Source organism: Paramormyrops kingsleyae, chromosome 19 (genome assembly GCF_048594095.1).
Source record: "Paramormyrops kingsleyae isolate MSU_618 chromosome 19, PKINGS_0.4, whole genome shotgun sequence".
Taxonomy (NCBI): domain Eukaryota; kingdom Metazoa; phylum Chordata; class Actinopteri; order Osteoglossiformes; family Mormyridae; genus Paramormyrops; species Paramormyrops kingsleyae.
This window is the reverse complement of record NC_132815.1, coordinates 17,649,872-17,790,523: the sequence shown is the minus strand read 5'-3', so window position 1 is coordinate 17,790,523 and position 140,652 is coordinate 17,649,872. Positions and strand designations below refer to the sequence as shown.

Below are 140,652 nucleotides of genomic sequence, written 5' to 3'. Positions count from 1 at the left end.
CCAAGAGCCTGAGCTCCGACTGCTTGGTACGTCTATCTTCAAAGAGCTCCCGCCTCTCGCTCTCCGCCTTCTTCCGCTCTTGTTCGGCCTGCACCTCCAGCTTCTTCTCTATCTCCAAGCGCTTCTTCTCCTGCGATGACCAGATGGAAGGGGTTCAGATCAAGGCAGAAGCTGGCACGCAATGAAGATCAAGCAAGAAGGATGAGGATAGCGATTAAGGAACAAATTTTAGGGCCCAGGGTGTCACTCACCCGCTCTGTGGCCACTGTGGACTCTTGCTTGAATTTCTGAAGTGTTCCCATCAACAGACCAAACATACGCCGATTTCTGTAATAAGAGAATATGGCTTTTATTAGCCCAAAACATGTGCCCAGGGTACAAAGACAGCCTACGGCGATCAGTCCCCAGAACTACTGGAAGTGGCATCCGTTACATTAAGATTCGGTATTGATGGTGTCAAATGAGGGTCAACACCAAAAAAACGGCAATGAATAGAGTACTAGATAAAGAGAAAAATTTGAAGAGCTTCATTTAAAAGGTCCTAAATATCTTTTTGTTCTCACTCTGCTCTAAAACGGCACACAACATATCCACTGACCTCAGACCTGTGGGCTTCGCATCACACCTGTTACACTAGGAAAGGTAGTTTGTTCTGCTCAGTATTATGAGCCAGGAAACCAATCACTGGAATATCCAGTTCTACTAAAAATCTCACAAAACCATCTCTTGTTCATCAGACAAGCCATGTCTTCTCATGCATCCGGACAAGGAACAGATTCTTTCATAAAGCATTATAAAGCATACTTAATTCTTATACCGGCCATTATAATGCATTATGAAGGTGTCTATATTGCCGTAAACATGAAACCTTCATTGGAGCTTATGACATATTATAATCAACACTATAATGCCTTATGACTGTCAATTGAAGATGCTGTAATGTTTTATTAATTCTTATACCGACCAATGTAATGCATGCTATGTAATGCAGTAGGACGTTATCATAATGCATTATTGATGGCAGCTTCATGTAGAGTATTACCAAAATTTCTTATTTTCACTATTTTGAATTTATTTTTAATTAGATTATGAAGGATTAGTAAATTCCCCTTATTCAAATAAGTAAGTGGAACTGGAACAAGAGCGTAACAAGCTCAATCTTAAAAAAACCACAACTCCAGTAGGAAACTCAGCAACAGAACCACATTTAAAATTCTTTACCAAACTAAATTGGGAGTCTTACAGCATGTAAACCATCTTTTGGAGACACTTTCAGAAACTGAACACGTTACGAAGACACCACTCTCCATAGGAAACAATCCTCATTAAGCACACACAAATCACATAATCACATAGCCAGAGGTGGGAAGTTCAAGTCCAGAACAAGATTTTGTTTCAACCAAGCAGGCGAGTACTGGAGATTTACTCCCTGGACCTGAATTACCCACCTCTGCTCAGGCCTGTTCTGTGCAGTTTCAAAAACTTAGGTGTACAGAAATCACCGCAAATCAGGGCTTATTTTACCTCTGCTTCCCCTTCTCATCCATGGTCTGATCCTGAATGAGGTCTCGGCGTGTCCGCTCTTTTGTGGTGGCGACAACAGAGGACTGTAGTGTTGGCTGGTAGGGAAAAAGGTGAAGAGGTCAGGAGGCTCAACGTCTGGCCATCTGCCAATCATGAGCTCCTACAGCTTAACCAGCCCACAGGTGATGCTGGGGGCCCCCTACCTTCTGCTCGTCATCGTCGTCGTCTGCGTCACTGTCATGGCGCACATCTCGCGCTCTCTGGTCACCAGCCAACCTTAGAGGAAAGGTGAGAGAGGGACACAAGGTTAACCAAATTTCTGGGGGCAATTACCAGGATTTACAGAGGACTTTTTGCAATTAACACACTTTTTGCAATCCCACTTGTGAACCACACACTCCAGGCCCTTTAAAGTAATGTCTATTGCCAAATGTCAGAAAACAACAGGATACGTTGAGGACCTCAAAGACTTCAGCTGCAGCTAATTAAACAGACAATGTGAAAAATTTAATTGTGATTGCATCAGTTCCCTTGAGAAAGTACATTTACATTTTTACATTTCATTTATCAATCCATTTTATCCAAAGCAATGTACTTTTTACTTGAGAAAGCAAGGTCAGAGTACCTGGAGCAACTGAGGTGAAATCACTCAGGCAAACCTTGGATTCAAGCCAGCAACCATCTGATTACAGACAGGATCTCTAACCCGCCAAATATTGTACTTCAGCAAAAAGTAAATTAAAGCAATGCCACATTCAATTTTCTTGTATTAAAACAAATTCACGCAAAGCTCTCACCTCAGCAAAGCCCCTTCGATGTCCCTCTGTTTCGTAGGGGGTCCTCCAGTGGGGTCTGAAAAGCCACGCCTCCGATACAAAAGATTCGCAATACATTACGACCAAGCATGAAAAGAGCAAAGCCATATTAAACTGCAGACAGTATTCAAGCCCTTAATGCTTACCTCAATGCATTAATTCCTCGTCCCCTGCCTCCCCCAGGTCCTGGAATGGGTAGCCGTCGTGCCTGGCCAGGTCTGTCAGTGACAACAGAATTACCAACCTCGTTTCTGCTTAGCTTATAAAAAAAATCATTTTTAACAACAAATAAATTAGTCAGCATTCACCACATTTAAATGGGCCGTGGGGCAGCAGATAATGTAAAGGACTGATTGAAAACAAACGTATTTTCGAAAAGTGAAATTTAATCTGAGCTGCAAATTTGACCGCGTCCGCCCTCCCCCGAAACTTGTTAAACTACACCGTATTCCTGATCCGTAATCTGGAGTTTGGACTACGGTAATAAGGCGCACGTATTCTATAAACGAAGTGTCGATGCTTCCGTAGAAAACACACGAAGCACTAGGATACGTATGATTGTGGACGATTATCATACATAAAGTGGAACGGCTGGAGCGCAAACGGATACCTATATACTATGGGTTTGTTGCGACCACACGGCAGGGAGCCGACAGCCGCCTAGCCAGCCCCATACCCCAACTCACTCACTTGAATCGGAAAGCGAATAAACTTTTCCATTCTTTTTCCGGTATCTAAGCGGGTTAAATCTTTGAAATGGTGCTTCTTGTCGCCAATTGCAGAACACATGCACAATTATACCAACGCGAATTCAGGAGGTACATAAATCTGCCCGCAAAACTTCATCCGATTAGCAGGTTAGCCAAACGCAGTCGAGCGGCCGCATCCGTAACAAAGCCCGCGCCGCTCCGGGCCTCTGCTCACCTGAGCTCGTTGGGGTCCCTCCCCGTCAGCTTTCTAATGTTTTCATCCACATTTTTCAAGCTCTCTTTCGCCTTTTCGAGCTGATCCTGTAAAGTCCTCACAGCCACCGCCATTTTCGATCCCTCCTCGCCGCCGCCGCAAAGCACCTCTGGGTAAAATATGTCATGCGCACATCCCCGCCTCTCACGAGGAAGGCTGCTCCTCTCCCAAGACCCGCTAGATAGAAGACAACGTGAATCGGCGGGAGTTTCGTGCTTTTCGTACGCACTCCACTGTGTCTTAAAACATGGAATACAGAACATGGAAATCATGCCAATGACAAATCTAGTAAACTCAATAGCTTATAAACTGAATGCCATTTCATCATGCTTTGTTTCAACTCTGGACACAATTAGCTGAGCAGTCGCTGCTGATGTAAGAGACCTGCCAGGCTCATATTCTTCAAATATATCGGCAATATAATTTGGGACTAAATTATTCGGCGATCTGTAGACCAAAAGTAGTACTTTGTGGTAGACAGAGATCCAGGATCTGAGAGCTGGAGGAATGTGCTCTCTCTTCTTGGTGTACAGGGAGCCAGTGTAAGGATCTGAGAACTGGAGTAATGTGCTCTCTCTTCTTGGTGTACAGGGAGCCAGTGTAAGGATCTGAGAACTGGAGTAATGTGCTCTCTCGTCTTGGTGTACAGGGAGCCAGTGTAAGGATCTGAGAACTGGAGTAATGTGCTCTCTCGTCTTGGTGTACAGGGAGCCAGTGTAAGGATCTGAGAACTGGAGTAATGTGCTCTCTCGTCTTGGTGTACAGGGAGCCAGTGTAAGGATCTGAGAACTGGAGTAATGTGCTCATTCTTCTTGGTGTTAGGATTCTAGCAGCAGCATTTTGAATGAGTTGAAGTTGTTTGATGGTCTTTTGGGGAAGACCAGTGAGGAGACATTTACAATAGTCAAATCCCACATGTCAAAGAAATTCTTTAGCAAAGATGTTATTGGGATTATCTATGTGGATATTCAAATCACCAGCTATAAGAAAACTGTCAAAATCTGTAGAGTTGACAGAAGATCAGAAAATGTATCAAACTTAGTATTTTGGAGGTCTGTAGACAATTACTAATAAAATTTGTGGCGTGTCCTTCGTTATGGCACTGGGTTATTTAAAGGAGGCAAATTCACCTAATGATGTTTGCCTGAATTGGCATGAGTCCTTAAACAAGACAGCAACACCTCCACCTTTCCTCTCACCTCAAGAAACAGTAAAAAAAAAAAAAGTTCAAAGGGGTTGATTCAATTAGGACTCTTGAACTCGAGCTGCTATCAAGCTATGTTTCAGTTAATATCAAAAGTCTAGCTGATGATTAGAAATTAGGTTGTTGGCTAAGAATGACCAATAAGAGATCGGATATTAAAAAGAGCTAATTTTAAGGCATTAATGGAGGGCTTCGGGGCGGAATGATTCTGGCATGAGATACATTTCAGATTTGACTTCTTTGCCCGACGAGAGGAGATCATCCTGTTTTTTTCTATTGCCAATCTGTATTGAACTAGGACTACAGAATGCCCCCTTTGTCCAACTCAATCTGAGAACAAATGTACAATAATTAACACAGCAGAGACCCCAAGGAAGTCCTGGTTGTGCTGGACACGGCAGATAGAGGCTGGGTTTGAGTTCTGGCTTGTGCTGACTGTCTTTCACGGGAATCAGTGGACAGATTGGTGCTGCTGTCATGAGGAAGTGGGAGTAAGGTCCTGTCAGATTCAGGACAAGGGGGTTGGACTGGTGCGGTCTTGGAGTAGAGGGAGGAAGACGCTTCTTTAGTGAAATTTGAGGACTGCAGTTGAGCCTTGTCCCAGCACATACAATTTTGTCCAACTTACCTGAAAATAGTAGGTGCAGTGGTGATGCAGTGAAATCTGGGAGGGTGGGGGGAAAGAGATGGGGTAACTGGGATGTCTGAGGTGGCAGAAGTAAGATGTCACAGATCTCTGCAGGCTTCAGCAGTGGGTGCTGAGGAGTGCTGCTATGCTCCTGCCCCATATCATTACAACTGTCATCATTAGATAAGAATTCAGCTGAAATTGTGTCCTTGGCGGCTGAATGCTGATTAGCTGTGCCACTGTGTTCCTCTGGTACTGTCTGCAGTGTTACCCTACTGTGCCACAGCTAAAAGAACACAAAGTAATTGTTTACTTCTGATGCCCAGGAGTCTAGCTAACACGTATGTTCCACGTCTACTTTTTATTTTGAATTCCTGCAAAATGTTTATCCCATATATTAGTCAAAGCCACTCGATAACATGTAACGCCAGTTCATTTCTTACAGTACGCAAGAAGATGAAGACATTCTGGCGGTGGCCGACAGGGTGCGCTGTATGATTTGCCTCCCGCAGTTTCGCATAGCCAGACCTCATCTCGCGTGTCCAGTTACGGCGCTACAATGAAGCGTCACTTCAGTTAAACAGTTCCAGTCAAGTCTTTACTACTTTTCATTTCTAACATTCACAATAAAACTACGCTGCAAATATGGAAATTGGGACCGAAATAAGCAAGAAAATACGGGTATTATGTCATTTAATAGCTTATTTGTAAGTTACTTTTTTATAAGTTTTAGAAAGGCTCGGTAAACAAGGCCAGAATGGCGGAACGGGGCAGCTGCCTTGTCAGGGTGACATGATGTAGCGTTGGTGTAACGATACTCTAGCTTTAATGGTCCGGGCGATTAACGTGTTACTGGTTTGGTAGCGGACTCTCTATGTCAGTTCTTGAAGCAGTTTTGCTCGTATGTTAAACGCTTATGTCCTCGGCCTAGCTAAGATGGCTCTGTGTAGCGTCAATGTTTGCATCGTTTACTGCGATAGGATTTAAAAATGCAGAAATATCGAAAATTGGCTATGATGTTGGCTTTGAATGAATCTGTGCAAGGATGCGTTTAAAACACTGATGTCTGATTTACGAGTATCTGAGCTGTTCGTTAGTTTTTGTGAATGGAATGAATGAATCCATGTTTTTGCAGACAGCGATTAAGGGCAAATTGCAAGAACTTGGCGCCTATGTCGGTAAGTTTTATTTTTTAGCGGTTGCAACCCGCCGATCCCGTATTTGGATTTAATCGTTGCTATGGTCTTGCGGCTAGTTGCTCCTTTCCTGATTTCCGTCTGTCCACCAGACGAGGAGTTGCCCGATTACATCATGGTGATGGTGGCGAACAAGAAAAATGCACAGCAGATGGCAGAGGACTTGTCCCTTTTCCTCGGCAACAACACCCTAAAGTTTACTGTGTGGTTAGTGTTCTGGTTTAATCAGCCATTTTCATATTCTCTGCCGTTGCACTGTTATTGTTTATTGATCGATTTTTTAACTGTCTAAATGTATGTCGTGCTATTGTTAACCTGCAATTTTCTTCGGGATTAATGTCACATTTTTTGAAGGCCTCTTACTCAACTTTTTAGGTCCTGAAATTCATATTTGACATTTATTGCAGGTTACATGGTGTCCTGGAGAAATTAAGATCAGTGGCAGTCGGTAAGGCTCACTGACTGTGATGAAATAAAATGGATATGTTTTATATAAATAAATGGGAAGTACAGAAGGTGTCACTCTGTAGCTCCATGATTATTAGCTCCTGTGCAGTGATCGCTTATGTGGTGGCTATCGAGTAACCCTCAGCTTATTTTGTCTGCAGAACCAACTTCACTCAGGACGCAGCACCCCAGCGCTGATCCCAGTGGTGCAGGGAGAGGCCGGGTTGCATCCCTAGAGGACAGGAGGGGAGAGGATCTACGTGGCTTGGCAGTGTCTAGCTCGCATCCGGATCGGACGGAGGCCCGCGTCACTACTAGCTCTGTGCATGAGCATCACATTACCACTGGACGGTGTGTGTGATGCCTATAAAGATAATTGTGTTCATGGACAGATGTGAGTGTCCCCCGTTAATCCAGCATCCTGTCTCTGCAGGCTAACCTCTGCAGTGAAGCCCCTGGTGGAGCTCCTGTCCTCCGAGGCTGTCATTGACATCAAGCCTGAGCTGGATGACGACCTCATTGCGGAGGATCTGGCAGAGGGGAGCGCGGGAGGCAGCAGAACCACGGTGCCAGCTGGCCACAGCTCTGCCCGCCCCTCTGTTGAGCTGTACAGGCCCCCGCCAGCGGTACGGGCTCCTGGGGCTCCAGCCCGCACACCGGGCCGGGCCCAGGAGAGCCTGCATGGTTACAGGCCCGCAGAGCAGCCTTACAGCAGGCCACACCACACCTCTATCCAGGACAGCAGGGGTTCCCGGCCTGCCAGAGAGGTGAGCTCTCCGCCGCAGTTAGTTATATCAAGGGCTATTGGAGCGGCAGATTCAGGGGGCCCTTGAATACTTAAAATTGTGGGGGTCGGGGGTCGGAATTTATAGGTGGCTTCTGCATTATTCCATGTCTGTGTTCTTTCTGACCTGCTGCTGCTCTGTTTTCCTCCTCTGCGTGCCCGTAGGACGAGGTCTCCCGCAAGCGCAAGGCCCCAGTGGCCAGCTCCATCGTCCGGGTCAGCAGGGGCGATGGGCGGGAGAGCGAGCAACTGGAAGAGGACGACGAGGAGGAGGAGGACGAGGATGAGGAAGGCTACGGGGGACGGAGTGGTGGTCTGTCCAGCAGAGTGTCCTTACCATCCAAACCGGAGCGCAGGTGCCCCCAACACACCAGGACTCATTTGAGATTTCTTATGGCGTACTCACACTTGGCCCGGTTGCCTAGTAATGTGCCCGTGCATGATTGCCCCCCCTACTCCCTCGCTGGTCTGTGCTCATAATGCATGCTACGGATTGGCTAATCAGAGTACAGTGGTACCTTGGAACATGAACTTAATTTGTTCCAGAAGGCTAGTCGAGATGTGATTTGGTTGAGGTCCAAGGTCGAATTTTCCCATAAGAAATAATGTATATGAGTTTAACGGTCAAGTTCCAGGATTGCGGTCGAGGTACTAGTCGGAAAAAAATGGACAGACCTGTTCGACGTCTGTTGGTCAACTTGAGAAATGTCGAGTTCCAAGATTCTGCTGTGCAGCCATATACAGCCCTGTGAAGAGAAATGTCTTCACCTGTTAATTACCAATGAGCAGTACAGATCAGCAGTACTCGACCAATGAAATCTGTCACATGTGGGGCAGTGGTGTGTGGCCTAGCAGGTTAGGTTTTTGCACCTGTGATTGGAAAGTAGCCAGCTTGAATCCCAGAGTGATGTCACCATTAGGCCCCTGAGTGAGGCCCTTAACCCCTAATTGCTCCGGGGGGGGGGCAGGGGGCTGCCTGACCCTGCTTTCTCAAATGTTTCTCAAATTGTACATGGATATTTAGCTTCCTGTTCTGCTGTTCGCTTCCTGTTGCAGACCCACTCTGCCTCCCGCAAAGCAAGCCAACAAGAACCTGATACTGAAGGCCATCTCTGAGGCCCAGGCATCCATCTCAAAGACAACGAATTACACAACAGGTGAGATTCAAACCGCGCACTTCCCACCAGCAGCACATCAGAACAAGAAAGAACTGGTGAAAACGGCGTTGTCTGCCGTCGCCATGACGACTCCCCTCGTCTCTCAGCACCTCAGCGGCAGATGGTACCTGTGGCTCCCCGCACGCGTTCTGCCGGGGATGAGTTGGGCACGCCCCATCTGCAGGCCCCAGAGGACCTCCTCAGCCCCGCCCCCAGGGAGCAGACTTACGTCCCGACTGAGCGTGCATCAGACAGGCAGGAAGGTCAGTGCGCTGTGTCACGTGCCAAATCCCATTTCCTTTAAGTGCTCAGCGATGTTTAAATGACCTTCCTGTTGGCGTTAAACCACAATATTATTTTTCTCAGTGTGTCAAAAGTCATTTCAAAATCTCTTCTAAAGTCAGGCCAGTATATGCAGCAACATTCCAATACACCTGTGTACTATTTTACTTGTCCACTAGCCCACCTCCTATGGCTAATCAATACCTCATTGAGTTATTTGACTAATTAATGATGTGAGCTGGCGGCAAAATTTCATGCATACATGGAATTGCCGGGTGACCTTGAGGAGAAGTTTGGGAACCAAAGCGGTGTTCATCTAGCCATCTAACTTTTTTTGGAGAACCAAAGTAATTCTTGTTTTTGTTTGTTGCTGTTACTTTGCATATGTTCTAATATTAAATTAATATTTTTTTCCCTGAGCAATGATACCCTTACTACCCATACAAATAGCTTCAACACATTCTTTGACTGCCTGAAACTTCTGCACAGTACTGTGCATCGTCTTGGTGCAATGTTTGCGATGACGTGACTAAGGAACTTTGACGTGAGCCCCAAGTTAAATAAATTGCACATCATTTGGGACGGTAGACGGTATGTTGTACAGTGTACCATGGTGAAGATGGTGTGAAAGTATTCAGAAGTTGCTGTCTTCATTCTTCATGCTCGCTGTTGTCCCCCCCCCCCAGTTCAGATGAGGTCCCTGTCCTCCCGGCTGCAGATGGACGTCTCAGAACACGGAGCAAGGGGACAGCAAGGTGACTATGCAGGCTGCCAAGCCGTGGTGCTCGTCTTCTGTGCTTCTCGCTCCGCTCGCTGGTGTCAATTACTACTCTCTTATTTACTCATCTCTCTCCTCACGGTAACGATGCACCCCTTCCCCCACAGCCTTCGTCGTGTCCGAGTTGGGCGGGATGAAGTCCAGTGATACGCGCTCCTTCATCGTGCGGCGGCCGGAGGTGGAGGACCTGGGGTCCGTGCAGAACCGGCTCGGGGGCCTGATGGAGGACACGGTGCCCCCCACGCCCCGCACAGTGCAAACCAGGTACGTGAGAAGACGGCATCCTAAGCAAGAGCAGCTAATCCTAACAGTCAGCTTGTCTTCTCTCTGTGCATGCACCTGTGTTTTGCACATACCTAGTTTTAGTTTGTGTGCCGTCGTGAACGAGCCTAATAGTGTCTGTCATGGTGGGATGTTTCAGTCGGGACAGGATGGAGACCCCGGTTTGCGCCAGTCCCAAGTTCATCGTGACCCTGGATGGGGTGCCCAGCCCCCTGGCGGACGTCATGGAAAGTGACACGGACAGCGGGGAGAGGCCCAAAGCGAGTGTGCACCAGCGGCTGCAGCGGGAGCAGCCTTACTCGGAGGGTGAGTCCCACATCTGGCTCTGCGGGCTTCCTACCGTTCTCCAAGCAGTCGGAGGCTGATTTGCTCCGTGATTGTGGTTGTCTTCCCGTCCCAACCTGATAGAAGAGGATGAGCCAGAGATGGACGCTGATGTCCCCGTGAAGCGACAGAAGGTTCTGGAGCGATGCAAGTTCTGGCCTGTGTGCAAGACCGGAGACGAATGCCTCTACCATCACCCCACGACCAAGTGCAAGTAAGCTGTGCCCAGCTGATCTGCCTGAGCCCTCATTGGGGTTTTCTGCTGACAACTCAGCCTCTGGCCCTGTGGTTATTGCTGGAGAAACACTGCCTCTTCCTTGATTGAGCACTTAGGGTGTTGCCAGAAAGTCCAGTGGTCAGATTCTGAATTATCCACCCACTTCCTATTTTGTTTCCTGCAGGACTTTCCCCAGCTGCAAGTTTGGAGACAAGTGCCTGTTTGTCCACCCAAACTGCAAGTACGATGCCAAATGCACCAAGGCCGATTGCCCCTTCACCCACGTCAGTCGGAGAGGGCCTACCGCTCCGCCCCGCCCAGGTGCCTGTCCAATCCTTTTCACCTCTTCTGCCTTTTTAAAATGTCTTAGTTCACTTGCATATCACAATGTATCTGACTGAGCTTAAAATTAAACAGCTTATGTTTTAACCAGCCGTTAAATGCTGGCAGTTACTTAATACCAGTCTAAGCATTGTGCTAGACAGTTTATGGATTATTTCTTTCTCACATGATCCACTTGAATTCCGAGCCAAGTGACATCACAAACCATGTGATTCCCGGCCCCACCTTTCTTCAGCATGTTTCTGTCCTGCTTTTCACGCCATGATTTTTCTCCCAAAGCTGCCCAGCCGTCCAGCGCCACCTGCCGTTTTTTCCCTGACTGCAAGAAGATGGACTGTCCATTTTATCACCCCAAGGTGAGTGTCTCCCATCGTTACTCTCACACTGCACCTCATTTGAAGCTGTGAACTGGGCCTTGACGCCTTTTGTTCTCCCCTGCTTCAGGCCTGTCGGTTTGCAGCGCAGTGCAAGAGGACCGGCTGCCCCTTCTACCACCCAGCTCAGTCTGTGCCACCTAGACATGCCCTCAAGTGGACGAAAGCCCCAAACAGGTATCCAAACTTGCACATGCAGCCAATCAGCTACTGCTCCTTTTGATGATGTGTGTCCAGTGTTCTCTCCCGGCTCGTTATCTACTGTGCATGCTGGCTAGAACAAGCTTGTTATGTCTTCAGTTCTATCTGACTTAACGAATCTGGCTGCCTGTTTTCCAGCCACTTCTGTCATCACTGAGTGAGATATTCACCTATTATGCATGACTTACACTAAAAATGTAAGCAATGCATTTTTTTGCGCATGTCTAGAGCTGAATGCTCTGAAGCGATTGAGATTTAACATATACATATAACATCACAATGTGATCTGTTCCTTCACCTCCAAATGCAATCCTGAGATTAAGTAGGAAATCTTATGGTTCATTTGTGGTTGATTTCTTTATCCCCCCTAAGACACTTTATATCTGAGTGAATAATGCTCACATTTCTAAATGTCTTTTTTTTTTTTTCTTCCAACAGTTAAATATGTGGAGTTGTCGCAACACTGGCAGAGCCAAGAAAAAAAAGTGGTTGTATTGTTAACTTTTTAATTAGTTTGCTTATTAATTGTCAGAGTGGTCTTTTAATTTAGTTTCTTTTCAAATTGTGAACTTTTGTTTTTTTAACCAGTTTTTTTTGTAAACACCTGTACATTGAGTCCACTGTTATGGTTATATTAAAATAACGTACCACAGTGTTCTTAACCTACATTGTCATTATTAAATGCCCTGGATAACGGGTTCAGTGTGATGTGGGAAATGTGTCAAATCGAAATGAAGCTTTACTTTGGTCTGAGTATTTAGTTCTGGGATTTTCTCAGTGCCCATCCATACAATAAATTTTACAGTGTATAATGTGAGTGGCATTTAGAACAGATGTACAGCGTTTAGTTGGTAGTTTCTGAACTTCAGCAAATATACCTTTTTTGACACTGCTCCAAGGGCATAGATGCAGGTATGGACACAGATACGCGTATATGTCCTTGCAAATACTGTGTTAGTACCATGTCTTTAGGGAGGCGTGGGCTTCAGGACTGATGTGTTCCCTACCAGTGCTGAAACCAGCTGTGCGTCCTTCTACGGCTCCTTGTTTGTCTGAGTCAAACAGGCTCTCTTACGCATTCCCCAGCACTGCCACTAGAGGACACCCTCTCTGTGCCTTCACCTGATGTCACGGCCCGGTGCACAACATAGGTTGGGTTCAGATCAGGCAGGCTGTTCCTCCCAATCACACCCTTCCAGGTTTCATCGCTACCTACACGAGCGTTAAAGTCCCCCAGCAGAACTATGGAGTCCCCAGGGGGGGGGGGGAGCTTCCAGCACCCCTTCCAAGGTCTCCAAGAAGGCCAGATACTCTGAACTGTTGTTTGGTGCATACATAAAGACCACAGTCAAAGACTGTCCACTGGCATGAAGTCAAAGAAAGGTGACCCTCTCGTTCACTGGGATAAACGCGGTTATATGGGGCATGTGCAATCATCACCTGGGCTTTAGATGACGGGTAAAACGCTTGTCCGGATGCCGGCTTTTCAGTGCTATAAGGACGTTTACTTACGCCAACAGTTTGGTCAGCAGCTTAGTAGTATGCCTAAATATAAATGAGATAAGGATTGCGACGTCCAACTGCGTTGTTGAATAACTTTCATGGATCTTAGATCTTGCATGTAAGCATGGGCGTAAATTAATAAATCAAAACCACCCAATAATCATGTTTCCCCCGTAATGGGTGGAGACCTCACCCCCCCCCCCCAATATTCCAGCCAAAGTTACACCCTAGCATGTAATGTGGTTGTCAATAGTATGTGAGGGTGCGTTATGATGTTCTGGCGCCCTCTCCTGGGTCATTCCCTGCCTTGCGCCTGTTGCTTCTGGAATAGACTCCGGAGTCCGGACAAGCAAGAATAAAAAATGGATAGATGTCATCTAACATGTACAACGACCCTAAAATCACACTGCTTATGTACAAATAAAACTTAGTATCGGAAAAGATGCCATAGCTAGTAAAAATTGGAACTGAATTACAAATTAATACAAAGCCCTCAACGGAACTTTCTGCCAGTTTTATAGGCAAAAAAGCAGGTAGTTTCTGAACTCAATGAAATATCGGTTTTTACATGGCCGATACGGCTCTTTTTGTGTCCGAATCAAGCAGGCACCTCTAAGCGCTCCCCAGCGCTACCACGAAAGGGCACGCACGCCTCGCTTCAGCCTGACGTCACCGCCAGGTGACGCTTATCAGCTCGAAAAGACGCTTTTGCTTTCGCCGGGTGCAGTGGCGCGCGCCTGTAATCCAAGCTACCGGGAGGCTGAGGCTAGCGGACCGCTTGAGCTCAGGAGCTCTGTGCCGTAGCGAACTATGCCGATCGGGTGTCCGCACTAAGCTCAGTACCGATATGGTGCTCCCGGGGGAGCTCGGGACTACCAGGTCGCCTAAAGAGGGGTGAACCGGCCCAGGTCGGAAACGGAGCAGGTCAAAGCCCCCGTGCCGCTCAGTAGTGGGATCGCGCCCGTGAATAGACGCTACGGTGCAGCCTGAGCAACACAACGGAACCTCGTCTTTTATTCACTTCACTCCAGCTCTCTTCAAACCACCTCACCCCTAGCCAATTCCAATGTTGCCCAAAACGTATCCCTGCTTAGGCTATATAAACTTACCGGCATATCAAATCTCCCTATCACAATCAGGATATATATCATCTCATATATATTCTTTGCTGTACATTATCAAACACATTTCCCTTAAAATTGTATTTTAACTGCAATTATTTAAGAATATAAAATTATATTTACTGCCTTTTCCCCTCATGTAACCGGCTATGTTATCGCCACCTATCGATAGAAAATAAGCATATCTACATTTTAATCACGCCGTTCCAATAACTTCAGCTGGTGACGTCCTTCTGGGATTTGATTGATAAAGTCCCCCGTTTTAAGTTATTTGGAAAAAACTTATAAAATCCGTTACATACTTTTATAAATGTCACAATAATTCCCTCAGATATAAAACTTTCTAGCTGGATACAGTAATTAAGCACAAATGGACTAAGATTTCCTACTGTATCTAAAGACTACATTTGGGGTTGAAGGAGCAGATCACGGCACGCTGTGCTAAGAAATCAATTCACACCCCTGATGTTACACCCATATGCTAAATCTAGATTGCTTTAAAGTATACAGCTCTAGAAATGTGTAAAAATATACTAATTTTGTAAGCAATGGAAGTCCCCGAATGGAAGTAATAAATAATATATGAATACCTCACTCAGTGACGACATGTTTGAAGTGGCTGGAAAACAACCTACCAGGTTCAATAAGTCAAAGGGAATTTCACATGTAACATGCTGCTTCTTCATAAAATAACCAGACTGGGGAGTCAAAGTAAAAGACTTGGACTGTTAGTAAGAAACTATTAGTGTTAGTTCTAACTAGAGCTCCATTCTCTTAGAGCTCCGCAGCTGTGGAATAGTCTTCCAGCAGATGTGCGAGATTCAGGCTCACTCTCAGTATTCAAGTCAGGGCTAAAAACACACTTGTTTAGTTTATCTTTATCTTATAGGGACTCTAGTTCTAGCTCTGTATGCCCTGCTGCTGTAACACTACTCATCCTGCCATCAGATGCAGCATCAGCACCTGTAAGCTATCATCTGCTGAAGGATGGGCTCCCCTTTGAGTCAAAGATCCTTCCTTCTACAGCTCACTGGGGGCTTTGGGTGGGGTTAATGTAAAGCACTTTCAGACAATGTTATGTTGTGAAAATGTGCTATATAAATAACATTGAATTGAAATAGTGTTAAATGGCCAGTTAAAGTATAAGTTGTTTCAGTTTAAGTGAGCTCTGTCAGATACATTGTGATATGGAAGTAAACAAGTGAATTATGACAAAAATGGAAAACGTGAAAGGCAGGACTTGGTGTGGCGGGGCGGTAGGCCCTCTCCTACTGACATGGGTGGAGGGGCAATCGGTCTTGGTGCACTTGGTGTCATACTTGCAGTTTGGATGAACAATGAGGCACTAATTGTCTCCAAACTTGTAGCTGAGTAAGTCCTACAGGAAACAAAATAATAGTGAATCATAGAGAGATCATTTCAGCCTTTAAACATACAGATAAAGTAAGCCATGTAAATGTATCTGAACAGGATGTATGAGTTTTCCAGCATAACTCAAAACTTGAGTGTGTGTGTGTGTGTGTGTGTGTGTGTGTGTGTGTGTGTGTGTGTGTGTGTGTGTGTGTGTGTGTGGGTGGGTGGGGTTATCTTATCAAATCGCAGAATGGTGTCCACCAGCTGACGTTATTGAAACCGCGGGATTAAAATGATGATATGCCTGTTTTCAATCCATAGGTGGCGATAACATACCCGGTAACATGAGGGGGAAACAGGACTAAATACAATTTTTACAGTTAAAATACAATTTTAAGGGAAATTTGTCTGATAATGTACAGCAAAGAATATATATGAGGTGAAATATATCCTGATTGTGATAGGGAGATTTGATATGTCGGTAAGTTTATATAAGCAGGGAAACGTTTTAGGCAGCATTGGAATGGGCTAGGTGGTGATTTGAAGAGAGAGCTGGAGTGAAGTGAATAAAAGACGAGGTTCCGTTGTGTTGTTCAGGCTGCACCGTAGCGTCTATTCACGGGCGCGATCCCACTACTGAGCGGCACGGGGGCTTTGACCTGCTCCGTTTCCGACCTGGGCCGGTTCACCCCTCCTTAGGCGACTTGGTGTTCCCGAGCTCCCCCGGGAGCACCATATTGATACCGAGCTTAGTGCGGACACCCGATCGGCATAGCCCGCTACGGCACAGAGCTCCTGAGCTCAAGCGGTCCGCCAGCCTCAGCCTCCCGGCAGCTTGGATTACAGGCGCGCGCCACCGCGCCCGGCGAGAGCAAAGCGGAGCAAAGTTCTCCGTCTACATAGAATTTCGTATTGTGTTTCCTACGGTTCCAGCTGAAATATCGCTTTAAAAATATGTCGTGGAAGATAATATAAAGGCTTAGTTCTTAACATCATCATTTACAGAAAATGCTGCCCCAGGGAGAATCACAGCAGAAAGGTACGAGTCACTGAAGAATTAACACCGATAAATTTGGTGAGTCTCTTTCATCTCAGCCCTCTGTGCCTTACTGACATTGCTGCCCTTCATCACATTTTAAGTATATAAAATATAATGTCTTTCAAAATATTATTATATTATAATTATATATTGTACAACAGTTCGTTCCGACCAAGAAACCTGATTGGACAAGAGACTTTCTATGAGTGCGGTTATCAGAGTATATCCGCACTCAGACATTTCACAACAGTGTATCACTCCGCGTTAGAGGTGTTTCAAACGCTGAATGTTTGTTGCATATCAGTTGTTAGTTGCATATTAGTTGTATATTGTGGTGTTTACAATTACAGCTGTCTGTATTTCCCTTAATCCGATGTCATTGTTCCTCAGAACTATTTAAACAATCTCTGCCTCTTCAGTAACTAGCGCTGGTGCCTGACTCGGGCAAAACTGGTGCCAGACCACTAGGGAACAGTTTTGTGCAACGGCTTCAAGTTGCCATCTTGGTGCATTGTCATGTTTTTTAATTAACTGAACATTCTGTAGGACGTCATAATACATACAGAGGGTAACATTAACAATGACAACAAGAGGGTTATAAAAAAGAAATAACATTTCAAAGTAACATGAAGGTAGTACACAATCAGGTATGGAAAATGTTTCTGACACAACGACAGGTCTCCTTATTATCTAGTCAGGTCTCTCTGACTTATCGAATCTGGCTGCCTGTTTTCCAGCCACATCACTGAGTGAAATATTCACCTCTTATGCATGACTTGAGTTGCTTACAATATTAGTATATTTTACACATTTCTAGAATTGTATACTTTAAAGCAATCTAGATTTAGCATATGGGTGTAACATCAGGGGTGTGAATTGATTTCTGAGCACAGTGTGATCTGCTCCTTCACCCCCAAATGCAGTCCTGAGATTCAGCAGGAAATCTTATGCATCATTTGTGGTTCATTTCTTCATTCACCCTGAAGACTTTATATCTGAGTGAACAATGGTCACATTTCAAAATGTTTTTTTTTCTCCCAACAAATAAACATGTGGATGTGACTCACACTGGCAGACCCAAGATAATATGAAGTGGTTGTATTGTTAACTTTTTAATTGGTTTTGTTATTAATTGTCAGAGTGGTCTTTTAATTTAGTTTTTTTTTTCCCAAATTGTGAATTTTGTTTTTTAACCAGTTTTTTTTTTTTTTGTGAACACCTGTACATTGAGTCCACTGTTATGGTTATATTAAAATAACGTACCACAGTGTTCTTAACCTACATTGTCGTTATTAAATGCCCTGGATAATGGCCTCAGTGTGATGCAGCAAATGGAGCTTCACTTTGGTCTCACAGTATTTAGTTCTGGTATTTTCTCAGTGGTCATTCCACAATATATATTATGGGGTTTAATGGGTGTTGGTGAGATGCATTTAATTCAGATTTACAGTGTAAAGTCAGGACCTTCACATTACATGGCAGAGATGTAGGCCTATGTGCTGAGTCAGTCAGAACCAGGGAGAACATCATGCCTCAGGAACAACTGCGTCGTTGAATAACTTTTATGGCTCATAGGTCTAGAATGTGTGTGTGACTGGTATGTGCGCGCGCTATGATGCTCTGGCGCCCTCTCCTGGGATATTCCTTGCTTTGCGCCAATAGCTTCTGGGATAGGCTCCGGACCACCGTGAACCTACATCGCACAAGCAAGTATAGAAAATAGATAGATGTCATCTAACATGTACAACGACCCTAAAATCACACTGCTTATGTACAAATAAAACTTAGTATCGGAAAAGATGCCATAGCTACTTTCTGCCAGTTTTATTGGGAAAAAAGCAGGTAGTTTCTGAACTCAATGAAATATCGGTTTTTACATGGCTGATACGGCTCTATTTGTGTCCGAATCAAACAGGCACCTCTACGCGCTCCCCAGCGCTACCACGAAAGGGCACGCACGCCTCGCTTCAGCCTGACGTCACCGCCCGGTGACGCTAATCAGCTCGAAAAGACGCTTTTGCTTTCGCCGGGTGCAGTGGCGCGCGCCTGTAATCCAAGCTACCGTGAGGCTGAGGCTAGCGGACCGCTTGAGCTCAGGAGTTCTGTGCCGTAGTGAACTATGCCGATCGGGTGTCCGCACTAAGCTCGGTACCGATATGGTGCTCCCGGGGAAGCTCGGGACCACCAGGTCGCCTAAAGAGGGGTGAACCGGCCCAGGTCGGAAACGGAGCAGGTCAAAGCCCCCGTGCCGCTCAGTAGTGGGATCGCGCCCGTGAATAGACGCTACGGTGCAGCCTGAGCAACACAACGGAACCTCGTCTTTTATTCACTTCACTCCAGCTCTCTCTTCAAACCACCAGCTAGCCCATTCCAATGCTGCCCAAAACGTTTCCCTGCTTATATAAACTTACCGGCATATCAAATCTCCCTATCACAATCAGCATACATATCACCTCATAAATATTCTTTGCTGTATATTATCAAACAAATTTCCCTTAAAATTGTATTTTAACTGCAATTATTTAAGAACATAAAATTATATTTACTGCCGTTTCCCCCTCAGGTAACTGGCTATGTTATCGCCACCTATCGATAGAAAATCTATATCTACATTTTAATCACGCCGTTCCAATAACTTCAGCTGGTGACGTCCTTCTGGGATTTGATTGATAAAGTCCCCCCGTTGAAAGTTATTTGGAAAAAACTTATAAAATCCGTTACATACTTTTATAAATGTCATAATCATTCCCTCAGATATAAAACTTTCTAGCTGGATACAGCAATTAAGCACAAATGGACTAAGATTTCCTACTGTATCTAAAGACTACATTTGGGGGTGAAGGAGCAGATCACGCTGTGCTAAGAAATCAATTCACAGCCCTGATGTTACACCCATATGCTAAATATAGATTGCTTTAAAGTATACAATTCTCAGGGAGCAGGATGTCTATTAGTACCTAGAGTAGAAAGAGCTAAGGCAGGCTGCAGAGCATTCTCTTATAGAGCTCCGCAGCTGTGGAATAGTCTTCCAGCGGATGTGCGAGATTCAGGCTCACTCTCAGTATTCAAGTCAGGGCTAAAAACACAATTGATAGTTTATCTTTATCTTATAGGGACTCTAGTTCTAGCTCTGTATGCCCTGCTGCTGTAACACTACTCATCCTGCCATCAGATGCAGCATCAGCACCTGTAAGCAATCATCTGCTGGAGGATGGGCTCCCCTTTGAGTCAAAGATCCATTCTTCTACAGGGAGTTTTTCCTTGCCTCTGTCTCCTCTGGCTTGCTCACTGGGGGCTTTGGGTGGGGTTAATGTAAAGCGCTTTCAGGCAATGTTATATTGTGAAAATGTGCTATATAAATAACATTGAATTGAAATAGTGTTAAATGGCCAGTTAAAGTATAAGTTGTTTCAATTTAAGTGAGCTCTGTCAGATACATTGTGATATGGAAGTAAACAAGTGAATTATGACAAAAATGGAAAACGTGAAAGGCAGGACTTGGTGTGGCGGGGCGGTAGGCCCTCTCCTACTGACATGGGTGGAGGGGCAATCGGTCTTGGTGCACTTGGTGTCATACTTGCAGTTTGGATGAACAATGAGGCACTAATTGTCTCCAAACTTGTAGCTGAGTAAGTCCTACAGGAAACAAAATTATAGTGAATCATAGAGAGATCATTTCAGCCTTTAAACATACAGATAAAGTAATCCATGTAAATGTATCTGAACAGGATGTATGAGTTTTCCCGCATAACTGGAACTGTGTGTGTGTGTGTGTGTGTGTGTGTGTGTGGGTGGGTGGGGTTATCTTATCAAATCGCAGAATGGTGTCCACCAGCTGAAGTTATTGAAACCGCGGGATTAAAATGATGATATGCCTGTTTTCAATCCATAGGTGGCGATAATATACCCGGTAACATGGGGGGGAAACAGGACTAAATACAATTTTTACAGTTAAAATACAATTTTAAGGGAAATTTGTCTGATAATGTACAGCAAAGAATAGGCTATATATGAGGTGATATATATCCTGATTGTGACAGGGAGATTTGATATGTCGGTAAGTTTATATAAGCAGGGAAACGTTTTAGGCAGCATTGGAATGGGCTAGGTGGTGATTTGAAGAGAGAGCTGGAGTGAAGTGAATAAAAGACGAGGTTCCGTTGTGTTGTTCAGGCTGCACCGTAGCGTCTATTCACGGGCGCGATCCCACTACTGAGCGGCACGGGGGCTTTGACCTGCTCCGTTTCCGACCTGGGCCGGTTCACCCCTCCTTAGGCGACTTGGTGTTCCCGAGCTCCCCCGGGAGCACCATATTGATACCGAGCTTAGTGCGGACACCCGATCGGCATAGCCCGCTACGGCACAGAGCTCCTGAGCTCAAGCGGTCCGCCAGCCTCAGCCTCCCGGCAGCTTGGATTACAGGCGCGCGCCACCGCGCCCGGCGAGAGCAAAGCGGAGCAAAGTTCTCCGTCTACATAGAATTTCGTATTGTGTTTCCTACGGTTCCAGCTGAAATATCGCTTTAAAAATATGTCGTGGAAGATAATATAAAGGCTTAGTTCTTAACATCATCATTTACAGAAAATGCTGCCCCAGGGAGAATCACAGCAGAAAGGTACGAGTCACTGAAGAATTAACACCGATAAATTTGGTGAGTCTCTTTCATCTCAGCCCTCTGTGCCTTACTGACATTGCTGCCCTTCATCACATTTTAAGTATATAAAATATAATGTCTTTCAAAATATTATTATATTATAATTATATATTGTACAACAGTTCGTTCCGACCAAGAAACCTGATTGGACAAGAGACTTTCTATGAGTGCGGTTATCAGAGTATATCCGCACTCAGACATTTCACAACAGTGTATCACTCCGCGTTAGAGGTGTTTCAAACGCTGAATGTTTGTTGCATATCAGTTGTTAGTTGCATATTAGTTGTATATTGTGGTGTTTACAATTACAGCTGTCTGTATTTCCCTTAATCCGATGTCATTGTTCCTCAGAACTATTTAAACAATCTCTGCCTCTTCAGTAACTAGCGCTGGTGCCTGACTCGGGCAAAACTGGTGCCAGACCACTAGGGAACAGTTTTGTGCAACGGCTTCAAGTTGCCATCTTGGTGCATTGTCATGTTTTTTAATTAACTGAACATTCTGTAGGACGTCATAATACATACAGAGGGTAACATTAACAATGACAACAAGAGGGTTATAAAAAAGAAATAACATTTCAAAGTAACATGAAGGTAGTACACAATCAGGTATGGAAAATGTTTCTGACACAACGACAGGTCTCCTTATTATCTAGTCAGGTCTCTCTGACTTATCGAATCTGGCTGCCTGTTTTCCAGCCACATCACTGAGTGAAATATTCACCTCTTATGCATGACTTGAGTTGCTTACAATATTAGTATATTTTACACATTTCTAGAATTGTATACTTTAAAGCAATCTAGATTTAGCATATGGGTGTAACATCAGGGGTGTGAATTGATTTCTGAGCACAGTGTGATCTGCTCCTTCACCCCCAAATGCAGTCCTGAGATTCAGCAGGAAATCTTATGCATCATTTGTGGTTCATTTCTTCATTCACCCTGAAGACTTTATATCTGAGTGAACAATGGTCACATTTCAAAATGTTTTTTTTTCTCCCAACAAATAAACATGTGGATGTGACTCACACTGGCAGACCCAAGATAATATGAAGTGGTTGTATTGTTAACTTTTTAATTGGTTTTGTTATTAATTGTCAGAGTGGTCTTTTAATTTAGTTTTTTTTTTCCCAAATTGTGAATTTTGTTTTTTAACCAGTTTTTTTTTTTTTTGTGAACACCTGTACATTGAGTCCACTGTTATGGTTATATTAAAATAACGTACCACAGTGTTCTTAACCTACATTGTCGTTATTAAATGCCCTGGATAATGGCCTCAGTGTGATGCAGCAAATGGAGCTTCACTTTGGTCTCACAGTATTTAGTTCTGGTATTTTCTCAGTGGTCATTCCACAATATATATTATGGGGTTTAATGGGTGTTGGTGAGATGCATTTAATTCAGATTTACAGTGTAAAGTCAGGACCTTCACATTACATGGCAGAGATGTAGGCCTATGTGCTGAGTCAGTCAGAACCAGGGAGAACATCATGCCTCAGGAACAACTGCGTCGTTGAATAACTTTTATGGCTCATAGGTCTAGAATGTGTGTGTGACTGGTATGTGCGCGCGCTATGATGCTCTGGCGCCCTCTCCTGGGATATTCCTTGCTTTGCGCCAATAGCTTCTGGGATAGGCTCCGGACCACCGTGAACCTACATCGCACAAGCAAGTATAGAAAATAGATAGATGTCATCTAACATGTACAACGACCCTAAAATCACACTGCTTATGTACAAATAAAACTTAGTATCGGAAAAGATGCCATAGCTACTTTCTGCCAGTTTTATTGGGAAAAAAGCAGGTAGTTTCTGAACTCAATGAAATATCGGTTTTTACATGGCTGATACGGCTCTATTTGTGTCCGAATCAAACAGGCACCTCTACGCGCTCCCCAGCGCTACCACGAAAGGGCACGCACGCCTCGCTTCAGCCTGACGTCACCGCCCGGTGACGCTAATCAGCTCGAAAAGACGCTTTTGCTTTCGCCGGGTGCAGTGGCGCGCGCCTGTAATCCAAGCTACCGTGAGGCTGAGGCTAGCGGACCGCTTGAGCTCAGGAGTTCTGTGCCGTAGTGAACTATGCCGATCGGGTGTCCGCACTAAGCTCGGTACCGATATGGTGCTCCCGGGGAAGCTCGGGACCACCAGGTCGCCTAAAGAGGGGTGAACCGGCCCAGGTCGGAAACGGAGCAGGTCAAAGCCCCCGTGCCGCTCAGTAGTGGGATCGCGCCCGTGAATAGACGCTACGGTGCAGCCTGAGCAACACAACGGAACCTCGTCTTTTATTCACTTCACTCCAGCTCTCTCTTCAAACCACCAGCTAGCCCATTCCAATGCTGCCCAAAACGTTTCCCTGCTTATATAAACTTACCGGCATATCAAATCTCCCTATCACAATCAGCATACATATCACCTCATAAATATTCTTTGCTGTATTTCAATTTCAATTTCAATTTCAAAAAACTTTATTTGTCCCCGAGGGGCAATTTAAAAGGCATAGAGGAGCAACGCACACAAATAACAGTAGTAACATTAAACGCAACCGATGACACACAGACACACAATAAACTATGAACATAATAAATGACTAAAAGTACAGAGGCAATAGTATGCATGATGGAGAAAGTGGGGGGGGGAAAAAAAAAAAAAAAAAAAAGTGAGAGACTCAGATCTGAGGAGGTCTGGATTGTAGGGGGGAGGGGCAGATGGGAGTGTGAGGTGATAATGGTGGGTTTGGGAGGGTGTCAGGAGTTCAAAAGAAGGACAGCTTTAGGAACAAAGGTGGCCCTCCTCCTCTGTGTCCTGCAACCAGGACAACGGAGCCGGCGTTTGGAGGGGAGCCACTCAAAGGCAGTGTTCAGCGGGTGTGATGGGTCTTTAATGATTTTGAGTGCTAGCCTGTGTGTCTGCTGGTCACAGATGTGTGATAAGGATCTCAAGGGCAGACCAATAATCTTAGAACACACGTTGACAGTGCTCTGTAGCCGATTTCTGTGCTGCGTGCTGGTGGAATGGAACCAGCAGATGATGGAGAATGAGATGACATTCTCTATGAAGGAGTAGTAAAAGGACCGTAAAATGTCTTTCCTGACTCCAAAGGAATTCAGTTTCCTAAGGAGGTATTGCCGCTGATGACACTTCCTGAGAATCTCCTCTGTGTTGGAGGAGAATTTCAGCAGATGGTCAAAGATGGTGCCCAGATATTTATACTCCTGGACTAGCTCCACTGGTTTACCATGGATGAAGGTGGTAACTGCCGCAGCCAGGTCCCTCTGTTTGTTGGTGTAAGTCACCACCATCTCCTTGGTTTTACTGACGTTTAGTTCCAGACATGAGGTGTCACACCAGTCCACAAACTTCTGCAGAGCCTGACCATGGTTGTGTGAGGGGCCTGACAGCAGAGTCAGGAGGACTGTGTCGTCAGCGTACTTCACCAGATGGCAGTTGGGCTGTGTGGTTCTGCAGTCATCCGTGTATAAGATGAAGAGCAGAGGAGACAGCACGCATCCTTGGGGTGACCCGGTAGAGGTATAACGAAGGTCAGAGAGAGTATTGTTTACCAGAACTCTCTGTGATCTGTTGGTCAGAAAGTCCAATATCCACAGGATTAACTGATTGTCCAGATGAAAGTTGAATGAGAGTTTAGCAGCCAGGATGTGGGGTTGTAGAGTGTTGAAAGCTGAGGAAAAGTCAGCAAACAAGAGTCTAACTGATGAGTTAGGCTGCTCCAGATGTTTATGCATGGTGTCTATAATGAATGATTTTGCATCTTCAACACCTCTGTCTGTGCGATATGCAAATTGAAGAGGGTCCATATGCGGGTTAGTTGTTCTGAAGATGTGCTGTTTTACGACCCTCTCCATGGCTTTCATCACTAGAGAGGTGAGAGCCACGGGCCGAAGATCATTCAGAGCTTTGGTTATACTTTTTTTGGGAATGGGGATAACTGTGGAATGTTTCCAGAGGCGGGGTACTATGCCGCTGTCCATAGAGCTCTGGAACAAGGTCTGGAATACGCCACCTAGTTGCTGAGCACAGTGCCGCAGGACTCGGCTGCAGATGTGGTCAGGGCCGGGTGCGCTTCTCTCTGTAGTCCTCTTAAGGGCATTAACTACATCCAGAGTGTTGAAGGTGAATGCAGAGTTGTCTGATTTAAGTGAGGATCTTAAACTCTGGAGCTGAGTGGAGTTGTCTGACTCAAACCTGGTGTAAAAGGAGTTGAGGTCATCAGGGAGTGATGTGTCGCTGCTGCCTTCCACATGGATGGTTCTGGGACTGGAGACAGCTGTGTTCACAGAGGCCATGGTTTTCAGTCCCTGCCAAGCAGAGCGCAGGTTTCCCTCTAAAAAATTCTGCTCCACTTTGTTTTTATACTTCAGTTTTGCTGTTTTAATTGCTTGCTTGACTTCTCTGTTGATTTCCTTCTTGTCTGATTCAGAGCCAGTAAAGAAAATCCTTTTCTTTTTGTTTAGTATTTCCTTGAGCTCTTTGGTGATCCAAGGTTTATTGTTGGGAAAGATGGTGACTGCTTTTGATGGGATGATGTTGTCAACACAGAAGGAGATGTATGATGAGACTGTGTCTGCCTGCTCATGAATATTGTTGGAAGAAGAAAGGAGATTGTCCCAGTCTGTTGATTCAAAGCATCCTTGTAGGGTTTGGATGCTTTCTGCTGTCCACTGTTTGATGTTTTTAACAACCTTCTTTGCCCTTTTGATGATCGGTGTGTATGCTGGGGCGAGCAGGATTGTATGATGATCAGCCGAGCCGAGAGGGGGAAGGGGTATAGATCTGTATGCATTCTGGACTGAACCATAGCATTTGTCCAGAATCTTCCCCATGCGGGTGGTACATGTGATGTACTGATAGAATCCTTTGAGGGACTTGTCAAGCGAACAGTGATTGAAGTCTCCCAAAATGAGTTTGGGGGAGTCCGGTGATAACTGCTCAAATTGATTTAGAGTGTTGACGATGTGCTCTGTAGCAGTGGCGGCGTTGGCTTTGGGGTGGATATAGACCAAATTGAGTATATTATCAAACAAATTTCCCTTAAAATTGTATTTTAACTGCAATTATTTAAGAACATAAAATTATATTTACTGCCGTTTCCCCCTCAGGTAACTGGCTATGTTATCGCCACCTATCGATAGAAAATCTATATCTACATTTTAATCACGCCGTTCCAATAACTTCAGCTGGTGACGTCCTTCTGGGATTTGATTGATAAAGTCCCCCCGTTGAAAGTTATTTGGAAAAAACTTATAAAATCCGTTACATACTTTTATAAATGTCATAATCATTCCCTCAGATATAAAACTTTCTAGCTGGATACAGCAATTAAGCACAAATGGACTAAGATTTCCTACTGTATCTAAAGACTACATTTGGGGGTGAAGGAGCAGATCACGCTGTGCTAAGAAATCAATTCACAGCCCTGATGTTACACCCATATGCTAAATATAGATTGCTTTAAAGTATACAATTCTCAGGGAGCAGGATGTCTATTAGTACCTAGAGTAGAAAGAGCTAAGGCAGGCTGCAGAGCATTCTCTTATAGAGCTCCGCAGCTGTGGAATAGTCTTCCAGCGGATGTGCGAGATTCAGGCTCACTCTCAGTATTCAAGTCAGGGCTAAAAACACAATTGATAGTTTATCTTTATCTTATAGGGACTCTAGTTCTAGCTCTGTATGCCCTGCTGCTGTAACACTACTCATCCTGCCATCAGATGCAGCATCAGCACCTGTAAGCAATCATCTGCTGGAGGATGGGCTCCCCTTTGAGTCAAAGATCCATTCTTCTACAGGGAGTTTTTCCTTGCCTCTGTCTCCTCTGGCTTGCTCACTGGGGGCTTTGGGTGGGGTTAATGTAAAGCGCTTTCAGGCAATGTTATGTTGTGAAAATGTGCTATATAAATAACATTGAATTGAAATAGTGTTAAATGGCCAGTTAAAGTATAAGTTGTTTCAATTTAAGTGAGCTCTGTCAGATACATTGTGATATGGAAGTAAACAAGTGAATTATGACAAAAATGGAAAACGTGAAAGGCAGGACTTGGTGGGGCGGGGCGGTAGGCCCTCTCCTACTGACATGGGTGGAGGGGCAATCGGTCTTGGTGCACTTGGTGTCATACTTGCAGTTTGGATGAACAATGAGGCACTAATTGTCTCCAAACTTGTAGCTGAGTAAGTCCTACAGGAAACAAAATTATAGTGAATCAAAGAGAGATCATTTCAGCCTTTAAACATACAGATAAAGTAATCCATGTAAATGTATCTGAACAGGATGTATGAGTTTTCCCGCATAACTCAAAACCTGTGTGTGTGTGTGTGTGTGTGTGTGTGTGTGTGTGTGTGTGTGTGTGTGTGGGTGGGTGGGGTTATCTTATCAAATCGCAGAATGGTGTCCACCAGCTGAAGTTATTGAAACCGCGGGATTAAAATGATGATATGCCTGTTTTCAATCCATAGGTGGCGATAACATACCCGGTAACATGAGGGGGAAACAGGACTAAATACAATTTTTACAGTTAAAATACAATTTTAAGGGAAATTTGTCTGATAATGTACAGCAAAGAATAGGCTATATATGAGGTGAAATATATCCTGATTGTGACAGGGAGATTTGATATGTCGGTAAGTTTATATAAGCAGGGAAACGTTTTGGGCAGCATTGGAATGGGCTAGGTGGTGATTTGAAGAGAGAGCTGGAGTGAAGTGAATAAAAGACGAGGTTCCGTTGTGTTGTTCAGGCTGCACCGTAGCGTCTATTCACGGGCGCGATCCCACTACTGAGCGGCACGGGGGCTTTGACCTGCTCCGTTTCCGACCTGGGCCGGTTCACCCCTCCTTAGGCGACCTGGTGTTCCCGAGCTCCCCCGGGAGCACCATATTGATACCGAGCTTAGTGCGGACACCCGATCGGCATAGCCCGCTACGGCACAGAGCTCCTGAGCTCAAGCGGTCCGCCAGCCTCAGCCTCCCGGCAGCTTGGATTACAGGCGCGCGCCACCGCGCCCGGCGAGAGCAAAGCGGAGCAAAGTTCTCCGTCTACATAGAATTTCGTATTGTGTTTCCAACGGTTCCAGCTGAAATATCGCTTTAAAAATATGTCGTGGAAGATAATATAAAGGCTTAGTTCTTAACATCATCATTTACAGAAAATGCTGCCCCAGGGAGAATCACAGCAGAAAGGTACGAGTCACTGAAGAATTAACACCGATAAATTTGGTGAGTCTCTTTCATCTCAGCCCTCTGTGCCTTACTGACATTGCTGCCCTTCATCACATTTTAAGTATATAAAATATAATGTCTTTCAAAATATTATTATATTATAATTATATATTGTACAACAGTTCGTTCCGACCAAGAAACCTGATTGGACAAGAGACTTTCTATGAGTGCGGTTATCAGAGTATATCCGCACTCAGACATTTCACAACAGTGTATCACTCCGCGTTAGAGGTGTTTCAAACGCTGAATGTTTGTTGCATATCAGTTGTTAGTTGCATATTAGTTGTATATTGTGGTGTTTACAATTACAGCTGTCTGTATTTCCCTTAATCCGATGTCATTGTTCCTCAGAACTATTTAAACAATCTCTGCCTCTTCAGTAACTAGCGCTGGTGCCTGACTCGGGCAAAACTGGTGCCAGACCACTAGGGAACAGTTTTGTGCAACTGCTTCAAGTTGCCATCTTGGTGCATTGTCATGTTTTTTAATTAACTGAACATTCTGTAGGACGTCATAATACATACAGAGGGTAACATTAACAATGACAACAACAGGGTTATAAAAAAGAAATAACATTTCAAAGTAACATGAAGGTAGTACACAATCAGGTATGGAAAATGTTTCTGACACAACGACAGGTCTCCTTATTATCTAGTCAGGTCTCTCTGACTTATCGAATCTGGCTGCCTGTTTTCCAGCCACATCACTGAGTGAAATATTCACCTCTTATGCATGACTTGAGTTGCTTACAATATTAGTATATTTTACACATTTCTAGAATTGTATACTTTAAAGCAATCTAGATTTAGCATATGGGTGTAACATCAGGGGTGTGAATTGATTTCTGAGCACAGTGTGATCTGCTCCTTCACCCCCAAATGCAGTTCTGAGATTCAGCAGGAAATCTTATGCATCATTTGTGGTTCATTTCTTCATTCACCCTGAAGACTTTATATCTGAGTGAACAATGGTCACATTTCAAAATGTTTTTTTTTCTCCCAACAAATAAACATGTGGATGTGACTCACACTGGCAGACCCAAGATAATATGAAGTGGTTGTATTGTTAACTTTTTAATTGGTTTTGTTATTAATTGTCAGAGTGGTCTTTTAATTTAGTTTTTTTTTTCCCAAATTGCGAATTTTGTTTTTTAACCAGTTTTTTTTTTTTTGTGAACACCTGTACATTGAGTCCACTGTTATGGTTATATTAAAATAACGTATCACAGTGTTCTTAACCTACATTGTCTTTATTAAATGCCCTGGATAATGGCCTCAGTGTGATGCAGCAAATGGAGCTTCACTTTGGTCTCACAGTATTTAGTTCTGGTATTTTCTCAGTGGTCATTCCACAATATATATTATGGGGTTTAATGGGTGTTGGTGAGATGCATTTAATTCAGATTTACAGTGTAAAGTCAGGACCTTCACATTACATGGCAGAGATGTAGGCCTATGTGCTGAGTCAGTCAGAACCAGGGAGAACATCATGCCTCAGGAACAACTGCGTCGTTGAATAACTTTTATGGCTCATAGGTCTAGAATGTGTGTGTGACTGGTATGTGCGCGCGCTATGATGCTCTGGCGCCCTCTCCTGGGATATTCCTTGCATTGCGCCAATAGCTTCTGGGATAGGCTCCGGACCACCGTGAACCTACATCGCACAAGCAAGTATAGAAAATAGATAGATGTCATCTAACATGTACAACGACCCTAAAATCACACTGCTTATGTACAAATAAAACTTAGTATCGGAAAAGATGCCATAGCTACTTTCTGCCAGTTTTATAAGGAAAAAAGCAGGTAGTTTCTGAACTCAATGAAATATCGGTTTTTACATGGCCGATACGGCTCTTTTTGTGTCCGAATCAAGCAGGCACCTCTACGCGCTCCCCAGCACTACCACGAATGGGCACGCACGCCTCGCTTCAGCCTGACGTGCCGCCCGGTGACGCTAATCAGCTCGAAAAGACGCTTTTACTTTCGCCGGGTGCAGTGGCGCGCGCCTGTAATCCAAGCTACCGGGAGGCTGAGGCTAGCGGACCGCTTGAGCTCAGGAGCTCTGTGCCGTAGTGAACTATGCCGATCGGGTGTCCGCACTAAGCTCGGTACCGATATGGTGCTCCCGGGGAAGCTCGGGACCACCAGGTCGCCTAAAGAGGGGTGAACCGGCCCAGGTCGGAAACGGAGCAGGTCAAAGCCCCCGTGCCGCTCAGTAGTGGGATCGCGCCCGTGAATAGACGCTACGGTGCAGCCTGAGCAACACAACGGAACCTCGCCTTTTATTCACTTCACTCCAGCTTTCTCTTCAAAACACCACCTAGCCCATTGCAATACTGCCCAAAACGTTTCACTGCTTATATAAACTTACCGGCATATCAAATCTCCCTATCACAATCAGCATACATATCACCTCATAAATATTCTTTGCTGTACATTATCAAACAAATTTCCCTTAAAATTGTATTTTAACTGCAATTATTTAAGAACATAAAATTATATTTACTGCCGTTTCCCCCTCAGGTAACTGGCTATGTTATTGCCACCTATCGATAGAAAATCTATATCTACATTTTAATCACGCCGTTCCAATAACTTCAGCTGGTGATGTCCTTCTGGGATTTGATTGATAAAGTCCCCCGTTTTAAGTTATTTGGAAAAAACTTATAAAATCCGTTACATACTTTTATAAATGTCACAATAATTCCCTCAGATATAAAACTTTCTAGCTGGATACAAGAATTAGGCAAAAATGGACCGTAAGATTTCCTACTGAATCTCTGGATTGCATTTGGGGGTGAAGGAACAGATCACATTGTGCTCAGAAATCAATGCACACCCCTGACGTTATACCTGTATACTAAATCTAGATTGCTTTAAAGTATACAGCTCTAGAAATGTGTAAAAATATACTAATTTTGTAAGCAATGGAAGTCCCTGAATGGAAGTAATAAATAATATATGAATACCCCACTCAGTGACGACATGTTTGAAGTGGCTGGGAATCAACCTGCCAGGTTCAATAAGTCAAACGGAATTTCACATGTAACATGCTGCTTCTTCATAAAATAACCAGGCTGGGGAGTCAAAGTAAAATACTTGGACTGTTAGTAAGAAACTATTAGTGTTATTTCTATGCTCCCTTCACTGCATGGCTTCCAGGTAAATCTCAGATTGATTATAAGGCACTGCTATCAACCTATAAAGCAGTCAATGGCCTTGCACCAGAGTATCTTGGAGATCTAGAAGTCTTTTACAGCCGTCCTCGTCTGCTTCAATCTCAGGGAGCAGGATGTCTATTAGTTCCTAGAGTAGAAAGAGCTAAGGCAGGCTGCAGAGCATTCTCTTATAGAGCTCTGCAGCTGTGGAATAGTCTTCCAGCGGATGTGCGAGATTCAGGCTCACTCTAAGTATTCAAGTCAGGGCTAAAAACACATTTGTTTAGTTTATCTTTATCTTATAGGGACTCTAGTTCTAGCTCTGTATGCCCTGCTGCTGTAACACTACTCATCCTGCCATCAGATGCAGCATCAGCACCTGTAAGCTATCATTTGCTGGAGGATGGGCTCCCCTTTGAGTCAAAGACCCATTCTTCTACAGGGAGTTTTTCCTTGCCTCTGTCTCCTCTGGCTTGCTCACTGGGGGCTTTGGGTGGGGTTAATGTAAAGCGCTTTCAGGCAATGTTATGTTGTGAAAATGTGCTATATAAATAACATTGAATTGAAACAGTGTTAAATGGCCAGTTAAAGTATAAGTTGATTCAGTTTAAGTGAGCTCTGTTAGATACATTGTGATATGGAAGTAAAGAAATGAATTATGACAAAAATTGAAATTGTGAAAGGCAGGAGAACTCAGTGGGGCAGGGCAGGGCGGTACGCCCTCTCCAACTGACATGGGTGGAGGGGCAATTGGTCTTGGTGCACTTGGTGTCATACTTGCAGGGAATGAGGGGGAAACGAGACTAAATAAAATTTGTACAGTTAAAATACAATTTTAAGGGAAATTTGTCTGATAATGTACAACAAAGAATATATATGAGGTGATATATATCCTGATTGTGATAGGGAGATTTGATATGCCGGAAAGTTTATATAAGCAGGGAAACGTTTTGGGCAGCATTGGAATGGGCTAGGTGGTGGTTTGAAGAGAAAGCTGGAGTGAAGTGAATAAAAGACGAGGTTCCGTTGTGTTGCTCAGGCTGCACCGTAGCGTCTATTCACGGGCGCGATCCCACTACTGAGCGGCACGGGGGCTTTGACCTGCTCCGTTTCCGACCTGGGCCGGTTCACCCCTCTTTAGGCGACCTGGTGGTCCAGAGCTTCCCCGGGAGCACCATATCGGTACCGAGCTTAGTGCGGACACCCGATCGGCATAGTTCACTACGGCACAGAGCTCCTGAGCTCAAGCGGTCCGCTAGCCTCAGCCTCCCGGTAGCTTGGATTACAGGCGCGCGCCACTGCACCCGGCGGAAACAAAAGCGTCTTTTCGAGCTGATTAGCGTCACCGGGCGGTGACGTCAGGCTGAAGCGAGGCGTGCGTGCCCTTTCGTGGTAGCGCTGGGGAGCGCGTAGAGGTGCCTGTTTGATTCGGACACAAATAGAGCCGTATCAGCCATGTAAAAACCGATATTTCATTGAGTTCAGAAACTACCTGCTTTTTTCCTTATAAAACTGGCAGAAAGTTCCTTTGAGGGCTTTGTATTAATTTGTAATTCAGTTCTAATTTTTACTAGCTATGGCATCTTTTCCGATACTGTTTTATGTGTACATAAGCAGTGTGATTTTAGGGTCGTTGCACATGTTAGATGACATCTATCCATTTTCTATACTTGCTTGTGCGATGTAGGTTCACGGTGGTCCGGAGTTTTTTTTACAAATAACTTTCAACGGGGGGACTTTATCAATCAAATCCCAGAAGGACGTCACCAGCTGAAGTTATTGGAACGGCGTGATTAAAATGTTGATATAGATTTTCTATCGATAGGTGGCAATAACATAGCCAGTTACCTGAGGGGGAAACGGCAGTAAATATAATTTTATGTTCTTAAATAATTGCAGTTAAAATACAATTTTAAGGGAAATTTGTTTGATAATGTACAGCAAAGAATATTTATGAGGTGATATGTATGCTGATTGTGATAGGGAGATTTGATATGCCGGTAAGTTTATATAAGCAGTGAAACGTTTTGGGCAGCATTGCAATGGGCTAGGTGGTGTTTTGAAGAGAAAGCTGGAGTGAAGTGAATAAAAGGCGAGGTTCCGTTGTGTTGCTCAGGCTGCACCGTAGCGTCTATTCACGGGCGCGATCCCACTACTGAGCGGCACGGGGGCTTTGACCTGCTCCGTTTCCGACCTGGGCCGGTTCACCCCTCTTTAGGCGACCTGGTGGTCCCGAGCTTCCCCGGGAGCACCATATCGGTACCGAGCTTAGTGCGGACACCCGATCGGCATAGTTCACTACGGCACAGAGCTCCTGAGCTCAAGCGGTCCGCTAGCCTCAGCCTCCCGGTAGCTTGGATTACAGGCGCGCGCCACTGCACCCGGCGAAAGTAAAAGCTTCTTTTCGAGCTGATTAGCGTCACCGGGCGGCACGTCAGGCTGAAGCGAGGCGTGCGTGCCCATTCGTGGTAGTGCTGGGGAGCGCGTAGAGGTGCCTGCTTGATTCGGACACAAAAAGAGCCGTATCGGCCATGTAAAAACCGATATTTCATTGAGTTCAGAAACTACCTGCTTTTTTCCTTATAAAACTGGCAGAAAGTAGCTATGGCATCTTTTCCGATACTAAGTTTTATTTGTACATAAGCAGTGTGATTTTAGGGTCGTTGTACATGTTAGATGACATCTATCTATTTTCTATACTTGCTTGTGCGATGTAGGTTCACGGTGGTCCGGAGCCTATCCCAGAAGCTATTGGCGCAAAGCAAGGAATATCCCAGGAGAGGGCGCCAGAGCATCATAGCGCGCGCACATACCAGTCACACACACATTCTAGACCTATGAGCCATAAAAGTTATTCAACGACGAAGTTGTTCCTGAGGCATGATGTTCTCCCTGGTTCTGACTGACTCAGCACATAGGCCTACATCTCTGCCATGTAATGTGAAGGTCCTGACTTTACACTGTAAATCTGAATTAAATGCATCTCACCAACACCCATTAAACCCCATAATATATATTGTGGAATGACCACTGAGAAAATACCAGAACTAAATACTGTGAGACCAAAGTGAAGCTCCATTTGCTGCATCACACTGAGGCCATTATCCAGGGCATTTAATAACGACAATGTAGGTTAAGAACACTGTGGTACGTTATTTTAATATAACCATAACAGTGGACTCAATGTACAGGTGTTCACAAAAAAAGAAAAAAAAAAAAAACTGGTTAAAAAACAAAATTCACAATTTGGGAAAAAAAAAACTAAATTAAAAGACCACTCTGACAATTAATAACAAAACCAATTAAAAAGTTAACAATACAACCACTTCATATTATCTTGGGTCTGCCAGTGTGAGTCACATCCACATGTTTATTTGTTGGGAGAAATAAAAACATTTTGAAATGTGACCATTGTTCACTCAGATATAAAGTCTTCAGGGTGAATGAAGAAATGAACCACAAATGATGCATAAGATTTCCTGCTGAATCTCAGGACTGCATTTGGGGGTGAAGGAGCAGATCACACTGTGCTCAGAAATCAATTCACACCCCTGATGTTACACCCATATGCTAAATCTAGATTGCTTTAAAGTATACAATTCTAGAAATGTGTAAAATATACTAATATTGTAAGCAACTCAAGTCATGCATAAGAGGTGAATATTTCACTCAGTGATGTGGCTGGAAAACAGGCAGCCAGATTCGATAAGTCAGAGAGACCTGACTAGATAATAAGGAGACCTGTCGTTGTGTCAGAAACATTTTCCATACCTGATTGTGTACTACCTTCATGTTACTTTGAAATGTTATTTCTTTTTTATAACCCTGTTGTTGTCATTGTTAATGTTACCCTCTGTATGTATTATGACGTCCTACAGAATGTTCAGTTAATTAAAAAACATGACAATGCACCAAGATGGCAACTTGAAGCCGTTGCACAAAACTGTTCCCTAGTGGTCTGGCACCAGTTTTGCCCGAGTCAGGCACCAGCGCTAGTTACTGAAGAGGCAGAGATTGTTTAAATAGTTCTGAGGAACAATGACATGGGATTAAGGGAAATACAGACAGCTGTAATTGTAAACACCACAATATACAACTAATATGCAACTAACAACTGATATGCAACAAACATTCAGCGTTTGAAACACCTCTAACGCGGAGTGATACACTGTTGTGAAATGTCTGAGTGCGGATATACTCTGATAACCGCACTCATAGAAAGTCTCTTGTCCAATCAGGTTTCTTGGTCGGAACGAACTGTTGTACAATATATAATTATAATATAATAATATTTTGAAAGACATTATATTTTATATACTTAAAATGTGATGAAGGGCAGCAATGTCAGTAAGGCACAGAGGGCTGAGATGAAAGAGACTCACCAAATTTATCGGTGTTAATTCTTCAGTGACTCGTACCTTTCTGCTGTGATTCTCCCTGGGGCAGCATTTTCTGTAAATGATGATGTTAGGAACTAAGCCTTTATATTATCTTCCACGACATATTTTTAAAGCGATATTTCAGCTGGAACCGTTGGAAACACAATACGAAATTCTATGTAGACGGAGAACTTTGCTCCGCTTTGCTCTCGCCGGGCGCGGTGGCGCGCGCCTGTAATCCAAGCTGCCGGGAGGCTGAGGCTGGCGGACCGCTTGAGCTCAGGAGCTCTGTGCCGTAGCGGGCTATGTCGATCGGGTGTCCGCACTAAGCTCGGTATCAATATGGTGCTCCCGGGGGAGCTCGGGAACACCAGGTCGCCTAAGGAGGGGTGAACCGGCCCAGGTCGGAAACGGAGCAGGTCAAAGCCCCCGTGCCGCTCAGTAGTGGGATCGCGCCCGTGAATTAACCGCTACGGTGCAGCCTGAACAACACAACGGAACCTCGTCTTTTATTCACTTCACTCCAGCTCTCTTCAAATCACCACCTAGCCCATTCCAATGCTGCCCAAAACGTTTCCCTGCTTATATAAACTTACCGACATATCAAATCTCCCTGTCATAATCGGGATATATTTCACCTCATATATAGCCTATTCTTTGCTGTACATTATCAGACAAATTTCCCTTAAAATTGCATTTTAACTGTAAAAATTGTATTTAGTCCTGTTTCCCCCTCATGTTACCGGGTATGTTATCGCCACCTATGGATTGAAAACAGGCATATCATCATTTTAATCCCGCGGTTTCAATAACTTCAGCTGGTGGACACCATTCTGCGATTTGATAAGATAACCCCACCCACCCACACACACACACACACACACACACACACACACACACACACACACACACACACACACAGGTTTTGAGTTATGCGGGAAAACTCATACATCCTGTTCAGATACATTTACATGGATTACTTTATCTGTATGTTTAAAGGCTGAAATGATCTCTCTTTGATTCACTATAATTTTGTTTCCTGTAGGACTTACTCAGCTACAAGTTTGGAGACAATTAGTGCCTCATTGTTCATCCAAACTGCAAGTATGACACCAAGTGCACCAAGACCGATTGCCCCTCCACCCATGTCAGTAGGAGAGGGCCTACCGCCCCGCCCCACCAAGTCCTGCCTTTCACGTTTTCCATTTTTGTCATAATTCACTTGTTTACTTCCATATCACAATGTATCTGACAGAGCTCACTTAAATTGAAACAACTTATACTTTAACTGGCCATTTAACACTATTTCAATTCAATGTTATTTATATAGCACATTTTCACAACATAACATTGCCTGAAAGCGCTTTACATTAACCCCACCCAAAGCCCCCAGTGAGCAAGCCAGAGGAGACAGAGGCAAGGAAAAACTCCCTGTAGAAGAATGGATCTTTGACTCAAAGGGGAGCCCATCCTCCAGCAGATGATTGCTTACAGGTGCTGATGCTGCATCTGATGGCAGGATGAGTAGTGTTACAGCAGCAGGGCATACAGAGCTAGAACTAGAGTCCCTATAAGATAAAGATAAACTATCAATTGTGTTTTTAGCCCTGACTTGAATACTGAGAGTGAGCCTGAATCTCGCACATCCGCTGGAAGACTATTCCACAGCTGCGGAGCTCTATAAGAGAATGCTCTGCAGCCTGCCTTAGCTCTTTCTACTCTAGGTACTAATAGACATCCTGCTCCCTGAGAATTGTATACTTTAAAGCAATCTATATTTAGCATATGGGTGTAACATCAGGGCTGTGAATTGATTTCTTAGCACAGCGTGATCTGCTCCTTCACCCCCAAATGTAGTCTTTAGATACAGTAGGAAATCTTAGTCCATTTGTGCTTAATTGCTGTATCCAGCTAGAAAGTTTTATATCTGAGGGAATGATTATGACATTTATAAAAGTATGTAACGGATTTTATAAGTTTTTTCCAAATAACTTTCAACGGGGGGACTTTATCAATCAAATCCCAGAAGGACGTCACCAGCTGAAGTTATTGGAACGGCGTGATTAAAATGTAGATATAGATTTTCTATCGATAGGTGGCGATAACATAGCCAGTTACCTGAGGGGGAAACGGCAGTAAATATAATTTTATGTTCTTAAATAATTGCAGTTAAAATACAATTTTAAGGGAAATTTGTTTGATAATGTACAGCAAAGAATATTTATGAGGTGATATGTATGCTGATTGTGATAGGGAGATTTGATATGCCGGTAAGTTTATATAAGCAGGGAAACGTTTTGGGCAGCATTGGAATGGGCTAGGTGGTGGTTTGAAGAGAAAGCTGGAGTGAAGTGAATAAAAGACGAGGTTCCGTTGTGTTGCTCAGGCTGCACCGTAGCGTCTATTCACGGGCGCGATCCCACTACTGAGCGGCACGGGGGCTTTGACCTGCTCCGTTTCCGACCTGGGCCGGTTCACCCCTCTTTAGGCGACCTGGTGGTCCCGAGCTTCCCCGGGAGCACCATATCGGTACCGAGCTTAGTGCGGACACCCGATCGGCATAGTTCACTACGGCACAGAGCTCCTGAGCTCAAGCGGTCCGCTAGCCTCAGCCTCCCGGTAGCTTGGATTACAGGCGCGCGCCACCGCACCCGGCGAAAGCAAAAGCGTCTTTTCGAGCTGATTAGCGTCACCGGGCGGTGACGTCAGGCTGAAGCGAGGCGTGCGTGCCCTTTCGTGGTAGCGCTGGGGAGCGCGTAGAGGTGCCTGTTTGATTCGGACACAAATAGAGCCGTATCAGCCATGTAAAAACCGATATTTCATTGAGTTCAGAAACTACCTGCTTTTTTCCCTATAAAACTGGCAGAAAGTAGCTATGGCATCTTTTCCGATACTAAGTTTTATTTGTACATAAGCAGTGTGATTTTAGGGTCGTTGTACATGTTAGATGACATCTATCTATTTTCTATACTTGCTTGTGCGATGTAGGTTCACGGTGGTCCGGAGCCTATCCCAGAAGCTATTGGCGCAAAGCAAGGAATATCCCAGGAGAGGGCGCCAGAGCATCATAGCGCGCGCACATACCAGTCACACACACATTCTAGACCTATGAGCCATAAAAGTTATTCAACGACGCAGTTGTTGTTGAGGCATGATGTTCTCCCTGTTTCTGACTGACTCAGCACATAGGCCTACATCTCTGCCATGTAATGTGAAGGTCCTGACTTTACACTGTAAATCTGAATTAAATGCATCTCACCAACACCCATTAAACCCCATAATATATATTGTGGAATGACCACTGAGAAAATACCAGAACTAAATACTGTGAGACCAAAGTGAAGCTCCATTTGCTGCATCACACTGAGGCCATTATCCAGGGCATTTAATAACGACAATGTAGGTTAAGAACACTGTGGTACGTTATTTTAATATAACCATAACAGTGGACTCAATGTACAGGTGTTCACAAAAAAAAAAAAAAAACTGGTTAAAAAACAAAATTCACAATTTGGAAAAATAAACTAAATTAAAAGACCACTCTGACAATTAATAACAAAACCAATTAAAAAGTTAACAATACAACCACTTCATATTATCTTGGGTGTGCCAGTGTGAGTCACATACACATGTTTATTTGTTGGGAGAAAAAAAAACATTTTGAAATGTGACCATTGTTCACTCAGATATAAAGTCTTCAAGGTGAATGAAGAAATGAACCACAAATGATGCATAAGATTTCCTGCTGAATCTCAGGACTGCATTTGGGGGTGAAGGAGCAGATCACACTGTGCTCAGAAATCAATTCACACCCCTGATGTTACACCCATATGCTAAATCTAGATTGCTTTAAAGTATACAACTCTAGAAATGTGTAAAATATACTAATATTGTAAGCAACTCAAGTCATGCATAAGAGGTGAATATTTCACTCAGTGATGTGGCTGGAAAACAGGCAGCCAGATTCGATAAGTCAGAGAGACCTGACTAGATAATAAGGAGACCTTATATCTCCTTATATTTCCTATACCTGATTGTGTGCTACCTTCATGTTGCTTTGAAATGTTTTTTTCTTTTTTATAACCCTCTTGTTGTCAATGTTAATGTTACCCTCTGTATGTATTATGACGTCCTACAGAATGTTCAGTTAATTAAAAAACATGACAATGCACCAAGATGGCAACTTGAAGCAGTTGCACAAAACTGTTCCCTAGTGGTCTGGCACCAGTTTTGCCCGAGTCAGGCACCAGCGCTAGTTACTGAAGAGGCAGAGATTGTTTAAATAGTTCTGAGGAACAATGACATCGGATTAAGGGAAATACAGACAGCTGTAATTGTAAACACCACAATATACAACTAATATGCAACTAGCATTCAGCGTTTGTTTTATAGTTTTAAATGAATAAATTATATATCCAAAAATATGTATTGTGCACTAAGTTAGACGTGTGTGTACTGAAAACTCAAAGTAAGTAGGCCGCAGCAGATGTGCACCCACATGTAATTGGAATAAAGGACCCGTGTGTAAGTATGTCACACACAGCATTACTATGGCATATTTCGCTTTGTTAGAGGACAGCACCTGTGGCCAAATATGAAGGGGTGGAGAATTTAGAGATCACAACGATTATTTTCCAAGTGATGATTTGTGGCTTATCAGCTGTTTTAGAGTTACCAAAAGCCATTCTGATGGAATTGTGTGACGAATTGGCTCTGGAACATACCAACAGGAATCGGCTGACAGATCAGGGATATCCCAGTCCATTCTGAGTTCCATTAATCCTCAGGTTGTGGCTGGTTTTAACCGACTGTCAAGACAGTATATAAAGTTTCCCTAGTGTGGATGTACGGGCCAACATTACAGTGCAATTTGCAACAATGGCTGGTTCTCCTAATGTCGATGTTATTGTCTGCATGCAGACACATTGCAATAAAATCTCATTAGAGAAGCTGCTTTTCTGCACAGATGGGCAGTATTTCAATTAAATATATTTAAAATAAATGTTTAATTACTTCTGAGTATTTTGTGAATTGTATTTTGGTAGACTGAAAAAAAATGTGAGAAAAGACTTTGAGAGATTTTATTTTATGCATTTAAAACATTTAATATAATAAATAAAAAATATAATGTTATTCATTCATTTATTTATTTTCTGTCATTTTAAGGACCTTCATCACCAGGATTACAGACCTGTAAATATAGCCCATAACTGTCTTTGGCTAGATGTCAGTAAATCACGTGACACACCCTGTTGGACCCAGCTTGCTCGTTGTGAACTTCATTTTCCCTTGAGCAGTAATCCAAGGAAAGAAGCTGCTTTGGTGCTCGGTGCCAAAAGGTAAATTATGTAGGAAAATATGCTATCAAATATTGCTCACTGAATGTCATTATAGGAGAGGAAAAAAGCAATTAGCAAACAGCAGTGCTGTGATCTGGAACTTGTGGATTCACTTGCTAGGCTGTTAGTGACATTCTAGTTAACTTCTCCAGCATGCCCAGACAGGGGCATATTGTGGTTTGTCATACATTGCCAATCTCTACATGTGCATGAGTTTAACTAATCATCATTTTATTAATTTAACTCATCAGATATTGTGTCAAAGTTCCCAAAGTTTTACATAAACACACAGATAAAATCTGAATGCAAAGTAATTTATATTTAACAGACGAAACAAGAATAAAAAGAGACAAGCCTGTCATCTCAACAATTCCCCTCTGGACAAATAAGATAGAATTTATTTTAAACTGTCTTATCTTATCCTATACAATCTTAATCTTACCTTTTTCTATGTTATACAATCTTATATTAAGCTTATCTTAACCTATCATATCTTAATCCTATCCTATTTAAGCAATAACATACGAGATGGAGTGCGGTTGTATTCATAGCTGTGATTTGGTCGTAGGCACGAGGCTGAATCCTGACTTCTGAAGCCACATCCAGTCACATCTCTACTCCCAGGTTGCCAGATTGTCCTCCTCTTACCAGACTCAAACCCACTCTCAGAAGTCTGCTGTTATATATATTTCAAACATATATATCAGAAAAAAGGAATTAGGTGCCTGTTAAATTTTAAAATGTGATTTCTAAGCAGGTTACTTATCGATTAAACAAAAGCCATGATAATATGCTGAAGACAATCACAGCCATGATATATTGGAGTACAGCTGCATGACTTGGGAGTACATTATTGCTTTGGAGGACATTGTAGAGCTGGATGTCAGTTAATGTCATGCCTAGGATAAATAAAAAGCAGGCCTTGCTCACAGCAGAATAACTCCTGGCATTTACGGGATTCAAACCAACAACCTTCTAATTGCCAGCACAGCTCCCTTACCTCAGAGGCACCATACAAATAAACCATCAGAAAAGTAACAATATATTGTGTAAATTGGGCAAATTTCTTTGAAAGCCACAATAGCTTTTTCCCCCATTACAATATTATTCTTCAGAAAACATACAGTAAGAATTACAATTCATTCTAGCTACACTTGTGCCTTAGTCGTTCGGGGATGGACATTCTGCTGGCTGAAGGCTACGGACCTTTCTCACCACTGCAAACTCGCTCTCATTGGTTCCCATTTCTTCAGAGTTCAGTGAAAATGGTATGACAGTCTTGTTGTCCCACAACAGTAGCTTTCATTGTAGCAGACCTCTTGTCTCGACCTTTGGTGCACAGCTGATGGCAGATGTTCCTCTTACCAGACTCAAACCCACTCTCAGAAGTCTGGTGTTATGTATTTTCAAAAGTATAAATCAGAAAAAAGAAATTAGGCGTCTACGTTCATTTTTGAATCAGGCGGCAGGTTCTAAAAGGAACCGAGCCAGAACCAGCCCAGCACCGGCTCCGTGTTGGAGAATTGAGGCGTGTGATACATCAGGGGTTTTAGATACACCTGTAACGCGTAGTGATACACTGTTGTGAAATGTCTGAGTGCGGATAACCAATCAGGTTTCTTGGTCGGAACGAACTGTTGTACAATATATAATTATAATATAATATTTTGAAAGACATTATTTTTTATATAGTTAAAATGTGATGAAGGGCAGCAATGTCAGTAAGGCACAGAGGGCTCAGATGAGAGAGACTCACCAAATTTATCGGTGTTAATTCTTCAGTGACTCGTATCTTACTGCTGTGATTCTCCCTGGGGCAGCATTTTCTGGAAATGATGATGTAATCAGGACCAGACTGATAAAGAAATGTTTGACAAATCAGGCACCGTTCTGATCAGGGAAGATTCAGGTCCAGACACTCACTTGAGAAGAATCTGCATTAAGATGCACGTCAGCATCATCCCAGCCGCCCCTGCAGCAGCGGCCATCCAAGTGGGTGGAGCCTTGACTGCTGTACAGCAAACAGATGGTGTGTCCATTATATTACAGGAAGCCCCCACATAGAACTTAATGATCAGAAAGGAAACTACAATCACTGCTATAATGACAGTGTTTATAAGCTGATGAGTCAAAATTAGAAATATATGTGACAGTTCCAGTTACTATGTGTCAATGATAATGCCAACCTCAGTCACTTTGTACTGGTAAACTTCTCTAATGGTTGACCAGGGACCTGTATCAAAAGCTGGAATTCTGGGCTAGCAAGATAACTTGCCAGAATTAAGGTCATTTGGGCTAAATGTAAGCAAACAAAGATAAAATCCATTTCAACTTGGGTACCTTAATCCAGCAAGTTATCTAGCTAAAGAACAAATCTCACTTCATGATACAGGCCCAGGTTTTGTAGCTTTTGGGTATAATTATAGATTTGACTTGTATGTTTCCACATGTCAAACAATTAGAAAAGTTACAATAAATTCAATAGAACATTAGTACAGTGGTACATCGGTTGTCGAACTCACTAGAACTGTAATTTCTTGAAAGTCGAACAAACCAGTTTGACCTAGAACTCGATCTGAATATCAGAAGTCGAACCGTGAACGCTGACCTAATATAAATTGTATGCACCAGGAAATGAGTCATACTACAATACAATTCTTACTTGAATGCCTTCTTGGCAGACTGGACGATTAACCAAATAAAGCAGCGCAATATTACAGTAACTAACAATAAATAAACCACTAACTTACGTGTACTATTAGAGCATTTATGTAATTTATTTAAACTTTATTTTACCAGGTAAATTAACTGAAAACCAGTTCTCACTGCTTTACGTGATATTCGGGAGAAATAGCAGAAATTGCAGATTACGCACCGGAACTGCCTGGGATACAAACGTCATGCGTGTAACTAAACTCTTCAGCCAATAAGGGCAAAGGTGTGTCGTCACGGAGGCGGTTCCTGTTTGTGCAGCATAGATGTTTGTGCAGCCGGGTGAGAGGTCGCAATGCATCTAATGCGTCAGGATCAGAATGCGTTTTTTTAAGCCAGCGCTGTAAGCAAGTCGAATGCACCCAATGACGTGACTGGGGAAACAAACTGAAATGCGGACTTAATACAGAGGACTAATGACAACAACCAGAAACAGCTGATCACACGGGGATCCCACACGAGATTAACGAGGGGGCGTGGCACACGGAAGGAGCGGACGATTGGGGCAGGACACATTGTTTGGATACATTTATTTTCTTACTTTACAAATTACTGTTTTTTGATAAATGTGCTTAGATGTGTTTAGTACAGTATATGGTCTTCTTAATTGGCCGGGAACCAATTAATTGGTTTTCCATTATTTCTTATGGGAAAAATTCGTTCAGAACTCGAACTTTTTAGAATTCGATCCAGAGTCCAGAACGGAATAAGTTCGAGAACCGAGGTACCACTGTATTTTGATAGCGATATCAAGTGATACTTACGATCACAGTGGAGCTGCACAGTGCTTGAATTCTGTAGGCCGTGTTCATTCTGAGCCTGACAGTAATACTGTCCACTGACCTCAGTGATATTAGAGGTGAGGCTCTGTGTGTATGAAACAACTTTGATTTCACCCCCACTCACTTTATACCAAGTGTAATTGTTCACTGCTGGGTTGGCATCACTGCTGCAGGTTAGACTCCCATCTTTTCCAATTAAGACCAAAGTGTTTTTGGGGGAGTCTGGGAATATAAAAGTAACATGTCACAGAAAACCTTGGGATGCTTAAATCAGATTGGCTTTAACTTCATTAGGGGATTTCATACAGTTTAAAGAAATACGACAAAAAATGCTCAAAATGGCCTTACACTGAACCTTTAGAGTTACATTTGTGTGGGATGTCCTCTCACTCTTGACTGTTTGGAGCCTGTAAACTGCTGTACATTTGACTTCCTGTTTATGGAGGAGATGTGAGGCAGTAAAGGTCATAACAGAAGATGCATGTTTAGTGTGATCATCATTCTCCTGAAATACAGTGACACTGTCACTCAGCCTGGGGGTCCATGACAGAGTCGGGGGGAGTGATGGACAGGGAGCTGGAGCCGAGCAGGTCAGAGTCACAGAGTCCCCCTCCCTCAGAGTCACAGAGTCCCCCTCCCTCAGAGTCGCAGAGTCCCCCTCCCTCACCATGTCCTTGTTTATGGTGACCTGGGGGCTGGGGGGAGAGTCTGGAAGACATAGAGACAAAGTGTCACGTGATTCATATAACATTATATCACACACATCTTGGGGGGGGGGGGCTGTCCTGGGATTAGGGACAAGCAGCACCCCACAACCACTGCTCAGGACAGCTACAGCAAAAAAATAAATAAATAAAAATAATAATTATATATATACACACACACACACACACACAACGATGTCGCTTGTCTGATATATACATCGATAAAGACATTCACGTCCAACGAAAATCTATTTACATTATAACAATGTAGAGAAAAATAATGTTCAACACTAAATTTAAGGTAGATGACATACCTTCTACATTAATTTTCACTTTCTCTTTAAAATTATTCTTGATGTGGTTATTGCCTTCAATCCTAAATGAATAATCACCAGTCCATGTCTTACTAATCCTGTTCAGGACTGTGGTGCAGTTCTTCTCAGATAATTTTCCAATTATATCTCTATTTTCCAATTGTTTTTTATCAGACGACCCTCTCTTTGTCCACCATATTCCAGCTGGGTTTATTAGATGTTGATTTTTTGCAGATGGGATCTGGAATGTGCAGGGAATCAGCACACAGGATCCATTCAGGGCTTGTATAGACTGAGGCATCTGGACTGACCAGGTACTGCACAGACCACCTACAATTCAGACATCATACTGTCACAGTCTGTCTATAGTCAATTATACAAAGATGTCCTGCTGTACATTTGCACTAGAAGACACATGTCAGTTCATGTATATTCATATGCACATTAACATTGTACTTACATTCATTCAGTTTCTCCACAGAGAAACCATGTATTCTGAATAGAACTAATAAGAAAGCCAATTCATAAGAAGTTGATGCTGTATATAAATTAGAGGTTTATAGTTTGGACCCCTAAGTTCTGGATGCTAATTAGTTTAATTATACAATCTGTGCCCCCCCCCCTCCCCCATCCCCCTTGTCTCACCTTGCAGCAGGCAGCCAATGAAAATAAATCTCTCAGCCGCAGTCATGACGCTCTCAGCTTGGGTGCAGCGGCAGGATTGTGCATTATTCAGATTGGACGAGAATCAGATTGAATTGAAGTTAAATCGTGCTTGAAGACAGGATGCAGAACTGAAATTAAAATTTGAAGTACAATTAAAATGGAACTGAGTTCAATTAAATTCACCTTTTAACTTTACAGCTTAATATTTCAGTATGAATTACACATAAACAAGTTAACACATACAGAATATACAGTACTACGTCATACTGCTCAGCACGCATCTTTTGTTTGTGCTGCTAACTTTGCAGAAACATGTAAACATGTTCAGGAATTAGTAAAATGAGCTAAGAAATACCATTTTCGTAAACTTATTTTTGTGCAGGAAATGTGTGTAATTATTTCTTTTCTATGTTTCTGTCCAGTATCTATATGATCTCAAGTCTGTATTCAGTTACTGCAACTTCCGTGTATGGATGTTGATTAAGGTTTTACTGGTAAATGGTAAACAGGCAATTCTGACTAAAATGTTGCGGGCATACTTTAGGAATACTCCAAAAACTGTAAACTGTAAAAACCCTGCTTACCTGCCCTCCTGTTTCTCCCTAGCATGGCTCTAGCAAGCCACGCCTGTCTGTGTTTGTCTCTCTTCTCCTTGCTGCTCCATTGTTAACTCACTCCAGCTTCCCCAGTTCTGTCATTGATGTTGCCCCCCTGCTGTGCCTTTGCCTAAACTGCTTTCCTTTCACTTTCCACCATTAGTTTTAACCCCCAGAGACCCTTTTGTTTTCTGGCCCTGGTTTCACTGGATTAATGAAGCCCCTTTGTTTGTTCTTACTCCTTTTCCTGCGTCTTCCATCCTGCTTCGTACGTGACAGAATGACCAAACCCCACAAGTTGCCCAGCAGCCTCCTACAAGAGCCCAGCCAAACTCTTTGGCTTGCTTGCTCTCCCCGGTTGCCTGCCTCCAGTCTCCGCCCAATCCTCTAATATACACACCCAGGTGGTTTGTGGGTAACCTTCTCATTTACCCCCTTAGCGACAGTGACCTGGAGGAGCCTGGAGAGGAGAATCCTAAGAAGGCCATCGGCCCACAGGGTGCCCCACCAGTGTTGATGCCTTATTGGTCCTCCTACGGCGGCAAGGAAGACCTGCCTGTGCCACTTCCGTCAAACCCTGCAGCTGCGCTCCACCTCCCACCCAGGACAGAGCCTCCAGTGGTGCTCCAGATAAAGTCTCCCACTCCTACCTGGTTGGCTCTCTGGAACTGGTGTCAGGACCAGCGCTGAAATCAGCGTGGCAGGAGGGATCCGAAGCTAGAGGGTGGCCTTGAGCAGCTTGAGGATGGGCGTCGGTGGAGAGCTACCTGCTCGACGCCAAGAAGCGGGTGGAAGCCCCGCTGCTCCTTCCAGACACCCCAGAACTGTATATTGTCAGAGGAAAGTGAGAAAATATTGCGAGCACTCTTTTGTCCCACTGTGTACAGTGTCTTCAAAATTTAATGGCAGTTTAAGTTTCTAAGAAAGCGGTATCATGAAATTCTGACTTGCCTACTTTCATAAGCAACGTTTTTCAATGCAGTTTTTTTCAATACGTTTGTCCATACAGTTCCGGTATTCATAAATCTTATAAAATTTGCAGAAAGCGTGGGGTTTACATTTCGCTAGAACAATTATATTGTGATAGGAAACAAAACTTAGCAAGCTCTGCATGCGCTCTTCAAGCCATTCCAAATCATTATCATCCTTGCTGCTTAAATCACTCCTCACTTGTGTTTGTGGAAAATTGATTTATCTTGAACAATTTTTTTCTTTATAAATACTGCAATACTTATTGCAGAAATTGATTTTTCCAGTATTGTGCAGCCTAATTACAAAATACTAAGTACTACTAGACATCTAACAACGTACATTACAACATTCAGCATGGGGGTAGTAAAGTGATATGTGGCAGAGCAAAGTACCAGTACGATGAGGAGCAGTAGTTAGAATACAGAGAATCCTGCAGCAGTATTACAGAATTAGCAATTTAATCGGTGTAGAGGCAATGAGTGTATAATTTCATGTCACAACCTCACACAAAACAATTGAGACCGGAAATGAAGGAGCCGGCCAACATGGTTTTCTCACACTGCCCCCTGGTGGACATGACCTTTAATGCTCCAGATAGATGTAAACTACATGTTCAAGTACAGTCATACATTGTGTATGCGTCACCTCGCCTGAAGTATATCACAGCCCTTAGAGTGGGACCCTCTGGGATTTGCCCTGAGTCCCACTCCAGGGGCTCCTACCCCTATCAAGGACTCGGCCACTCCTGTCTCAGGTTCCAGGGAGGTCCGCAGTGTCAGCGGGGGCCCAAGAAGGGGGCAGGCTGGGTCTTGGTCTCCTGAGGAGAGAAGGGGGCTCTTGTCCCCGACCCAGCTCCTCTCTCATCTCATCCTGCAGGCTTCTCTCCACCCTTGAGTCCCAGCCTGGTGGTTCCAGTGGTGCCTCCTGCTCTGGCCCTGGGCTCCCTGGGTCCTGCTCCTGTCCCTTTCCTGCAGGTCCCTCCGCTCCAGTGGGTCCCTAAGGCTCCTCCTCAGAGTGGTCCCCAGAACTTCCCTGGGTGCTAGTCCTGTCCTCGGTATGGTCTTTCTGTCAAAGCCGCCTGATGTCTCCGAGGCTCCCCCCCAAAATCCCTCCAAAGCCTAGGATGCCCTGTGGCCCTCGGTCAAAGTCCCACTTCTCGGAGCCCAAACAATCCCCCTACAGGGCCCAGTTCCCTTTTATGCCTTCCCTGTTTTTGCCCGGTTGTCCTCCTCCTATCCCGTTTTGGTTGAACCATGTGATGCCCCTTTCCTGGTTCCCTTGCCCTGCCCTGTGTTTTCCCTGCCATGTCTCCCCTGTGTCCCATGGTCACGTCTCTGTCCCTGTCTTGGTGGTCCATCTCCTGGTCTGTCCTGTCCTGTTTGTCCGTCCCGGTCAGCTTTTTATCCCTAGCCCCGCCTCTGCTCACTTCCCGGCCACAATTGTGTCATATCTAGTCAACTAGTCCCTCTCGAGTGTTTTTGGCCCCTGGTCTGTTCCCCTGTCCAGATCGTAGTCTGCTTTTGGTCTCTGCACCCGTATGTCATGGTGTGATGGTCCTTGCCCCTCCTGTTTCTCCCTAGCATGGCTCTATTGAGCCACGCCTGTTCTGTGCATCTCTCCTCTCATTACTGCCCCATTGTTAACTCACTCCAGCTGCCTCTTTTTTATCCTCTCGTGAACCCAGTGCATAAGTGCTTGCCAGGCTTGTCTTCCCCAGTTCTGTCATTGTTGCTCCCTGCATTGCCTTTGCCCAAACATGCACTGTTACATATACTTTCCATGTTATAAAGGAAACCTGTTTTATTTTGCTTATATTTTCATTTTTATAAAACTTATTTTTATGCAGGCAATGAGTGTAATTATTTATTTTCTATGTTTCTGTCCAGTATCTATATACTCTCAAATCTGTTTCAGTAAAGTTACTACAGCTTCCAAGTATGGATGTTGATTAAGGTTTTACTGCTAAACGGTGAACAGGCTATTCTGACTAAAACGTTGCATGCATACTTCAGGAATACTCCAAAAACTCTAAATTAGTCTTCTCCTTATTTAAAAAGTTATTTTTCTCAAGCTTCCTTAAATGACATATAACTAAAGGTACGTGTTGATCCGTCATACTTTTTATTATTATTTTATTATATTCAGAATGTTTCGTTTTTCAAATTAAATACAGTTATGTTTTGTATCTCTTAGAAACAGTCAATGACTAAATGGATTATATAACAGAAACAGAAAATACTTACTTCCTACTAAAACTTCACACGGTTTCAGAGAACGGCCGATAATCTGTCGAAATCAATTATGCTTTTTCCTCGGTCGCACTGGTGCCCCTAACATGTCGCAGGTCTATCTGAGTTCTCTTCAGGCACAGAGGCAATCAGAGGCAGAGAAGGGGCGGGTCTTCGCCACTTTAGACCAGTGTTTCTGAAACTCTACGTCTATGAAGGGTTTAATATGGTATGTTTTTATTAATTATAAAACCATTGTGATTTTCAATTCCAGACAAGTCTGCACACACAGTTTTAATACCATATAAATAGTCTCTAGGGTTTTCAAACTATCCAAACGCTTTTGATGTAGCTATTTTAAAGTTTAAAATGGAGTAATATAGATTTGCCGTTAGATTTCTCGCGTGACCGTGACAATCATAAAGCGCGAGTGTCGTGCCAGTCGCGTGAGAGTTGGCGAGCCTGAAGCAGACACTTTGGAGTCATTCGAGTTTTTGTAATTTTAAGTTTGTTAATAACCTCATTTAACAAACTTAAATTAAACATCATTTAAGTTTTGTTTTAAAATTATGAAAATTTAGCATTTTTTTGTTTGTGCCGTGATTCAAATGAAGACAACCATTAACCTACACCTTTATTTCTGTTTACAATCATTTAATAAATGGAAGTTAATTTTAGTAAATGCAAATACTTAGTCTGGAGCCCTGCTTTAGGAATACCCCCAAAACTCTAAATTTCTTATATCAATTACTCATATTATTATTACTTGCATGTTGGATGCAGTAGTCTGTTGCTGAAGGGGCTTCGTATGAATGACACCTCCAGCTTGAGAAATACGCAAATCATTCTGACCCAAGTTCGATGTGATGAAATAGTGCTGTTATGGTGCACTTGGTGTCATACTTGCAGTTTGGATGAACTGCAAGGCACTTGACTCCAAACTTGTAGTTGAGTAAGTCATACAAGAAGCAAATAGTGAATAGTGAAAGCTATAGTGAATCCGACAGAGATCATTACAGCCTTTAAACATACAGATAAAATAATCCATGTTAATGTATCTGAACAGGATGTATAAGTATTTTCCTCATAATATAAACTGGGGGTTGGGGGGTTATTACTGAAATCGCAAAAGGGCGTCGCCAGCTGAAATTTTTCGAAATTGCGGAACAAAAATGTTGTTTTTGCGGATGTCTGTCGATAGGTGGCGATAACATGGCCGGTAACATAAAGGGAAAAGAACACTAAATGGAGTTATTAGTGTTTAAATTATTGTAGGTAAAATACAATTTAAGGGAGATTTGTTTGAAAATGTACATCAAAGAAGATAAATGAGGTGAAATATATCCTGATTGTGATAGGGAGATATGCAGGTAAGTTTATATAAGCAGGGAGGTCATTTATGTCAACTTTCTTTTACCAGGGAAATTAACTGAAAACCAGTTCGGGGGTTTGGGGGCTAGGTGGTGGATTGAAGAGAGAGCTGGAGTGAAGTGAATAAAAGACGAGGTTCCGTTGTGTTGCTCAGGCTGCACCGTAGCGTCTATTCACGGGCGCGATCCCACTACTGAGCGGCACGGGGGCTTTGACCTGCTCCGTTTCCGACCTGGGCCGGTTCACCCCTCTTTAGGCGACCTGGAGGTCCCGAGCTCCCCCGGGAGCACCATATCGATACCGAGCTTAGTGTGGACACCCGATCGGCATAGTACGCAACGGCACAGAGCTCCTGAGCTCAAGCGGTCCACCAGCCTCAGCTTCCCGGTAGCTTGGATTACAGGCGCGCGCCACCGCGCCCAGCGAAAGCAAGAGCAGCTTTTCGAGCTGATCAGCGTCACCGGGCGGTGACGTCAGGCTGAAGCGAGGCGTGCGCGCCCTCTTGTGGTAGCGCTGGGGAGAGCGTAGAGGTGCCTGTTTGATTCGGATACGAAGGAGCCACTTCAAGTGGAATTTGTAAAACGTGGCAACTATATAAACTTAGCACAAAAGTAAGGAAATTTGTGTTAGTTATTTGGATTGTTGTGACTATGTTAATTGGCAATAAATCTTACACCGTTGGAAAGCCTGTTTATTTCCCTTTTAAATGGTGCCACATTTGTAAGGAAAATGCATTTGTGGGCCAATCAGCTGAGTTGAGTATGTGGGTTACATCCATGAAAAACCTGCGAAATCTTCTCTGCCAATGCCAAACAGCTGATTCTGTTATTGGGTGCGTTCGATTTAGGCTTAGGTCTGTCTACAGCTGACGTGACGTGGAGCGAGATCTGCCGGCGGCTGCAGGGGTGGAGTATAAACTGACTGCAGCCGAGTCGGACAACTTATACTCCTCGTAGTCTGCGAGATCTGACTGCAATGGCAGTACTGCGAGAAGATAATGATGAAACAAAGCGGTGCAACATTAGAGTAACTAACAATAAATAAACCACTAACTTACGTGTACTATTAGATCATTTATTTAAACTTTATTTCACCAGGTAAATTAACTGAAAACCAGTTCGGGGGGCTGGGGGCTACGTGGCCGTTTTAAGAGAGAGCTGCAGTGAAGTGAATAAAAGACGAGGTTCCGTTGTGTTGCTCAGGCTGCACCGCAGCGTCTATTCACGGGCGCGATCCCACTACTGAACGGCACGGGGGCTTTGACCTGCTCCGTCTCCGACCTGGGCCGGTTCACCCCTCTTTAGGCGACCTGGTGGTCCCGAGCTCCCCCGGGAGCACCATATCGATACCGAGCTTAGTGCGGACACCAGATCGGCATAGTCCACTACGGCACAGAGCTCCTGAGCTCAAGCGGTCCGCTAGCCTCAGCCTCCCGGTAGCTTGGATTACAGGCGCGCGCCACCGCGCCCGGCGAGAGCAAAGCGAAGGAAAGAGCTCCGAATACATAGAATTTCAGCTTCAGCTGAAATATCGATTTAAAAATATGTCGTGGAAGACAATATAAAGGCTTAGTCCTTCACGCTCAGAAACTACGTGCTTTTTACATAAATCAGAGATAAGGTTTACCTGCGGGCGTTGCGTTCATTTGTTATTCAGTTCAATCTCTTACAAGTCATCAGAGGTGGAAAGTTCAGGTTCAGAAAGTAAAAATTCAGACCAAAAAACTTTGTTTCAGCTAAGCAGTTGAGTATAAAGATTCACAATCAGAGAGTACTGAAGAACTGGTTGTTTAGATCAAAATCTTGGTCTGGATTTGTACTTTCTGTCCTTGAACTTTCCACTTGTGCTGGTCATGGCATCTTTTTTAATTGTAACTTTTGTTTGTACAGAAGCTATGCGATTTTATGGTCCCTGTACTTACTGAGGACCTTATACATGGACACGAGTCCATTCAACCAACCATGCATCTTCTATACCCAGCTGTGCTATGGAGTGTAACAGGGGTCTGGTGCCTATACCGGAAGCTAAGGGCATGAGGTAAACCTTACGTCTAATTTATGGCAAAAACACGTAGTTTCTGAGCGTGAAGGGCTAAGCCTTTATATAGCTTTCCGCGACATATTTTTAAATCGATGTTACAGCTGAAGCCGTATAGGAAACACAATACGAAATTCTATGTTGACGGAGAACTTTCCTTCGCTTTTCTCTCGCCGGACGCAGTGGCGTGCGCCTGTAATCCAAGCTACCGGGAGGCTGAGGCTAGCGGACCGCTTGAGCTCAGGAGCTCTGTGCCGTAGCGAACTATGCCGATCTGGTGTCCGCACTAAGCTCGGTATCGATATGGTGCTCCCGGGGGAGCTCGGGACCACCAGGTCGCCTAAAGAGAGGTGAACCGGCCCAGGTCGGAAACGGAGCAGGTCAAAGCCCCCGTGCCGCTCAGTAGTGGGATCGCGCCCGTGAATAGACGCTACGGTGCAGCCTGAGCAACACAACGGAACCTCGCCTTTTATTCACTTCACTGCAGCTCTCTCTTAAAACGGCCACGTAGCCCCCAGCCCCCCGAACTGGTTTTCAGTTAATTTACCTGGTGAAATAAAGTTTAAATAAATGATCTAATAGTACACGTAAGTTAGTGGTTTATTTATTGTTAGTTACTCTAATGTTGCACCGCTTTGTTTCATCATTATCTTCTCGCAGTACTGCCATTGCAGTCAGATCTCGCAGACTACTTGGAGTATAAATTGTCCGACTTGGCTGCAGTCAGTTTATACTCCACCCCTGCAGCCGCCGGCAGATCTCGCTCCACGTCACGTCAGCTGTAGACAGACATAAGCCTAAATCGAACGCACCCAATAACAGAATCAGCTGTTTGGCATTGGCAGAGAAGATTTCGCAGGTTTTTCATGGATGTAGCCTACATACTCAACTCAGCTGATTGGCCCACAAATGCATTTTCCTTACAAATGTGGCACCATTTAAAATGGAAATAAACAGGCTTTCCAACGGTGTAAGATTTATTGCCAATTAACATTGTCACAACAATCCAAATAACTAACACAAATTTCCTTACTTTTGTGCTAAGTTTATATAGTTGCCACGTTTTACAAATTCCACTTGAAGTGGCTCCTTCGTATCCGAATCAAACAGGCACCTCTACGCTCTCCCCAGCGCTACCACAAGAGGGCGCGCACGCCTCGCTTCAGCCTGACGTCACCGCCCGGTGACGCTGATCAGCTCGAAAAGCTGCTTTTGCTTTCGCTGGGTGCGGTGGCGCGCGCCTGTAATCCAAGCTACCGGGAAGCTGAGGCTGGCGGACCGTTTGAGCTCAGGAGCTCTGTGCCGTAGCGTACTATGCCGATCGGGTGTCCGCACTAAGCTCGGTATCGATATGGTGCTCCTGGGGGAGCTCGGGACCTCCAGGTCGGCTAAAGAGGGGTGAACCGGCCCAGGTCGGAAACGGAGCAGGTCAAAGCCCCCGTGCCGCTCAGTAGTGGGATCGCGCCCGTGAATAGACGCTACGGTGCAGCCTGAGCAACACAACGGAACCTCGTCTTTTATTCACTTCACTCCAGCTTTCTCTTCAAACCACCATTCAAATGCTGCCCAAAACGTTTACCTGCTTATATAAACTTACCGGCATATCACATCTCCCTGTCACAATCAGTATACATATCACCTCATATATCTTCTTTGGTGTACATTTTCAAAGAAAATTGCATTAAAATTGTATTTTAACTTCTAATTATTTAAATACTTAAAATTACATTTAGTGCTGTTACCGCTGTTATCGCCACCCATCCATTGAGAATAAACATATCAACATTTTAATCACGCCGTTCCAATAACTTCAGCTGGTGATGCCTTTCTGGGATTTGATTGATAAAGTCCCCCGTTTTAAGTTATGTAGAAAAAACGTATAAAATCCGTCAAATACTTTTGTAAATGTCACAATAATTCCCTCAGATATAAAACTTTCTAGCTGGATACAAGAATTAAGCAGAAATGGACCGTAAGATTTCCTGCTGAATCTCTGGATTGCATTTGGGGGTGAAGGAACAGATCACATTGTGCTCAGAAATCAATGCACACCCCTGACGTTATACCTGTATACTAAATCTAGATTGCTTTAAAGTATACAGCTCTAGAAATGTGTAAAAATATACTAATTTTGTAAGCAATGGAAGTCCCTGAATGGAAGTAATAAATAATATATGAATACCCCACTCAGTGACGACATGTTAGAAGTGGCTGGAAGACAACCTGCCAGGTTCAATAAGTCAAAGGGAATTTCACATGTAACATGCTGCTTCTTCATAAAATAACCAGGCTGGGGAGTCAAAGTAAAAGACTTGGACTGTTAGTAAGAAACTATTAGTGTTATTTCTATGCTCCCTTCACTGCATGGCTTCCAGGTAAGTCTCAGATTGATTACAAAACACTGCTATCAACCTATAAAGCAGTCATTGGCCTTGCACGAGAGTATCTTAGAGATCTACTGGTCATTTACAGCAGTCCTCGTCTGCTTCAATCTCAGGGAGCAGGATGTCTATTAGTTCCTAGTGTAGAAAGAGCTAAGGCAGGCTGCAGAGCATTCTCTTATAGAGCTCCGCAGCTGTGGAATAGTCTTCCAGCGGATGTGCGAGATTCAGGCTCACTCTAAGTATTCAAGTCAGGGCTAAAAACACACTTGTTTAGTTTATCTTTATCTTATAGGGACTCTAGTTCTAGCTCTGTATGCCCTGCTGCTGTAACACTACTCATCCTGCCATCAGATGCAGCATCAGCACCTGTAAGCTATCATCTGCTGGAGGATGGGCTCCCCTTTGAGTCAAAGATCCATTCTTCTACAGGAAGTTTTTTCTTGCCTCTGTCTCCTCTGTCTTGCTCACTGGGGGCTTTGGGTGGGGTTAATGTAAAGCACTTTCAGACAATGTTATGTTGTGAAAATGCGCTATATAAATAACATTGAATTGAAATAGTGTTAAATGGCCAGTTAAAGTATAAGTTGTTTCAGTTTAAGTGAGCTCTGTCAGATACATTGTGATATGGAAGTAAACAAGTGAATTATGACAAAAATTGAAAATGTGAAAGGCAGGAGGAGTCGGTGGGGCAGGGCAGTAGGCCCACTGCAACTGACATGGGTGGAGGGGCAATCGCACTTGGTGTCATACTTGCAGTTTAGATGAACAATGAGGCACTTGGCTCCAAACTTTTAGCTGGGTAAGTTCTACAGGAAGCAAAATTATAGTGAATCCCATACAGAGATCATTGTAGCCTTTAAACATACAGATAAAATAATCCATGTAAATGTATCTGAACAGATTTTATAAGTTATCCCGCATAATACAAAACGGGGGGGTTATCAAATCGCAGAAGGGCGTCACCAGCTGACCTTTCTGGAACCGCGGGATTAAAATGTTGATATGCGCATTTTCAATCGATAGGTGGCGAAAACATACCCGGTAACAGCACTAAATGTAATTTTAAGTACTGTACTTATGTAATTGCAGTTAGAATACAATTTTGAGACAAATTTGTTTGATAATGTACACCAAAGAATATATATATGAGGTGATATATATCCTGATTGTGATAGGGAGATTCGAAATGGAGGTAAGTTTATATAAACAGGGAAAAGTTTTGGGCAGCTTTGGAATGGGCTAGGTGGTGGTTTGAAGAGAGAGCTGGAGTGAAGTGAATAAAAGACGAGGTTCCGTTGTGTTGCTCAGGCTGCACCGCAGCGTCTATTCACGGGCGCGATCCCACTACTGAGCGGCACGGGGGCTTTGACCTGCTCCGTTTCCGACCTGGACCGGTTCAACCCTCTTTAGGCGACCTGGTGGCCCCGAGCTCCCCCGGGAGCACCATATCGATACCGAGCTTAGTGCGGACACCCGATCGGCATAGTTCGCTACGGCACAGAGCTCCTGAGCTCAAGCGGTCCACCAGTCTCAGCCTCCCGGTAGCTTGGATTACAGGCGCGCGCCACCGCGCCCGGCGAAAGCAAAGCGAAGGAAAGAGCTCCGAATACATAGAATTTCGTATTGTGTTTCCTATACGGCTTCAGCTGTAACATCGATTTAAAAATATGTCGCGGAAAGCTATATAAAGGCTTAGCCCTTCACGCTCAGAAACTACGTGTTTTTGCCATAAATTAGACGTAAGGTTTACCTCATGCCCTTAGCTTCCGGTATAGGCACCAGACCCCTGTTACACTCCATAGCACAGCTGGGTATAGAAGATGCATGGTTGGTTGAATGGACTCGTGTCCATGTATAAGGTCCTCAGTAAGTACAGGGACCATAAAATCGCATAGCTTCTGTACAAACAAAAGTTACAATTAAAAAAGATGCCATGACCAGCACAAGTGGAAAGTTCAAGGACAGAAAGTACAAATCCAGACCAAGATTTTGATCTAAACAACCAGTTCTTCAGTACTCTCTGATTGTGAATCTTTATACTCAACTGCTTAGCTGAAACAAAGTTTTTTGGTCTGAATTTTTACTTTCTGAACCTGAACTTTCCACCTCTGATGACTTGTAAGAGATTGAACTGAATAACAAATGAACGCAACGCCCGCAGGTAAACCTTATCTCTGATTTATGTAAAAAGCACGTAGTTTCTGAGCGTGAAGGACTAAGCCTTTATATTGTCTTCCACGACATATTCTTAAATCGCGCAGGAAAGTTCTCCGTCAACATAGAATTTCGTATTGTGTTTCCTACGGCTTCAGCTGAAACATCGATTCAAAAATATGTCGCGGAAGACTATATAAAAGCTTAGCCCTAGCTTCACGCTCAGAAACTACGTGTTTTTGCCATAAATTAGACATAAGGTTTAACTCGTGCCCTTAGCTTCCGTTATTGGCACCAGACCCCTGTTACACTCCATAGCACAGCTGGGTATAGAAGATGCATGGTTGGTTGAATGAACTCGTGTCCATGTATAAGGTCCTCAGTAAGTACAGGGACCATAAAATCGCATAGCTTCTGCACAAACAAAAGTTACAATTAAAAAAGATGCCATGACCAGCATAAGTGGAAAGTTCTAGGTCAGAAAGTACAAATCCAGACCAAGATTTTGATCTAACCAACCAGTTCAGTACTCTTTCATTGTGACTCTTTATGCTTAACTGGTTAGCTGAAACAAAGTTCTGGTCTGAATTTTTACTTTCTGAAACTGAACTTTCCACCTCAGATGACTAGTAGTAAGAGATTGAACTGAATAACAAATAAACGCAACGCCCGCGGGTAAACCTTATGACTGATTTATGTCAAAACCACGTTGATTTCTGAGCGTGAAGGACTAAGCTTTTATATTGTCTTCCGCGACATATTTTTAAATCGATATTTCAGCTGAAGCTGAAATTCTATGTATTCGGAGCTCTTTGCTCCGCTTTGCTCTCGCCGGGCGCGGTGGCGCGCGCCTGTAATCCAAGCTACCGGGAGGCTGAGACTGGTGGACCGCTTGAGCTCAGGAGCTCTGTGCCGTAGCGAACTATGCCGATCGGGTGTCCGCACTAAGCTCGGTACCGATATGGTGCTCCCGGGGGAGCTCGGGACCACCAGGTCGCCTAAAGAGAGGTGAACCGGCCCAGGTCGGAAACGGAGCAGGTCAAAGCCCCCGTGCCGCTCAGTAGTGGGATCGCGCCCGTGAATAGACGCTACGGTGCAACCTGAGCAACACAACGGAACCTCGTCTTTTATTCACTTCACTTCAGCTCTCTCTTCAAACCACCAGCTAGCCCATTCCAATGCTGCGCAAAACGTTTCCCTGTTTATATAAACTTACCTGCATATCACATCTCCCTGTCACAATCAGGATATATATATATCACCTCACATAACTTCTTTGATGTACATTTTCAAACAAATTTGCCTTAAAATTGTATTTTAGATACAATTATTTAAACACTAAAAACTCCATTTACTGTTCTTTCCCCCTCATGTTACCGGCTATGTTATCGCCACCTATCGACAGACAACCGAAAAATCAACATTTTAATCCTGCGGTTCCAAAAACTTCAGGTGGTGACGCCCTTTTGCGATTTCAGTAATTACACCCCACCTCCAGTTTATATTATGCGGAAAAACTTGTACATTAAACTTAAATTTATACATCCTGTTCAGATACATTTACATGGATTACTTTATCTGTATGTTTAAAGGCTAAAATGATCTCTGTAGGATTCACTATAATTTTGCTTCATGTAGGACTTACCCAGCTACAAGTTTGGAGCCAAGTGCCTCATTGTTCATCCAAACTGCAAGTATGACACCAAGTGCACCAAGACCGATTGCCCCTCCACCCATGTCAGTTGGAGAGGGCCTACCGCCCCACCCCACCGAGTCCTCCTGAGTTTCACATTTTCCCTTTTTGCCTGTTCTGCATTTATTAAGTGTCACAGTGTGACGTTGGTGATGAGAAGCACGACCCAGAATGCAGCCTGCAGTGCAGGGAAACAAACACGACCATAAATGATAAACAATGACAGATCTAAGGACTTTTGAACTATGAGGCAGTTAAATTCAAAGGAAAGAAGCGAGAAACAGAAGACAGCTGGGGCAATTACTCAGAGGGGCAGGAAGGAGAGGTAAGGCAAACCCACCCTGGGCCACAACAGGGAGGAAACAGGACGAGGAAGATGGCCAAGGCAGGCAGAACGTGACTTATAATCAGGTGGTGTCCTTGCATATTGCACTGTATCTCGCAGTTTCTGAGTACCAGTCCAAACCTTTTACTTTGATTCCCCAGCCTGGTTATTTTATGAAAAAGCAGCATGTTGCATCCTAAAGTCCCTTTGATTTACTGAATCTGGCTGGATGTTTCCAGACAAACCCACATATCATGCTACAGAATCTGCTGCAGCATCATGGCAGAGACAGAACATGGCTCACAGGACCTGCATTCCTCATTCAGCCACAGCGGTCTGCTGAGGCCACAGAGACATTTGAGTTGTTTACTTGATCAAGCTGACTTGTTCACTAAGCCCATGACACTGAAGTTTGTCCTCAAGTAGTGATGCTCAGCACTATTTCATCACTAAAGACCCTGTCAGGGTTGGTGCTGTCCTACTCTGCCCAGCGTGTCATCTTCCCGTTTGGCCAGCAGGTGTCACTGGCTATCCTGTCCTCCTTCCTGTCTCTTGCCCTTCAGCCCCAGTGTTTCTAAGTCCCTAGTATGTTTTCCCAGTTTCTGGGGTTGCCACATAGCTAAGTTGGTTGAGTGTTTGATTTTGAGACTGTTACTGTTTGGTTACTGTTCAAGGCTGACCAGAGGCCAGAGTTATCTGTCATTTCATATTTTTTTGGTTTTCTGTCTCCATTGTGGTTATTTTACATTTGTTTCCCTGTCTTAAGTTTGTCATGCTTGTGTCCTGTTCTCTTCTAGTCCTGTTTGTATTTTCCTTCCTTGTTATCTTAGTGTGGTCTTCCCAGTTTGTGTTTTCTAGGTTTGATGCATAACTCCAGGTTCAGTTAATTGTTCCATCTGTTGCTCGTTGTCCTATGTCCTCTGTGATTGGTCGATTGTCTGATGGTCCACACCTTGCCCCCCTCATTAGCCTGGTTGCCTATTGTGTCTGTCCCTGTTTGGTTCTTTAGTCTGTCATTGTCTGATCAGTTAGTATGTGTTTGTTGTTCTGTGTGTTTGTGTTGAGGTTACTTTATTGAATTCTTATTTTCCCCCTTTTGTTCTGACCTCTCGCAGTGTTATTTTGTGCCTAACCCTGGGTTTTTCTTTGCGCTCATCGGCTTGGATGTGCCTGGACCCTGGGTGGTTCATCTCATCGCACATGTGGTGGTCATGCTAACAGTAAAAGGTGGTCCATACCCTTGCATGCATGAATGTCAGGGCCTTTGAGATGGAAGTGTTGGAATCTGTAGATACCTTAAATTCTATAAATCTTTTATGGAGATCTTAAGGAGACCTCTGTCACTCACACTGATAGGGCAGAGTCATTATGGTGTTAATTTTGCTGTCTTGTGTGACATCTAACCCTCAAACTGCAGAGTTCCTGTTTCATCAACTTCCTCAGAAGGATATACACTTAGTCACTCTTTCCATCAGCTCCGATAAGGTAAATAAGTACGTTTTGTTATATAATCTAATTTAGTCATCTACTGTTTGGAAAAAGGAAACATTCTAAATATGTTGTGTTTATGAAAGAAAAAATTGTTATAGATCAACATGTACGTTTAGTTATTTGTAATTTAAGGTAACTTGAGAAAAATAGCTTTAATAAGGTGAGGAGTATTTTAGAGGTTTTTGGAGTATTCCTAAAGTACGCATGCAACGTTTTAGTCAGAATAGCCTGTTCACCATTTAGTAGTAAAACCTTAATCAACATCCATATTGGGAAGCAGTAGTAACTTTACTGAAACAGACTTGAGAGCAGGGACGGATTACGGACCGGGCCAGCGGGGCCGCTGCCCAGGGGCCCTTGGGGTGCAGGGGGCCCGTGGGGCCCCTAGCCCAAAACAATTTGCAACGCTTATCAACAATGTATTTTCGTTTGTCTATTTTAGAGGGCCTACATTCTTTGATCCTCTGCCTACAAGGGCCCCTGACCCTATAGGGCCTCTGATGGAAACATGGAGGGAGGGCATTTGGCTGCCAAGGGCCCTTGAATTGTGGTGGTGGTGCTGCTGGTGGTGGTGGTGGTGGGGGCCCTCGCGAACGTTTTGCCCAGGGGCCCACACAACCCATAATCCGTCCCTGCTTGAGAGTATATACATAGTGGACAGAAACATAGAAAAGAAATAATTACAAGCATTGCCCGCATAAAAAGTTTTATGAAAAGGAAAATATAAGTCAAATAAAACAAGTTTGGATAGAATATGTTACAGTGCATGTCTGACATCCTATTAACTGGTCCTGTGGTGTTGGCATAGTGAAATTCTAGGCTGTCTTTAAATGCACTAGTTAACAGTTTCATCCCAAGAAACAGCAGTATCCCTTGTCGTAAGAATGCCTCAAAATTTCTCTGCTGTTTTAACTGCTAGAGAAGGATACATTGATCAATCAAATAGTGAACATACTGTGCATTTATTTGTTAGCAAAGAATATTGAGTGAATTTTTACTAAATGTTGAGTAAGATGCAAATGTAGAAAATCTGTGTGTATGCATATAAACAACATACTTTAGTTATATAATCTGCTTTAGTCTTCTACTGTTTGTAAGAGATACAAAACATAACTTTAGTTTGAAAAAGGAAACATTCTAATAATGCCTTGGGCCAGTTGTATTTATGAAAAAAGGTCAACAGATCAACACGTACGTTTAGTTATATGTAATTTAAGGTAGCTTGAGAAAAAAAGCTTTGTTTAATAAGGTGAGGCGTAATTTAGAGTTTTTGGGGTATTCCTAAAGCAGGGCTCCAGGCTAGCTTTTCGCACTGGTTGCCCTCGTTCGTTTCATTTAGGTGCAGCCAAATTTCCTCAGCATCTTTAGCGCCACGATGATGCATTTTAAGGGGGACCTTTTTGTCATTTCCCAGACGCAGGCACCGCTGTATCCCATTATAAACTTAAAACTAGCTACATCAAAAGCATTGGGGTGGTTAGCAAACCCTATACAGACTATTTACAATCTGTTGAAACTGTTACATGCATGCAAATACGTGTGCATATTTATCTCGAATTGAAAATCTCTCACCAGCCAGCTGACCAACGTTAGCAGGCCTGGTGCTGCTCCCAGATACTAGATATAGAAAAAGCTTCGGTTTGCCGCCGCCTGACGCTGAAATGCTGCGGGGCGGGGGCGGCGAGGGGGGGCACTCTGGTGGTTACACACTTGTCATAAGACAGAATGTTTCCGTTCTTATCTCACCACTGGGCCAATGAGCAAGACCCTTAACCCCAGTTTCTCCAGGACTGGCTGCCCCTACTGTCTCCCCTATACTGGTTCCATGAGGTGGCCTCCTGGGATGTGTTTCCAGCTGTCCTTAAGGAGGTCCTGCATATACAGTATATGCTGAGCACTTATACTGATCAAACTCCTCCAAAGGCATTCCTATTGAGTTTAGGTCAGATGGCCAGGTCACCTGCGACAATATCGCTCTGCTTTGTAGGCAGCATCATAACGTGTGTGTGTCGATTTTGTTTATATTACGTTGTGGGGACCACAAGGTCTATCTGCACATGAAGTTGGTCCACCAGCAATATTTCATTAATGATGCTGGTCCACCAACACCCAAACACACAGCATTTTTTTTTTTTTGTTTTGTTTGTTTTTCTGATTTGGTTTTGGAACAGGAAATTCCAAGAAAGAACGACACGCGGATTATAAACGGCCGTTTAAAAAAGGTGTGTTTATTATTTTAAAATCGTTTACATCTGCTTGATAATGTAACCAACATGTTTTATTAGATTGTAGCCCATTATTAGCTCGAATCCATTTAAATCTAAAGCCAAATCCCTAATATCGATTTATTAACGTAATAATAATTATACGGTCTTGCAGGTTAAGCAATTAAACGTGTTGCTACCAAACTACATATACGCGGTTATAATAAATACAATATATCTCTATCGAGTTACATGTACTATCTAGTAAAACATGACGATTATACTATCAAGCTAATTGTAAACGATTTTGTAGTTTTTATAGTAAAAACATACCATTCCATATCCTTTGTAAACGTATATATAGTTTAAATAGTTTGTGGGTGGCGCGGGAGGTAGTGCTATCGTTCGGCAACCAGGTTCAAGCCCTGGTTCCTCCTGACCCCATCAAAGTGTCCTTGAGCAAGACACTGAACCCCACATTGCTCCCGGTGTGCAGGTTGGCGCCTTGCATGTATGAATGTGAGTGTGGATGGGTGAATGTGAGGCATGTATTGTAAAGCGCTTTGAGTACTCGTAGGAGTAGAAAAGCACTATATAAATGCAGTCCAGTTACCATTTAAGAAACACTGGTCTGAAGTGGCGAAGACCCACCCCTTCTCTGCCTCTGATTGCCTCTGTCCCTGAAGAGAACTCGGATAGACTTGCGACATGTTAGGGGCACCAGTGCAAGCAAGGGAAAAACATAATCGTTTCCCACAGATTTGGTCACAATTTCCTGCTTAGCCTTTAGCAGTAAAACGTTAATCAACATCCATACTGGGAAGCTGCAGTAAATGAACTGGATACCGACTTGAGAGTATATAGATACTGGATAGAAACGAAATAATTACACACATTGCCTGCATAAAATAAGTTCACAAAAACGGTTTGAATGCCTGGTTTGACAAAAGCCTGATACTTTCATGGGAGATAGTTAAAGAAATGGCATTTATTGGGTCATTTAACTAATTGCTATTAAGTTAACAGTTGAAAATATTTTTGTTACCGCCAAACCAAGCACACAAACAAGTATTCAAAACACAGAGTTAGCAGTTCAAAAACAGAATGCATGTGTAGCACATCGAGGTGTCATTAATGTGATCTTGGAGTGTTTTTACTGAGTGTCAAGACACAGCGTTGCAGTTCCTGGAAGCCCTAAGCTTATTGTGTGATCGGTGCCTGAATGTTGCACCTCAATGTGTTGCCTGCACATGCAATCAATAGAAGCAGTTTAGTCTTGCTTATTCTTGCCAATATGTTATGTTCACAAAAAATTACCACCTTAAATCTGTTTAGCTTTGAAGTGAAACATAAGCATGATGTGATTACATGTTACTTTGGAGGGAATAATTGTAGCGCTCAGGTTAGATTTATAAAATTAATCTGAAATAGTTTGATTTTTCTTTTTAATGACCCCATTAGAGAGGGGACCGTCAGAGAGCTAACTTTCTTTCAAACATAGTTAGCAGTAAAACTTTAATCAGCATCTATACTGGGAGGCTGCTGTAACTGACACAGACTTGAGAGTATATAGATACTGGACGGCATAAAAATAAGTTCACAAGAATGGTTTGAATGTCCGTTCTGGCAAAAAAAAAAAATACTTTGATGGGAGATAAAGAAATGGTTTTTCATAGTAGTTAACAGTTACAAATATTAGTTAGCAAAATTAGCAGCACAAACAAATGACGCATGCTGAGCAGTATGGCCCAGTATATTCTGTATGTGTTAATATGTTTTGGTGTAATTCATATAGAAATATTAAGCTTTATAGTTAAAATCTGCATCTGCACTATTTATGTGAATTTATTTGAATTTACATGGGCCCGACCAGGCATAATCCGAAAGAGGCACGCAGGACTGTCCCCAGGTGGGCCCACCACCCGCAAGGGGAATGTCAGGGGTTCGGTGCTTTATAGATCGGGTGGCGGCCAAGGGAGGCCCTGGCAGTCCGATCCCCGGCTGACAAAACTGGCTTTCGGGACATGGAATGTCACCTCTCTGGTGGGGAAGGAGCCTGAGCTTGTGCGTGAGGTTGAGAGGTATCGACTAGATATAGTCGGGCTAACCTCAACACATAGCTTGGGTTCTGGAACCAATCTCCTGGAGAGGGGCTGGACGCTCTTTTCTTCTGGAGTTGTGGCGGGTGATCGATGCCGGGCTGGGGCGGGGCAACTGGTGGCCCCACAGCTCGGTGCATTAACAACGGAGTTTACCCCGGTGAACGAGAGGGCTGTTTCCCTGCGCCTTCGGGTCGGGGATAGGTCTCTGACTGTCATCTGCGCTTATGCGCCGAATGTTGGTTCAGAGTACCCTGCCATCTTGGATTCCCTTAGTGGTATGCTGGTTGGCATGACATGAGGGGATTCCATCGTTTTGCTGGGCGACACTCACGTGGGCAATGACAGTGTGACCTGGAAGGGGGTGATTGGGAGGAACGGCCTCCCTGATCTGAACCCGAGTGGTGTTCTGCTATTGGACTTCTGTGCAATAATAATAATTATTAATAATAATAATACATGGTTTGACCATAACGAACACCATGTCCATAAGTGGACATGGTACGAACATGTCCGGGGCTACAGGTCGATGATCGATTTCATAATCGTAAAATCTGATCTGCGGCCTTCCGTCTTGGACACTCGGGTAAAGAGAGGGGCAGAGCTGTCAACTGATCACCACCTGGTGATGAGTTGGCTCAGGTGGTGGGGGAGGAAGCCGGTCAGACCTGGTAGGCCCAAGCGCATAGTGAGGGTCTGCTGGGAACGTCTGGCAGAGGAGGGTGTCCAGTTTGGTGGCCTCAGGATTGCCATCGCTGCTTTTTGCAGACGATGTCGTCCTGTTGGCTTCATCTGCTGGGGATCTCCAGCGTGCTCTGGGGCGGTTCACAGCCTTGTGCAAAGCGGCAAGGATGAGGATTGGCACCTCCAAGTCCGAGACCATGGTTCTCAGCCGGAAAAAAACTGTAATAGAGATGTATAGCGAATATGCTTGACCAATTATGACAACTGGTTCAACCATTTTGCATTGCGTGACTTATATAATGAACTAATGCCTAGATGTTTTGGGAGGTAAGACTATTCAACAGAGTACCGGTATAATACATATTGACCAATTGAAAATGTAGCAATTAGCAGATGATTGTACATAATCATTTGTATGACTGTGCCAAAGCATTTGTAATTTGACCAAATGAATGAATGCATTTACGATGTGCACAAGGGACACAATGATGTGGAGGTTGTACTTCAAATTTGAATTTCATTCCTGCATCCCGTCTTCAAGCACAATTTAACTTCAATTCAATCTGATTCTCGTCTAATCTGCCATTCTCAATTCCAGTCTTCCTGGTGCACAACCATGCCGCTGCACTTCTCTGCGGCTGAGAGCGTCATGACTGCGGCTGAGAGATTTATTTTCATTGGCTGCCTGCTGCAAGGTGAGACAAGGGGCACAGATTGTATAATTACACTATTTAACATCCCGAAATTAGGGGTCCAATCTATAAACCTCTAATTTATATACAGCATCAACTTCTTATGAACTGGCTTTCTTATTAGTTCTATTCAGAATACATGGTTTCTCTGTGGAGAAACTGAATGAATGTAAGTACAATGTTAATGTGCATATTAATATACATGAACTCACATGTGTCTTCTAGTGCAAATATACAGTAGGACATCTTTGTATGATTGACTATAGACAGATTGTGACAGTATGATGTCTGAATTGTAGGTGGTCTGTGCAGTACCTGGTCAGTCCAGATGCCTCAGTCTATACAAGCCCTGAATGGATCCTGTGTGCTGATTCCCTGCACATTCCAGATTCCATCTGCAAAAAATAAACATCTAATAAACCCAGCTGGAATATGGTGGACAAAGAAGAGAGGGTCGTCTGATAAAAGACAATTGGAAAAAAAAGATAATTGGAATATAATTGGAAAATTATCTGAGAAGAACTGCACCACAGTCCTGAACAGGATTAGTAAGACATGGACTGGTGATTATTCATTTAGCATTGAAGGCAATAACCACACCAAGAACAAGTTAAAAGAGAAGGTGAAAATTAATGTAGAAGGTATGTCATCTACCTTAAATTTAGTGTTGAACATTATTTTTCTGTATATTGTTATAATGGAAACAGATTTCCATAATTGTGAATCCATGTTTGTCATTATCAATGGATGTGCCGATGTGCTTGTGTCCCGATATCTGTGCTCAAATAAGCAAAGTAAACAAACAAACATATATTTGCTATAACTGTTCAGAGCAGTGGTTGTGGGGTGCTGCTTGTCCCTAATCCCAGGACAGCCCCCCCCAGATGTGTGTGATATAATGTCATATGAATCACGTGACTCTTTGTCTCTGTCTTCCAGACTCCCCACCCAGCCCCCAGGTCACCATAAACAAGGACATGGTGAGGGAGGGGGACTCTGTGACTCTGACCTGCTCGGCTCCAGCTCCCTGTCCATCACTCCCCCCGACTCTGTCATGGACCCCCAGGCTGAGTGACAGTGTCACTGTATTTCAGGAGAATGATGATCACACTAAACATGCATCTTCTGTTATGAACTTTACTGCCTCACATCTCCTCCATAAGCAGGAAGTCAAATGTACAGCAGTTTACAGGCTCCAAACAGTCAACAGTGAGAGGACATCCCACACAAATGTAACTCTAAAGGTTCAGTGTAAGGCCATTTTGAGCATTTTTTGTCGTATTTCTTTAAACTGTATGAATCCCCTAATGAAGTTAAAGCCAATCTGATTTAAGCATCCCAAGGTTTTCCGTGACATGTTACTTTTATATTCCCACAGACTCCCCCAAAAACATTTTGGTCTTAATTGGAAAAGATGGGAGTCTAACCTGCATCAGTGATGCCAACCCAGCAGTGAACAATTACACTTGGTATAAAGTGAGTGGGGGTGAAATCAAAGTTGTTTCATACACACAGAGCCTCACCTCTAATATCACTGAGGTCAGTGGACAGTATTACTGTCAGGCTCAGAATGAACACGGCCTACAGAATTCAAGCACCGTGCAGCTCCACTGTGATCGTAAGTATCATTTCATATCGCTTTCAAAATAATGATGTTCTATTGAATTTATGGTCATTTTTCTAATTGTTTGACACGTGCAAACATACAGGTCAAATCTATAACTATACCCAACAGCTACAAAACCTGGGCCTGTATCATGAAGTGAGATTTGTTCTTTAGCTAGATAACTTGCTGGATTAAGGTTCCCTAGTTAAAATGGATTTTTTTCTTTGTTCATTTACATTTACCCCAAATGACCTTAAATCCGGCAAGTTATCTTGCTAGCCCAGAATTCCAGCTTCTGATACAGGGCCCTGGTCAACCATTAGAGAAGTTTACCAGTACAAAGTGACTGAGGTTGGCATGAACATTGACACATAGTAACTGGAACAGTCTTTTGTATAAGTACATCATAGTTGGACACATATATTTCTAATTTGGATGGGATGCCGTAGGTATGTCGATAAGTCTTCACAAATCCTTTGCCAGAATTTGTTGACCGGTGCACAGTACCAGAAAGCATGTAGGTAATTATCTGGTGCGTCCTTCTTACAAGTTACGCATATGTCAGTATTTCTGATACCTATCTGGAACATCCTCTGCCCTTTGTAGTGCGTTCTGTGTAAGATTTTGTACTGTGAGTTCTGATTCATTCGAAAGGTATTCAAGCAAATTTGCCTTCAGAAGTACGTGTCTGGGTTGATGAGTAAATCCCTTTCTGATCTTTAAGTTCCGTGTGGGGGCTTCCTGTAATATAATGGACACACCATCTGTTTGCTGTACAGCAGTAAAGGCTCCACCCACTTGGATGGCCGCTGCTGCAGGGGCGGCTGGGATGATGCTGACGTGCATCTTAATGCAGATTCTTCTCAAGTGAGTGTCTGGACCTCAATCTTACCTGATTAGAACGGTAATGATGTAATCAATCTGGTCCTGATTACATCATCATTTCCAGAAAATGCTGCCCCAGTGAGAATCACAGCAGTAAGATACGAGTCACTGAAGAATTAACACCGATAAATTTGGTGAGTCTCTCTCATCTCAGCCCTCTGTGCCTTACTGACATTGCTGCCCTTCATTTTAACTATATAAAATATAAAAAATCACATTTTAAAGCTTAACAGGCACCTATTTTCTTTTCTTATTTATACTTATTAAATATACATACCAGACTTCTGAGAGTGGAAATGAGACTCCAGTTGTCCACCATGACAGAGGCAGTGAATGGGGAACAGGAACCACTCAGGGGAGCTCACAGAGCACTCTGTATGGAAACATCAACCGCAGTGTTGGTGTGATGTCTGAGGTCCAAGAGGAACAGGAGCAGTGTACTATAAGGGGTATGACTGGTAAGAGGAAGAAAACCCGACAGCCTGAGAGTAGAGATGTGTCTGGGCGTGGCTTCAGAAGCCAGGATTCTACAGATTCCCAAAAGAGGAAATATGAGTCAGGTACCGAACAAGAGACCATGGAGGACAAGAAGATCTCAACGCTGGATGATCAGCTGAAGACACCTGAACCAAAAGAGGAAGCAACGTATAATAACATCTGCCATCAACTGTGCACCAAAGGTCCAGATAAGAGGTCTGCTACAGTGGAAGCTTCTCCTGAGGGTCCACAGGACCATCATGGCATTGCTTTTTACCCACTGATCTCTGACGAAACGGGAACCAATGAGAGCGAGTATGCAGTGGTGAGAAAGGTCCGTAGTTTTTAGCAGAAAGTCCATCCCTGAAGGACTAAGGCACAAGTGTAGCTAGAATGAACCGTAATTCTTACTGTATGCATTCTGAATACTAATATTGTAATGGGGGGAAAAGCTATTGTGTCTTTCATAGAAATTCTGAAGAAATTTGCCCCATTTACAAAATACAGACGCTTCTCTACTTACGAACTTTCAATTTACGAACTTTCAGACATACGACCGAACAGGACTGTAAGTTTAAATTGTGTTCCTTGGGCACCCGTTTCCTGTCCACAACATCTTTTTTTTTTCTGTACACCAGTTCCACCTAGTACGACTTCTGGCCACTACTCCCACCTTGCAGCAGTGTAGTGTGCGTACTCCCAGCATCCTAGTTCTTTGTACTTGCGTATACCCTTAAAATTATGTTGAATAATGACTTACGGACATTTCAAGTTGGGAACGGCCCTTCGGAACGTATCTCATTTGTAAGTAGAGGAGCGTCTGTATATTTTTACTTTTCTGTTGGTTGACTTTCATGGTGGCTCTGAGGCAAGGGCTCTGTGCTGGCAGTCGGAAGGTTACTGGTTTGAATCCCATGAATTGCAATTGCTTTGTTCTGGGTATGATGTTAATCTGCATCCTGTCCTGGAAGCTGGTTTTCCAACTTTCAGGGAAAATTTGAGGGTTGGTGGTAGAATTGGCCCCTGGTAAAAACTCACACTCTTCCATTCCATTCAATCTAGTGTGGTGCTGAGGTATCACCTGCTGCATGGCTGCACTTGGGTTCTCATCCCTGAAGTGGTTTGCCGCCTGGAGGGTGTGGCAGCATGTGCTCCTTACCCCCCCCCCCCCCCCCCCCCCCCCTCTTATTTTGCAGTACATGTTCTAGTTATCAGCAGAACAAAAGTAACTTTGCAGATATATGAAGGTAAAATGCTGTGCAGAATAATTACTGCTCAAAGATTTTTATTTTAACATGTATATATACAACATCATTTCCAGAATATCCACTGATAGATGGAAAATCAGTGATATAAACAGATGAACTTTGATGTTATAAATAAGTTGTCTTCCACATATACTATATTACAAGGAATATTATATGAATATTAACTGATTATATGATCAATCAATTTTTAGGTTCCAAACAGTCTTGCTGTATTGGCTACTGCTATCTTCTGCTTTTTTACATTCATCTTTAGCTGCATTGGAAACTGTACCTATGACTGGCAAAAACCTTTAAGGCTACTCTCCTTGTGCTGTAGAATAATCGTGATTTAAATGCAGAACACAGTAATAATAAAAAATAAATAAAGCAACTAAAAGACGCCAGAAGGGTTCTGCCTTTTGCTTTTCTCTCTCTCACTTCCTTGGTTGGGTTGTCCTGACTGCACATCAATGACTAAATCCTGAGTTTCTTTCTTTTATTCACAAACATCATTGGCCACTGTCTAATTAACTACATTCAGAAATATTTTACCCCTTATGTGCAAATGGATGTTTTTCCAAAAAACAGTTTATTTACACAAAAAGACATTTGTGTTTAGTAATTTGTCAGGAAAAGGTTGCTGTAACATCACATAGCATCAACATTCCTTTGTCACGTTTTGGCACAAATTTATGGTCATATCTATTGATCTTTGCTATCGTATCAGAAAATGCTAATAAGGCAAAAAAAAAAAATAGGTAGCATATTTTGAATTTAACTTGCCTTATCAGAAAATGCTACTAACAATGTTTTATTACACCTGTCTGATACTTATAGCCTATAAATAAATAGGTTGTGTGTTCTGATAACCATAAATGACATTAGAAGGAAATTCATAAGTCTAGGAAGAATGTTTTAATCATTTAAACAACCTTATCTCACGATGAGACATGAGGGGCGACAACTCACATGCAGCTGAGGAAAGGGAGACGTAGTTGTAAAGAGAACAAAGATAGGAAACAATGGACCACAGAGGTTCCAAACAAATGCTGATATACAACATATGAAATAATTATTATTCATTGGGAGGCAAGGAAACACTAAGCTAACTAACATACCAGGAAACAGCAGGGGGAAGCCACACAGAACACTGGTAAACATACTAGCACCAACAGCACAGATGTCACATACAAAGACCAACAAAGTAACAGGGCAAGAGCTTATCAGCAAGGGATAGGTATGGATGGATAACAGCAGGGATTGGGAGTTACACAGCATAGGTGAAGGGAATTAACAATTATTAAACACCAAGGACTCAAACACCAGGGCAAATTCGGAACACAGAAGAATGGGAAGGCCAGCGACATCTGCTGGCCAAATGGGGAAACAATGCACAGCACAAAACAAGGCAGGGGCCAATCCTGACACGTACCTTATCAGAACACTGCTACTAACAAAAATGTTTAGACCTGCAGCCGACCTGGACACCCTGCATAATGTAAAGCAAGGCCGACAATAGGCCTTTGCAGGATTAGCCCTGGTATGAATTGACAAGTAGCATATTTGGATAGTCAGAATGCTATGGCAGGCCATTTTAGCTTTAATTCATTTTTAGAAGATATCACAAATTCACTTATAACTAGTTAGAATGTAAATTCTTGGTATGAGAAATTCAGTTGTAACTGGTTATGATGTCAGTTCTTGATACTGTATCTGAAATTGTATTATAGCTAGTGAAATTCAAAATATTTTTCTCATTCATTTCAATGTGAGTTGGAATTTGAACTAGTTAAAATGCCAATGTTTTGGTACCAGGAATTCAATTGTAGCTAACTATAATTAAAACTGAATTATAAATATCGGTCCAGGTCAGGTTCGGGCGCATGCGCTGATCCACCACACGGCGAAACTCCTCAGGATCCCGGCCAGAGATCCCCCAGGCAGATACACGGTCCAGTCCCACCCTCCAGAAGTGGCCCTCCATGTGCCACAGCCAGGTGCTACATGGGCGTCCCCTTGGCCTGGTCCAGCCGCTTGAGTCCTCAACAATGAGGATCCTGTGAGCTGGATCACCCTCAGGGAAACGTGGCTCATGGCTGCAGTGCCGTAACTGACACTCCTTCACAATGCAGGTCCAAGTCTTTAGAGTACTGGTGCTCCCTGTCTTGCTGTGTGGCTGTGAGACATGGACGCTATCTAGTGAGCTGAGACGAAGACTAGACTCCTTCGGTACTGTGCCTCATTCAGGACTCCTCTGGAAACCGCTCATTCGACACGAAGTCAAACCAGCAGTACCCAAGGATTCTCCAAAGAGACACGGTACCGAGACAATGACTTGCATGACCACTGCCGGAGGCTGCAGGAACAAGACAGAGAACAATCAGGATGGCGAGCCATCCCATCGCAGGAAATCACCAAAAGAAATAATAATAATAATAATCATCTGACAAAGGTAGGGACTCAAGTTACACGACTCAACTCGGCTTGGACTTGAGTCACAAATTTGATGACTTATGACTTAACAGAAAAAATGATGGAAAGACTTGGACTCAAGGGTACATGACTGGAAGCTTGACTTGGTCTTATGATATTTTGACTCGAGTTCCATCCCTGGGATGCTGTGACGTGTAACATAAATACTCAGAGCACCTGTCCTGCAATACAAGGGAAATGCACGAGGACTATGCTTGAAGTCACTATAATTCTAATGTATGAAAACATTTTCTGTTATCTTGAAATCCATATATATGTACTGTGTGTGTGTGTGTGTGTGTGTGAGAGAGAGAGAGAGAGAGAGACAGAGAAAGAGATGCTGGAAGAGTTCAGTTCCAATTTATTTCACGCTTATAATGTATTGCATTTATTTATATATGGTGTATTTATAATGTATAATATTTTGCCTGTATTTTTAGGAGATTTAACTGTTTCGGGGACCTTAGTAGGACACTTTACGTTTTCAAAATGGCAAATTTCATATTCGGTTCACAATGTTACTAAGTGTATTTTAGTCAAAGTAGTAGGCAAAATCGAAAATTATCATTGTTTGATAAGTAAGAAAGACATAACAGTTAACTCGACAATTAAATTACCAAACGAAACAAAATACAGATATGTTTGTGTGGTGTTTTATTTATTCATTCGTTCATTGTTGATTGAGAAAGAGAAACTGTACAATGTGAATAATTGCATCACGTAAGCCATGCGGTCGTAGATTTGAGTATGGCCGGGGCGGGACATTTCCCTACTAATACTGTCGTGCGTGTTTATTGGGGCGGGAAAATCGAGCTTTGAATTGATCCCTACCAGTGTTGAAACTAAAGCTATTCAGTTAGTCTGTAATATAGTTTGTAATGCCTTAGGGTGGCGCTGTGACCCAAATGTAAGTCTCATATATCACTAGGAATGGGGGTTTCATGTCAGCCTATGTGCTGGGTCTGCTTGCTTTGTTTCTATAGACCTACACTCACCTAAAGGATTATTAGGAACACCTGTTCAATTTCTCATTAATGCAATTATCGAATCAACCAATCACATGGCAGTTGCTTCAATGCATTTAGGGGTGTGGTCCTGGTCAAGACAATCTCCTGAACTCCAAACTGAATGTCAGAATGGGAAAGAAAGGTGATTTAAGCAATTTTGAGCGTGGCATGGTTGTTCGTGCCAGACGGGCCAGTCTGAGTATTTCACAATCTGCTCAGTTACTGGGATTTTCACGCACAACCATTTCTAGGGTTTACAAAGAATGGTGTGCAAAGGGAAAAACATCCAGTATGCGGCAGTCCTGTGGGCGAAAATGCCTTGTTGATGCTAGAGGTCAGAGGAGAATGGGCCGACTGATTCAAGCTGATAGAAGAGCAACTTTGACTGAAATAACCACTCGTTACAACCAAGGTGTGCAGCAAAGCATTTGTGAAGCCACAACACGCACAACCTTGAGGCGGATGGGCTACAACAGCAGAAGACCCCACCGGGTACCACTCATCTCCACTACAAATAGGAAAAAGAGACTACAATTTGCACGAGCTCACCAAAATTGGACAGTTCAAGACTGGAAAAATGTTGCCTGGTCTGATGAGTCTCGATTTCTGTTGAGACATTCAAATGGTAGAGTCAGAATTTGGCGTAAACAGAATGAGAACATGGATCCATCATGCCTTGTTACCACTGTGCAGGCTGGTGGTGGTGGTGTAATGGTGTGGGGGATGTTTTCTTGGCACACTTTAGGCCCCTTAGTGCCAATTGGGCATCGTTTAAATGCCACGGCCTACCTGAGCATTGTTTCTGACCATGTCCATCCCTTTATGACCACCATGTACCCATCCTCTGATGGCTACTTCCAGCAGGATAATGCACCATGTCACAAAGCTCGAATCATTTCAAATTGGTTTCTTGAACATGACAATGAGTTCACTGTACTAAAATGGCCCCCACAGTCACCAGATCTCAACCCAATAGAGCATCTTTGGGATGTAGTGGAACGGGAGCTTCGTGCCCTGGATGTGCATCCCACAAATCTCCATCAACTGCAAGATGCTATCCTATCAATATGGGCCAACATTTCTAAAGAATGCTTTCAGCACCTTGTTGAATCAATGCCACATAGAATTAAGGCAGTTCTGAAGGCGAAAGGGGGTCAAACACCGTATTAGGATGGTGTTCCTAATAATCCTTTAGGTGAGTGTATATACGGTTACTGGAATTGGTATGTCCATAATGTTCGTGCAGTGGGTGGCATCTAGTTTACGGTTGTTAGACACCTCGTGCAGCACAATGCCACATATTATAATAGTATAATAACACATTATAACAGTGACCACTGGCGTGTGCCCCTTTCTTCACCGCGGCCGTGTACGCTACTGCAAAGCGGGCCGAAAGACGAAGGGGAATTAAAGAAATGGGGGGAAATCATCATGAATAATACGTAGCCATGGAGTTTTCCTTTTTTGTTTCACATTTTTTTGCAAGTCATTTCATAAAACAACATTATATTTGTAGTAAACGCACTAAAAGATTGCATAATACAATCTGCGATAGGCCTATATAAACATGAAATTATCTTCACATGCATTTATATCTGCCATTCCAAAGTGTTACAACCGATACACGTGTAATACTGCAGGGAACTAAGTTTGTTTTTGGCAGAGCAACGTATGTCTGCTTCGCTCCCAGATCACTTATTTTGTAATGTTAATGCGCTTCAATAAAAATATTGCTATGTAGGCTATAGAGAGAATGTGGTAAGCTGCAGTCCATCTGAGTGAACAAACCAAACGGATGGATGGATGGATACTTCAGTAATACCGAAGGAATTTTCAGATTTAGGCTACAGAAATCATTAACATGCAAATTAACGCTGACAATGCAGAGAATGACACAAACTATTACACGGAATTCCATATTAATGGCTCAGTGTGTATGTGGTGAATGGACCAAATCAAACGTTTACTTTGGTATTCCGTGTTCAAAGGGATCACAACTGAGTGAGGAGATACTGCACACGCAGCCAACAACACATGCATGTTACTACAGCAGAACTAAGAGCTGACACATCCACGAGTAGGCCTAATAGCAATATAATTCCATCCATCCATCCATCCATAGATTTTCTGAATCTGCTTATCCTATTCATGGTCCGGAGCCTATCCCGGATGCTACGGGCGCAAGGCGGGGAACAACCCAGGATAGGGCACCAACCCAGGGTTAAAATCAGTATCACGGCAGTTATAACGCGGTTTATATTTTGGGCAGTTTCTTAAAGCGCTGTAATGACGTTATACACAATTTTATTGATAAAAGATTCATGCGTCAAATGCCGATTGCTACGAAGATCTATATATGACTATTTAAATCAAACAGATATTTACAAATTTTAAGTATTTTATTAAAATTCTGGATTTTATTCGTGTTGTGTTATTTTTCTTAATGGAGAAAGTTAATTTAAAAACTAATAGCCCTATATGTTTATCTATATGAAAAATAATTAATAAGGAATAGTCACTACAGGTGGGCAAAGGAATTTGGCATTTTTACATTGTGAGTTGAAACATGATAGCTCTTAATTTGGTTCGGTTTTTAACCATTTACACTTTACACCAGTTGAGTCCACATCCTCGGCTAAGCACAGCAAACGATTAATTTAGACACGGAGGATCAGCAAAGGAGGGGGCGTTTTCAGGCGGGCGTATCAACAGCGTCAACCACCACTGCGGCGTACGACTTACATCTGGCATACTACGAAGCAGATGAGATCGGGACGAAATTGTAGCGCAATCAAATGGACGCCAAAAGAGTAAGTGATCATAAATAAAACACGATTTTGCAAAATTCAAAACTCAATCGCAAATTACGCATGAAATCAGAGAGCGCGCCGTAAGCCGCCGTGCGGTAACATCAGAAATGCCTGCGACGACGCTCCGCCGAAAATGCGTGTCTACATTCATTCATGTGACATTGTCTCGACAAAGTTGTGAGTACGTTAGAGTAAGCAATGCCTCGATAAGCTTTGCAAAAAATTACCCTAAACGCGTAGAATAAAAAAAAGGCAGCTTTAGCTGTTTCGCTCAGCCATACAAAGTATTGGTAATACTTAGACCGTAAGAAGCGGTTTATGAAGCCATTTTCTTGGTTCTTAGCCTATAAATTTGATACTGTAACGCGGAGGAGGATTGCTTTTAATACATAGATATTTACATCTGTAAAATGGTGTGCTTCATAACATGTTGTTTGATTAATATGAAATGGGTATTTTTTGTATTTACTTTTTGACATCGAAAACTGAAGAACATTCAAAGAATGCGCTCAGGTGTGTCCCCGTAAAAATATACTATTAATAATATACTATTAATTTATTTATAAGCATCTGGAGCTATCCAGTGCTCTTTTAATGATAGGATGAATCACAGCAAACACTTAATGCTTAAATGCAATTAGATATTCACGAGTCTGATAAATCAAACTTTTTATGTTTTGAAATGATGAGTGTTGTATAACCTAAATCTGTGTACATAAACATTTTTCGTTTTAGTCACGGCTTTCAAATTCCGAATGGAATCATTCTTTTGGTTATATTCCTTTACTGTTAGATCTAGCCCAATGCACGTGCATTTCTACCATATTATAGATAATGTCAAGAATCAAATGAACATCTACAGACCGACGGTCTCCACATAAGTATGTAACGTAAACTCCGTTTTGAGGTTGGCTACCTAAACATTTAATTATTTGCTGCTCACGTGTTATGATTTAGTATTATGGTAAGAATAGTTGACACAGCTGGTCTAAATGGCTTTGTGTGCCATCCACAACAGCAAAACTGTTACAATCAAAATGGCAAAAAACACAAAAACAAAAAAATAGAGTTGTGTGGAAAAAATATTCTAGGGTCGTGGATTTTTTATTAGTGTTTTCTTGAAGGATGAAGGTTTGGCAAAGGATTCAACACAAAGGTGTAATAATTGATGATTATGATGATGATGATGATTATTATTATTATTATGCTTCCAGCAGATTGACCTGGTGTGGAATCATCAACTGGGTTCCATGCAATTCGACCAAAGGACTTTAACGATGCAGTTTTGAGAATCGCAGTGATGCTCCTCTCCTGGTTTGCAACGTGGAGCTTCACATAAGTGCACATTCCATAAGGGAGCAGGAAAGGCAAAGAGCTGGCCAGTCTCTCTGAAGCCCTCAAGCCCAGGAGCTTTCGCAGATTCCCCACTGGATCTCTGGACGATGGGGTGTGGGGGCAGCAGGACAGATGCTTTGGAGCCCAGGTACATGGAGAGCTGGACCAAGGAAACAGAGTCCACTTGGCTGACAAGCACAGACACGGACATCGCTTTGTCCTCCATCCAAAACATCCCTTCGGAAAATTCCTCAGAGTCGGGCTTCGCATCGGAGAAGAACCTCAACTCAGGTGAGGATACAGTGTTTCGCTTGGTCCCCCTTTTAAAAAAAATGCAAAAATAACCACTGATATGATCATTTTAAAAAGCCTAACTGAATGTGCATTATCATTTTGGGTTAAAATGTGTAATGCACCACGTTATTCTCTGCTAGCTGTAATTTATTTGTTCCTGACTAAACCCCAGTGTTGGGGACAGTCATGTTTGCAAGCAGGTAGTTTGCAGTTGTGTTATGTTCATTTGTAACAGGTGCAGCTGAGGTCATAGTAGTGAGTGAGGGAGAAAAAAGCATCAGCCAGTTCTACTATTAACAAGGTCTTTTATGCGGTACTGAAAGTATATGACCTGAATTTTGCAAAAAAAAAAAACAAAACAAAACAATGTATTGCCTTAAAGAAAGGTAAACATTTTGTTCTACATGGGTTAAGATAAACACAGTAAAAGAAAGCAAAAATAGAAAAGTGCCATTCTGCTTTTCCGGTCGTGTTTATCTTTTTGCTAAATTAATCATGATACCATCTGAATTGGTGAAAGTATTGCCTTTGGCTGACCGCTGCCAGTCATCTTGATCACTGCAGTATTACCATAGCAGTGTAGTAGCAGTAAGCGTCGTATTGCTCAGCAGACCGGATAAACAAAATTGATTTCTTACGAAAATGGCCTCTGATGGTCTCACTTTCAGTCTTTGTTTAAATGCATATGGTGTTGCAGTATAGGACTCTAACACACAAGGCTTGTGCTTAAACCACACCCAGCACTGGATGTCAGCTGATTCAACTGCAAGCAGATAAGTATAATAGCTTGCATGAAACGCTTGGAAAATGTTCTATAAACCAGTATTTTTAATAATTTTAATTAAATTGATCAATTGAATTGTTATTAATATTCAAGTCATACCTTCACTCTCTGGGTTTGTGGAATTTGTGTGTGATCTTCAAATTGCATTGATTCTTTCCCACATTGCAAGAATATACAGTTAGATTAATTGCCCACAGTGTATGACTGTGTGTGTGGGTGGCATCCCACTGGCATCCCATCCAGGTTGTTCCCCAGCCTGGTACCGTGGCCACCAAAGATTGTCACGGTCTCCCTGGGACAGGCTCCAGGACCTCTGTGACAGGCCAGGATGAATGAGCAGAAGATGGGTGATCATGAAATGTGTATACCCAAGTGGAAATACTGCAAATCTCTCATGGATTTTTAGAAATAACACATGATTTTTACCTCTCTGAGCACTCATCATTATGAATGAGTCACAAAATAGGGGTTTTCTGAGGCATATTTGATCAAAAGGGTGAGGAGAAGCGTTGCACACCAGTATATGAAGGAGATCAGGAAACAGCACTGATTAGCCGAGAAAATCCAAGGCGCCTTGTTGCCATGGACACAGCTTCAGAACTGGATCACTGCGCAGACTAGATATACAGATAGCAAATGAGCAAGGATTGTACAGGTTCGAAACTTTCGATTGAAGACATGCTGTACACACAACCAGTCATTATCTGCTCCTGACACTACTTAGTTGGACTTTTCGGTCCAAACTGTGTTTTGAAGTAATTTTATGTTATTATGCTATTATTGCACAGACAGAGGATGTGAAGCCCATTAATTAGGTGCGCTTTTCAACCCTCTAAGTTAAGCTGCAGTAATTATTTTTAAAAGTGGTCTGTGAGTTAAGTCTGGTGGTGAAGACCAGCAATACCATTATTCACACATTACCTCTGCGAGGGATCAGACCTTAGCGTTTATCTCCAGCATTAATGGCCTGACTTTTAGCACTAATTTTTTAGCATTTGGTTTTCTAGGGAAGTGTGAATGAGGACCATTATCTTGTAAATAATTCCTTGCCGTCACAATACATAATCTACACTGAATGAATTCTCAGGCCTGAGAAATTGTCTCAGAAGAATAAAGAAATATTCTTTTTTTTTTCTTCTTGAAACTTGTGAACAAATAAAAGTATATTTAATGTGTTTTTTTTTTTATTTAGATTGTCATTTAGGTTATAATCAGGCTTTTCAGATAAAACTCCAGTCTAGATGGTTTTTGTCTAAAGGTGATAAGTTTAATTAAATTTTAATTTAATTTAATTCGGGAGCAGAATATGGATGCAAAGCAGATCACAATATAGATATCCATTGGCATGTCTAAAAACAGTTTTTGCACCCATATCTGGTTAGTTTCAGATTTCTTCGACGATGGACTCCCAGCTCCAGCTCAGGCTTATCTGAAGGTTTGTTCAGCCATATCTGAGGCTGGCCGAACTGAGGTGAAGACAGGAAGTAACAATACCTCACAGGACCAAGTGGTGGCGCCCTCTCCGGGCACCACCTTACAGAAGAGAGTCCTGTGTACCGAGGAGATCGTACGTAGCATCTCCATTCCATTTTATTTATCGTTTTAATCGAGCACGGAGTAAATCACGACTCTCTGTTTCAACAGACCAAGTGGCAGGACAACCGGATGTCCTCCAAGCAGGTGACTATCACTGTGACGAAGAGCATCAGACAGGTGGACAAGAGCGGGAAGATCAAGGAGACGTCCCACACGACCTTCGAGGTCATGAAGCCAGCAGATGGGCCCACAGAGCCAGTGGCAGCTAAGGGCATGAAGTGAAGGACTCACTAAAGAAAGACGGCTATCCCTAAGGGCGTAACTCTGACAGACTGCAAGTGTCACCCCCCCCCCCACCCCTTAAAATGTGCTGTCACCTTGGAGCATGTCATGCTGCAGGAGGGACAATGATGTGAACAACTGAGTCATTATTCATTTTTATTTTCCCATTAAACAACTGCTACTATAAATCTTGAACATCATGGAATAAGCACTGATAAGCTGCTTCAGAGATGTCCTGACCTCACGTAAACCAGATGAAATCGGTTACTAGGCAGAATTACAATACGATTAAGTAAGTTAACGTGATTAAATGATATATTGTAATAACGTAATTTCAAAGACAATAGCATTTATATTATTAAGTATAAATGTGTCATCCAGGGTGTCCCATGAGCTTCCTGGGATGAGCTCCAGTTTCACTGCGACCCTCCACTGGAGAAGGAAGGTGGATGGACGAATGCATTTAAAAGCACCGTTTTACGTACATAAAAACTGGGCCAAATAACATTCAGCCTATTTTCCCAGCACAGCTATGTATATTACTGTCTTCCAGGTTGTATTGTGTCATTTCCTGTAATTCTGTAATATCAGCGGGGGACTCCAGCATATTTGAAATGGAGCGTTTAGTGTAACTTACTTTCAGCGACACCTGCAGGGCATTTGCTCATAACAAAAACGGCATTTAACTCTCAGTCAAATGCTGGTGGGGCGTATGGTGTCAAACTGCAACTGCCAGTGAGGAAGTGCAGGTTTTTACTTCTGCAGATGGGCCTTAAAAAGGGCATGTGACTGTATATACAGACACAGAACCTACGTTGCAACAGATGCCGGTCATCACGTCTACAACTTCCCTAGTTGTCATTTGTAATGAAGAGCAAAGCTCATCAGTGTTTTAAAGTTACATATTTAATTTCTCAGCAATTCCTTTATTTCTGAGGTCAGACAAATAACTCGCAGTATAATCCTTCATCGAAGTTCTGATCCGTTATCTTTAGTCAAAGCATGACCACCAAAGACTGTCACTGTCTGCTGCCCATCTCAGAGTACACAGTGGTCCCACTGACCACACATGCCTTACGTACGTTAGGTGAACCATACTTCACGCAATGTTGGAATGCCGGCAGCTTTGACAAAGCTGCACGTGGAAGAATTCATTCTGTTCAAGATCAACTGCCAAATCGAGATTGTACAAATAAAATCTTATGTTTTACTGAAAGAATCACTTGCAAAAACCCTGAAGACCTGCCATTCCCTATGTTTCCTTACAAGTGGTGTGAAATCGGGACTGGAGCCCAGCCAGAACAATTAAACAACACGGATCATGATGGATATAGCTGAACTGCTTATACCATATTTCAATTATAGGAGGTAATGAAAATTGTAACTTTCATTCCAACAATTTCATATTACAGTCTATACGTTTAATGTAAATGATAAAGTATGAACTAGAAAATTCTTCCAAATATGTAAATGTGATTTATTTACAATAGAAGTGAATATAGCCTAAAACATTCTGGCCAATCTTGATTGTTTGCTGTTAGTTTGCTTTCTTTCACGACCTTTTGTCTTTACTCTGGTATAATTTATCAGTCGCACTTCTGTCAAAACAGTTCACTACGATTGCAGAGAAACAGCCACAGTGCTAATTTAACGCCGATGCTGTTTACATGTGTCCGGCTGAATTAACGGCGACAGCTTTTGCTGTGGGTGAAGCGTTAAGCTTATATTTCGTGCTCATGTTTCCTGGCAATTTGAGACGATTCCAGCGTTGTCTCGATGCAAAAAAGCAGAATTGAGCGCTCAAGGATGGTGGCCGCAACTCGATCCCCTGAGAGGCATCGCGCCCTGGTGTGGGTGTTTGACCTGTCAGCCTCTCCGGCTGTCATGCTGTTCCCAGCACGGTGTGTATCCTTCTCTGCTGGTCATATTCCACATGCCCCATCCGGAAAAATGGTTCGCTCCTTTCCATCCACTCTCGCACATTGAACTCCGGAAAGAAGAAGGCGATCTCTCTGTGGGCCGACTCCACCGAATCTGGGGGCACATAATTCAAGGGTGGGTACGAGAGGACACTGGTAGCTCCACCCCTCAGGAAATACCGGGCAACAAGGAGCAAGATCTCCTTGGCACACCAGCAGATGACCATCACCGAACTTTTAGGTTTGTTAGGATTTTTCCTCTATAAAGGTACTAAAGAAAATAAAACAGCCACTGTACAGGTAGTGTGCAAATACTTATCATCTACACCAGGGGTGGCCAATCTTATCCGCAACGGGCCGGTGTGTATGCAGGTTTTCGCTGCAACTCCCTAATTAGATTACTAATTAGAGGACTGATTGGCTGAAGAGTCCTCACAACTGGGTTTGAACAGCTGACCTACAGGTTATTCCAAAAACCTGCATACACACCGGCCGTTTGCGGATAAGATTGGCCACCCCTGATCTACACTGTCAGAAAAAAGGAAGGAGTACTAATTTGTACCTTTGCTTGTACCCTCAAGGGTCAGCCAATTGTACCGTATAACTGTAGGTAATTGTTGTACCACTGGGGGTACATTAATGTTGTTTGCACCTTGGGGATGTAGCTCGGAGTCCATTTGTGTACCTAAAAAAGGTACATTTACCTTAAGCTAAGGTACATTTGGCAGACCCAACACTGGTATACAGCCCACATGACAAGCAAAGATACAAATTGGTACTTTTTTTTATGACAGTGTATATACAACAAATGCAAAAATGTATAAATATAATGAAGTTATTTTGTGGAAAGGAGAGCCAGAAGCATGACGACATTCCCTACACAGTTATGCTCTGACATGCAAACCAAGCGACCCGTTGAAACCTCGACATGGCCAGTCATTGGACAGAGAGACTACCTGAGCCATGAGTAGTGTTCCTGGTGTCTGTTAGCCCATACAGGGCTCGCATGCTGCTCGGGGACGTGTACCGAGCCCGGAACACTTTGGTGGGACCCATCAGCTCCCTCCAGCGAGAGATGGCGTCGTCCCGGGCCAGGATGTACGCCTGCATTGGGCCACTGCAACAACCAATCAGTACAATGTATTTTGTTCCATAATAGTGGAAGAAACAGCCATATGAGCCAAATGCTATGAGCCAAAGCTAACCCTACGGGTAATGGTCTTCAGCATGGTGAGTCACTGAGTGACGTCCAAAATACATTCGCAGGAAACACCTGGATTCCTTGATGCTACTTCAATACATTGCAATTGAACACTGAATAAGTCTTAAAAATTACCAAAGATTCACAACCACCTTCACTATACATTTGATCTGTACATCTTTCTACAGATGCCCATAAGATATCCTGCCATACAATGTTCCACTAATTACTGAATGGCATCAATGGACTGACAATTATTATTACTTAATTATGATTGTGTTTCTTACTATATTACAGTCAATCAACATTGTAAAAACAAAAGGTCCTCCAGCTGCTAATAACGTTCTATATCAATGAGATGGAAATGAAGAACACAGCTCCACCTTTCTACTCCTTATGCAAGAACCACTGGTGACTAAGCTGAAGTGGAACTTTAGCAACAAAAGAGGAAAATTCACTTTGCTGTGTGCTGTATACAGGCTAAATCCTAAGTGCCTTTCTCCTTACCTGGACATGTATTCAACCAGCCTTTGGTAGAAAAATCTTCCTGAAAGACCAAAAGACAAATAAAATATGGTGACTCATCCAAAATGGATGGTTTAATGAGGACTTGTCATTTAGAAGGCAATTGTAACACAGCACTTCTGCTGCTTAGATATCCTCTGCTTTCACATTAGTATTGTTGCAGCAGAGGAAAATAGGAGGTTTTCACCTTAAGGCTGGTATGATCCATACAGACCCCCGCTGGTTCTGTTACACAGCCTGCTGAGCACGACTTACTTGGGAGCTCGTGGTGGAATAGCAAGCATCCTATTAAACAGCGATCAATGGGATGTTGCTTGTTACTCCATTAAATCCCCTCCAGGGAGACCCAGATCTATCGTGTACAAAAGCTTGGATGGCGACGCGTGACTCCATAACATGCTGTTGTATGATCCTGGGGGGGGGGGAGATACTGGCATTAACCAGAATCTAGTGACGTCAAGAGCGGAATGAAAATGGGGAAAAGGTCTTGAGGGATGAATGAGTCGAAGCAGTGCTGCTCTAGCAGGGAGGGGGTCCTTTGATTATCAAATGAAAATGAATGGTATAAGCTCACATTGCAATGCGGCTGCCTGTTCAATGTACAGCCTCTTCCCTGCCAGAATCAGCTGATGGCAGCAGTGTCACTAAACAGACCTCACGTTTAACTGTCACATAACACTCTGAGCCCCACATATGCATATACAATGCACCTTCTCGACATGCTTACAGCAAGCCTTACTCTTGGTTTGTTAAACGTGTAGGACATCACACACAGATTCTGATTTATTTCCATTTCAGTCCCATCATTTAACACCACAACACACAGCATCTAAAGAAACGGCAAAATTCACACAGCGGAGTGAATTTGATTTTCATGTGTATTTGGTAGCCTGGAAAAAGACATCATGTTCAGCTCTAAATACTTAGCGTGTTAAGTGTGAGGAGAGAGTGCAGATGCGGGAGCGACATCAGAACATGGAGGAATGTAAACAAAACACTGGGACTGCATGCAAGACAAAGAGTAAAATTAAATTAAAAAACGGGGAGATTACAGATCCTGTCAGTCACACTTACTGGGTTGCTGGGGGGTACATAAAAATACTATAGCTCAGAATGAGAGATAAGCACGAACTAATCCATACAAATAACCTCACAGTAACCCTTAAAATTTTTTGCCAATGAAACAGAGATCTGCAATATTCCTTAACACACTTTCGATCTTAGGAAAGAGATGTCAGTCTGTGTATACAGCAGCAAACTGAGACACAGATGACCTGTGCAAGGCTGCGGTGACGAAGCAGTCAGGCCGTGGGAGCAGGACAGACACAAGCTGTCTCTGTGAGAAGAGTGCATCAAATCCCATTGATGTTAACATAATGGAAAAAAAAACAAATCACAAATTTGAACTGCAGCTAAAATGGGCTAAAAGCAGGTGCATCCTAACACAGAAAACTAAATAGTTTAATTAAATTAGAATTAAATGAACTATATTCTTGTCACAGAGTACCAAATCTCAAAAAAAAAAACCTTAAAATCTAATTCATCTGCTAATCTGGTCAGACTCTGTAGTAGCATGTTTCCGCTCAGCATCTTTAGACCTGAAGAGTCGAGGCAACTTTTAAAATCAAGAACATGAACAGGGAGAACCAGGTGTGTGCCTGAGCTGCAGGGCATGCAGAGTGCAGGGCGCGAACGCTGCCCCCCAGTGGTCAACGTGAAAGCCAGCCCTCCTACATGCTGCTGCAAATGGTGACATTTAACAAAACCCTCCACAACCCTGCCAGTTCACAAGGCTACCCCCCCTCCCCCGCCCCCGCCATTCATATAGGCCTGCAAAAATATCACCATGGTGATAAAATTGACATCAAACACCAGAGGAAAAAAAACCATGATACAAGGAGACCAAACAGAATTAATTATACACATAAATGAGAGTTAATGAATCACATGGGCCTCATGAGATTTTTTTTAATCCACAGTTATACCTGTATATTCTGTATGTATTTTGTATTTGTATCTGTTCTATATGCACCTGTTTTTGCGATGTTTCACTAAGACAATTCCGATTTGTGCCTCTTCCAAAAGTGAAACTAAAACGTCACTGATTTTGTGACATGTACTCTTAAATTAAAATTACATTGAAATGATAATAAAACTACTGACTGAACTTATCAATTGTGAAAATGGAGCATAAAGGCACTGTCACCCATTCTAGAGAGGCAGAGTCACCTGACCATATAGCTTTGTGACACATTTTCCATAAAATGGCACTCGTCCCTGGGTGTGGTTTTCAGCACCTGTGGCAGTTTTTCACATCCACATGCTGCATGCTCAAATGACAAAATACCTGCCCCCACCCCCCCATCTGTTTCCTCAACATACTACCTGCATGTTCCGCGTAAAACCTTTCTGACTCTTGCCTCTTCCACACCAGCTCTCTCGATCTAATGACAATGAAGTTGTTCTCGAGGATTTTTTGGTGGAGAGCCTGTAATGAAACAGCACCTAAGTTGTACCATGCGCTACATTACCCAACAAAAACTATGGTCAGCGTCTAAAGACAGACATACATTTCTTGCATACACATGAAAAGACTTCAGAGAGACTTGCATTCATTTTGTTTTTAAAATCAAACGGCATGCACTTTTTAAATCTGCCTCTAACATGAGATGATAGCTGTTATTTTGTAAGAAAATCACTCCCTGTTCCGTCATCTAAGCTAATAAAAAACGAACAAAATTCAAGCAGATAAAAGCAGTACAATCAAGTATGCCTTCAGTCTTTTATGCTGAAGGAAATTGAGTCGGATATTATGAAAGAAGCAAGTTAATTAATGTTTTTGTCTCCTTCCTCTATTAATAAACATGCATTCAAAAGGGTAATGTCACATAATATTGAAAATAGCAGACAGCTATAATCAATGCATTGCTCCTCCAAATGAAAAGCAAAAAAAAAAAACTAATTAAGCTGAGAGATTATTAATTTTCATTTCTTCTATGCTGGTGGGAAACTCCATGTAGCGAGAATGCATTGCCACTGGCAATAGTTTTTTTTTTTTTTTTTTTTTTTTATTAGTTGAGCTTTTTGAAATCTGCTGTCCTTTTAAGGTTTACTGCACACTAAGCTATTAGCTGTTGTAAATCAATAGATCCACTTCAATATACGATTTTAATGTATCTGAAACAATACGGCCAACAATTTATAGCTAACACCGTTCAGCCACAGGGATAGTGGTAAAACATTAAACTGTATAAATTTACAAATAGCTTTGAACAAAACCATAAATGTAGAGAAATATAAATGCATTTACCTCCAGTATCAAAGGATGAGCCACCGCATCGGGTTTTATGATCGCGAGAGTGAGCTGTAGGGCTTTCCCACGGCGTAGTGTAGTCAAAAGCATCCTGAATCCGGAACACAAACATTTATTACAGAATATATTTAGTGCTAAACGTTAATTTCTACTCAGTATAAATTTGATATAGATATACTGAGAAGTCAGCTCCTTGTGGAAAGCCAAATACGGGTTTTCTCTAAATACTAAGCATATTTCAATAGCTGATAAATAAATAAAGTTCGTTATTTAAGTATGTAAGTCACACCAGGCGAAAGTTTTGTGATACATTAAGAGAAATATTTCCAAAAAACTGGCACCAGTAAGCAACTACTAGAAAGAGTAGTAGCTAAACAACAATAGCTTATTTAATATTTTAGATGCCGAAGTTCTTCTATACAGACTACATATTTTTTGTTCTCAAAGGCACATAATTTCAACTAATTATTTATAAGGTTAGCTAGCCTTCAGAATATGTGATCACTGACCTCAAGCGTGGCTAACGGCTAAGTAGCAGATTTTGTTCGTGACCATATTCACCAATAACTGCTCTTGACATCGAATGTTTATAAAACTGAATATTTATACGTTACAAAAATAACGTTATTGACAGTAAAACGACTGACGCTGGTTAGCATATGCCGGTTTAGTGTCGGTCCGTCTCTAAACATTTTCCCCCCAAATTCCATCATTCTAATTTACGTTCCGCAAATGGGATTTTTGTAGTCTGTTGAAATTTATGATGGGAACTTTAGGCTACTTATAAACACAGCTTATATAATCAGACATAATTAAATGAATTATCTGAAATGTAAAGCTAACATATGCAGTTGATCTCTGGGATATATGCTAGGGTAAAAATAAAGGTACACAGATGCAGGATTCCGAAATCGACTTTAGTGACGAGTGCATTAACCATTAGGCTACAATGTGCCAGTTCATTTCAGTGAGTATACCTGTTTCCGCTGACGTCCAAAGTGAGGGGTTCGAATCTCACCCTTGTTCTGTTTGGCTTGTGTCACGTGGGTAAAACCATATATTTAGATTAATTGGTATATTTAAATTCCTCATGTAGTGTGTAGTTGCGAGCATGTATAGTATAAATCGTTTGCTTGTAATTACTGAAATATTTTTATTAAAATGTTGTTGAATTTGTTGCGTTCTAAAACTGAGTCTTAGTTGATTTTCAGAAAAATGAACAAACAAATAAATAAGACTAGATATTGACTGCTTTAATGCCAATTTACCTTCAGTATAACGCATTTTCCAGTGTAGGACTGGCAGCAATATTGTAAGAGCGATATATATTCAGTTTACTATTGTCTGATTACTGAGGATGGAGTATTTGAAGGGGGTGTCGCAATGTGGCAATGTGCAAGAAACTGACTCATTTTAATAAGGACTGGCTGACTACTGGGGATGTAATGGTTGAAGGCGTGTGGCTATCAGAAAGAGACTAGCTCATTTTATTAATACTAGGCGAATCAGCTTGGTCTAATGGTATAACAGAGTCCGCAGTTTAATTATGCATGCCACAGCAGCAGTGCTCCTACCGAGACAGATCGTAGTCTTCTTACCAGTGCTGCCATTAGCCCAGCAGTTGTCAGCTCTTCCAGAAGGAGCAGCTGCATTCCAGTTTCAGGGCTTAGGCATCAGTACTTTTTTACGACCTTGTGACATACTAGTCACATGACAGGATTATATGCCTCATATAGCTAGTAATGCGTGTTTAATGTGATCATTTTATCATTGAATTCCAAATGATAAAATAATAGACATTTATAAAGCAGTGGTTTTTCTTTTTGTTAAATCTTGTAATTTACAATTAAGCACTAAAATGTTTGCTTAGCTTTGATAATTTCTTTAAAAAACATTATCTACTTTGCTGACCTAACTGAACACATGTACAATGCACATCCCTTTATAGAGTAGGATGGAGTACAACAACCAGATTTCTCCTGGGACCTGAACTGTAATCTGCAGTTTAGGAGTTAACATCTTTCATTGCCATGTTATCTGCCACAGAGATAAATAAAAATGTTACCGCATTTATCCACAATGTCCATTAATCCAAGCCCAATAATTCTGTCATTTAAACAATTTGTTGAGTTATCCTGTGGATTCCTGTTATTGTTGCCTTTTTAAGAGTATTATTGTTGTTACTTTAGTAGACATTTTATTGTGAAGGTTTGGAATGCATTGCACCGTATTACATCAGCCACGAAGTTCAAAGTGGCATGTATTTTTATCCATGTAGATGCAAAACTTAATATGGTCTTTACAGTGGGGGATTAACTGCCAATTAATGGTGAAGAATACAAGATCCTCCCCAGATGAATTGTAAAGTGCTTCAGCCTGGAGCTCTCCAACTTGAGTGGGCTAGAGAACAGTATTGGCCAAGAATAGTTCCTGTCACATGACTGGTCTTAGGTGCATGACCACAGTAATTAGGGCACAAGTACAATTATACATTCACACAACCATACTGTGTTACTCTACTTACACATACGTTTACATTCATTTATTTGGTAGATGTTTTTGTACAAAACAATATACAATGGAGGTAGGTAGTACTTCACAAACATAAAGTTGGCATAAGAGAGGCTAGGTTGAGCATTCAATGAATGAGCAGTAATAAGTGTGAGTTAGCACTGGAGAAAGAGTTGCACATATAGCATGTAATATGTCAGTAATGAGCTTTTCTGCTTTTGTCTCAATTACTTCAGTCTAAATAAGCTGTACTTACATGTATGAAATATATTCAGGCATATATACACAAAGGCTATATAAATACGTAAACTGCTTAGTTGTGTGACAAAGTTTATTGTCCAAAAACATTTATTTCAGTGCTTTTCACAGGATGAAGCTACCTTTGTGTGGCCTTGACAAGCTTTCCACCTGTTCTCCATTGTGACTGAACGCAGACGCCCTTTGACCTTTTCTTTTCCACCCTTGACAATCTGGGGCCTTTCAGGCAGCCGGTGCCTGAGCTCATGGGAACAGCTGTGTGAACTTAATTCAGAGCAACTGGCACGCCGACGGAAACGTGGCCCTGCCATGTCACGACAACTGGTGAGTCAGCATGTACTCCGTCACCGATGCAATAGGGATCGCAGCACTTCATGAAATAGACACTTTGGACTCAAAATATTATTTGCCTTTTTTCCTGTTGGTTTGATTACTGGTTTAATACAGAGAGGGGGCAAAATAACTGAAGCACCACCTGAAAAAGATTATCAACTTTGAAGTATATGAATCACCAATTTGTAACTAGACAAATTACAGTTGTAGCTACAAGGTGAGTCATTGTTTTGGGTGCCAATTAGCAGGAGGTGTCAGCTATAAAAAGGCCTGACACATAGTATGTTAGTATGCGATTACTTATTTCAAACTAACCTGAGGCTACTAACAAAGTTCAGAGGGAGCCAGATAATTGGGGTCTGCACTAGAGGTCAGGACTCCAAAACTAGAAATGGTAAAATAATTTAATGTGGGGAACAGCCTCAAAATTCATGACAGCATATGAAGACGTAAAGCACGTTTGCAGAGAGGAAGTGTGATCTCTTCGGACAAAAGCATCTGCTATATAAATACATTTGGATGTAAATGTAAACAAATTCTAGAGTCGTTACATGAATACCTGAATGAATGAAGTCAAACACCTTCTGTCAAACACCACTGAAACTTTATGGAAAGAGCCGGAGTCTAAAGTATAGAACATTTTTCTATCTCCATCATCTCTCAGTGAACTGGGGGCTTCTCTCCTATCCATCTACACACGGTTCACAATGAATCCCAAGAAGCTGGATGGATGTAGTTTGTATTTTTGTTGCGCTTTCGATAATGCTTCACCTCACAGTGAAATGAGCGGTAGTGATTCTCACAATGAAAGTTAATTTCATATATATATATATATATATGTATTTCTCAGTGTTATTATTATAAAGGTTTTTATCTGTCTCTGACCCAAGTTTTAAATATTAAATATAGTCATTCAGATATCCATCCATCCACTGATGTTCATTAGTAATCAATTTCCCAGATGTTTCAAACTACACACAAGGTACTTCTGTAGAGCCATGCAGATTTTTGGTCAGAAATCTGAAGGTGTCCCTTGCCTCATGTCCTGTGTTTACTAGTATAAACTGTGACCACACAATGGACAAAGGAACTTGGCTGGATGTCAGTATCCTGCCAAATTACTCAACTTGCAGTTTTTACATTTGAAATCATTGTTGGTTGCTTAAGAGCCTGGGATGGGCACAGGATTATTTTTTTGGGGGGGCATATATGCACACCCCCAGCCTCCTGTTACAGCGGAAGGCAGGGGACAGTTACAGTACGGCTGGTCTTCATCTTTCCCCAGGACCAGGGAGCAGGTCAAAGCAGCGGAGGGGGCAGAGATGTTGCTGTTTGGGGTCCTTCTGCTCGGAGGACAGCTGCTGACTTCAGGCTGACACGCCACTCAGTCACTGAGCGGGTTTTGAGGTTCACCTTCTCAAAGCAGGGCTGACCGTGCGTGTGGGAAGCACAGCCAGCAACCTAAAGCATTTTCCAATAAGGCCTCCCATGACATTCACCTCAGGAAACATGATAGTTTGACAATCTGAATAATATCTTACAGGAGGAAACTACACTGTTCACTCTTCTATAGCAAATCATCAGTGGAATATTCCATCCATCCATCCGACTTATAATTTCTGATCATGGCCAGAGTCATGGGGGGGTGGGGGTGGGGGTGGGGGTGGGGGTGGGGGGTGGAGCCTATCCTTGGCAGCATAGGGCACATGATACAAGTATACCCTGGGCAGGATTCCAGAGTAATATCCCAGAAAGAATATTTGCACTCTTTTCCAATATTTAGAATATGTGTATAAAATAAATGTAAATGAAATTAAGCCATGTGTATTAATCATAGTTTTATTCAACTACAATTAAAAGTGCACTAATTCGAGGTATATGACCTCTCTTGTGTTTGTGTGTTACGCTAGGATCCTGCGTGCTGAGGCTAAGCAGGTTACACGGTGATACTCTGCGGGCACTGTCGGAGGAAGAGGGTGGCCAGAATGCGCCAAGCTATTTGCGGATACCGTATACCTCGGGAATAGCCACGGCGTTGGATTTCAATATAAGCCAGTTTTAGTGCCATAGCTTTCTGTGAATGGGAGCCCGGTTCCTATCCCAGGCTGATTTTAGATCACAGGTGTTGACCTTAGCTACTGTGGATGGGGGGCACTTCGTGCTCGTTCCCGTGACTCTGGCAGGGATGAGATGCAGCCTCTGTGCTAAGGAAAGGTATCATGCTGCCTCAAATCTGATAAACATATAATTTTGGTGCAAACACCACAATGCAGGACACTGGATTTTATTGTGCAATAAATAAATTTCTAAAACGACACAGCAAAGTGTTTAACTCACACAATCGTCTCTGTTTTCTTATTTCCTCAGTCTCACTGCAACCTGACGGGATACTGGGCAGCACAAGGACAGGCCTACGTATAGGGGGTATCGTTTTAAACAGAAGTGTATTCAAGTGAGCTATTTAGTGGAAAAAAAAAACTTGTTTGGGCAAGGATTTACTGAAAAACATTAATCTGGTAGGGCTATCTACATGAAAACTGATCAAACCTAAGGAAATTTCATTAGAGCATTAAACATGATTTACAGAAATGTAAGAATATCTTTAGGTGTATATGTATGAAGCTTATGATGTGCTTTGAAACCTGTAGACTTTAGTACGTTACTCATACTAAATACGTCTTGGATATATATCTGTCTTATCTTGGGAAAAAAATTTTTTTCTTCATGAGAAATTCAACTTGCATGTATAGAGGTCACACATATGTGGTAGACGTGGAACTAATACAATAATATATACAGACCCGCGGAAACGTCACATTGGATTTATATATCAGCGGAGATATGAGGTTTAATTTCAGCAGTGTTCTTTTGACCATTTTCCGCTGCTCTGTGCTAATAAAAAGCTTTCCACAGTTGTTTCCAAAGGGCTTTTTTTTTCAGGAGCCATTGACTGGCGGTTAAAGAGGAGCATTAGGTATAGGGTGTCTGAAGCGGAGTGCGAACAGCTGAGAGGTGTGATTTCACAAGCTCGCTCTCCCTGTCACAAGGCTGATTGGGCTGGACAGGAGGTGCAGGAGAGGCCCAGGCTTCTAAAAGACACCAACAGGTGGGAGGCCGCTGTGGAGGGGGGCGGCGGGGGCTAGAAAAGGCTGGCCAGCAAGGCCTGCTCTGGACACAATCCAGGAGCCGGACGCAGATGAGGATAATGTTGGAGGAGGAAAACAGGAAAACAGGGAGGCTGGCAGGAAAAAAGATGTATTGGAGATTTTAAGCATTTAATTTGCAAAGCAATTCTGAATTCTGTAGAAGGAACAGGTACTGTTTTGGTCATTTCTGTCTTTTGGGGTTGTTACTTTTCTATCTTAAGATCACTGTTAATTCTAGCAGTCTGGTTTTGTGGACATGCTCTTTATCGGTTTTCAGTAAATTTTTAAAATACATGCATACCTTTATAATGTGTTTATTATATCTTTATAACGTCTTTATTAGATGAAATCCTAATAACGGGTTGCAATTTAAGTTATCAGTTCAGACGTAATAGTAATTAAACAGTTTCACGTTTTTTGTTACCTAAATAAGTGATAGAAATGAAATGATGATGAGACTGGCATTGCTCTGAAAATATTCAGACTAAAACCAGTAAATTGAAAATGCGCTATTTTTAAGGAGACCAAGTAATGTAAAAATCCCAAACATTTTCTGGGCATATATTTCAGTGTTTCATTGCTCAGGATACCACTCACAACATTCTCCTGAGTGGTTTTACTCTATATTGTCACATGTAATTGGAGTCTATAGGGTGATCTCAGAAGAGATCCCTGCCTCTTTCTGGGGACATGGAATAAAAAATATACACAGAATGACTTTTGACAAAAATAATGTGTAGATCCTTCTGTTAAGGAAATATAGTTCTTTGGAGAGTGAGCAGTATGTAATACATTAATGGCCTTTATCCTAACACATTAGATGGCTTCTCTACAGGATGTGAAAAAGAGCAGAATCTCACGGGAAAGGCTAGGATCAGGCGGCAGCTCTGTCACGTACGAAGGGGGAGCGGGAGGCCACCGTGTCCGGGTGACAAAAGTCTCCTTTGATCTGCATGTGGATCCCCTTGCTTTCTGGGTAAAGAAGGGCACGGATTGCTGCTCGGACGAGGAGCACTGAGAACCATTTGGGCCGTTAAGAGACACCCGGGGTGTATGGGGAGAGGATGAGGTCGACTTGCATGACTGCTCTGCTTGGGTGATGGCTCCCCTGCCTTCTGATTTAATCCACGGCGTCGGGATGCTATCTATCCAATCAGGCTGGGAAAAATATATATAACGGAAACTTTAAAATTCACAATGAGGTATGATAGTGTCATTAGTCTGCTATATAATTGCTCACACACCATTGTGTTAGAACTATTGGGGCTCCTACCATTTTAAAAGTGATGACTTGATGTGGCCACTTAGAACATGTAGTAATGTGGGTAACTTTACACGGTTTCAACACGACATGATGTTCGACGGAAAGCATGTGACGGATGTGCTGTGGCGGCAGGCACTCGTGCATGAGCAAATGCGAAAGGTGACCTTTCAGGGAAGGGCCGTTTTGGCCGGCCCGCTTAATCCTCCATTATGTCACCCGAACTGCACGTGGCAGACAACTTGCTAAGGACTGACTCAGCCAATCAGGTTTTGGGATTCTGTAGTAGTAGCCAATAGGAAATGAGCATAACTTCAGTCCAGTGAATCTGAATATGTTAGTGTAATTTTAAGGAGAGAATTATCATAAAGAAGAAATCCAAGAACTCAACTGGAAGCTGTCAAATTACTGGAAAGGTAGCATATTCATTTTCTACACCTGTTTGTCCTATGAAGGGTCACAGGCTAATATAGCTGCCGGTGTTGTCACACTACATGCCCTTTGCTGCTGTTTAAGGGATACTATGCTATGCTATGCTATGCTATACCATACCATGCTATACTTTTGCTATTTGTATTGCTAACTGTTAATTTGGCTGGCTCTGGTTTGGGTCCAGGCTCTCTAGTGTATTTGAAAGGATGCATTGTGTCTGGAGCCAGGGCATCCAGTTGTTGCTCTCTGAGATGACATGCTTCCTTATATCCCCATATGAATAAGTCAGTTATGGAATGTAAGGAAGTGTGTGGTTTCGGGAAGGACTTGAGCTCCGTTAAAGAATGCCTTCATGCCTCAAAACAAAATAACGGCGGGAAAGAACTTGGAATTCATCCTGCCAAAGCAGACACGACAGTGTGCTGTGGGAATATTGCTCCTTTAAAAATCCTGTCGTTTGTGAGTGTGTCTTGGAGTAAGGCTGCGGGAGAGAAAGTGATTGACGTGATAATGTGAGAATGCCAGGTGCAGATCGTGTCCCTACACAGAGAAAAGCGGCCCCCTGGCATCTAGGTTTATGCCCCCCCCCCCCCCCCGAGCATGTGCCCTGAGTGCACTGGGGTACGATGTGGACTCCCATCTCAAATCCACAAGGCCACTGGGAGTGACAATCAAAGTTAATTGGTAGAGAGCATGTGTAACCTATTATAGCTCATATAGCAGTGCTGCCCAATCTGGCCCCTGCCAGAGAGTCCATATTTTTGCTACCGGGAGCTGGGAGGAAGCAGAAGCATGGACTGTCTGTGGGTCCCTGAGGCTGGCATGGGCGGCAGGTGGGGCTACAGGAGTGGTGACCTCATGGACAGTGTCCAAAGGGCGCTGGAAGTTGAGCCCAGAGAAGGAGACGCGCTGGGGAAGGATATCTAAGCCCTACCACTTTATTCTCCTCCTTTTTTACTCCTACTCCACCTTTCACAATCCGTTTCTCCGGCCATGTGATACTTTTCAGAACCTAACCAAAGCACGGTGTCCTACATCAATTTGATCAATACTCTACTTTGCCTTCATTTTCATTCAGCTCGTCCTGTGCCATCAATATGAAATAACGTGCTAGTTTCAGAAGCATGCAAGGGTAGGGGGCACAAAGTGACACAGCAGAACATCGATGATAAACTCATCATTGCCAAAATTTAATAAAGCACTCAGTTCCTTTCCAGCGCCTCACCTTCCCTCATCATGCACGTCCTCCAAACCTACCTGCAGACTGACGTTCACATCATATTATTTAATGATCATCAACAGAAAAATGAGCTATTTTTGCTGCATCAGGTATAGATATTGACAACAATAAAAGGATCATGTCATTTACTTCCTGTTGGCTCTGTGACTTGTAGGGGTATCAATTCAGCCTGTTGCACTTGTTCCTCCTCCCTGTAGGTGGAGACACCATTGCTCCTGCGAGGCCTGAAACACTGAGGCTCCGAAAGACGAGCCCAGAGCCTCAGCTCTCTGGAGCAGCACGCCTTGCTGTGGCTGGTAAAACGGAACCAAGTCAGGTGTTTCAGTGAGGTTTGGTCCCCTTCAACCAGCTACTGCGCTGTGAATTCTGCCATCAAGCTCAGTAAAAAGCCATAAAGAGAAGGGTTTGCCTAACGGAGGACAAGTCATTCAAGACAGTAGAGAGAGGAGGTGGACAAGGTAGAACTGTTCAGTTATGTTGAATTTCTGCAAGAAGTGAATGCTGATGAAATTCAATATAGTGTTCATTAAAAAAAGGGGGGGGGGACAAAATCATTAGTTACTTTCAACTAGAATAATATAATATCTTTTTACTATGCAAACATGTACATTGTACATTTATCTAAATAAAAGAATCTGCAACTGAAAAGAATGGTATGTATAAATGGACTCTTGTTATATTTATTTGTAACAGCATCAAAATAAAATGCTTCCATCTCCCTCATAATCTGTCAAGAACAATAATGTGTAAAACAGTATGTCCTTACAGCAATGCCACTAAAGGAACTGAAAGGTGTTTACACAAAGCTGTCAAAGGTTCAATTAACATGTCCAGTAATTTTATCATTTAATACTTTAAGGTATATATGTATAATAAGGACATGTAACATAATTACTGCTGTCTTGTTTCCATTGTTATCATTATTGTTATATTTAACATTATTGTTATATTTCTTATCAGTAATTTTATCTATAACACTTTTGCAAAAAGAGCCAAAGCGACATTTATCCACATATATATATAAAAAAACGTTAATATACTTAATATATATAAATGGGGGGGGGGGGGGGGGGGGGGCGACGACTGTGAGCTCATCTGAATATTGGGCGGCTCCATTATGTTATAATTACGGCTTTGGTTTCCCCCCGTTGTTGACGCCGTGGATACGGCCTTGTACAGTAGTTGTCAGGGCACCTGTAATGATTTCTACAAGTGAACGCCAGTCATCATTGAAATAGCAATGTTCAAATGGTGACTGAGGGCACTGTAAACAAACAAACAAACAAACAACATCAATGGCACTTTCCGCAATATAACGCCTCCAAGAACCTTGTTTCCGATACCGTATGAGGAGACTGAATGACCTGATGACCAGGCTGAATTAACATGCTTAAAGATGTCATTCAGTAACCCAGAGTGGTGAATGCACGGTAAGGTGGAAAGCAAAGACAGCAACAGGGCTTGAGAAGCTAAATAAAATTTCAATTGCAATACATAACGCCAGAATAAACAGTAACATACACGCACAAACGCCAGGCAGATGTATAAATATCAGCTAGAATAAAAATAGTCCTAGCCCATTCCTTGAGCTTACCATTTATATTTTAGAGGGCTGTAAGGGGGCCGTCTATTTATTCACTCTTGCATTCCTCCATTCGTTTATTAATTATTGCTACAGGCAACATGACGCCATTCTCCAGAGCACCTCTCATCACTCACCCACGCGGTAGCGGAGTTCTTCCTACGCGGTGACTCGCGCCGCGGCGTCGCTCGCGCTCCAGCAGGTGGCGCTATCACGCGCATACCCACGCGCTCCGCTCTGCTAAACATGGCGGCTTCAGCAGAGAAGCAGCGGCCGAGGGACCAGCCGCTCCCTGAAGGTAGGTGCGTTTGTTATGCAGTATAGAAAAATAACGCAGTTATCGGACTGTCCGACTTTACCGTCTGCTTTGGTTTATAATAGTTAGTTGTTATAAGACTGTGTAAAGCTAGCTGTGGCTTACCTGTTAGCTTGCTAATGAGGTGCCTTGTGGGGAAGCTAGCTGTCATATTACCCGTTTATCTTTAGTTTCATTTATATTTAGGTGTTTCTGTAATGGTTAGTCATCTCATTTGTATTTCTTACACCATATACATCATTTAATCTTTATATTTCTAGTGAAAATGTTATGCACGTCTGATGCAATCCGGTGTAATGATAGCTGTTAGCCAGCATTGTGGCTAACTGGCATTACAAGCCTCACTTTATCTCTTATTTTGTTTTCAGGAGACGTGGATTCAAAGAGAAATGACATTTTACGTTCAAAAGTAAGTATGTTCATTGCATATTTTTATATTACCGAAATGTATAATTATTGTCCAGACTCCACACTTTATTCTGAATCCTTCGTGAAAGTTTGAAATTGAATAGTTAGCTCGCAGTCTGACGTAAAGATGCTTCTTGCCGGTAGAATGAAGGACAGGAGTTGAGCAAAGAAGAGAAACAGAGGCTGAGAAAGGAGAAGAAGCAGCAGAAGAAGAAGAAGAAGGATGATGGGTGTCCCTCGAACAGCCAGGCAGAAAAGCAGCCTGTAGCCCCTGGGTCATCGCAGGCGCAGATCCAGCAGGCTGCACAGACGCAGAAAGGTGAACAGGGGTCAGCTGGGATGCGGAATTGTAGCCTGCTGAAGGGAAACACACACCTTCCTCATTCTTTAACTTTTACATGGATGGAATTTCAGTACGTGTAGGGAGCACCAGAGGGGGGAGCTCTGTGGGGTTGATTCCCAACACTGGTTGTGTGTTTGCATATTCCCCAGTTCATGCTTCTTCCCACGAAGATGTGGTTGGGTGAACTTGGTGTATCTGAATTGTTGTGTAGTGTGTGGTTGTGTGCCCTGGAGTCGACTAGCACCAGGGCACACCAGGGTGCTTCCTGGATTGGGCTTCAGGTTTGCAGTTACCCAGGACTGTATATGGGTGCTGGAGAGGGCTGAGCGGTATAGGTCCAGCCTGTGGTGCGTTTCTCGAACAACGACGGAAGTTAGCATTAACGATGCATCGTACTATGGTAGTTCAAACCGTCGTACCACAGTAGTTCGAACCACGTTAGTTAGTTAGGAGTTCCGTAGTTGGAACTACAGTGGTTCCAGCGCTGATTGGTCAGACGCACGGCGAATCTACCGTAGTTTGAATTACAATGGTTCCAGCGCTGATTGGTCAGACTCATATATATTTGTGTCATCAATTTCTGTCAGTCACATAACGCCAATAATATGAAAATTAGCAATCGCGCAAAAATAATGCGACCCTTCTTGGAGTGATAAACAGAAGAACTTTTAGCTATGATATTTTTTGAAAGACGCTCCATCTGCAATTACATTGATTGCAGTTCATTGTGTTTCAGTTAAACTACGACCACTTACAAATTCCTGGTCTGATGTTGTCACTTACAGAATGTTAGTGGCTGACTGGAATATACAGGTGCGTGTAATATCCAGACATTACAGATGTAATTTCCCGAGTACAAAGGCATGGATTTGTATCTGACCGCTGTAGTGTCATTCTACTCTTCCATTATGGCAATGACAGCTGTCAGTGAATAAGGAGTACTACATCAAAATGCTGTACACTTTTCTAAGGCGACTGTTGTCCCTCTTAAGTTATGTGTGTAATGAAGAAACTGCACAACACCCAATGGTCTGCATAGGGCTACAAATACACACATGTATACACATACAAGGGATAATGATTTATTATTATTATTATTATTATTATTGGGTTTTATTATTTTCTATTCTTTTCTATTCTTTTTATTATTATTTCTCGTTTTTTCCCTATATATAGCGACTTGTACCATATGGCACACAACATCCTTTACCAAGCAATACACACTAACTGCATATGCCACTACAGGGGTGGGCAATCTTATTCAGAAAGGGCCGGTGTGTTTGCAGGTTTTTCTGGGATAACAGTTCAATCAGTTGCTCAAACCCAGTTGTACGACCTCTTCAGTCGATCGGTCCTCTACGTTCTACTCTAAGCACGGAGTTGCAGTGAAAAGCTTCGTGCCTAACGGCCCTTTCTGGAGAAAATTAGCCACCCCTGTGCTAATCAATACTTTGCAATCTGAGATTTGTCCCTATTGCTCACTAGACAGTTACGGTACTTATGACCAGAGACCCACACAACAATTACGTTTCAAACTACATTTTCAGACAACTTAACATTATATGTGATCGTAAGGCTAAATTATTCTTTATTAAACATTATTACATTTCTTTCTTACACAGTGACTATAAACTGCATTTTCCACCATCGCTGACGAATTTACATGGAACTACACTTCTAACTACAGCTCGCGAGCTGTAGTTCGAACTACACAACTTAACGACAGTGTTTGCGAACGTTCGTTCGAACTATGGTTTCGGGAAACACCTGCGTCATTTAACGATGCATCATACTACGTAAGTCCGCAGTATTGTTACCTATGTAGTTTGAACTATGGTTTCGGGAAACACCTGCGTTGTACTTACATAGTTCGAACGACGGAAGTTGCTAGCATAGTTAGCAACGATGGTTTCGAGAAACGCACTCCCGGTCTGTGACGTACACAGCTGCTTCCAGACTGTGTGGTACTGTTTTAGAGAGATACTGCAGCTGGAAATTTTTCCAGGGCCTGGCAACCTCCAAGAAATTACTGACCCTGCAAGAAAAAAAATCTCTGGTGCTGCCACTGGTACTGGATAGTTGTGCATTAATCTTGTTTTTAGTAAAAGGAAGAACTCACATGGAAAATATATTTAAAACAACTTTTGCCATTGTTTCTGGCAGTTTCACAGACTACAGCAGTGCTTTTTGCCCTTTACCGTTGTCCCATGAGGCACACATTGTTACAGTTTAAGTCTGGGCTACAAACTCCTCCTTGTTCCTCAGCCCCTGTATCGCCCCCCGCTTGTGATGCCTCCACACCTGCCGACAAACCTCCCAAGAATAAAGCAGAGCGAGCAGAGAGACGCGCGCGGCAGGAAGCGGACCGAGCCAACAGGCAGTCTAGAAAGGGAGATCCCGCCTCCCAGGTGCCTGTTGGCAAATCCAAGCCTCCCCCAAGTGAATCTCAGCCAGGTACAGGTGTCTTGGATGCCCTGCTGAATTCTTACATGCATGCTATTGTCCTGAAACGTTAATTTCAATATAGAATTATAGACATTTTAAATCACCTCCTCTACAATCTGCAATTTGATTGGTTCAGAGAGATAACCAGTCATTTTTCGTTCTGCTCTGTGAATTATTTTTTGTGAAAGTGAAACTCCACCGAGCTTGATTCCTCCCTGTTCTCTCTAGTGGTGAAACGACTGCCAGAACACGTTCAGGTGGATGATCCCGCAGCTGTGAGGAAACTGGCTAAAAAGTTGGAAAAGCAGCAGGTGAGGCTTCTTCCTGTATGTTTTACGTCCCTGGATTTTGTTTCTGAAGGGGAAAACCAGAATGTTGTCTGGACCCTGGGGCTTGTGCCAGTTTGCAGTATTTATTCTGATGCTAAGATTCCCATTCTGTTTTGCAGATCCCAGTGAGGTCTGAGTATGGCTACAAAGTGTCTTTATTCTCCCACTTACATCAGTACAGCCGTAAGGCACCTCTTACTCAGCAAATCAGGTATGGTGACAATGCCTACTTTTGACTGGATGTAAAAATCCTTCACTTCTAAAAGTAAAATGTCTAGAAGCCCTTCCCTCTTTTGTAATTGTTTTAGCCCTAGTGAGACAAATACGATGGGATTTCAGTGTACTTTGCTTTATTACATTCTTTAATAAACATTGCAGTGGATTAGGCTGCTGTCTGCCCGCGTCTCTGCTCTGGTATTGATTGCTTTTGTCTGCCAAAGCATTCCAAATATGGTGATCCACCCTTCTGTCGTGCGGCTGGGCCTGCAGTACTCTCAGGGTATCGTGGCAGGCTCCAACGCCCGCTCCATCGCCCTGTTACACGCCTTCAAACAGGTACCGACTTCCTCAGGCGTCTGCCGGCCTTTCAGCTCTATACCTCCATCCTCTTGATTCTCACCTGTTGATTTCCCACAGAGAGCTTTTCTATGCACTCATTTGAACGTAGTTTTTCTGTTTTGTGTTTTAGACACTAACATTAGTGGTAAAAACGAAAGGTATTAAACATCAGAAAGAACTGCCTGCTTAGCACTGTCGTGTTAATCTGTCATGTTCAGCCCCGAAGATGCTCTGTTTACTTTGTGCCTTGATTAAGTGGCCCCCCATCTTTCCTGTAGGTTATCCAGGACTACAGCACCCCTCCCAACGAGGAGCTGTCCCGAGACCTTGTAAACAAACTGAAGCCCTACATCAGGTATGAAGTAAAACAGCATTCGCTTTTATGTCATTGGCACTCAGCTAACTACAGTCCCAACTTTAACAGAGGTAATCAGGTTATTTCATGTTTTATTGCTAGTTAGTTTTGATTCTGTATATAAAGACTGAAAGAAATCTCATGGCGCTCATAGAATATGTTATTGGTCTTTGCCTCTTCCCCAGTTTTCTCAGTCAGTGTCGCCCCCTGTCAGCCAGCATGGGAAATGCAATCAAGTACATCAAAAAGGAAATCTCCAATATTCCAAACAGTTTGAGAGAGGAAGAGGTGAGTGACATGTTAAGCTTGGAAAAACGGTGCAAAACGGTGTAAATAGGCATTATGACAAGAAATTAACACGTATTTAATCTTTTATTACAGTTAATGTGTACTTGAGCACCAGTTATCAGTCCCTGTGTATTAGAATGAAGAGCTCAACATGTCAGTGCTTAAACACTGTGGCTTTCACAAGGACTCCAGTTTCCTCCCGAAGACCAAAAACTGCAATTACTTGAATTTGTGTGTTTAAATATGCTATAGAGTTGATGGTTGTATTACAGTGTTTGTGGTACAGTCTTGTCTGTTTATGGTACCAGCTTGGTGTAGGTCATTCATTTTGGTTACCTGTATGTTGTTTTAACCAAGCTGGCTGCATTACTGCTGTTGCAGGAAAAATTGTCCCCCCATTTGAAAGTGACTGTGCTTCACAGGCCAAGTCCCACCTGCAGAACTGCATCGATAATTATATCGAGGAGAAAATCAACCTGGCGGCCAAGGCCATCTCAAAGTTTGCCATCGAGAAGATCAGTGATGGCGACGTCATTCTGGTCTATGGATGGTAAGCCCCGGCTTAACGCTCACGTTGGCACGGTAACGGGAATGCTGCAGCCGGGTTCATATTGACATCTCAGAAAGGAGTCACCTGCAGACTTAACGACATGCAGGGGAGCTGAGCGTTACAGCTTTTCCCCCGCAGTGTTCATCCCTGATCCGTGCCTCCCTTCCAGCTCATCTCTGGTCAACCACATCCTGTGTGACGCTTTTGAGAAGGAGAGGAAGTTCAGGGTGATCGTGGTGGACAGCCGGCCCAGGCTGGAGGGCAGGGAGGCCCTGCGGAGGCTGGTGAAGATGGGCATCCGGTGCACCTACGTCCTCATTTCTGCTATCTCCTACATCCTGCCTGAGGTGCCCCTCCTCATTCTTCTGTGCCTCTTCCCCCATCACAGGAGAGAACACTAATATCAGTGTACATAACCATAAGAAATGGTTGTAAACTAAACAAAAGGCAAGGTGGCTGTGAAACAGAACCTAAGAGATGCTCATCTGCAGCCTTTGTCACATGCTGAAGGAAGCGCAACAGCTACTTTCAGCGTCTGCAATGCCAGCCTTTCGAGATTTGTTGATTCAAAATATTAGCATTGATGCATTTTCAGCGATAATGTCAAACTATGTCAAGTAATTGTGGCAATCCTAGTTCAGTTTTAGCAAAAAGTGTACCAAGTTTGACGTACTGCAGCCTTAAGTGGTGTAAATTGCCAATGAATAAACATTTTTTGAAGCTTCATGATCCTGCAATGCAGATCTTGTCCACACCATAAGACCTAGGAATCTTTAGTGACATTCTGTATCCCTGTGTTCCCCAAAGGTGTCCAAGGTCTTCCTAGGAGCCCACGCACTCCTAGCCAACGGCTACGTGATGTCGCGTGTTGGGACGTCCCAGATCGCCCTGGTGGCCAAGGCCTACAACGTGCCTGTGCTGGTGTGCTGCGAGACGTACAAGTTCTGCGAACGCGTGCAGACGGACTCCTTCGTGTCCAACGAGCTCGGTACTGCCTTGTTTGCCTAATAGTGTAGTGCAGTCATTTCTTAGCTAACCACCACTTTATAAAGTTTCAACTTAGTCAACCTCTGACCTGATGGCACAGGAAATGACACCCACTGTGATTGTCGTCTAGATGACCCTGATGAGCTCATGGCCACCCGGAAGGGGAAGACACAGCTGGAGAACTGGCAGAACGTGCGACTGCTGGGCCTACTGAATCTGGTGTACGACGTGACGCCCCCCGACTTCGTGGACCTGGTGATCACTGAACTGGGCATGATCCCCTGCACGTCTGTTCCAGTGGTGCTCAGGGTCAAGAACGTGGACCAGTAACCCCAGCTCCCCCCCATCTGTGTTGTACACAGTGTTTCCTTTGGCAGAAATAAAATTATTTCAAATGGCGTTAGTGTGGAACCTTAATTTCAGTTTTATTAAAAACAAAAACAAAACAATTTAACAATGTGTGATTATAAGGTGCACATTGTTCAAACAAAATGTTCGATACGAAAACTGCTTCTGTATTACGAATTTCATATAAAACATCTCATGTAGTGATTTCTATTTTTCAGTACTTTCTAGAACACAAGTCAGTTAATACTACTCAAAAATGGTAAGTTAAATACAGGGGACATAAAATATTTCACAGAAGACAAAAAGTGGTCCTTGTGTCAAACTGTCAGTTAAATCTCCACTAAAGTAAACTTCAGGACTGAAGTTGTAAACTAGGCTGTAATATATTTGGCTTAGCTGTAGCCTAACCTGAAAGTGGACAAACAACCAACCAAATACATTTTAGGTGTAATTACAAAGTGTAAAAGTATCATTCTGAGTTTAGGGCAATAGGCAGCAGTGTTAGACTAACTTTGCATGCATAAAACTGATTTTGTTCCATTAAACTGGAACTAAAATAGCTCAGTTATGTAAACAATACAGAGCAAGACAATTTTTAAATCCTGCGATCCATAACAAACTTCAATCCCTGAAAACAGTACTAAGTATCTGTTATTGTCAGCAAATTGGTTTAAAACTATTTTTATCTGAAAGGATCAACCTTTTAGTCCTTTGTGCAGGCTGTCATCAGTGGTTTTAGGCAGAGCCTCCTTAAAAACATCAGTATTCAGGTTTCAGTGCTGCTTGAAATGTGCAAAAATGAATGCCAGACCAAACAGCTCAGACTGTTTTGGCCTTCCGCCGCTGTGTGACCCAAAGGATGCCCGACAGCATGAGAGTACTCCCACCAAGGATGCCAAACACCTCCGCCACAGGGAACTGGCCCTTTAAGAGACACAAACACAGCACTCAGCTGGCTCATCCTGCAGATTTCTCTTCTGGAGTTTGAAAATAAAATGCTGCCTGTAGTCACGGATTTTATTTTTATTTTCCCCAATATCTTGAGACCTACTGCATGAACAACAGAGGAAAGGACAATTAAGTCACATTATAAACCACAAGAGGTCAGCTTCACACGTCCCGTATGTTTAGTTTCTTACAGCATCTAGCGACATGCAGTGAAGTAAACTGTCTCTAAAGCGTCTGTAATGAGCAAGTGTGTTATGATGTGTGTCCTGTGGAGGGACAGCATCCTGTCCGGGGTGTGACCCTGCTTTCGGCCCTGTGCTGCCTGGGATAGGCTCCAGGCAATGCCTACCAGGATAAGACAGCTGGAAGATGGGTGGATCAAAAGTGGTTTAAAAAGACATCCAGGCAAAAGTTTAGTTATAGAAGAAGACGACAGGGTGCTGACCTTCCGGAGACACTTGTATCCATGGTAATCCCCGGAACAGCTACACTGAACAAAGCTGGGGCCATAGGGCGCACAAAGGGAGTTTTCAGGACAGGTCCAGGCTACATTCATCAAAGACAAATATTGTGCAATTAAATTCAATCGAGCTCAGGCTGCTTCAGCTGATACATTTAGTGATGGACATAGTTACATTTTAATTGGAAGGTGACGTACACATATTTCCACCACTATAGCAGGCGTCCCGCTGTCCCTCACACAGACAAACGGAGCCAAGGTCCTCCACGGTCTCCCACGACTCATTCCCACCAGGGCACTGACATGGCAATGGCAACCTCCTGAAATGGGGAATGGGTATTTTCAGGATATAATCATTTCTTCATAGGGGGTTGCCAGCAACCCAAATGTTTAATGCTGTATTTCACAATCAGAGTTTGGTAATTCAGGTCCAGAGAGTAAAAGTCCAGACCGGGATTTTGTTTCAACCAACCAGTTGAGTTCTCTGTGACTCTTTATGCTCAACTGGTTGGTTGAAACAAAATCCCGGTCTGGACTTTTACTCACTTGTATAATACATGCCATTATAACTGAGAAACTCACAATGAATGCAGCTGTGTAAATCCCTGAAAGATGGATTCGCTCATGTTTACAATCGGGTTGGCTGACAAATCTCTGTTAAATAATAAGAAAAAAAAGTTTTAAGTTGCACATACTCTCTCTTAAAAATAAAGCAGAAAAAAAGTGTTATAAAAGAGCCGGTCATTGAAACGAAACAAACGTTACATACATAATTACGGCAGTTATTGCTTCGTGAAGATCTTCCACCTTTCCCAGGGAACAGTTGGACAAGTCCAGCCTAAATGAAACACAAAACGAATGACATCAGGCAAACTTTTAGAAATTAACAGTGTGTGCTAAATTCAGCCACAAGGCAGGTTTGTCGAAAGGATGTTCTCCTACCCGATGATGGAGGCCGTGTCCTGGTCCCCTTGATGTCGCAGGCAGCAGCGGCCGTCCACCAGCCCTGCGGAAGCAATGCAGAAGTTTCCCACAGCCGATCCGTCCTGCAGCCTGCCGTCGCACCGGTGACATTCCTGGTAGCCGGGGTACACAGGAGGAAATACTTAGCACTTCTGTTTTAAAAAAGAAACATCCAGCGCAGTTAATCGCAAAAAATACAACATTAGACAGATAAGATTAGACAGATATAAGATTAGATAGATAGATAGATAGATAGATAGATAGATAGATAGATAGATAGATAGATAGATAGATAGACAGATAGATAGACAGATAGATAGATAGATAGATAGATAATCTGAATAATCATGATCATCATTACGGGCGTCAGACTTGTAAAACACTAAATCCAGCACGACTGACTAAACAACACATCACTCAGGTAAACGGAACTAAAAGACGGCAGGACACGGCCCGCCTCGGATCGATGCTTTCAGTTCTGATTATCTTCCTACCTGCAAGCCGGTCTGCTGGAAACCCGCATGTAAACAGACCGACATGAGGGACACTGCCATAGCAGTGAGCACCGCGTCCCTTCTCGCCGTCATTTTCAGGTCCCGTGGATTCCTGCGGTCATATGACCTCTCTAAGTGTCACGTGACGGCAAGGCTGTCGCCAGGAGACGCCCTGCCTGTAGCGCTCTAGTTCAACTCCCATTGCCAGTCGTATTATATCGAAATGACACAATACACACTGTATTCATATGGGCTATTCTTGTATGGTCATCTATATCAACATTTGCTATTTATTTCATTTTGTGGGGGAAAAGACACGAATATGAACAGTGTTTAAATTCTGAAACACTTTACAGTCAGGGTGTGTGATGTGTCATGTGTAGGTCATATTGCAAATAGGTGAATGGTTTTTATTCAGCCAAATGTACAATTTAATGATAAAGTTAGAAATAATCCAGCAAGCTACATTTAGTCGTCATTTCTTGTTTAAAAAAACTATGACATAAATAGATCCGCTTAGTTCGTTCCAAAACACTGCGAATTGATAATAACTTTCTTAATTTTTCCAGAATACTGACGCCTTCTCTGGAAAGATCTACAGTTGTCAGGGACCGCACTATAGCTGCATATATATAAGGTCATCTGACCAGTCTGACACTTGGGAATGCACTTAGACAGTTGAAGGGGTGTTATGTAACTTTGTATCCATTTATAGCTTAAAATATATAAAAATAAATACATGTTTTAGAAGAAGAATGTGTGAAACTAAGTATATAGGTAACATAAGTGATTATGTGTTTATTCTTTGTTATTTATGTATGATTTTTTTCAAATCATAGAAATACACTAACCCCACTTTTCGAAAATTGGTCGGTCCTTGGGTCTTTTGCAACGTCCTGTAAAAAGAGCTGTACAAGTAGGCGCACATTGAACGCATAAAATGTTCCAGCAGTAATTGCCTGCGCTCTTAGTCACATTTGTCTTTTTCCTTGACTTTCGCCTTTTTGCATCCAACAGAAAGTATTTGAATGTGACAGCTATTTTGTCTAGCACGTCGGATAGGATTTTCCCCCCCGTCTGATTCGTATGTACCATTAAGTGTGGAGACGGGGGTTTCTTTTTGCCGAAACAAAGTATCAATTTAAAAACGGAGCAATCCGGAACATAACCTGGTACTGCATCGGAGTCAGGTGAAATAAACTTGTTTCAGAAGTGATTTATTGCTAAGCATGTGCGAGTCTTTCTTTGAAGTTTGAAAAAGGTTTCGTCAAACTGGGCTGATACACACCGACAACGAAGCAGGAATTAAACCCAGTCCCAACATGGCTGCTGCGGGGACGTTAGGCAAAGTTAAACTCCTTACTTGAGAAGTTTTATTTGTAAATCCGTTCAAAGGAGGAGATCCTTAGGATACAAAATTGGGGAGAAAACAGCGTCTGAACACATCGGCGTGTGCCTCAGAGTTTGGTGGACTGCACCACCAGGAATATGCAGAAGAGAGACCGCTGGCTGCCTAGGCTGCTTCCTCCGGTCCTAAACACGCATCTCCTGCTTCTCCGTGGCTGCGGTGGACTCAGGCTGTAGATCCCGGTGCCTTTAACCCCAAAAAGCTGTTTAAATTTTGACTCTTTAAAACCTGCTTCAGTAAAGATGCATTTTTCCATTCCCGAGACTGAGGTACGCTCTGGAGATAATGGATCAACCTACGTGGTGAGTCCCCATCTCGCTTTAGTTTATACATTTATATTTCTCATTTTAGCGCCTGTTCTCTGCTAAATTATTACATTTTTTGCATATTTCCATCTTCATGAATATCGAGATAATTGCAACATAGCTAAATTTGCACATACCGGAAAATGGAACGTCTATGATTACCACCCATTGATTCATATGATTTTTCAAAATAATCACACGTAATACACCTCGAGTAAGGTGATTCTTTAATTTCGAGGGGTTCGGCTCTCTCTCGGTTGAGAAGGTCTTGTGTTTAGGGGGATCTGCATTTGGGATTGATTGCAGCCCTTTAGCGGACACTCATTGCATCCGTCTTATCATTGTAGCGATTGAGTGTAACTGCGGAATGGCAGTTAGTGGTTTTTCCACACTATTTACTAATATTATATAAAGTGTTAAATTCTAAGAACGATTTCACGTTTCCACACTTCGTGGCATCGAAAGAGCATTGCATATGTGAGTGCGTGAAAAACCTGCAAAGAAGCCCATTTTTTAATTTAAATACCTTTAGGATCCATGGACTGAGCGTTTTGGTTGACTCCAGCTTACTCAAGCTTATAATATATAGCTATATATATATATATATATATATATATATATATATATATATATATATATATATATATTGCTGTTGCACCACAGTGTTTGTAATACCTTGGTGACGCAGTGGTTGCCCATTCCGCATATCTCTATGCATAATAAAGCCCAGTATAATCCGTACCCAGTATGCCTGGCACCGTCCTTTAAAAACAAATTGAAGGTTTCGAGATGTTTTCCTGTCCTTTCCTAAGATCCCATTTTAAAGTTGATTAGCGCGAGGCCATGTCATGTGTTGTATAAACTTAAGACTCAAGTTTATACAGAAAAACACGTTGCCAAATGTTACTCAAAAACAGTTGAATATATTGTGTATTTGTAGCTAAGCACACATTTTGCTTCGAATAATGAAACTAAAATTCAGCTGTTTCTCGTGGTGTTTCCCGTGGAAGCTGATGTAGATAAATCCTTTTAATCTCCAAATTATTGGGAAAATTTGTTATACTGTTTATGTGGTTGGTTCAGCGCAGCCTGGAAAGGATTATTGCAGATGTTATTTGAACATGTTGACCTATAGTAGTATCATTTGTCTTTGTGGTTTATTTCATGATATTACCAATGTATTGATTTCTCTGTATGTCTGTCTTGTGTTCGATTTATGGAACGTGCGGCTTTATACGGGCTGGTGCCTGGTCATGTATAGGAAAATGCTTTTTGTACTTATAGATCTGGGTGATTCTGGTAGGTCGCGTAGTTCCTGTGAAGTCTCGGCCAGCTTTCCTGTGTGAACCGCCGCAGCTTGATCTTGGTTTTTAGCGCCGATGAAAAACAAATCGTTCAATATTTAATTTTCATGCAGCGCACAACATCAAACTTTGCGTCTGCTTCTCATTTAGGGACGGAAAATCCAGCTTCCTTTTTGGTACAATACTGTTATGATGGAGCAGAAAAGACAGAGCGTTTCTTTGTTGTTTTTCCTCCTGAAAACGCTGACCATTTCATTAGTTATTACTGTAAAATTGTGGATGCTGTGAGTAGCAGCCATATATCCATGTTTGGCTGCAATTTAAGCCGATGTTACCGCAAATATATACAGTATTGCTTTGCAGAGTCTGCAAGGACACTAAATGTTTATTACAATGCAGAAGAATAGCAATGGCAAAGTTCAACATGTTTTATATAAATTAACTGGTGCTGCAGTTTCGCGCAGTGCAGAGGTAAGGTCGATCTAGTGAAGTATCAAGTTGTTCTAAGCATAAGATTAACGCAGCTAGATGATTCACCAGTAGAATACTGATACTTTTATCCCCATGGGGAATTTGTATTTTCGCCTATCCCATCTGGCTCTCCGTGAGACACACGGACAGGTGAAAGCAAGTTTGGGGGTCACATCAGAATCGGATTTATTGGCCAGGTTCGTTAAGTCAGATAAGGAATTTGGTTCCAGCCGATGGCGTCTAAAATTAGACAGTATACAGACCATGAAATAATTTATGGACAATACGCAATATGCAAGTCATACATAGAATAAATACAAGACAAGTGATATACATAGAGTGCCGACAGTGATAATCATTACGTGTGAACAGCAGCGCTGCTGTAGTGGTTGGGGGTTATGAGATCTGCTTAAATGCCCAACAGCGGCATCAGCCATTCAGCCCCGAGATTCGAACCCAAAGGTGACTCTAGTGGTGAGTTGCAGGGTTTGGTAACCAGAAAAAGGCTACAAGTAGCGTACTGGTTAAGCTCCAGGTTATGATCCTAGTTTGGGAGTGTGAAGCAGTTACTCAACTTGGGCAGAGATCCCTAAGATGCTGAGCCAGGCACTGCCTCCTCCTGGTTCAGTGTGAAAATGTTAAGCCATGAGATTTGGTTTGAATTGAAGCAGATGCTGGTCACATGGTAGCTCAGTGGGTAGCACAACATCCTCACATCTGCAGCGGTTTAGGTCTGGTGTGTGTGCGTGTGTGTATGTTTGTGCACACATGCATGCATGCAGAGTTTGTTCTCCCTGTTATTTGCCCAGATTATCTGAGTATTCCAAATATATGCTGTTGGCCAAATTGCTGGCATCACATCATGCCCAGTGCATTGTGGGATACTCTGGGTTCACCTTGATCCCAATGCTGTATTATTGGTTATGAGAGAGACAAAGCAGACAGCCATGTTTAAGGTTGCGTGTGCTCTGTGTGGTGTTTTTGTGCTGTAATGCATTGTGCATTTTAACAACTGCAGATGTTAGAGATCATATAAACGGCACGGAACTCCTGCTAAATTTTGCTTTATGGCATCTGTCTGCCTGCCAGGTCGCTTTTTTGGTTCTGTTTTGAAACCTTGTTTGCATTTGTCAATCCAGTCATCTTCTGGAAGTCAGTATTGTTATGAAACTAGCTGTTGACTGCATCAGCAGTTTTTTTTCCCAAGATAAATAAAGCACTCTTGTTTTTAATATTTACTACTTTTTGGAATCTGAGTTTGCATTTTTCTTCACTTTTTTGTGGATTTAGTTTCAGGATTGTTTGGAAACACTTTGGCAGCAAAGTTGGCCGACTAAGAGGTCGTACTGAGCGTCAGCGTGAAAAGTCGGTGTGAAAAGTCGGTGTGAAAAGTGCTCACATGTCACTTCACAGTAGTTTGTGAAACTGTGGGGGCAGCATTACCCTTATTAAATCACAGTGTAACTACCGTGTCTCCTTGGTAAAGTGGAATGCTCTATGCATTCCTGTGAATCTTTTGTTTATGAAATGCTTGTTTTTATTAACACGTATATACATGTACTGAGGGCCTAGATATGGTGTGTTGTGGGTGTGTAAGATTGGGCAGTAATCATAAACTGAGCTCAGTCAAGGATTTTTTTTGTCCCCTTTAATATTTTTCTAAGGACTTAATAAGTAAACAAAGATCTTGCAGTACAGTCCAGCTAGTTTATAAGATCTGTATGATTGATTATAAGAACCTCATCCTCCTCTTCCTCTCTCTACCTGTCATACCTTCACTGCCTCTCTGGAACCCTCCGGCTTTTTCATCGGTGGGCTTCGTCCAGATATATTGTCCACGTCTGTCACATGCTAATTTGCGCTCCATTTGCTTCTATGAGATTTGCTAGTTAAATGCTACTTTGTTGATGCACTCTGCAAGAGTTCTTTTCTCCAGAAACCCCAAGGCTCATCTGCAAGAGCCCAACTAGCATGCAAGTGCAGTATCAAACATCAAAGCTTGACGTAGCGACTAAAGCTAACGAGGCACATTTGATTTGGAGATACTAGCTAGCACTGGTGTTTGATTTACGCCTGTTGCACTTTTGAATTGCAATATTAACCACTTGTAGAACAAGAGAATCCAGCGACCAGAGTTATGTGGTGGCGTATCGCAGCTCTCTCTGACTAACGATAACCATGTCACACTCATGAGGGTTGTAACACCTGCTGTTAGAATATTAGCATCTATATTTTGCATTTGATGACACTTAGTAGACTTAGTTTCTTACTTGATTCTCTTTCTGGTGATATTTACATGTCTGGTATGTTTAATGCGAGGTTTGCAAAGCTCTTGCTCCAATTCTAACTACTTGCATTCGTTACCAGTCACTCATTGGCAGCAACTGTAACAAAACTGCCACTTTCACAGTTTAATGCTCATTATCTCCTGTCCGTCTCATTTTTATGTCCCTTCGGACAAAAGCTTCTGCCAAATGAATAAATGCTCACCACTGAGTTTCATCGCACCACGAAACAAGAACAAATAATCTTAGCTGAGTCATAAAATCATCACTGTCTGTTTCGATTTGTCATGCTTGAGAACAAATGATACCATGTCCCATTTTTATATGTAATAAATAATACTCTCATTACGTGATGTATCATTTGCTGAGTCAGCATACGATTATTCTCCCACCACTTCTTGTCACCTTGTTTTTTTTTTTTGGATAAATTAAAGCGTAAATTACACTTCAGTCACATTAGGTTGGCTTAATAGCTTGAGACACACTCCATCACGGGGCTGGAATTGTCCATCCACAGGATATTAGCCCTTCTGGTTCCCAAGGACAGACTTAAGCGTACCTCCTGAGCTTGTGCGCCCGTATGTGCCGGAAAAAACAGCCTCTGCATGTCAATGGTGACATTCCTGTGCTAGAGCTGGCCAATCCCGCGCTCCGTTCTCTTTCAATGGCTTGTACGCGAATCAGAAGTACCGCAGCAATTTGTATGCATCTTTTTCCTGTCCCGTCAAAAGGAGACTTCAGGGAAAGAAGTTTCCGATGTAAGAGAGCCTTGTATTGAGTTAGTCAAAAAAAAGTATTAGAAATATGCTTGTTCATATAGTCTTCTCGAGTTGCTGGCCTGATAAAATACTCCCAGAGTTTGGATTTATGTGATATTGCTGCTCAAGTCCTCTTCAAATGTCAAGAAGTATGGTTAGGAGACAGTCTGCCACGCGTATAAAATCGATGTCTGATGTCCATCTTTAATGGAGGATGGTTTTGTGAAAAATCAGCAGAAGTTGCATTCGATTTAATTTGGTTTTGAGAATTTAGGTTTTCTTCATATATTTTTGTTGAGTACCTACTGACTACTGAATTTCAGATTTGCCGTATGTCAATGAGTAAATTAATCTTCCTCTATTTCAACCCTTCGAAGTAATTTCAACATATTACAAGCTGTCGGAAGGAATCGTAGCTGCACGCCGGACAGCATTATGCTGCACTGTCCCTCCGTCTGGAAGAGGCCTGCGGTCAGCTTTACATTATAAAGCTCGCCGTCACGGTGTCGGCCCAGCCAACGTGCCATAGCCGCAAAGAGGTTAGCCGCACGCCGTGTGTTCATTAAATTGGGGAGTGACGTCACTGCTTGGTTATAGGTGTCGCCTTCACAAAGCGGTCAGCAGGGTGGCGCGCTTGGGTCCGCATGGGCAGGGTGGCGCGCTTCTGTCCGCATGGGCAGGGCTGATGCGAGAGCCGCTGCTGCAAACTCCGCAAGAATCGCCAGAGCTGTTCTTTTCTCCATTCTTACTTTTCAGAGTAGGTGATCTCTGAGTCATGTAGCAGAAATAACAGTGGAGAAAATTTGTGGTTAAAACCCTAAATGATGACTGGCATGCTAATGTGGTTTGTTTGTGTTTTTTTTCCCCCTAAGACATTGATAGCAGTATTTTATTTTTTCCTGTTCTGAACTGTAGTTGGTTCCGCTTATTTAGGGGATTTTCAAGTTTTTCCATTCTTATGTTTTGCGTACTTTTTCCTAACAACTTACCGTCCTGTTTAGGAGGTGAAGCAAAGACACAGGCCTAGTTTGGGTCATCTTGCGTTACTGTGATTAATAACTTGGTACGAGTTAATTACATCTAGCTGGCCCTGATTGGACTGATTATTTTGTCAAGGGTAAATTGAGTCAGCTTGGTGGGTCGGAGAGCTTCTGCGCCTTCCGCTCACTGTGTGGGATGTTGTGGTCCTCTGTTTAATTCGGGTTTGTGGGTTTTTATGCCAAGACTTTTTGGATTTAGGCCTTTTGACTTGCATTCTGGTACCTTCTTGCTCCTTTTATAAAGGCTCACATCCTCAGTCTAGTATTTGACATCGATAAAGTCTTTGTTTATGTCTTTGTCATTTCCTGTCTCTGTCCCCTTATGCTACCCAGCCTGTACAGCTGGTCTCAGTCCCACATCCTGTTGCAAGTTGTTCAGAATAATAGAAAGTCTATCAGTTATCAAAATGAAACCGTTTCACCCGAGGTGATGCATGTCTTGGCTTGTTAGGAGGCTGTACCCTTGATCAGAAGGTTGCAGGATCAAATCCCAGGCTCTGCAGAATGATCTCACTTTTGGACTGGCTGACCGTTCTTTCAGTTGTACATATCTATGGATATGTGTCTCCTACATAAATGCAATATAAAAATTCTAAGTTGCATGTGCTTCCCAGACTGCAGCTGAATTAGTCTTGTCATTGTGTTGCACAGAACAAGATTTTGTGAATAAGTTAACTCTATAAAAGAGATGTATATAAGATTGATATATAAAACAAAACATTGACGTGACCACTGGCGTGCACAGATAGAGACGAGGTGGTGCTGAAGCACTTGCCCTTTTGCCCTCAGTCCAAAAAAGTGCCCTTTTGAAAGACGTGATTTTTATTTTTTTTTTTAAAGCTGCGCGATTTAAAAAGGTGTGAAAATAATGGCTTGATTTGTGCCCCTTCTTCAAAGACACCCGAACCCTGTCGCTTTTTCACTGTCACCGTGTCATGTGAACACGCTTGCAGTTCATTTGTTGTGAGGCGTGTAGCAGCGGCATGACATAGGACTACTTGGAGTAGGCATAGTAGGCTAACTATAGCGACTGGGAGCCACGGCGGACAACATGGCAGCTCTTTCCCTTCCCAACCAGTCAGGTAACCCATGAATCGAGTGAAATTATTCTGTTTGCCCTCTAAGACCAACCTGCAATTGTTTTGTTGTGAAGTAGCCTGTCAGAAACTGCACATGACAAACTTTGCCAGCTTGCCCCCTCCATCCATCCATATGGATAAACAAAAAAACGACACATTTAAAATGTAACCTAAACCATTTAGGCAACCCCACTCTCCATCAATTCCGACCTTTTTGCATACACTATTGAAAATATCACGTTATGCTATAGGCTACATGCCGTTAGGCAGAGGGCTCTTTTGAGCCCATTTTTCGTTACAAATTTTAGGATGATCTCACGGAAATCTGTGAATAAATACAAAGTTTTCAAACTGAAGTCAGTGACGGGAAGACATCACACTTTTTAGAGATGGAACTGCAGAAAAACCTAAAACCTTGACATGATTATGAATAATAGAATTATGGACGTTTCTCCGTTTTTGTGGATTAGCCTTTCCATAACTAACGTCAACTACTGTCCTACTTTGGTAAGATTGAAATTAATGTCTTTGACTGTCTTTAGTAGGTGTCTCCTGTGAGAAAGTTAGAACACCGTCCAACTGTCTAAAGATGCAGTCTTTAGCCTAACTGGTTGTTACTGACTCAGCGATGCTCGCAGACATTTACGCACTGTGTTGTGACCTGATTGTGACAGAACAGTGACGTTGTTATTGGTAGTTTGAAGGGTACGGTGTTGGGGGTGCATGTTAAAAGTTTTGAGAAGCACTGGTTAGACATGTTAATTTTTTTTGGTGTAACATATTGGCAACATTAACACATTAATTTGCTAAAGGAAAAATAGGCAGTTCCCAATTGCCTGTGAAAACGACCATTCTGCCCTGTTCTTGTAATGACCACAGTCAGTCTTATTCGTTCTCATACATTTTGGTCTATTTTTAGAGAATGTTTTGAAATAAAAGTCAAATTGCATTTAACCTGTGCGTTTTTTTTATTATAAAAAGAAAAGGTTTTCCACATATGCAAAAAGTGCCCTTTTTTCCCCCTGGAGCACTTGCCCCCCAAAATGTCTGTGCACGCCACTGGACGTGACAGTTTATCACTGGTGCTTATACACCTTTGCAGCTTGCACATTGAATAATCGGTCCATTACTGTTCTTGTTGTGTGAGATGTGTCCTCTGAGGTCAGGACTGACCTCAGAGCTTGAACTGGAGAGGCATGCGAATCTGGCTGCCTGTGAAGTTACTCTTCTGTCTGGATCATGAAACTAGGCCAGCGTGTATTGAATAACTTAGTCACTGGTGGGGAGATGTCCAACTTTTCTTTCTTTTCTCTTTGTTGTGTCAGTGCCTGAGAGTCAGTTGTTGTTATTTTGTTGCTGCCGTTGTTTTGTTGCTGTTGTTGCTGCTGTTGCTGTTGTTCAGCTCTGTGCCTAAGCTTTGTGAGTCTTTTCTTAACCCCTGGGTTTGGATCGAAGGACGTGGCAGTAATAATAAGCAGTGTAAGTGTTCTCATTGCTCTCTTTCTTTCTTTCTCTCTCTCTCCTCTTCCCGCTCTGCCCCCCCCCCCCAGGCGTACAACATCCACGTCAACGGAGTCCTGCACTGCCGCGTCCGTTACAGTGAGCTCCTTGGGCTGCACGAGCAGGTGAGAGGGGTGAGGCTGATGCTCTCAGATTCACGTTGTTAATAAGCGGGATGCCTCAGAGTCCTGGGCACCTGCTCCTGTGAACATTTTAAATGACAGATGCTGCTCTGTGTAGCCACCGGGCAAACAGCGCTGTGCCTGTGCCTGGTCCGACAGAGCCGAGCCTGTGCCTGGTCCGACAGCGCCGTGCCTGTGCCTGGTCCGACAGCGCCGTGCCTGTGCCTATGCCTGGTCCGACAGAGCCGAGCCTGTGCCTATGCCTGGTCCGACAGCGCCGTGCCTGTGCCTGGTCCGACAGCGCCGTGCCTGTGCCTGGTCCGACAGCCCCGTGCCTGTGCCTGGTCCGACAGCGCCGTGCCTGGTCCGACAGAGCCGAGCCTGTGCCTATGCCTGGTCCGACAGTGCCGAGCCTGTGCCTGGTCCGACAGAGCCGAGCCTGTGCCTGGTCCGACAGAGCCGTGCCTGTGCCTGGTCCGACAGCGCCGAGCCTGTGCCTATGCCTGGTCAGACAGCGCCGAGCCTGTGCCTGGTCCGACAGCGCCGAGCCTGTGCCTGGTCCGACAGCGCAGAGCCTGTGCCTGGTCCGACAGAGCCGAGCCTGTGCCTGGTCCGACAGCGCCGAGCCTGTGCCTATGCCTGGTCCGACAGCGCCGAGCCTGTGCCTGGTCCGACAGCGCCGAGCCTGTGCCTGGTCCGACAGCGCCGAGCCTGTGCCTGGTCCGACAGCGCCGAGCCTGTGCCTGGTCCGACAGCGCAGAGCCTGTGCCTGGTCCGACAGAGCCGAGCCTGTGCCTGTGCCTGGTCAGACAGCGCCGAGCCTGTGCCTGGTCAGACAGCGCCGAGCCTGTGCCTGGTCCGACAGCGCCGAGCCTGTGCCTGGTCCGACAGAGCCGTGCCTGTGCCTGGTCCGACAGAGCCGTGCCTGTGCCTGGTCCGACAGCGCCGTGCCTGTGCCTGGTCCGACAGCGCCGTGCCTGTGCCTGGTCCGACAGCGCCGTGCCTGTGCCTGGTCCGACAGCGCCGAGCCTGTGCCTATGCCTGGTCAGACAGAGCCGAGCCTGTGCCTGGTCCGACAGAGCCGTGCCTGTGCCTGGTCCGACAGCGCCGTGCCTGTGCCTGGTCCGACAGCGCCGTGCCTGTGCCTGGTCCGACAGCGCCGTGCCTGTGCCTGGTCCGACAGAGCCGAGCCTGTGCCTGGTCAGACAGAGCCGAGCCTGTGCCTATGCCTGGTCCGACAGCGCCGTGCCTGTGCCTGGTCCGACAGAGCCGAGCCTGTGCCTGTGCCTGGTCAGACAGAGCCGAGCCTGTGCCTGTGCCTGGTCAGACAGCGCCGAGCCTGTGCACCTGCAGTGACGCATTTCAGGTGCCTCTGTGCTTAACCCCTCTGCTGAAAATGTATGTTTCATTAGTAGTTACTTTGGCATACAGCTTGTGATTTAAGGAGCCAGAGTATAACTCTCGTTCTGTGCTGCTTTCAATGTGCCAGCTACAGTTTGATCATTTTCCAGTATCTTAACCAACTGTAGTAAAAAAAAAAAAACTTAACGCTGGGAGGCATATATATATATATATATATATATATATATATATATATATATATATATATATATATATATATATATATATATATATATATATATATATATATATATATATATAAATAAATAAATAAAAAAAAAATAAGTGAGACCTACCATTCCACATTACACTGATGTCATGTGACACCACTCAGCAGTGAGGTAAAAAGCAACAGTATTGGATTAAAGTCATGGGATTCTTTGCCTCTGAGGTGCTGACATTCTCCATACTTTCCCGCGTACTTTAGCCAAAATGTGCAAACAAAGAAGCTTCAGGGGATGGAAAAAAAATGTTTTAAGTCGACGGGACGCGACACGTGGCCAGTGAAACATATTTTAATCTGGCTTGGAGCCTGGCCGTGGTGTAATGTCTGGCATTGTCAATGATTTGCATGTTTAGCTCACTCCCCCTTCCTTTGGCCAGCCGGGGGGGGGTGGGTCTCCACACTCTCAGGGCATTTCCTCTCTGGGCCTTGGGGGGGGGGGGGTTGCCAGAGCTAATCCACTTAAGCAGTCACAGAGCGGCACGGAGTGGACACCGGTGCCTTCGGTCGGCTGGGCTTTTCATTTTTTTCCTCTTTTACTGTTTCGGCAACCGTTGTTGCTAGGCAACGGGGCCCAAGAGCCTGGCCGGCTCGGTGTAGGTCTTCACCAGACAGAATCTGATCAGATGCTCTCCCTGCGGGGTTGTTATGGCACATGGCAGCCAACTCATAATAATTGCTTCCCATCCAATTATCGCTGCCAGATTTGGACTGCTTATGGTGCTTTGAAAGAAAAATGCCATTCAGTGCCTGCCTGGTGATGTATTTATTTCTTTAGTGTGTCCCCGTCTCGCGTAACACTTATTCAGGTAGATTGTGGACATTATAATAAAGCCTTCGGTGTCGGCTACCCAGGCGGGTTACGATCTCCCTGCCCTTTAGAGTCTGGTTGAGATGTTACCATTTTGATCTTCCTGCGAAACTCTGAAGCTCCACTCCGCTCTGTAATGCGAGCTGGCCCTCTCTGGCTTTCACGGGGCACTGGGAGCGTGTCAGTTAGCCAGTGATGCTTCATCGGTCGGTGTGTCTCACTTGTTGCCAGATTTGTTTGACGATTGGTGTGAATCTTTAAAGACGTTCACCTTAAAGCCGACCGGGTGTCCTTCACACTCGGCTGTCGCCGTGAAAGGCTGGGGTCCCGCATAAGCTGAGAGCCCCATCGCTCGCAGCCCTTGGGGGGGGCCCCGCCCACAAGCAGCGGGCTAAACGCTCCCTCGGGCCTCCTCCTTCCGCAGATAAAGAAGGAGTACGGAAACAACGTGGTGCCAAACTTCCCTCCAAAGAAGATTTTTACCCTCACGCCGGCGGAAGTGGAGCAGAGGCGAGAGCAGCTTGAGAAGTACATGCAGGCTGGTAAGGAAAGGCCACGCCCCCTCCTGCTTTGCTTATCTGCCAGTTAGAGATTCAAGATTGTTCATTTGTCACATGCATGTTATGCAGTGAAATGTGTTAAATGAAGTCGTGCCTGGACTGTGCGGTAAGAAGAAGGGAAAGAAGTGTCAGCAGTAACATTTTAGAATGAAAATACCCATTAATAGACTAAAACAAAAAAAAAAAATCAAAATTAAAAAATGCAGTATATACAAGAGATGAGGGTCTGGATTATAATGCATAAGTGGGATAATATTTACGGGTAATGAAGTAACAATGTGCACTTTTTAGAGTACTGAATGTAGTGCAACCATCATTTGCTTAAATCCAGGTGTCTTCGTGTTTTAGTTTGACCCTTTAACCTCAATGAACAGTTGGAGAAGTGTCGCTTTAAGTACCTTGAATGGACCCATCTTGCTCCCGGTACGCCATTGTGTCCCTGTCGGACTCTACCATTGGGTCCCTGTCGGACTCTACCATTGGGTCCCTGTCGGACTCTACCATTGGGTCCCTGTCGGACTCTACCAGACTGGCTCACTTTTGGCTCCACAGTGCTTCTGGGTCCCATCCAAGCCTGGACCGGTCACGTGGACAAAGCCTCTGTGGACTTTGGGATGTAGAGTACATTATGCCTTCTGTGCAGAGGGCAGCCCGAAGCTCGGCCGCCTTCACTGTGCGAGCGGCCCAGTCGTCGTACAGTATCCCCCCGTGTCTGTAGTTAAAGGGAAATGAGACGTGTGTCTCACCATGTTCCGGCTCATTCCGCCGAACAAGCTCGCCCCTGTTCGCCGTGTTTGCTCACAGTCTGGGAATATCCAGGCTGTGGTTGCCCCCCACCCCCCCCCTACGCGGGGGTTACATCACAGCTTAGCGCGATTCGGAAAATTAACCGTCAGAGAGGCGTAATCGGCCTGAATGAATAAGGTGCATGATGTGTAATTTGGAGATGCCTGAATGGAGGGAACTAATTGCATCCCCCCCCCCCCCCCCCCTTTATTTTTCGCTGTGATGAATGCGAAGCGAAACACTGGGTGGCATCCAGGCTGTCCCCCCCCCTCCCCCCCTTCTCGCCTGCCCCCGCCTGTGTGTTGTGTTTTCTAAACGGCCGGGTGGGCGAGCGGTGGCGGGTCGTCGTCGGCCCCCCACCCCCCCGTCCCACTGGGGGTGGTCCTCATCAGCATGTGAAGCACAGTCGCTGTTTTCATAATACATCATAAAATAGATGGCAGTAAGAGAGATACCGGGCACTTTCAGAAACGGACCCCTACTGACTGTTGCTGATGCATATATAATCTCATTAATGGGTAATTAATAATAAACCGCTTATGAAAACACTCTACCTCTTTCATGTTTTTAACTCAACATTGCAATTAAGCTGTGTTTCATGATCAGGTAGTTCCAAACTTAATGCTAATTAAAGGCATTTTGTTAATTCTCTTCATGGCTAAGTATCACTTTGCAAGTCCAGTCATTTATATTTATGAGTATTATGCTTGTTCTATCAAAAAAAAAAAAACTCACTTTTTAACACTGAGAGGAAAGTGTGTTGTCACGGAAATAGAGGATGATTGCAGCTTATTGCAGGCAGATCCCAAAGGAGGGTGGAGTGTGAAATGCAGAGATCTGATTACTCTAACACTCGTAATTAATAGGAAGTGTGGTGTAATGTCTGGCTTTGTTGGGGGCCTGCCTGTCTTGTGTTAGTTTTCTGGAAGAGTGTAGATCATTCAATATTTATGGATTTCCTTGCAATGGGAAGAGTCTGCCGGTTATTCTTGCAGTCCAGTGTTGACATTGGGGCTCCTCTTCTCATGTCAGCCGGCTTTATAAATTTCTGTCTGTCCAACAGAATTCTGGATTCATTCATAGAAAAATCGTGGCTTGCAAAAGATTGCGCTTTTAGGCATCCATGTGGATTCAACAGTTTGTCGTATGCACCGTCGTTGATTACACTGTACAATGAAAATATTACTCTGCATCATCTTCTGGCCAGTGGTAAAAATAAAATAAAACAAAAATACAAATTTAAGGTGCTTCGATTAGACAATGTAATGTTTAAATATTGAATCACTAAACATTTATAAGCATAATGAGTTAGATGAGGCCCTACATCTCAGTAGGGCCCAAAAATGTTGTTTTGAATGCTATGGAATTCAGCGTCACGCTAGGAAAACAATTCTCCTGTTTCTGGTTAATGTTTAATGCTGTATAAACATGGTTCTGTGTTGTAATAATGTGGAAGCTTCTGAGAAGAAAGATGGATCTGTAATTCATCATGGCTTCCAGCTGAAAAGGCTCCTGCGGGGGGTAGTGGACATTACGGGGATTCGCTGGCTGTGTTTGATCATTAACGCCCCCCTCTACCCCCTCCGTAGTACGCCAGGACCCCGTGCTTGGAGCCAGCGAGTTGTTCAACAGCTTCCTGCGTAAGGCTCAGCAGGTAGGGGTCTGCAATCTCCAGTCTTTGATCTTCCCTTTGGCCCCTAAGAGTTAGCAGAAGCCTCTATCTGTAGAACTTAGCGATGTGTTTCTTCCAGTGTTTCGCGGTTGACATTAACTTGGCCACGTGTTACAGATTCCTCTTTGTTTTTGGGATATCCTGTTCCGTGCGAGAGCAGCCTGCTGCCCAAGCGGGTCCCCCCCCCCCCCCCCCTCGCTTTTATTCAGTAAACCACCACACCCAAGGCACGGAAGCCTCTTTCTGCTGACTCTGCCTTTGGTGTTTTTGTTCTCTCAAATCTTCAGGGAGCTGCTATTTGACTGTTTTAAGTAAAAGGTGAAGGTAGTCTGTTGGTTAGATTTACAGATTTCCCACAGAAGGGGGAAAGTGATGTTGTGTTTTTCTTCCTTGGATTAATGAAAAGGGGGGTGTAAAATGTATCTGTAAAAGGTGGGCGTATGGCTCAGTGGGTTAGGACTGTGTGCCCATTATCTGAAGGGTGCTGGTTCAAATCCCAGGATCAGCTGAGTGATTTCACCATTAGGTCCTAGAGCCCTTCGATGTGGCTGATCCTGCGCTTTTAATTATGTCGCTTTGGAAAAAGGCTTCTGTTAAATAAGTAAATGTAAAATAACCCTTATACCAGTGACCTGGACACATCTGCTCAGTGACTGTCCGCCGATTTTGCTCTGCTCCTCAGGAGACGCAGCAGATTCCCACAGAGGAAGTCCAGCTGGATGTGTCCCTCTCCAATGGCCAGAAAGTCACAGTGAAGATCCTGACATCGGACCAGACCGAGGAGGTCCTGGAGGTATCGACCTCTTGCCCCGCCCCACTGCTCTGCTCCACGCTTTGCAAATACGCTCCGTCAGTTTGCTACTTCGTCTGACACGCATGACTAAAACCCCACGAGGACAGCGGTCCAGTGCTCTGTAGTCATGGAAAAGCCTCCCAGTTAAATTTGCCATGGATCTTACTCTGGCCTTGGAAACGGCAGTTTACAGTGATTGTAAGAAATTGGGATAAGTGCAAACCGTCAGCCATTGTCCTTATTCAGAGTCTGTTTGCCTTCCTGTTTATAAACCCTCTATTTAAATCTTCCAATGAGCTTGCAGTTGTTTCTAGAATGTCGTTGGGTCATTGAGAGAAGTGTGCGTGTGTCTCTCCGTCTTTTGGGTTTCTGTTCTCAAAATGGTGATCGGGTCTTCCCGTTAGATCTCAGGTTTGGTTTTTGCTTTGCATCCAACGCCAACTCAACTTCTGTAACTTCCTTTGTTTCCGCCGAGAGGAGAAGCAAAAGCAGCCGTAAATGCTCTGCTGTGGCATGATAACCTCTGATTGGGGAAAGGAGCATTTCATGCTTGTCTGAGTCGCTGTTCTGTTTATTAAATGACCTGGCAACAAACATGATGGCCCTGGAGCACTTAATGCAAAGTAACAAGATCATCAGGCCTCAGATTTAATTAGCATCAATAGCGAATTAATAGCGAAAGCAATTAGTCGTTAATGGCAAAGCGCAAGCTTCAGAGGGAGGTCATATGCCCTTATCTGAGCACACTGATCTGGCTGGCGGTGAGTGTGCCTTTAAGAAGACCCATCTTCTCCTGCCTCCACCCACCCCCCCTGCCTTATGCAACCTCAAGGTCTGAAAGGTCAGAGAGCACCTTGATGACCCTCTGAGACCCCAGTCCGACACCTTACGCATAAGCTGTTTAACCGTGATGATGGATCTGTCAGCTGCTGGAGAATGTTCCAGAAGTCTCCATTAAAACTGCCAGGTTCTTCTGGAAGTGATCTGAAAAATGTAAAAGTCTGTTCCTTCACTCATTTTAGTATTTCCCAACCATACATCTGTCTTCTGTAGCGCCTCATACAGCCCTTAGTCACACTGGAGCTGAAGTCTTGACTGGAATAGCAGTCTGTCACAGAGCACATGTTCACGCACTATTTAGGGACACCAGTTTGCCTATCTGCATGTTTCTGGACTGAGAGGAACCTGGAAAACCTAGAGGGAGCCTGTGGTGATCATGCAGACTGCATGGGTTCGCCGTCTTTGGGCACGTCAGCCCAGGTCAGTCATGCTACGTCCATCTGTTCAGAAGTCACCAAACCCGAAACGAGCTCTGAAGCGAATCCATGACCAGGATGGTAGAAAGGGGGCATGTCAGTTAGTTTGTATCCCTGCCTTTGTCACTCGCTGTCTGTACGTTGCATCGTGGTTTTGGGGGAGCATTATTTTATGCTGCTGTATACCTGCATTTTGATGGTATGACAATTAGCCCAACTTGATGATGATAATGATGATGAAGATATTGTTTTCGTCGTCGTAATCTGTATATTGTGCCGTTACTGTCCTGGGGGACAGTTATTTCTGAACATCTGCATGGTATGGTGATTAACCCACTCTGATGGACTTGATCTTGTCATCCGCAGGCCGTGGCGGCGAAGCTGGACCTTCCGGATGAACTGGTGGGATATTTCAGCCTCTTCCTGGTCCGGGAAACACCAGATGGCGGCTGCACGTGTGAGTATGACACTTCCCCAGTTTTGGTGGACGGGCGGTGGAACAAGCGACTTGTTTTGGGCGTGGGTTCACCGTAGTAGGGCCAGCGGTGATCTGTCACCTGCTCCACATGGCATTCCCGGTCCCCTGCCCGGTCGAACGGCGGTCACCTGGCGGACCCTCGAGGCTGCCGTCCAAACAGATACAGGAAACATTTCTGCTTGGCTGCTGCCCCCCCCCCCCTCCCCGCCCACACACCACACCACGGCATGGTAACATCTGACCATGTGCTCTGCTCATTTACTCTTGTAGCCTGTCCGAGATGATCAGGGGCGTCCTGTCATAAATCACGTGTCGGCCCGTGAGCCTGTCTCTCACTGGCCCCCGCCGTAGACAGGCCAAAAATGCCCATGGGGCCAGGCACTAGGTGGGGTGTGTCGTCAGGAGACAAGGGGGGGGCACAGCGTCAGATGCAGCCTTTAACGGACCTGTGATTTTCGTTTCCTTTGACATCACAGAAGAGGCAGACGGTATGTTGCGCATGGGGTCTGTATGTTCCTCTGAGGAATGCGGCCCGATTCGCTCCCATACAGCAGCTCAGGGGCAAGAGGACCCCAACAACCGGGATTCTCCTTTTATTAAATATAAAACGTATCACAGCCCACATAGTAAATATCTCAAATTTGAACATGTGCATTTTATTTTAAGTCGCCCTAAGTTTCCAGATTCCCCAAGCCTTTGTAGGTGGTATTCCTGGAAATAGGGGGAAAAGGTTAGATGTTCAGTCACTTGACTAAGTGGCATGTAGATGCTTCTGGATGCCAGAATTATGCCAGTCTCCCGGAATCAGGAAGCAAAAACAGAGGGAGGATTTCAGTCTGCGTCAGTCGTCTTGTCAACAAAAACATTTTCGGCTCAGGCGTAATCTGGGGCGTATTGATATTCTTATGCTGGATTTCATCACAATTGTTGACTGGGTTTTTAATTTTTTTTGTGCTAACCGAACCCATTTGTATGCATATGCCAGTTCTCTCACAAATGAAAACGATCTGTGGAAGCGACATTTGCCGCAGCAGTTCTGGAAGTCTCTCAGGCGGACGTGCCGTGTCAGAAGACCTCGGCTGGCCGCGTTTGATCTTGCCAAAAATCCTTGAACATCTGAGTTATTGCTCCCAGGAGAGCAGCTTTGTTTGTGCGGTGAGAAAAGGCTTCTGAGTGCCCTGATGTCCAAGGCCTTCTAGAAGGACTCTGGCAGCACAGACCAGGATAACGTTAAGTCCTCTTGTCTCCACATCTTCCTGCCAAAACGTTCGACGCGTCTTTCCAGAGCATCTATTCTAGTTCAGCATTAAAGCACTCAGACGTTTGCTTCTACAGCACAGAACTACAACCTGCAGATTGTTATATTTTTTTCATGATTTTAGACGTGACCGTTGAACTAGGAGAAGAGTAGGTATGTTTAATATTAAAGACCTTATCTGGTTCTTGGTTTTGCTGTCACTGTCCGGCTTCTCCCTTTGACCTGTATAGCTGAATACTCTCCAGTGCTGCTTTAGGCTTCCTAGTAGCCACCTAAGACTCCAGATGCTCTCCTCTAAATCAGCTACCTGTTTTTTTTTTTCACCTAATTCACCTGCCCTGCACCCTCTTTCCCCAAACACGCTCCAGTCATGCGGAAGCTGCAGGAGTTCGAGCTGCCCTACGTGTCCGTCACCAGCCTGCACAACCCGGAGTTCCATATCGTCCTCCGGAAGAGGTGAGCGCCCCCCGACGGTCATGTGACCGTGACTGAAGGAGGTCTGCAGTCAGGGAGCGCTTTAATACAGCAGACGAGCTGAAGAACATCCCGTGCATCTCTTTCGTTACACTTAATCACCCCTCTGGCTTTAGAGTAAGATCGCTTATGGCATAATTCTCAGCTGTGTCCCAAACAGGCTTCATTTTCTGGATTTACATTTATTTAATGGATGCTTTGTACAAGCGAGGAAAGCTTGGGGTCGGAGAGCAGGATATTCTGGGCTAAGATCTATGATGATTTAAGAAAAAAATTAGCTGATTGTTCAGTTATGAGCTAAATTGACATACTCCCTATGGTTGACTTTGAAAAGCTCATAAGTGACTCAACATTCTAAGTCTGTGTTTGATACCATTTCTTCTGTTAAGGTGTAAGCGATGGTTTGTGTATAATAAATGAGATCATTTAGGGCTCTGCTGTAAGGTTGCAAATGGTAAATACTGTTCCTTTCCCCCCCACAAGACCCCTGGTCACGCTGTAATGAGGGTCCTGATGGTATCTGGGTCTTCCTATCTCCCTGACTCACCATTAATCGCCAAAAAAGCAGCCCGTCCTCAGTCCCCAGCTTCAGTATGCTCTCTTTAAAGAGGCATTGCCAATATTAAATTTGTATTTATATGGCTTTTTAATGTATTTTTGGCCCGATGAAAAGCTTTAGTTGTCTGACCTACTTTAGCCGAGAGGAAGTAGCTTGACGCTAGATGGGAAGGGAAAAGAGGAAGTCTGGAAATACCCTATGAGTATTTATCTAGTAAGCAAAGAAATGCCAGTGACAGTGAGAATGGCTGACAGACTGCGCATGTGTATATATGTATGTATATATGTCTATATGTATGTATGTGTATATGTATATATGTGTGTGTGTGTGTGTGTGTGTGTGTGTGTGTATATATATATATATATATATATATATATGTGTGTGTGTGTATATATATATATATATATATATATATATATGTGTGTGTGTGTGTGTGTGTGTGTGTGTGTGTGTGTGTGTGTGTGTGTGTGTGTGTGTATATATATATATATATATATGTGATAAAAATAGTTAGTATATTTATCTATTCATTATTTTATGAGCTTCATTCTAGCTTGTTACCCGGCCCCACGGCCGTTTATTTGGGTTATATTCCTGAAACCACCAGCAGTTCTATCTAATACGTATATAGGAATGTCGGATTCAGTCAAATCAAACATCAGTGTAACCTCAGCCACTGATTAGCGGTCAGGGAAAAGGTTATAATAAAGAGAATTGTTCATTACTGCCTGTTGATTGTTGATTTTACCACAAAAATCAAAGACACATCGATCCAAACATCACGCTGATAATCAGCTGCGCAGGCTTTGATTGGCTATTTTTCTGAAGTTTTAATTGATTTCCTCACAGTCTAAGGAAGGATCAATGCGTGCAGGCTGGGTGCTTGAGACGGTGATGAAAATTGCTGGTCAAAGTAACATCCACCTCATGGCTGGGCTCCCAGTTTGAATCTAGTGGTGTTAGGTGGCTGGGTTGCCCTCCCCCCCCCCCTACACAATGAGTAGTGTTTGTTTGATGCTTATAGAAAAAGCTGTGTGTTAATGTGTGATTCACACATACCCTTTCTTTTTGTTTTTCAGTTACTGGGATTCAGCCTATGACAGTGATGTGATGGACAACAGAGTCGGCCTCAATTTGCTATATGCTCAGGTAAGACCTTGGGCTGAGAGTACAGGGAAGCTGGGGATCAGGCCCCCCCCCCCCCCCGCGCGTAGCGAGGCCCCCCCGAATCCCTCCCCCACGGGAGCGTAGCGCTTAATGTTTTAATGCCTTTCGGTCTGTTACCAGGCTGACGGTGCCAAAGGTTGTTTATGGTTTGTCTCGTCGTTCTTTGTAACTTTGATGAAGCTTCAGTGTTTGAAAGTTAAGTAGCTTGGAGCTGGTCGAGTCTGCTCCGAAATCTGAGGTCAGAGGTCATGGTGGATGATCACAGCTTTCTGTCAGCAGTTATTAAACTGTAAATGCCGGCATCAGCAGGGAGATTTTCAGCTTTTGGAAGGGGGTAAATCAGGTGTTAGTGTCGGCATTTGTCCAGGGGCACTGGAGAGATTTTTGAAGTGGGGGGGCGGGGTCATCCGGCATGATTTGGGCTAATGGTTCAATACACTGAACATTTTGATTCACACTGAAGACATGTTAATATATTTATCACTTTATTGTAGCAGATGATTTTACTTTAGGTTAAACTTCGATTGATGTCCTCATCTTTGTTGCAGTAACAGAAATGCAGCCCTACTTTTAAAATGTCCTTTAAAAACTAGTAAATGAGAAAACATTATCCATATCGGCACTCATACGTATATGTTCAGCTCTATGTCACGTGACAATAAATATTATCAAAAAATATTCCCCCCCTCAAAAGTCCATATATAACTGGGCGGGCCATGTCCCCCCCTTCCCCCCCACCATGTGCAACCCGGTTTGTCTATAATGTAGTTGGTAGTTGTCACGCCTGTTATAGCTGTAATGGACCCCGAGCCACACGGAGTCAGTCATTCCTCATTTCCGAGTTTCCTTGGGTGTGCCGAGGTCAAATACGGCCACATTGTAACATGCACCTTTGCATTTCTGCTTTCTGTGGCCAAACGAATGAAGGCTTTCCATGGCGCTTTTTAATGTAGCCCAGATTCTCCAGGCTTAATGTAAATATGTCGCAGTTTTGCTTACAAATTAATGATATTCAGATTTCAAAGCACAGTGTGGGACAATACATGGGCTAGGATATGTATTTTATACATTAATGATTTTCAAGGAAATAATCGGCAGGAATTGTTCCAGTTTTGAACGTGTTTAAGGAATGTTCGCTGGAGCGGAGGGTTGTAGCGCTTATGTAAAATGTCATTTAAAAACCGCTCGCTCCAGCCACTATCGATTGCGATGTAACTAGCCCACTGAGAGTTGTCTTTATAAAGTCAAATTAAAGTGTGAGCTGGTTTAGTGTGAGCCCCCCCCCGATTTAAATGGGGGAATTTAATTAACATCCAGTCTGACCTTAAGTGCTGGAGTTTGTGTACACTGCTGCAGTACTGCCAAGTTCTCCTCCGGCCTGTGGGGCAGGGTGTCCTGTGTTCTGGCTCCTAACGGGCCATGTCTGCTCTGGTCTTCCTCCCCCATTCATTCCTTGGTTAATTCTTTTGTCGGAGGCTTGATCACCATCTCAGATAATGCCAGGTTTTCACATCAGACACCCAAAAAGCCCCCCCACCCACAAAACCCTGAAAACTCATCAACGGTCTAAACTCACAGCCGTAACCAGAACCGCTTTAGGGAACGTATGTTTATTACGAGGTCTGAATGGAATTGTGGGTAGTTGAACCGCAAGCCTCCCAGCCAGTGAGTGTCGTAGCGCTGAGCCCACTTTCCTGTACCCTAGCTGCAAGGTCAGGAGAGCATATGGCTAAAGGCCTGATGAGCTGGGAACGCCCATGTTTGTCAGAAACTCTGCAGATATTGAACAAAACAGGAAGTGATGTGAGGAGGTGTGGCATGTCTCCCCGCCCCCCTTCAATGGTCCGATTAAAAGTGTGTGTTTGAGACAGAGGGCAGCTTAAAGTCTGCAGGATGCCACATATTTGCATATTTTTGTTTGTTTCTTGTTGCCTGTTTATGTCAGCAGGAACGCTGAAATGCGGAAGCGAGTGCAGTTTGGGAATGTCTGTGCACCCAAGCAGTTGGGCAGAAATCTGATATGCATTCAAGAAATAAGTGTTGTAGCAATTACTGATAAACATTTGCATTATTCCCTTGGTTTGATGAGTTCACTCGTGTAGTTCTGGGTAAATCAGTTGCAGCTTGACATTTAATTATTTTGCAAATATTTAATAGGAAACAATTTCAGTACTATCATAATTTGTCTTGCTAATATTAGGTATACTCTCTGTTCATGTTTGTATTACTATTATATATTCTTTCCGTTACAAAAAAGACTTCCATAATAACCATGTTATCATTAATGCCATGCAGGAGGTACGTTTTTTATTTACTTATTTTTTTGTTAATCTCCAGATCAGCCTGTCCTTGCTGGGGGATTTGGCAGAGTTTCTAAAAAAATGTTTGTCATTTATTGCAGAGGGGGGGGGGTGCTGCGTTTGTTATTTAACGTATTTAACGGCTGCAGAATATCTGTCGATGTCGGCTTTTCCTTCAGACGGTGTCCGATATCGAACGAGGCTGGATTTTAGTGAATAAAGACCATCACCGGCAGCTCAAATCTCTCCAGGAAAAAGGCTCAAAGAAAGAAGTAAGTATTCAGACACTTAGATGAGTTTTCCTTGTGTTTTTTTTCCCCCTGTGTCACTACTGTGGCTTTCTGTAAGGAAAAGTGACTGCAGAGTGCTTAAAAATACAGATTAGCCTCTGAAATATTTACCATAGAATCTTAAGAGCTTGGAACACAATTTGTGCAAACATCCACCTCGCAAACATCTCAGCAGATGCAGCCTCCCTTCTCTGTGTCTCAGCCCAGGTGGATAGATAGGCAGTCCTGCGTATCGGACCCACCTGGGCTGTCTTTGCTGACTCAGGGTAAGATCTCACCAGCTGGCTCTAAAGCTCTAGAAAGTAAAACCATTTGATGTCTGGTATCTCATTCTGAAATCAAGGGAATTGATATGAAGTTGGTCTGCTCTTTGTCACTATAATAGCTTCCACTCTTCTGGGATGGCTTTCCATTAGATGTTAGAACATTGCTGGTGGGATTTGCTGCCATTCAGGTTGGGCTTTGATGTAGGGTGATCATGTCCCTTTCTGTGAGTTTGTACAGCTCACCACTAACCACTTCTGTTTTGTCTACTTAATTATTTAAATACAGATGTGAGTCTAAAACGGCTTGAGCACAAACATGTCTCGCTTTCTTCTTTTCGTTCAGTTTATCCGCCTCGCCCAGACACTAAAGTACTTCGGCTACATCAAATTTGACCCCTGCATCACGGACTTCCCCGAGAAGGGCTGTCATGTGATCGTCAGCGCCGGAAACAACGAGCTCAACTTTCACGTCAAGCTGCCCAACGAGCAGGTCAAGGAGGGCAGCTTCAAGGTCACACGCATGCGGTGCTGGCGTGTCACTTCCTCTGTAAGCCCCGCCTCGCCTCGCCTCGCTTCAGCCCCTAATACCTAATGCACTACGACAGCTTTATGGTTTTCCCCAATATGTAGAATTTTGCTGCTGGTACATCTCTGATTTCTTGCTGGTATGTTTTTGCGCTGCTGAATGCATCAGGAACCAGATTTGCAGTGTCGGTGATGCACTTGGTGACATTCCTATCCAAGCGAAACACATGTAACATTTGAAATATTTAGATTTTCTCCGTTTATATTTGGTCTCTCTGCGCCCCAGTGGACTTGTGGCTGAAGGGTTGGCTTTAAACTGTTGAGTTTGGTTTTTTTAACAACTTCTGATGTGCAGTGATAAGGGGCTGCTATAAGTGGACTGTATGATGATGTCTGGCGCCGATAAGACATCACAGCCAGCGTTTGCTAATGACTTTCTCTGTCACCCTAATCCCGTGTCAGGTCTAAGCCCAACAGCAGCAATTTCTATGCTTGCTTTGTAATTCCCTTCAATCCACAAATATGTCATCTTTTATTTTTAATGAGTGCCTTTGACTGGAATTTCCTTTTCTCGACTCTCTATCCGTGTCCAGGAAGCTGCACCTTGTCGTTTTTTTTCCTTTTCTTTTAAAACTCAAATAATAAAGTAAGTTTGTAATGACAGGCTGCTTGGAAGACCACGCTATCAAAGTGTATGGAAAATGGCGACTGTAATTTGATGTTTGACTTGGCTCTCTACTTTTACGGACCAAGATATTGTGGCTCTGTGGAAAGGCCTTATTAAATTTGTTTTAGCGTGACTGTCACAAATCCGGGGACCCTAAATTGAGGTTTTTCAGTGATATGGAGCTAACTAGTATGCCGGTATTCAGAGACACTGAAGTCAGACCGTACAGACAGACAGACCGTACAGACAGACAGACCGTACAGACAGACAGACCGTACAGACAGACAGACCGTACAGACAGACAGACGCATGCACGCACTGCCGTAATTTGCTTTTAAGTAGCCAAAGTGCTTTACCTCCTTTATTGGTTTCCCACCCTACAGCAGGTCCCGATGGCCAACGGTACCGGCGGTAGCTGTGCACCAGGGAAGTGTGAGATCAAACTGGAGCTGGCCTTTGAGTACCTGATGAGCAAAGACCGTCTGCAGTGGGTCACCATCTCCAGCCCACAGGTGGGTGGAGCTTCAGCTGTTACAAACACGTTTATATATCTGTATAGTTATCATGGAACTATTGTTCTTTCCGATTGGTCCAATACTGATGTTGCAATAGCTGTAAAACTTCCACCCCCATGTCTCCTTGGGGGAAAAAAATGAGGGTAGAGGGGGGGCCTGTTAAGTTTATCTTGTAAGATCTGCTGCCGCTTGTGTCACTCAGGCTATCATGATGAGCATCTGTCTGCAGTCCATGGTTGATGAGCTGATGGTAAAGAAATCTGGGGGCAGTATCAAAAAGGTAAGTGGAGTCAGAGCTGCTTTTGACTGACGTCTGGTTGGCTGTAAATGTCATGTGACCCAGCAGCAGGAAAGCAGTGGTCCAATGGTTCTTTTACACTCGTGTGTTTCTTACTTGTGTGCTTCATGTAGTTCATACTACCAGATGAATAGAAGGCACACGAGATAAGTACAGCAGGCAGTGACAAATGACAGAAAATAACACCACTCTAGATAAACATTATTCATATGTATAAGGAATTGCTTTATAAAACTCTAATATTTTACCTAAAATTTTACGTCACATAAGAGCAAATCAAGAAACATGATAGAGATGCAGGTATTTGGGAGTCAATTTGCATTTTTGTGGTATGGTTAATTCTTTGTTATACGGTGTGACTGGACTGCACGGATTCAGTGCATAATGATTTTCTGCTGAATGACCAGAACGTGTGATGGTTTTGTCTCGCACACAATGTTTGTGCAGCTCTTTGACCGTGTGTGAAATGGTGTCCTCGTGTCTCCTAGATGCTGAAGAAGCGACACAACGGGAGCCTCCACCGGTCGGACAGCCAGCAGGCGGTGAAATCGCCGCCACTGCTGGTGAGCCCCCCCCCCCCCCCCCATCCGCCACGTTTGGCGTGTGCCGCCCTCGTGTTGGCTAACGCTGCTCACTTAGCACCTCTCCTCTCATGCAGGACTCCCCGGACCCGAGTCGCGAGCAGGTCGTCAAGCTCTCGGTGAGTCACTCTGGTCCGCATCCAAGCGGAGTGTGAGAAATACATGCGGGAGGCATCTCAGACTGCAAACACTTATCGCTGTGTAACGCTATCTAGAGCAGCTTATGTACACTGAATACATTTACAGATTTTTGTCCATTTGCACTCACGAGGCTGCATTATTCATGTCAAAAAGTATGATATTGACCCTCTTGTTTTAGGTTTCTGTTTGTTTAGCAGTTGATATCCCCAAATGGAATAGTTACATTTATTTAGTAGATGCTTTCTATCCAAAGAAACATGTCATTGAGAAAGCAGGATCAGCCAATTGGAGGTAAGGGCCTTGCTCAAGGGCTCTGTGGTGAAATCACTTGGCCTACCATGGGATTTGAACCAGTGACCTTCTGACCTTGGCCGCAGAGTCTTAACTCCCAGAGCTATTCACATATGTATGATGATAAGAGTTAAGTGTGATTGTACCAAGCATCCAGCATTTTTCATGAGTGTTTCTGATAGGAGGCCTAACATTCATCTGAAGAGCTTGCTCCTTCTTCTGCCTCCTCACTTATCTCTTCCCCTCCTACATGACTGGACAACAAAAACAACCCCAGGCCCTTCATCTTCTTGCCCAATCCCACTGCCATTCTTCCCTCCTTCCAAGCTTTTCCTTCCATGATCAGAATCACCGCACAACACTGACTTTTCCCACTTCCATGTCTCTCTTAGACCAAGCTGACCTCCGTCACCCTAAGAGGCATCAGCAGTTCCAGCTCCAGCAATGACATCAGCGGCAATGATTTCCATGGCAACTACGCCTTCGAAGGGATCGGCGATGACGATTTGTAGCCTGCGCCGTTTCCGAAACGAGCCGGTGCTGAAGGGCTGGTTGAGGCGGACATGTAGCCAAATTCTGCAAGGTTGTAATCCACCCATGGGAGCTCTTAGTTAAATCCTACATTCGTTGTGCAATGTTTCAGACTGGAATTAATTGCGCTACTTTCAGTTGATGGCTGTTGTAAAGTACTTTTATTTTAATCAGTATTTTTCTTGTCTGTCTTGTGTCTGAAGAACACATGCTGGATTTAACACATTTGTCTGTTCAGAACAAATTGGCTGCATCTTTAGAAGTTGACAGTTATCGTCAGTCTGGTTTTCTGTCCATTAAAGCTGTTGTTCTTGAGCGCTGCTTTCCTGAACTGGAACGTTCCTGTGCGTGTATCCGTACCTTCATTATTGGCCACCTTCCGAACGTCACAGAGAAATGCGTTAATCGTACGGGGCGTAACGGGGTGTGGTTGAGTGGCTTGAGGTACAAACATGATCCATTTCATGCCCAGGCTCAACACGGCTTGTTGGGCTCATTTTCAGCAGCATCCTCCCACTGCTAACGAAACTTCTCAGGAGATTAGATGCGAAACTTTGAGCACGCAGTTCCAGATACATGTGGATTTCTGTTAAAGAGGCCCTTGGCGAATAGGATTCAACACTAGTGAAGAACACTGTACATAGCATTGCACTTCAATAAAGAAAATAACATTTTCAGCCAGAGGAATGTGTCAGGAATGCCGTGAACATCTCTCCCAAAATAGGGTTGATTTCTGTCAAAGTAACAAGATGAAAAGGTCAGTGTTCAATTCCACAGCTGTGTGCTATTCTGCAGCTGGTGGAATGTTAGCATCAGAGTTTAACACGGTCCTTCTATGTTTGCCATGTGCATTGTGCCAAACCTCTCCAGGGTCCACTGTACAATTTGCTTTCTCATATGTGGTCTATACCATTTAACTGTTGGCGACCGAGCAGTGTCTGTAGTCAAACACATTACAAGGAATGTTCTGGAAACCTCAAGCGTAGATTTTTCCATCTGACGGTGAAAGTGTTCTTTCTTGCTGCCTTACCAGTATCAGAAAGCCTTATTGAGCCTTTTACGTCAGAAACCTCCTTTTTTAATATTGGTTATAACCCAGTTTGGACAGTCTGAGTAAAGTTTCAAACAGTGGGAGTTCAGTAGATCATATCTTGCAGAATTTGGTGCTGTTAGCTCACCTTTACTTGCAGTTGCCAAACAAATAATTTTGCACAGTATTAAGACCTGAAAGAGGTCAACATATTTATTTAAAAATAGTAATGCCAACAAAATAAATAAACAAACAAACAAATGCAATGTGAAGTATTGGAAATGTGTTCTCAAGGTCCACAATTTCTTTAATTTTTTTTCAGCTTATATAAAGGTCTTCTCATTAATGCCAAAATTATAGTTTACTACAGCATTTTGCACAAAAAAACATTAAATCATAGTATAGTCACTTTTATATATGTATGTGTAATTAAAAAGTATTCTGAACATTACTAATCTATCTTTAATAGTGCATTGTAATCAAATAGATTAAAAGTAACCTACAAAAGTAATATTGTTTACAAAATTGTAGCAATTTGTAGATGGAATGAACAAATGTTTACAAATTCCAGAATTTCTTACTAGTAATAAAATTAATTTGGAAAAAAGAGGTTTTGATTCTGCATATGGTTCAGATTTGTTTTATTTTGTCTGCATTTGGTTAGTCTTGCCTTTTTTTGCTGAGGATTGTGATGAAATGAAACCCTTTTTAATGGCCAAATTTTATTTGCGACTGCCTTGATTGAATCACAGAAAAATCGATGGTGCAGACTTGGCAAAATGAAATTTACCTCCATTCCGCTTGCATCATTCCAGACACAAAATCGATAATGAGTCTTGCTTACTGGTTTCGGAAGAGATCGTGATTTAATTAGGCTAAGAACATGTCATTTTAGACCCCCTTTTTAGTTGTCATAGAAGGCTGGCGTAAAGTGAAGTTGTCTTTGTGATTCTGTGCTGATTCTGTAAGGTTCACAATTTGTCTGGAAAATAAATGACTATTGTATGCATTTAAGTATCATTTAAGTATGTAGAGCTGTCATTTTGATCATTTTCACCTGTATGAACAATAAATGAGAATTGCAAAATCTATTTTTTTGCTTTTCTTTGCTTGACCGGTTATATAATTGGCTTTTAGAATAAAAGTCCCAGTTGTGTTTCCCATTGATAATGGCACTGTTCTTTATTATTTTTGTTTGTTTGTTTTTGCCAGTTTCATTGGCTGGACTGTTCCTGAGGTATTTTTTGCATGAACACATTTGGGGAAAGAGTGTCATGGGTGGTGTGACACACACACACCCCCTCCCCATCTCTCAGAACCCCCCCCCCCCCCCCCCCCCCAAACTGGCATTTGAAGCCATTAAATGAAAGGCTGATAAATCCACTGTCATATGGATTTTATTTCCACATGAGACATTTCTAAAATTGGACCGGCAAGTTTACACAAGGAATTTGATATGAGATTTTAAGAGGTAATGGTAAGGACTGTTTAAAGCAGTGTTACCCAAATGAGTAACCTTTATCTCTCCAGGGAGGTGAAGCTACACGTGAACTCCATGGGTTCATTTGCTCCTAATATTTTATTTTTTCCGGTTTTGTTGTTCACGGTCATGGACTACTATGGTGCCCCCTAGTGGTGTAAAGTTGACTTTTTTTCTGGAATCGGTGGAATCTTGGATTCACCGCATGTTTAATGGACCGTTCTAGCTTTCAGCTTCTCGTTCTTACAAAAAAAGTCTTCTATTCAAAGGATTGGGAGATTTAAAAGAAAAGCTCCTCCATAATTTGTTACCTAGACCAAAGTTTATGGTAATAAAACGGCGAAAACCACAAAACCAGTTTTTTTGAAAAATGTAGA

At 43.4% G+C, this 140,652-nt stretch overlaps 9 protein-coding genes and 2 long non-coding RNA genes across 24 annotated transcripts in view; 6 read left to right on the top strand and 5 right to left on the bottom strand.

Annotated features, from left to right (window-relative positions):
• Positions 1-3,424, bottom strand: part of LOC111850958 (uncharacterized) — a 7,204-nt gene extending 3,780 nt beyond the window's left edge. Inside the window, exons 1-7 of the mRNA XM_023825373.2 lie at positions 3,264-3,424; positions 2,486-2,557; positions 2,322-2,390; positions 1,728-1,800; positions 1,525-1,619; positions 252-327; positions 1-130 (exon numbers count right to left, since the gene is read on the bottom strand). The exon at positions 1-130 is cut by the window's left edge and continues 26 nt beyond it. Of these exons, the coding sequence (XP_023681141.2) occupies positions 1-130; positions 252-327; positions 1,525-1,619; positions 1,728-1,800; positions 2,322-2,390; positions 2,486-2,557; positions 3,264-3,376 (628 nt within the window). The 5' untranslated portion in view covers positions 3,377-3,424. The remainder of the gene's footprint in view (positions 131-251; positions 328-1,524; positions 1,620-1,727; positions 1,801-2,321; positions 2,391-2,485; positions 2,558-3,263) is intronic.
• A 2,222-nt stretch (positions 3,425-5,646) lies between these two features.
• Positions 5,647-12,180, top strand: zc3h14 (zinc finger CCCH-type containing 14). Of its 2 annotated transcripts, none has more exons than XM_023825351.2 (17): positions 5,647-5,815; positions 6,270-6,312; positions 6,423-6,537; positions 6,738-6,778; positions 6,939-7,128; positions 7,211-7,544; positions 7,727-7,917; positions 8,618-8,718; positions 8,826-8,981; positions 9,687-9,755; positions 9,886-10,042; positions 10,200-10,366; positions 10,469-10,598; positions 10,786-10,922; positions 11,223-11,299; positions 11,388-11,494; positions 11,957-12,180. In XM_023825351.2, the coding sequence occupies exons 1-17, from the start codon at positions 5,780-5,782 to the stop codon at positions 11,958-11,960; spliced, it is 2,055 nt and encodes a 684-aa protein (XP_023681119.1). In that variant the 5' UTR covers positions 5,647-5,779; the 3' UTR covers positions 11,961-12,180. The 2 variants fall into 2 exon arrangements, with proteins under 2 accessions (XP_023681119.1, XP_023681120.1); XM_023825352.2 differs by having other exon boundaries at positions 5,651-5,841.
• A 29,328-nt stretch (positions 12,181-41,508) lies between these two features.
• Positions 41,509-50,637, bottom strand: LOC111837338 (sialoadhesin-like). 3 transcript variants are annotated; one of them, XM_072702992.1, is made up of 10 exons: positions 50,284-50,637; positions 47,057-47,892; positions 46,452-46,600; positions 45,807-46,136; positions 45,456-45,496; positions 45,137-45,221; positions 44,771-45,010; positions 43,218-43,305; positions 43,051-43,120; positions 41,509-42,684 (listed from the first exon to the last, which is right to left on the bottom strand). In XM_072702992.1, exons 3-10 carry the CDS (start codon positions 46,495-46,497, stop codon positions 42,544-42,546), a joined length of 1,041 nt encoding a protein of 346 aa, XP_072559093.1. In that variant the 5' UTR covers positions 46,498-46,600; positions 47,057-47,892; positions 50,284-50,637; the 3' UTR covers positions 41,509-42,543. The 3 variants fall into 3 exon arrangements, with proteins under 3 accessions (XP_072559093.1, XP_072559092.1, XP_072559091.1); XM_072702991.1 differs by having other exon boundaries at positions 47,719-47,892; XM_072702990.1 differs by having other exon boundaries at positions 46,452-47,892.
• An 11,016-nt stretch (positions 50,638-61,653) lies between these two features.
• LOC111837383 (sialic acid-binding Ig-like lectin 13) lies at positions 61,654-71,547 on the top strand. The gene is made up of 8 exons (XM_023799404.2): positions 61,654-61,717; positions 67,309-67,405; positions 67,702-68,043; positions 68,342-68,653; positions 68,781-69,020; positions 69,788-69,875; positions 69,958-70,027; positions 70,174-71,547. The coding sequence occupies exons 2-8, from the start codon at positions 67,327-67,329 to the stop codon at positions 70,717-70,719; spliced, it is 1,677 nt and encodes a 558-aa protein (XP_023655172.1). The 5' UTR covers positions 61,654-61,717; positions 67,309-67,326; the 3' UTR covers positions 70,720-71,547.
• Positions 71,548-77,576: 6,029 nt separating this feature from the next.
• baalcb (BAALC binder of MAP3K1 and KLF4 b) lies at positions 77,577-83,356 on the top strand. 2 transcript variants are annotated; one of them, XM_023800159.2, is made up of 4 exons: positions 77,577-77,906; positions 79,124-79,532; positions 81,702-81,886; positions 81,964-83,356. In XM_023800159.2, the coding sequence occupies exons 2-4, from the start codon at positions 79,349-79,351 to the stop codon at positions 82,135-82,137; spliced, it is 543 nt and encodes a 180-aa protein (XP_023655927.1). In that variant the 5' UTR covers positions 77,577-77,906; positions 79,124-79,348; the 3' UTR covers positions 82,138-83,356. The 2 variants fall into 2 exon arrangements, with proteins under 2 accessions (XP_023655927.1, XP_023655923.1); XM_023800155.2 differs by having other exon boundaries at positions 79,121-79,532.
• Positions 78,564-81,708, bottom strand: LOC140580909 (uncharacterized). The gene is made up of 2 exons (XR_011984065.1): positions 80,419-81,708; positions 78,564-79,561 (listed from the first exon to the last, which is right to left on the bottom strand). It is a non-coding gene; the product is annotated as an uncharacterized lncRNA (long non-coding RNA).
• Positions 82,281-90,761, bottom strand: nme6 (NME/NM23 nucleoside diphosphate kinase 6). 5 transcript variants are annotated; one of them, XM_023800124.2, is made up of 6 exons: positions 90,694-90,718; positions 89,093-89,186; positions 88,168-88,270; positions 85,765-85,804; positions 85,013-85,173; positions 82,281-84,171 (listed from the first exon to the last, which is right to left on the bottom strand). In XM_023800124.2, exons 2-6 carry the CDS (start codon positions 89,183-89,185, stop codon positions 84,020-84,022), a joined length of 549 nt encoding a protein of 182 aa, XP_023655892.2. In that variant the 5' UTR covers position 89,186; positions 90,694-90,718; the 3' UTR covers positions 82,281-84,019. The 5 variants fall into 5 exon arrangements, with proteins under 5 accessions (XP_023655892.2, XP_023655902.2, XP_023655885.2 ...); XM_023800134.2 differs by having other exon boundaries at positions 90,670-90,711; XM_023800117.2 differs by lacking the exon at positions 90,694-90,718 and adding an exon at positions 89,605-89,769.
• LOC111837816 (uncharacterized) lies at positions 89,864-94,542 on the top strand. 2 transcript variants are annotated; one of them, XR_002836742.2, is made up of 3 exons: positions 89,864-90,062; positions 92,091-92,188; positions 93,483-93,833. It is a non-coding gene; the product is annotated as an uncharacterized lncRNA (long non-coding RNA). The 2 variants fall into 2 exon arrangements; XR_002836743.2 differs by lacking the exon at positions 89,864-90,062 and adding an exon at positions 94,108-94,542 and having other exon boundaries at positions 91,919-92,188; positions 93,483-93,604.
• Positions 94,543-95,207: 665 nt separating this feature from the next.
• On the top strand, positions 95,208-106,836 carry eif2b4 (eukaryotic translation initiation factor 2B, subunit 4 delta). 3 transcript variants are annotated; one of them, XM_023799478.2, is made up of 15 exons: positions 95,208-95,512; positions 98,474-98,734; positions 99,955-100,156; positions 100,543-100,583; positions 100,727-100,901; positions 103,191-103,379; positions 103,599-103,681; positions 103,819-103,910; positions 104,140-104,254; positions 104,536-104,612; positions 104,798-104,900; positions 105,323-105,450; positions 105,620-105,797; positions 106,258-106,438; positions 106,568-106,836. In XM_023799478.2, the coding sequence occupies exons 3-15, from the start codon at positions 100,105-100,107 to the stop codon at positions 106,765-106,767; spliced, it is 1,614 nt and encodes a 537-aa protein (XP_023655246.1). In that variant the 5' UTR covers positions 95,208-95,512; positions 98,474-98,734; positions 99,955-100,104; the 3' UTR covers positions 106,768-106,836. The 3 variants fall into 3 exon arrangements, with proteins under 3 accessions (XP_023655246.1, XP_023655272.1, XP_072559175.1); XM_023799504.2 differs by lacking the exon at positions 98,474-98,734; XM_072703074.1 differs by lacking the exon at positions 95,208-95,512 and having other exon boundaries at positions 97,343-98,734.
• Positions 106,837-106,841: 5 nt separating this feature from the next.
• Positions 106,842-110,593, bottom strand: atraid (all-trans retinoic acid-induced differentiation factor). Of its 3 annotated transcripts, none has more exons than XM_023799542.1 (8): positions 110,502-110,593; positions 109,651-109,762; positions 109,136-109,269; positions 108,963-109,031; positions 108,776-108,847; positions 108,392-108,513; positions 108,179-108,279; positions 106,842-107,709 (listed from the first exon to the last, which is right to left on the bottom strand). In XM_023799542.1, exons 1-8 carry the CDS (start codon positions 110,585-110,587, stop codon positions 107,605-107,607), a joined length of 801 nt encoding a protein of 266 aa, XP_023655310.1. In that variant the 5' UTR covers positions 110,588-110,593; the 3' UTR covers positions 106,842-107,604. The 3 variants fall into 3 exon arrangements, with proteins under 3 accessions (XP_023655310.1, XP_023655293.1, XP_023655302.1); XM_023799534.2 differs by lacking the exon at positions 106,842-107,709 and adding an exon at positions 107,723-108,095; XM_023799525.1 differs by lacking the exon at positions 106,842-107,709 and having other exon boundaries at positions 107,722-108,279.
• snx17 (sorting nexin 17) lies at positions 110,584-139,886 on the top strand. The gene is made up of 15 exons (XM_023799516.2): positions 110,584-111,360; positions 119,851-119,925; positions 122,782-122,899; positions 125,293-125,357; positions 126,058-126,168; positions 127,791-127,881; positions 129,529-129,616; positions 131,273-131,342; positions 133,840-133,932; positions 134,560-134,763; positions 135,792-135,920; positions 136,126-136,203; positions 136,710-136,784; positions 136,880-136,921; positions 137,627-139,886. Exons 1-15 carry the CDS (start codon positions 111,301-111,303, stop codon positions 137,744-137,746), a joined length of 1,419 nt encoding a protein of 472 aa, XP_023655284.1. The 5' UTR covers positions 110,584-111,300; the 3' UTR covers positions 137,747-139,886.
• Positions 139,887-140,652: the final 766 nt, after the last annotated feature.

Bases quoted from the DNA above. Each gene is read 5' to 3' on its own strand.
- LOC111837383 (XM_023799404.2), top strand. From the start codon at position 67,327: ATGCCGCTGCACTTCTCTGCGGCTGAGAGCGTCATGACTGCGGCTGAG. The intron at 68,044-68,341 runs GTATGTCATCTA...TCTGTCTTCCAG, and splicing joins GGTGAAAATTAATGTAGAAG to ACTCCCCACCCAGCCCCCAG. The intron at 68,654-68,780 runs GTAAGGCCATTT...ATATTCCCACAG, and splicing joins TGTAACTCTAAAGGTTCAGT to ACTCCCCCAAAAACATTTTG.
- snx17 (XM_023799516.2), top strand. From the start codon at position 111,301: ATGCATTTTTCCATTCCCGAGACTGAGGTACGCTCTGGAGATAATGGA. The intron at 127,882-129,528 runs GTGAGTATGACA...AACACGCTCCAG, and splicing joins ACCAGATGGCGGCTGCACGT to TCATGCGGAAGCTGCAGGAG. The intron at 134,764-135,791 runs GTAAGCCCCGCC...CCCACCCTACAG, and splicing joins GCTGGCGTGTCACTTCCTCT to CAGGTCCCGATGGCCAACGG.
- zc3h14 (XM_023825351.2), top strand. From the start codon at position 5,780: ATGGAAATTGGGACCGAAATAAGCAAGAAAATACGG. The intron at 6,538-6,737 runs GTTAGTGTTCTG...CATTTATTGCAG, and splicing joins ACCCTAAAGTTTACTGTGTG to GTTACATGGTGTCCTGGAGA. The intron at 7,545-7,726 runs GTGAGCTCTCCG...GCGTGCCCGTAG, and splicing joins GTTCCCGGCCTGCCAGAGAG to GACGAGGTCTCCCGCAAGCG.
- nme6 (XM_023800124.2), bottom strand. From the start codon at position 89,185: ATGCTTTTGACTACACTACGCCGTGGGAAAGCCCTACAGCTCACTCTC. The intron at 88,271-89,092 runs GTAAATGCATTT...GTTTCATTACAG, and splicing joins CTCATCCTTTGATACTGGAG to GCTCTCCACCAAAAAATCCT. The intron at 85,805-88,167 runs GTAGTATGTTGA...TTGGTCTTTCAG, and splicing joins GTTTTACGCGGAACATGCAG to GAAGATTTTTCTACCAAAGG.
- baalcb (XM_023800159.2), top strand. From the start codon at position 79,349: ATGGGGTGTGGGGGCAGCAGGACAGATGCTTTGGAGCCCAGGTACATG. The intron at 79,533-81,701 runs GTGAGGATACAG...ATATCTGGTTAG, and splicing joins GGAGAAGAACCTCAACTCAG to TTTCAGATTTCTTCGACGAT. The intron at 81,887-81,963 runs GTACGTAGCATC...CTGTTTCAACAG, and splicing joins TCCTGTGTACCGAGGAGATC to ACCAAGTGGCAGGACAACCG.
- eif2b4 (XM_023799504.2), top strand. From the start codon at position 100,105: ATGGCGGCTTCAGCAGAGAAGCAGCGGCCGAGGGACCAGCCGCTCCCT. The intron at 104,255-104,535 runs GTACCGACTTCC...TCTTTCCTGTAG, and splicing joins TGTTACACGCCTTCAAACAG to GTTATCCAGGACTACAGCAC. The intron at 105,798-106,257 runs GTGCCCCTCCTC...TGTTCCCCAAAG, and splicing joins TCTCCTACATCCTGCCTGAG to GTGTCCAAGGTCTTCCTAGG.
- LOC111837338 (XM_072702990.1), bottom strand. From the start codon at position 46,497: ATGACTGCGGCTGAGAGATTTATTTTCATTGGCTGCCTGCTGCAAG. The intron at 46,137-46,451 runs GTGAGACAAGGG...TCTGAATTGTAG, and splicing joins CATTGGCTGCCTGCTGCAAG to GTGGTCTGTGCAGTACCTGG. The intron at 43,121-43,217 runs GTGAGTGTCTGG...CATCATTTCCAG, and splicing joins TTAATGCAGATTCTTCTCAA to AAAATGCTGCCCCAGGGAGA.
- atraid (XM_023799525.1), bottom strand. From the start codon at position 110,587: ATGCGTTCAATGTGCGCCTACTTGTACAGCTCTTTTTACAGGACGTTG. The intron at 109,270-109,650 runs GTAGGAAGATAA...CCCGGCTACCAG, and splicing joins TCCAGCAGACCGGCTTGCAG to GAATGTCACCGGTGCGACGG. The intron at 108,514-108,775 runs GTGAGTTTCTCA...TCCCCATTTCAG, and splicing joins TTTACACAGCTGCATTCATT to GAGGTTGCCATTGCCATGTC.